The sequence below is a fragment of the Carettochelys insculpta genome, chromosome 9, assembly GCF_033958435.1.
Source record: "Carettochelys insculpta isolate YL-2023 chromosome 9, ASM3395843v1, whole genome shotgun sequence".
Classification (NCBI taxonomy): domain Eukaryota; kingdom Metazoa; phylum Chordata; order Testudines; family Carettochelyidae; genus Carettochelys; species Carettochelys insculpta.
In genome coordinates, this window is record NC_134145.1 from 64,659,988 (window position 1) to 64,801,545 (window position 141,558).

At 49.8% G+C, this 141,558-nt stretch overlaps 2 protein-coding genes and 1 long non-coding RNA gene across 8 annotated transcripts; all 3 read left to right on the forward strand.

The window, feature by feature from the left end:
* Positions 1 to 9,041: 9,041 nt before the first annotated feature.
* Positions 9,042 to 23,544, forward strand: CRIP1 (cysteine rich protein 1). Its single transcript, XM_075002900.1, has 5 exons — positions 9,042 to 9,242; positions 19,047 to 19,141; positions 20,567 to 20,624; positions 22,827 to 22,874; positions 23,426 to 23,544. Exons 1-4 carry the CDS (start codon positions 9,203 to 9,205, stop codon positions 22,865 to 22,867), a joined length of 234 nt encoding a protein of 77 aa, XP_074859001.1. The 5' UTR covers positions 9,042 to 9,202; the 3' UTR covers positions 22,868 to 22,874; positions 23,426 to 23,544.
* Positions 23,545 to 26,963: 3,419 nt separating this feature from the next.
* On the forward strand, positions 26,964 to 42,867 carry LOC142017971 (uncharacterized). 3 transcript variants are annotated; one of them, XR_012646634.1, is made up of 4 exons: positions 26,964 to 27,007; positions 32,869 to 32,991; positions 37,442 to 37,648; positions 42,717 to 42,867. It is a non-coding gene; the product is annotated as an uncharacterized LOC142017971 (long non-coding RNA). The 3 variants fall into 3 exon arrangements; XR_012646635.1 differs by lacking the exon at positions 42,717 to 42,867 and adding an exon at positions 40,733 to 40,753; XR_012646636.1 differs by lacking the exon at positions 26,964 to 27,007 and adding an exon at positions 30,708 to 30,936.
* Positions 42,868 to 50,772: 7,905 nt separating this feature from the next.
* On the forward strand, positions 50,773 to 119,742 carry TEDC1 (tubulin epsilon and delta complex 1). Of its 4 annotated transcripts, XR_012646595.1 has the most exons (9): positions 50,773 to 50,957; positions 53,935 to 54,013; positions 60,748 to 60,950; positions 67,835 to 68,005; positions 72,101 to 72,199; positions 95,857 to 95,943; positions 100,238 to 100,450; positions 102,109 to 102,294; positions 118,449 to 118,565. XR_012646595.1 is itself a non-coding variant. In XM_075003090.1 (8 exons), exons 1-8 carry the CDS (start codon positions 50,835 to 50,837, stop codon positions 118,821 to 118,823), a joined length of 1,350 nt encoding a protein of 449 aa, XP_074859191.1. In that variant the 5' UTR covers positions 50,773 to 50,834; the 3' UTR covers positions 118,824 to 119,742. The 4 variants fall into 4 exon arrangements, 3 of the variants coding, with proteins under 3 accessions (XP_074859191.1, XP_074859194.1, XP_074859193.1); XM_075003090.1 differs by lacking the exon at positions 102,109 to 102,294 and having other exon boundaries at positions 118,449 to 119,742; XM_075003093.1 differs by lacking the exons at positions 100,238 to 100,450; positions 102,109 to 102,294 and having other exon boundaries at positions 118,449 to 119,742.
* Positions 119,743 to 141,558: the final 21,816 nt, after the last annotated feature.

Below are 141,558 nucleotides of genomic sequence, written 5' to 3' on the forward strand. Positions count from 1 at the left end.
GGGGTTTTTTTAATTCCCATGATTGTCACCACTTGGCGCTGGCAGGCCTGACTGCCTGCTAACACCCATCAGGCTGCCTGGGAATTGCAGTGGGAAGATGGACTCATGCAGGCGTGTATGCAAACTTGTACCAGTGCGTTGGTGCTCTGCACAGGGCTGGCTGCACGGCTCAGACTGGCATAGCTAAAAGAAGCGGCACCTCACTTAGGCTCGCGCCAACTACACTTTCAAATGGTGACAATGTTCTGGGAACAAAGGGTTTCCCTCTTACAGTGGAAACCAGGCAGCTGGGCGAGGGCCAGGGAGCTGTTCTTTGATGTGCCCTCAAAGCCACCCAACTCCTATCTGTTACATGGGAACCTGCCTGGCGGCGCCAATGTGGAGGCCAGAGGAGACCAGCTGTGCTGTCCTGGCAGTGGCTCAGGCACAGCATCTAAGCCAGTGGGGGGCCGTGAGCTCACTTAGTCTGACTTCCTGAACAGTACCGGCCAATTAACTTCACAGCCACCCCATTGTTGAGCCCAGAACATGTCTGACTGAAGCCCCTCAGCCTGCGGTCCAGCCAGTCTGGGGCTGAAGACCCCAAGGGATGAAGATTTTCTGGCTTCCCTTGGTAGCAGTTTCCAATGGCTAAATACCCTCCCTGTCTACTGCTGAGAACTGCCAGTCTTTAGGAAAGGTTTTCCAGGGGCAGCTCTGAGCGAGGCCTGTGGTCACTGCAGAGGCCTGTGGGGAACCAGCTGCTCAGGTGGCCTGCCTTACAAAAGCTGTTTCTGCAAGAAAATGGGCTAGGACCTTGGATTGGGCAGCTGATTAGCGGGGTGGAGAGTCCTGCTCTGCCCCTGCCTTTGAACCCTTGGCCCAGTCCTAGCTGGGCAGGAGCGGGTTACAATCCCTCCTGGAGCCAGTCTGGGCATCAGGCAAGACAAAGAAGCAGGAGGCAGGATGGGCTCAGGAGGCAGGATTTGAGAGCTGGCTGCCCGACCCAGCCAACAATGTTGTCTCTCGGTCCCTGTCCAGCTCATCGCCCCTTTGGGGATGTGGGACTTGCCCTGCTCCTCAGATAATGGTCCAGGCGGGCCAGCATCCCGCTGCTTCGCCAGAGGCTTCAGAGGAAAGCACAAGAAACCCATTGTGGACAATGGGGCTAACCAGCCCCCTGGGATGGTCTTTCCAACACCTGCCCCCTCATCTCGCAAGCACCAGCTGGCTTATGGGCTGAACAGGTGCATCTGCAAAGCGACTGAAATCGCTTTATCTTCACTGTCTGCTTCCCACTGCCTGAAACACGAGCTGCCCATTTGTCTTCATTAAGAAGCTTCCCTGCTTTTTTCCATAGGGGGTGATTTGGTTATACAGGCTCCTTAGGTCTGTGGTTTCCCTGTACCGTTTAGGTTAGGCTTAGCAGAGCATAAATCTCTGTGACTGACACAGGGCACAAGCGTTCTGACTTGTAGCCGGAAGGAGGACCGGGCTCCTCAACAGTCCTTCCATCACATCACATGTCCAGGGTGTGCTTCTCACTAAGCCATTTGGTGACTTTCTTGTCAATTAAGATCATGTGTCAAACACGAAACGTGTGGGGTTTTGTTTTTTTAAATAGTGCTCTTTGAACCGCTGGCTGAGAGAGAAGGAATTCTGCATGGCTGGCAGATTTGGAGAATTGCGGAGAGCAGCTGTCTCTTGACCAGGGCTCCTCTGTAGGGTCTGTTTCAATGGCAACTTTAGAATAAAGGCCTGTGTCGAGGTTGGTGACCCCCAGCACAAGTGCCAAGAGTGGCACGTGAGCTGATTTCTTTTGATACGTTGTGGGAGCTCAGCCCTGCCCCTCCTCCCTGCATGCAGCTTGCCAGGGCTGGCTGGGCTGCCGGGGCTGGAATTAGGCAATCATTGACAGCACTAATCTAGCAACTCTCAAAATGCTAACACTAAAATTTCTAGTTATAGTGTAATGGACTTCGGTGTCCCCCGTTTGGCAACAGCATTAAACCAACATTTCAGGAGCGGCCTTACAGTTAGAATGCACTTGTAAAGCTGCCTTCATTTCTTTTCAATTGTGTGAGAGAGAGGGTTGCTGGTGACAACATGTTTGAGCCCAAAAATATATTGTAATTTTAGGAGAATGCCTTCACGCATTAGCCCAGAGGAAGTCAATCCTTTCCTGCAATTAACAGCTACCTGGGGGAAAACAGGCTGTTGCTGGACCAGAGAATCTGGGATAAGAGAGGTTCAACCTGTATTAGAATCCTGGACATTTTTGGATATTTAAAAAGCCCAGACACACACAGATTTAAAGACTGAAACAGCCACTCTCTGCAGTTTCACTTATTCATTAATGACACTGCTGTAAGCAGGACTATTAGTGACTTTAAAAAGTATCACTGGCTCTTGGACTGTACATAAAAGTCAAAAGGTCAGATTTTGGCACTCCACCTGGGAAAGGTTGTTGAGCCTGGCCTCGGTCTTCCCACTCTGGTGTGTTCCTGTGTTTGGCTCTCATTCATGCTGCTTCTACTCCACCCCAGGAAAACACCATGCTCTTCATGGGTCAGCAGAGAGCCATGAATTGTGGCAGTGATACTAACCTGGTTCAGCAGGAGACTAGCCAACTCTGCAACCTCCACGTGAACCACTGCCCTTTGTCATCAGGGCTCTGCGTCGAAGTCCAGAGCCCTACTGTAAGGAAAGGCACTTCCCCTCCCTGCCACCCTGGTCGCTTGCCAAAGCCTCGCAGCCGCCTTTGAGGGCTCCTGAGCTCGGGGCAATGGAAAGACGACTCTCTCCTTTGTAACCCCAAGAGGTTAATGGAGCAGCGGGGGGAGGGGGGGAACGTTTCGGGAGGGGGCAGGGGACCAGCCTGTTCCTCCTCCTCAGTGGTTCAAGGAGGAGGCATTATCAGTGAAGTGCTGCAACTTGCCTGGATGAGGTGCTAGCAGGAGGCCAAATCAACCATTATTAGTGTTCCTATGCTGAACTCCGCTGCAGGATGGGATGAGTCCAGAGAGCAGCCGGTAGCCTCCACCCTCCCGGGTTTTGTGTCCCCTCCTTGACACCATCCCTTAAACAAACCAAGCAGCACAACATGTATTTTCAAAGGGCTGTGTTGGATGGAGCTGTCCTGCTCCTACCACCTCTTGCAATGAGGATCCCATAGCGAGCCCCACCCTTGGACTGGCCCAGACACTGAGACGTTGATGCTGCGATAGGGTACCCAGGCTACACTTTCCTGCTCCAGTGTGGTCAGGACCTGACCTGACCTGTTCTGAACAAGAGCAGTTGCCGGACCAGGGGAGATCCCCTTCCATGGGCCCTTCAGCCCGCTCAGCTGCTGCAGGGATGGCTGGAGTCCAGCTCCAGCCCATGCTGCCAGGAGCTGGGGAGGGTGACCTCCAGCCCTGTGCTGCCTCCAGCCAGGCTGCCAAGACTGTTGTCTATGGCCCTGCCTGGCCCTCTTGCCCTTGGGCTCCCAGGCTGGCTGGTCTAGGGGCACCTGTGGGCCTATTTCTTTTCTGAGGCTTGCTCAGTTACCGAGGCATTCAGTACCACGTGGCCATGAGTTCCACCGGCGAACATTGTATCCAGTGTGTCATTCTTCTTTTCCCTTTATGTTTGTTGCCTTTTAGTTTAATTACCAACAGGCACTCCAGATTCACTCCTGAGCTAATGCTTCTTGCTTCACAAGCTGGAATTCAGTGTCCCATTGGCCTAGGCTTTGGTGACTGGGAATTTTAGAGTGAATAAGTAATATAAAAAGCTGTGCAGCTGAGGAGTGATCAGATGGTGGCACACAGCATGAAGGGAATGGGGCAGCTCCATCAGTGGAGGCAGTCAGACACCAGCTTTCAATCAGGGAAGATTTGGGGCTATCTCAGTAAATCCTGCCCTGCTGAAGGGCAGTGTTCAGTGTAAAAGTCCCAGCTGTCCCACAGGTGTTTCTGCTAGAGCACTCTGCTTTGTTACTGCAGATTAGTGTAAGGAATGTGCCAGCAGGAGCTCAATACAGCTGAAGGATTTGGGGAAATGTGCGCTTTAGAGATCAGTTGTGTGAAAATGCAAAGGTGTGCATATGTTATACTTTGTAAACAAAGCCTGATGGGTAGCAGGTGAAGCAATGAAATCTACGCTCTATGCTATCACTCAGTGTAAGAATTGTGGAGTCTCACCAATGCTTGAAGTTGTTGTGTGTGTGTGGGGGGGGGGCGGTACAGGGCAGTCATCACTGCTGTGTAAGATATAGCTTGCACAGGGCTCCGTCCATCTGTGAGGTTGACAAGGGGAGGGATAGTGGTTGAACCTGGTTGCTGGGAGCCTTTTGATCACACAGGAGAGAGACTGGTTTGAGCAGTTCTCTCTGTCTCTCTACCCTCCTCTCCCACTCCCCACTCCCCACTGTTCAAAGATAGCTCCAAAGTTGGGTTTGTAGTTACTTGTGAGAATCCACCATGGATGCTGTGGCTAGACTCAGAGCTGAATGCCACTCTGAGTTGAAATCACTGGTAACTGAAGCCACAGAGAGCTGGAATCACAGTGTTTTGCCTACAGTAAAATCCACAAGACAGTGGGCAAACAGCTAGCAGAGCACAGTGGACAGGCAGCTGGAAGGAGCGACTGGTGGGTGGCCATCACGGCAGCTGGCTGGGGCAAGTGGAATGTCGGACCAGGACAAAGGTGGCATTGCCTCAGGTTCAATGAGGGAATGCATCAGGATGTTGTGTCAAGGCCTGCACAGACTGGACAGAGTTGTATGTGGGGCATTTGAAGGCGGGGTATGGCGAAAGTTTGGGTGTGTGGATTGGATCCTTACAGTATAGGACTAGGGAGCCTGAGAGGCAAAGGACACTGCTCACGCCATTTGAGCTGGGACAGTTACTTGAGGGGTGATTACAAACTCTGGGTGTGGTCTTTTCCCAAGCTTATGCCATATGATTTGTCTGCCTCTTTCATTAAAAGGTTCTTTTCTGCATTCAGACTCCATGCTTGCAAGTGGGGAAGCGTTGCCTCTCCGAGGTGCCCATGCTACTGGGTGAGGGCTTGAGCCGGTTCTATGTGAGATAGATGACAAGGAACCCTTAGATGTTGAACCTGGCCCTGGTTGCTGCTGACTTCTTCTGGCAGAAGGGTTACATTAGTGAGAGAGGTGAGCAAAGAAACTCAGGGACTGAGAACTGGCCATTAATGAAACCTGCTGTTTTCCCAGCAGCTTCCTCAGATTATTTTGGTTTTCTCCCTTGCCCGGGGTCCTGAGAGCAAGTGGAAAGACCCACACCACTCCCTCCCCAGGTGGTGCTCTGCCTAGGTCCAGGGATGAGTCAGAATGACCAAGAAAGGGTTGTCTTGTGGCAAGCTGCCCTGCTGGACATAGTTCACTGGAACTCGCTGAGCCGTGAGCCTCCGAAATTGTTCTCTGGTGCTTATGGCATTCTTCCTGCTCTCAGGGAACCTAACGGTCCCTGCAGCTGAATCAGCCAAGTCCCCTCGACGGCAGCCAGCTGGGCTGGTTTTTGGGGAACTACCTCTGGAGTCGGTATGTAGCTGGGGTAGAAAAGTTGCATAGGTCTCCATTTATTGGACACAAGGGCATGTGAAAGCCATTCAAGCCCTCCCAGAACACCGTGTGTTTATGAACTCGCGGTCTATAAAGCGAGAGACTTGCACCTCTATGGCATGTTGGTTTTATGGATGATTGTGCCTGGGACTTGCTGCCAGCCCAGCTCAGCTGTACCAGCTGCAGGAGATGGTGGGCTCGATTCCCATCCCTGCTCTACTCCTGTCTGATGCTGGCACGGTGACCCTGACAGCAGAGAGGTTATGCTAGTGTAAAAGCGTGGCTGAGCATGCTGTGGCTCTTAGGCCCAGAGTCCTGCCTCGTTAACAAAACAGGTGCTCCTGAAGCACTAACAACAAGGGAGCTACTGAAACACAAGCTGAAACCAGGCTTGTGGCTGACAGCTACAAACTGCATCTGAAGACACACCTCTTCTTACAGGAGCTGCTGAGCTCCCAGGCTCCTCCCTGGCCAATGGTCCTCTGCAGAACAGCCCCCCATGCCCAGCCCCTAGCTCAGCTCTCACCCGTCTTCTCCCTGCCCTAAAAGCCACGTGCAGCTGTGGTGAAATCAGACTGATCAGGCCCATGGTCTTATACCAAATTCATTCCACCCCCTCCCAGGAAAAGCTGAGCTCTTATCTACCCTGTGTAAATACCACACTCCCTGGGCTAGTCTGACCTGACATCAACTGTACACCTATCAATCAGGGGCGTGCCGCTCCCGTATCCACACCATGCAGCCTACAGTGACCCTGCACTGGTCTCGCAGCTGTGCCACATCTCCACCCAAAGCCACCGAAGTCTTAAGCCTTCCACACAGCCTCAAATCTCGGACTATGCTGGATGCCCTGGAGTGGATCAATTTGAGCTCAAGTCGATACGAGCCCCTTGTGACCTGACGTACTATCTGAAAAACAAGCATCTTAAAGACAAGCAAGTGTATTTATTAGGTAATGAGTGTTTGTGGGCAAACCAACGGAGCCATGAAGTCAGAGCAGCGGTCCTGAATCGATACAGCGTCACCCTTACCATGGTCCTGATCCTTCAGGGAGAAGTCAGATCGCATCTGTGCAACTCAGATAAGCTAACACCTGGATATCTCCCCTGACTAATTAAAGCTAGTGCCCTGCCTTGCTGGAGAAGGGCTTGGATCAAATCCGGAAACTGACTGGCCCTGAGGGTGTGGACTAGGGCCTGAGGCCCCCGGCTGGAGGCTTTGAGGCCCTGCCACACTCTGCCCCAGAAAAAGAACAGTACTGATATCCTGCAAGCTTCCTGGAGGGGCTGCGTGAGAAGCAGCCAATCAGAGTTCAGAAAGCTGGTATAAAAGAGAGCTGCTGGGCTGAAGCTGGAGCTGTGGGAGTGAGGACGGCAGAGCTGCAGGACCATGGCCAGCATGGCACTGCCAGGAGCCGGCGGGAACAAGGAGTCCTGAGTTAGGTGCTGGGACTCTGACAAAGCCTTGAGGTCAGGGGAAGATGGCACAGGGCCTTAGGAGAGTAGCCCAGGGAATTAGAGCAGCAGTGGAACTTGACGAAGTGGACACAGCAGACAACTGCTATCTATGGGTTCCCTGGGCTGAAGCCCGGAGCAGTGGCTGGGCCTGCGTACTCCCCAGCCCCCCACTAGTCACTGGGGGTGGGGGAAGAGGCCTGGACGTTGAGCCGCTGCAGAGGAAGGAACTGACGCCAGCTCGAGAGCTGTAGCAGGAGGACGAGGGCGCTATCTGGGACACAGCTGTGTGCTGGAGCAAGGAGACAGCGAGCGCGTGCACCCTGCTTGACCACGGAGCTGCTCACGAGAGGAGAGAGAACCCTGTCACAGGCCCATGGGGGTGGGGAGGGGAGTTTCAGTGAGGATCCAAACAAGCTGGGTAGTTTGGATACCTTCCCACCAGGATCAAATCTGCCCGCCCCCATCACACCCACTGGGTGCTGGTTTGGCAACCTGTGCAGAATGTTTATAGGTACCCATGCCGAGGCACGCAGCACTGTGCCAGCAGGCGCTCGCTGGGCCTCTGAGCAGCACCCTCCCTCCAGAGCTCCCCAAGGGCTAGGACGATGAAAGCCGCTGCCTGGTCCGTGCTTGCTCTGGTGCTCCACAAGAGAACACCAACCCCGAGGGCTGCCAGCCGGGCACTAAATCCACCATGGGCAGCCAAAAAGGGAGAGCAGCCACAGCGGGCAGGCTGAGAGACCAGCATGCTCTCAGCTGACTCTCAAACCCGGGGGCCCTGGGAATCAGCCTCGCCACTTGTCAGCTGGAGAACTGCTCCTGGGCAGCGTTCTCTGAGCTGTAAAGCTCCCCAGAGACGGCCCTGGCCCTGGCCCTGGCCCTGGCCAGGCAGTGAGACCAGCTGTGACGCTCGGCCAAGGCAGCCCTGTCCCTGGGCTGGCCTGTGAGTGCCCATCCCTTACGGCGGGGGGAAGGGCTCTGGAAGCAGCTTGGTCCAGTCTCACACTAGGAGCCAGTCCTGGTCCAGGCCGAGCTGTGAGCCGTTGTGAGTGAGCCCTGGCCGACGGTGGGGGAAGTGGGGACGAGGGGGATTTCGCAGCACATGTTGGAGCTGGAGGGCTCTGTGGGGACTGGAGTAGAAGCCGCACGGTTTTTTCATACATGACGGTGGCTGTCAGTGAGACGTAGCCTGGGTGGGGCACAGCCCTTTCACCGCTGGCCCCACCCGGCTGTCAGACCCACCCTAGGCTGACTCAGGAGTGGAAGGGGAAGTCGGGCAGGTGCAGGCTCTGCAAAGGCTTCTGCTGCCAGCCCCAGGGCCCGGAGGGGCGCGCACTCCCTCAGAGAGGGTCAGTCCTGCTGACCGGCCTCAGGGATGTGCGGAGGCCGAGTGCTTTGGGGTTCTCCGGCGTGTGATCCCTGACCTCGGGCACCAGCCCGGCAGGCCAGCTCCCCTGCCCACAGCCCCGGGGCGAGGAGGGTGGTACTCGGGCACTCCGAATCAGACCCTGCCAGAAAGTGCCAGATGCCCCGGCCCACGGCACTCCCTGGCCCTGCCTGGGGCGGGGCTTACACAGCAGCGGTGGGATAACAGCCGGGCTATGTGCCTAGCTGGGCCGACAGCCTGAGCGGCTCCCAGGCGGTGGCTAACGCTGCTTTGACCTGGGCCTGGCGCAGGGGAAACCTCCTTCCCTCCCTGGGCCAGTGGAAGCCAAGCAGACAGGGGCACCCACGGGCCCTGCTTGGAGGGAAGGGCCAAGCAGCTGCGGCTCCCGGCAGCTCCCCCCGGCTTGGGGTGCTCAGCGCCCGGCCCGGGCCGGCCCTGCTGCTCCCCCCTGCAGCTGTTCCTCCCCAGCCAGGAGTGCGCTGTGGCCTGGGGGTGCGGCCAGGCCCCCGGCGCTGCTCGCTCGGGACAGATTTCCCCGCGCACCCAGGCTGTGCACCAGCCCCGGACACGCCGCGGGGGCGCTGCGATCAGCCGGCCGGCTCGCAGCGCGCCCTCCCCCGCGCGGCGCTGCCCCGAGCCCCGGGACCCGCCCAGGCTGGAGGCGCGCGGAGGGCAGCGCCCGTCCCGCCCGCTCGTCTCCTCCCTGCAGCCGGGGCGGGGCCGCGGGGTTACCCGGCCGGCGCGGGCCGCGGAGCCCCAGAGCGCTCCCCGCAGCAGCCAGCGGAGCCCGGCCCAGCTCAGCCCGCCGCCGTCATGCCCAAGTGCCCGCGCTGCCAGAAGGAGGTGTACTTCGGTAAGGGCGCCCGGCCCCCCGCGGGGTGCACTGCCGGCACTCCGCCCCCCCAGCTCCTGTCCCCCCCGCGGGGTGCACTGCCGGCACTCCGCCCCCCCAGCTCCTGTCCCCCCCGCGGGGTGCACTGCCGGCACTCCGCCCCCCCAGCTCCTGTCCCCCCAGCGGGGTGCACTGCCGGCACTCCGCCCCCCCAGCTCCTGTCCCCCCAGCGGGGTGCACTGCCGGCACTCCGCCCCCCCCAGCTCCTGTCCCCCCCGCGGGGTGCACTGCTGGCACTCCGCCCCCCCAGCTCCTGTCCCCCCCGCGGGGTGCACTGCCGGCACTCCGCCCCCCCCCAGCTCCTGTCCCCCCCGCGGGGTGCACTGCTGGCACTCCGCCCCCCCAGCTCCTGTCCCCCCCGCGGGGTGCACTGCTGGCACTCCGCCCCCCCCCAGCTCCTGTCCCCCCCGCGGGGTGCACTGCCGGCACTCCGCCCCCCCCCAGCTCCTGTCCCCCCCGCGGGGTGCACTGCCGGCACTCCGCCCCCCCCCAGCTCCTGTCCCCCCCGCGGGGTGCACTGCCGGCACTCCGCCCCCCCCCCCCAGCTCCTGTCCCCCCCGCGGGGTGCACTGCCGGCACTCCGCCCCCCCCCCTCAGCTCCTGTCCCCCCCGCGGGGTGCACTGCCGGCACTCCGCCCCCCCCCCCCCTCAGCTCCTGTCCCCCCAGCGGGGTGCACTGCCGGCACTCCGCCCCCCCCCAGCTCCTGTCCCCCCAGCGGGGTGCACTGCCGGCACTCCGCCCCCCCCCAGCTCCTGTCCCCCCCGCGGGGTGCACTGCCGGCACTCCGCCCCCCCAGCTCCTGTCCCCCCCGCGGGGTGCACTGCCGGCACTCCGCCCCCCCCCAGCTCCTGTCCCCCCAGCGGGGTGCACTGCCGGCACTCCGCCCCCCCCCAGCTCCTGTCCCCCCAGCGGGGTGCACTGCCAGCACTCCGACCCCCCCCCAGCACCCGTCCCCCCGCGGGGTGCACTGCCAGCACTCCGACCCCCCCCCCCCAGCGCCCGTCCCCCCGCGGGGTGCACTGCCGGCACTCCGCCCCCCCCAGCTCCTGTCCCCCCAGCGGGGTGCACTGCCGGCACTCCGCCCCCCCAGCTCCTGTCCCCCCAGCGGGGTGCACTGCCGGCACTCCGCCCCCCCAGCTCCTGTCCCCCCAGCGGGGTGCACTGCCAGCACTCCGACCCCCCCCCAGCGCCCGTCCCCCCGCGGGGTGCACTGCCGGCACTCCGCGCCCCCAGCTCCTGTCCCCCCAGCGGGGTGCACTGCCGGCACTCCGCCCCCCCCCAGCTCCTGTCCCCCCAGCGGGGTGCACTGCCAGCACTCCGCCCCCCCCCAGCTCCTGTCCCCCCAGCGGGGTGCACTGCCAGCACTCCGACACCCCCCCCAGCTCCTGTCCCCCTAGCGGGGTGCACTGCCAGCACTCCGCCCCCCCCCCTCAGCTCCTGTCCCCCCAGCGGGGTGCACTGCCAGCACTCCGCCCCCCCCCCAGCTCCTGTCCCCCCAGCGGGGTGCACTGCCAGCACTCCGCCCCCCCAGCTCCTGTCCCCCCCGCGGGGTGCACTGCCAGCACTCCGCCCCCCCCAGCTCCTGTCCCCCCAGCGGGGTGCACTGCCGGCACTCCGCCCCCCCAGCTCCTGTCCCCCCAGCGGGGTGCACTGCCGGCACTCCGCCCCCCCCAGCTCCTGTCCCCCCCGCGGGGTGCACTGCCAGCACTCCGCCCCCCCCAGCTCCTGTCCCCCCAGCGGGGTGCACTGCCAGCACTCTGACCCCCCCCAGCTCCAGTCCCCCAGCGGGGTGCACTGCCAGTATTCCGACCCCCCCCAGCTCCTGTCCCCCAGCGGGGTGCACTGTCAGCATTCCGACCCCCCCCCAGCGCCTGCCCACCAGTGCCCTGCCCGCTCCTGTGGGGTGCTCCACCTCACCCCACCTGCCCTGCACCCCAGTACTCAGACCCCCACCACCCCCTGCCCCCGGTGCCGTGTCTGCCCCGCACCCCACTGCCACCTCCTGGCACCCTGCTCATTGCCTGCCCCAGTCCCTGCCCCATGCTGTCTGCCCCTGCCGACCCCCGCCCCCCCATCGCCCTGCCAGCCGCTGCCCCTCAAGATGCCCTGCACCTGGTACCCCTCTCCCTGCTTCGTCCTGCTTTGGGTGAACTAACAGACCCTGCCTGCCCCCTGGGGTGCCCTGCCCCGGTGCCTGCCCCTCCCCCACCTTCCTCATGGGGTGCCTGACACCCAGCTCCCACCAAGAGTTGCCCTGCCCGCTGCCCCCCCGGCTATCTGTGCGCTTTGGCACTAGAGCTCTGCAGGGGCAGCCAGGGACCTTGCCCTCCGCACTTCCTCTCTACCCCCACTTCCTAGCAGCTGCCCGACCCCCAGCCCAGCTGTGCTGTGGAGGTGCCCTGCCTGCTGCTGCCCCTGTCTGTAGGAGCACTCCGGCACCCTGCTGCGGCACAGCGCTGGTGGGTGGGGCAGCGGGCGCTGGTGGCTCGAGTTGTGCCCCACTCAGTGCTGGTGACACGCTGCTGCAGCTGTGTTTGGCTTGTGCCCGGCGCTGCCAGCTGCAGTGGCTGGTGGGGGACAAGCTGTCTGCAGAATCCCCCCACCCGCAGCTGGCCACTCACAGTGCACCGCCAGGCCCATGCTAGTCTGGTCCTCCTGCATCGAGCGGGTCTGCGGGGGCTGCATGGGTGTCTGGATCCCTGCTAGCCCCCAGGGAAGTGCTGCCCCCTCCCCTGGTGCGGGCAGGCTGCGGGAGGCTGGCTGGCAGGGCCTGCGGTGGTACGGCCGGAGCAGGAGCCCGTGCAGGGGAAGAGGCTCTGGTTTGTGGATCTCTTGCATGGCTCCAAGTGGCGAGTGAGGAGATGCGGACAGCAGCCTCGCAAGCCAGGAAGGGGGTGTTCTCCTACCCAGCAATTTCACCCCACAAGTTATCGTTCATCAGGAGTGCTTTATAATCACCCCCAGCCCAGCCCAGCCCAGGCCCTGCAGGCATGCTGCTCTCCAGTGAGGTCTGGCCCAGGTGGGCGGGGGGGGGCTGCAGCGCGATCGCCCTCCCCCACAGCCTCTGCTGGCTCCCTGGCCCCCATGGCCTCTGCTGCCGCGTAGGGAGTGTGGCGTGTCACTTCCGGGACACCGGGGGGCAGGGAGGAAAAATGGGGTGCAACGTAAAATGTTTGCTCACCCCAGGTCCAGAGGAACTGAAAGTCCGTTTGTGCAAACCAGCGGGTCGCAGCCTATTGACCAGTGTGTGTTGCCCACACACCTGTGTGTGCTATGCCGGCTGCACCCACCCAATACACAGACGGCCCATAACACCTTGCGACGGTCATGGGGGCCGCAGCTGTGTGCCAAGCGGGCCAAAAGCAGGCGGCAGGCTCCGCACTGCTGGTGTAAATGATAGGCCCAGAAATCCAAAGAGTTCCTGGTCAATTAGTGAGAAATAACAAAGCAGAGTCTGGGTTAAGGGGGGAAGGAATTTATGCTGTAATTTTTAAATCATTTACTTGTAGTGCTGTTATACTGCCCCACTGGATCCTGAGCTCACAGACTGATAGCACTTGTGATGTCTGTCGAGAGATACTACCCAAAGCCAGTGAAAATACATGTTCTTATATAGCTGCCCATCACCAAGTCTCTGAGCCCCCCCGTTCCCTTCTCTGCAGTGTGGGCGGGAAATGTTCAGAATCCAGAAATTACACACGATTGTAGAATGAGTGAGCTGGTGTCAGTTTCTCTGTACAAGAGGGCCTGCTCGCTCTGTCAAGCTGCGTGTTCCAGATGAACGGTTGGACAGAAACACTGTTATTAGGTGAATGCTGTCTGTGGGGGACGGTTGGTAGAGACATAAAATAGATTCTTGCCATGTGTTTTGCAAGGTTAGCAAATATAAAGGTATCAGAGGGGTAGTCATGTTAGTCTGTCTCTGCGAAACCAATGAGAAGTCCTGTGGCACCTTACAGACCAGCATTTATTGGAGCCTAAGCTTTTGTGCTCAGAGACCTGCTCCATTTCCTCTGACAAAGTGACTCATTGCTCACGAAAGCTTAGGCTCCGGTAAACGTTAGTCTAGTCTGCAAGGTGCAAATGTAAATGTGCAACAGTTGGGAAGTTGTGTCTAGGACACACAGTTGTAATCTGGATGTGAAGGAAGATCTGGAGAAAACAGTTGGAAGGAGAGAATTGTTTATGGGGGTGTGAGTGGTTAGGTCAGCTGTGCTCCCAAAGAGAGGACCCCGGGATGAGCTGTGTTTTAGTATTAGACACTAGTCGGTTTTTGATTCTGAGATGTTTCCACCTCCACGGTATCTATTGTGTATCGTCTGTTTAACCAATGTCTAAAGAGGGAGCTAGGACTGACAGTGACCGCTTGAGTCCAGGGACAAACATCAAACAACTGATGCTTAAGTGTTTTTAGATCTCCTATATCGGGGGCACAATTCATCACTGCCTTGTGAGGTTATTTACATCTGTTGATGGTGAGCACAGAGCTCTACCAAGGAAATCTGGGTGAAATTATTTTCATCTGACAGTAAATTTGCTGCCAAAAAATTGCATTTTTCAGAGCACTGAAGCTATTTGTGACTTCAGGTTTAATTCAGCAAAGTGTTTTGTCAGGGGGGAAAAAAACTTAGACATATTTTGAAAGTGTCAGCAGGGCTCTTTTTGCAAATCTGGGTATTTTGTTCTGAATCATCATATTCTAAACACCTCACATGACCTACGCTCCATTTTTGGGCTCTGCAATTTGTGAGAAGTCCCTTCCCCCCTCTCCCCCTGAAAAAAATTGGTTTCTGTTAGGAAAAAAGCTAATTTTCCAGTTTGGCCCCCAGTCCAAAACGCTCAGTTGGCCACTCAGGTCCGCTCCCAAGGGTGAACAGCGATGGCACCGCTGGCCAGTCCAAAATGAGGACCATGAATCAGAGGCCAGGCCTTGGAGAAGTCACCTAATGTACCCGGGAAAACTTGCAAAGATGCGTATGCAAATGGACACCTCTGAATAGTTGCTCCGTGAGATCTAGCTGCAGCTCCCTCCATTTGTTTCCTTCTGCGCAGGGAGGTCTGTAAGTCATTGTCCAAAGGCCCTTTCCTCTCTGGCTGTCGGCCAAACAGAGCAGGTTTAAGTAGCACTTTGATGGTCCCCAAGCACGTGAGCCAATTGCTACAGGCATGCTGCAGATGCACTGGCTTACGGCTGTGCCACGATTTCCTCCAGGTGAACGCATTGGCCCATTGCTCCTGCAGTGCCATTCTCAGCTTCGATGGAGCTGTTTGCTGAAGGTGGACAGACAGGAGGGCTGGGGAGGGAGCCACCCTGAGACGCTGGACGCTCCAGGGCAGAGTCCAGCACCAGGATCAGAAAAAGTTGGTTCCTGAATACTTTACAAAGCAAATTAACTGGATTCTGAACAGCTAATTCTGCTGTCAATCACAGTCATGAATGCCTGCACTGTTATAACAGACGGTGCCATGTAATGAAGAATGTCTTATCCGAATCAGATTACAGGGTGGTGGAGACATCTGTAAGGCTTGTTTTTCTTACAAATCTCACTGCGTGCCGCTGACTCCCCTGGGCATTGGATCCCGCCTCTAGCCAGGCGCAGATGGATAGCTGCACCCTGATTTGGAAGGCGTTCCCCAGAAGCCGCAGATTTCTGTACTGGTTCAAAGCACTCAGTCGGGTGACATAAGCCCCGCCGTGCCATGGGTGTATCGCAGAGGTTTGGGTAGCTAGCCATGGCAATAACCTTTGCAGCAAAAGTTTAATTCCAGCTAATGAAGCTACTTGTAGAAGTTTCCCCAGGCTCTTGGTTTCCCCATGTCCCTGGTATAAAAACGCTGGAGCATTTTGCTGTTAGAAGCGGTTGCTGCTCATCTAAGTCCTGTCATCGGATAAATCAGTCAGGCATAGGCTGGAAACACATGCATATCTTTTTTTCTTTCTGTGGCTTATATTTCTGCTTATATTGGCTGATGGGTGTGTCCTACTTTCCTGTTTGCTGTGCCAGGAAAAAGCTTCGGGAATGGCTCAGAGCACAAGAATTCCAGAGTTTGTATGTCCCTGCTCTTTGTGTTTCTCTAGTTTCCCATCCATTCCAATGGCAGGGCCTATGCTAGAGAAATTGCCTGAAGAACCCTAACGCAGAGCCAGCCCTGGCTGGGGGCCTGCTACAGAAGAGATTCCCAAAGCGGAACCACCCTTTCAGTTACTTTATTTCAGCTGATTTAACCAAAGGGGGTAAAATCAGATCCGGCTGCAAGAGCCTTGTCTAACTTACTGGAGCCAACACCCATCCAGTTAAGTGGTGGTAGCGCCAATGGGAGTTTTTGTACTGTTCCCCCCATGTGAACGAGGCTCAGACCTCCTCCCTTGAAGTACAGTTCTGCTCAGAATGATGTCAGACATTGGCACTGGGAGGTTTACAGTTCATTGATGCCAGGTGACATTTGCTAACAGCTAGAGAAAAAGGTTTTAATATCGCTGTCAGCACCTGCGGTCTAAAGTCAGGTGGGTCTTGTTCTGGTTTGCACCTCCCCGGGCATAAACACCGTACTCTCCAGCTATCATTGTTAATTCAGTCCATCAACTCAGAAAAGAGCCAGCTGTCACTTGCACAGCTGGCCTAGCCCTGCAGGGCTCACCAAGGATGAACAAGCAGATGAGGCTGTGTGTGCTCTTTAGAGAATGGGTTTGTTGAGCAACGAAAACCTATTTTGATGAAGTTACTGAAATGACCTCAGCTGTACAAGTCTTGCCTGTACTAAGGGGAAGATCAAACCGCTTAGGGTCAATCTTCTGGAGTTCAATTTTGTGCGTCTGGTGAAGACACAGCAAAATCAGTCTCTCTGGGGTCAGCAGTCGAGTCCTGTACTCCATGCTATTGCTATCACGTTGAGTAAGGGAGGTCGACGTGAGAGTAGAGAGGTTAGACTCAGATATGCCAATTCTAGTTCCACAAATGCTGTAGCTAGAATTGCATATCTGAAACAGCCTTATTTCCCTAGTACAGACTCACCCAGCACGTAATGCTTCTGCCAGGGAGAGCCCACAATCCATTCTGAGCTCCTGTTTCTAAGATCTGAGCAGTAACCTTGGTCGCGCATAAGCAGTTGTGGGGTAAGAAGAGGAGTTCAGAATCAAACTGCAGCAAGGCAGGTTTAGGTTGAGGTTGGACATTAGGAAAAGCTTCCTAACGGTCAGGAACAGCAAGAAGTCTTGTGGCACCTTATAGACTAACAGATATTTTGAAGCATAAGCTTTCGTGGGCAGAGACCCGCTTCCTTTTGCCCACGAAAGCTTATGCTCCAAAATATCTGTTAGTCTATAAGGTGCCACAAGACTTCTTGTTGTTCTCGAAGCTACAGACTAACACAGCTCCCTCTCTGATGACTGTCGGTGGTTAAACACTGGAATAAATTGTCGAGGGAGGTTGTGGAAGCTTCATCACTGGAGATATTTAAGAGCATTTAGACAGACATCTGTTGGGGATGGTATGCTCTAGACAGAGCTTGGTCCTGCTGCGAGGGCAGGGGGCTGGATTCAGTGACCTTGCAAAGTCCTTTCCAGTCCTAGTGTTCCGTGATTCTGTGATCTCTCAGCTCCTGCTATGGGTCCCAGCACTGGAGGTCTTGTACGGGGCCTTTTGCTCAGGTTTAGCCACTGTCACTGCATCTCACTTCATAGTCTGGTTCTTCTGTCCGGCTCACAGCCCACCCAAGAAAGGAGTTGTAATCCAGAGCCCCCGGAGACCAGCACCCCGCTGCTGCACCGGAGCGCAGAGGTGTTAGTGCATAAGCAGAAATCCTACCCTCAAGCTCGGACGCCTGCCTTGTTCAGGCGCGGCAAATCCACTCAAAGTTCCTGAAAGGGCCCTGTGGTATGCTCAGCCTCATTGCTCAATACACAAGGTGCTGACAGAACACTAGGCTCTTTGGAACATCACAGCCTTTGTGCTGTCATTACATTCCATCCTGTGTTCTTTCCTTCTTCATGCAAAACATGTACGAGATTAGGGCAGTAGCCTTATTGTTCCCCTGGGAGCTGCCTCCAGGCTTTTCTCGGTTGTCTGAACCCAGGTCCGTTTCCAAGCACGCTGCTGTTTGCTGTGGCTTTCAGCAAGAAATGTGCCACAAAGAGCCTGGCAGCAAGAAGTACCCTGTATTCATAAGTCGGAAAAGGGATTTCCAGCAGATCTAGGGATGTTGTTGTTCCCCTGTACTCAGCACTGGCGAGGCCACATCTGGAGTATTGTGTCCAGTTCTGGGCCCCCCAGTGCAGAAAGGATGTGGAGGCATTGGAGCAGGTTCAGTGGGGGGCAAAGAAAATGATTAAGGGGCTGGAGCACATGGCCTATGTGGAGAGGCTGAGGGATTTGGGCTTATTTAGTTTGCGGAAGAGGAGAGTGAGGGGTGATTTGAGAGCAGCCTTCAGCTTCCTGAAGGGAGCTCTACAGACGATGGAGAGAGGCTGTTCTCAATGGTGACAGATGGCAGAACAAGGAGCAATGGTCTCAAGTTACAGAGGAAGAGGTGTAGGTTGGATGTTAGGAAAAGCTATTTCCCCAGGAGGGTGGTGAGGCACTGGAATGAGTTACCAAGAGAGGTGGTGGAATCTCCATCCCTGGAGGTTTTTTAAGTCCCAGCTTGACAAAGTCCTGGCTGGGAGGATTTTGTTGGGGTGGATCCTGCTTTAGGCAGGGGGCTGGACTCGATGACTCCTGAGGTCCCTTCCAGCCCTGGGATTCTGTGATTCTGTGTTTTGGCAAGTTTGCTTCCCAGTGTCAGACCAGGTGTCCTCCTGTTCCCCACCCCCACCCCGGAACGGGTGCCAAAAGGCGTGGTTGCCTCAGAAGTGAAGGGTTTGGTGTGACCAGTGTAGAGTGAGGCCACTGATGGTTTTAGGTTTCAGATGCAGAAGAATTTCAGTTCGGCTCGAGGAGCAGTCCTCCTTGCTGTGCGAGGGCTGGCTGAAGGGTGCCGGTCCCTATGTTTGACTCTTGCCATTTCCCTTCTGCAATCTCCCCCATGTTAGCAGTGTAACGAATACAGCAGTGAGTCCCTGCAAGACGCAGACACCGTGGCCCTTCCAGAAAGGAGCGGGAGGTAATGAGGCAGCAGGCGTTTCCCACCCCAAATCCTCCAACCGGCAATAATGTGCCGGGAAATTGAGTGTGCAAAGGAAGTACTCTGCACGCTATGGCCTGTTTCTCAGCACACACACGTTTTACAAGTGCTGCGTAGGCTCCTGAGTGTGAAAACTGGCAGCTGCCTCAAGTGTCTAACGGTGAATGAGCCCCACTGGCCCCTGGAACGAAAGCCCCTCCAGCAGCTTTGGCATTTAATCAGTTAGGCGGCAGGGCCTTTTCCCACGGGCAGACCTCTGACGGTGCCCACGCTGCCTGGGAGCAGGACGAAGGACAGGGCTGATGCGAGTAGGACGCAAAAGTGCAGAGAGCTGCTTGAGATGGCTCCCCACCCCTGTGCTGGCAAGGTTCCCTGTGACTGTCTCGTTATACCTCTCTGACCTGTGCCAGCCCTACCTTCCTCCCGAGGGCCCGGCAGACTCGGGGGGGGGGGGGCGCTGGGCAGGGCGCAGAGGGCCATGCTGCTGGATAATGGTCCCTTTGTTACTGGGCAGCGAGCGCAGGGGTAGTGGGGCTTGGCTTAGGGCCTACAGCCGCTCCCCAGCACTTGCTGGCTGGGCGTGGGGTGGACTCGCCCTGTCGCAGCCGCCTGACTGTTGCTGTTTTTTGTCTACACATGGACAGCTGAGAAGGTCACCTCCCTGGGGAAGGACTGGCACCGACCCTGCTTGAGGTGTGAGAAGTGCAACAAGACCTTGACTTCGGGTGGCCATGCGGAGGTAAGGGCTGAGAGGGCCGCTGGCTCCATGCCATGCCTGCTGAGTTGCAGCTTGCCCTGCGCAGGTCCGATGGGTTGCAGTGTTAATGAATGGTGCCTTTCTACCCCGGCCTGATGGTGGCATGCTGCCCTAGCAATACCTCGGGGCTTCTCCCAGGGTACTCCGCAGCACCTCTGGGGAATTCCCTGCACTGTGCTGCTCCTGCCCCACCGCACAGCCACCGAGTGGGAACGTCCACGGGTTGTTGCTAGTTCCCTCTTGGGGCGGGGGTTTCTCTGTACTCGCCAGCCAGCCTGGCTCTTCTCCCCTGGCCTCGGCTCCTGCAGCACGGTCCAGCTCAGACCCTCCTCCATCCCTGGAAGCAGGGAGCTTGTAGCAAGGGTCAGTGACTCCTTGCCCTGGGCCTGGACTGCTCTCCTGAGCTCCAGGCACCCTGCCTAGCCAGCCTACGTTTCTGGCTTCTCTCCACTGTGTCGCTCAGGCTGGCCCCCGGTTTGCTGATTGCCTGGCTGCCGGTGCTGCGCATGGGGTAACTCTCCGTCATGGGGCCATCTGGAGAGTGAGAGGTGGGCTGTGGCGGGCCAGAGAGATGACACACTATGCTGGGGTCAGGCTGCAGCAAAGCAACCAGGGCCAGGGTACGAGGGTGCTATTTGGTGGCCTCCCAGAGCCAACGGCATCTTCGCTGCTGCAGGATTCCTGGGCACGCGGGGCCCTGCCTGTGCGGAGTGGGGAGTTCAAGGCTCATGGAGCCACACCCTCTGCAGCTGCTGTACCAGTTACTCAGGTCACAGCCTTCAGCGTCGAAAGGAGGGGGGGGAGACCCTGCGGCTGGGGCGAGGTCTTTGGTGGAGTCCCTGGAATACTGGACTCCCAGGGTCCTGCCTCCAAGAAGTAGGAACACTGCATTCACTGGCCTCCCCCGGCTGCCCAGTGGGGCCTGGCTTCATGTGCGGGCTGGCCGGTTGCCAGGGCTGAGGGCTCCGGCTGGCTGGGAGCCAGGCTAATGTGGCAGGTGGAGATGGGGCCAGGTCCCCTGCGGGGAGGGTTTGCCGATTTGGAGGAACCCTGCAGAGCGCCGAGGGGATGCCCCATTGCACATAAGAGTCCCTGGGGTTGGAGCTGGGTGGCTCAAGGTGCCCTCACCTGGTCCAGAGCCAGTCTCAGGTGAGGAGGGATGTGAGTTGGACCTGAGGCTCTGATTGGTTCCTGGCTCAGTTCTCCGCTTGGGGCGCCTGTCGGACCAGTGTCAGGGCTTCAGGACTGAGGAGCAGGCAGTCTGGACGAGACTCCCGGGGCGCTGAATCCTGCTCCCCACTCGCAGGGCTAGCAGTGTGCCCCATGGCTCAGACACATCTGCTCTGAGGCCCAGGCCCTGTTGCCTGCTCGTCTTGGGTTACTGAGGAGTGTCTCCTCTCTCTGCAGCACGACGGGAAGCCCTACTGCAACCAGCCCTGCTACTCTGCCTTGTTTGGACCCAAAGGTCAGTGTCTCCGTGCTCGGGGTGGGTTATTGGCTACTGGTGGCTTTCTGGGATCCATGCCCAGAAGCAAGACATACACATACCTATCTCACAGCGCTGGAAGGGACCTTCGGAGGTCGTCGCGTCCAGTCCCCTGCCCTCACAGCCGGACCTAGCACCATCCCAGGCAGATTGAATTCTTTGCCCCAGACCCCTAAATGGCCTCCTCAAGGCATGAGCTGGGTTTACAAGGCCAGTGGTCGAACCACTGAGCTACCCCTCCCCCTCCACTGTATGTCCCAGCTCCCGGATCTGTGCACATTCACCCGTGTCCGTCCGCAGACATGCTGGCCTGAGCTCCCAGCTCACAAGCCCCCTTGTACCCGCAGACACCCCTCCCTCGCCCCCCCATACATTCCTAAACTCGGGCAAACAGTCACAGGTGCACCCCTAAATACACCCACACCCAGTGGGGCTGACAGCCACCACCGGCCCAGAGGTAAGTGGGGGACAGCTCTGTGACATCTGCTCACGCCTCCTTCCCCATTCTCCGGGGGCCGTGCAGCTTTCCCCTGGCCACTCTGCACACCCTGCCTCAGGCGTGCCCTGCGGCCTGTCTTTTGCCATCTCCACTCGCTGGCTGGAGAGGCTCCTGCGGACCTGCTTTGTGCTTCCCTGGGGGGGTGCCGGGGGTGGCCCAGCTCGGCAGTCGGGGGGGCACTTTGCTAGTTACTTTGGCAGCAGCGGCGTTGGGTCAGCGCTGTGGCAAGTTTCGTGCCCTGTTGGCTGTAGCTCTCCTGTCTGCTGGGACGGAGGTGGCCAGGTCGACAGGGGGATTCTCCCGTTGGCTTAGCTACCACCCGTCGGGCAGGTGATCGCCTGTGTTGACAGCCGGCCCCCTTCTGTCAGAGCTGGGAGCCTCCACACCAGATGTGCCCTGCGTGTCTGGGACAAATCGGCTGCTTCCCCCTCTGGCGTTTGGGTGGCGGTTCTGTCTCCCAAGAGCTGCTGGGCCTGGCACGTGGTGAATGCCAGCCCCAAGGGGCCTGCTTCTCTGGCCAGGGCATGAGTCTTAGGTACTCCGCACAACTCACTCTCATGAGGTCCTCTCGTGCAAAGGCTTTCCCAGGCCAGCTGCTCTGCCCCTCCCGCCGACACAGCACTCCCGTGTGCAGCCCTTCACGCCTGGGTGCCGACAGCCACGAGGCATCAGATTCAGAGCATGACAACCCCCAAGTGCGTGCAGGTTGCCAGAGCCCCGCGCAGCCGAGAGGGCTAAAGAGAAGGGCTCTCAGGCCTGGCAGGCCGCCGGGGGCTGCGTGACTCGGCATGTGTTAGGGCTGATTCCCTCTCCCCACCCCCAGCAGGTTCATGCTCCCCTTTGGGATGTGACTTGCTGCGTGCCACTGTTGGTATGGGTGCACGGTGGCAGAGGCTGAGGAATTCCACTTGGGTTCCTGCCACGCCGTGCCTGCTGGGGCTGCTGGGTGTACTGGGAAGGTGGGACGTGGCATCACCTGCGTGCTCTTCTTGGGACAGGCTCGGGGCCATGCCAGCCAGGCAGTCACCTGCGCCTTCACAGCCGCTCGTGGGCCATGCTGGATGCGGAGGCAGCCAGCCCCGGCAGAGCCATGCCACTGCTGCTTGTAGCCTTTGGCTTGGCTGGGAGTGTGGGACCTTTGGCGAGCTGCAGGAGCTACCAGAGGAAATGCCAGGCTGTGCCAGGTTGGGGAGTGGAACTAGAGTCAGGCGTGACCATAGCGTGTCCCCTCCAGCTGCTAGGCAGAGGGTCCCTGCAGCATCACCCTCTGTCCCCAGAGGGTGGGACCCACTGGTATCCCTGCTAGACACCTCGGCCAGCTTGGAGCAGCTGCTGCGTGGCAGGAGCTGGAACCCCGATGACCCCAGGTTAACTGATGGCTGTGCTGAGTGCCCAGCCTGGGTGGGACTGCAGGGATGTGCAGCGCTGCATGTGCCCACGGCTGGTGCCTGCCGATTGGGGCTGAGGGGCTGGTGAGTGGCAGCACAGGTGTTCTGCCTTGGGCTGCTCTCTGGGATCCTGGGCTGTGCAGGATCCAACCTGAGCCTGGCTCTTGGGCTGCCAGCTGGCGGGCTGGAGGGTTTCGCCCCCCAGCTCTGCAGGGAGGGGGCTCCCCCTGCAGTCACCGAAGCGCAGGACTCCCTGCCTGGCGTACTCACGGCCCCGTTGTGTTTCTCTTGCAGGGTTTGGCCGGGGCGGCACTGAGAGTCATACATTCAAGTAAACCGCAGGTAAATGCCTTTGTTCCTGGTCGCACGGCACGCGCCCGCCCGGCACGCCAGGCCGCGTCTTCTGGAGTGCTGCTGCATCCCTCGGGTTGGCATGTTTCCTCCAGCCCGTGTGGCCCAGAACTGGGGTCCGTAGGCCAGTGGCCGAAGTCATTTGCCTTCTCCCAGCCTTGCTCCACTGCAGTTAGCCGGATCCGTGCTGCTCTCCATGTCCGAGAGCCCCAGTCCCCCTGCAGGCCACTGTGAATGCTGCCCCCAAGCTCCGGGTGCGAGTCTCTGATGGGTGTCTCTGGTGTGTTGCACTCAGAGCCTGCCCCAGAGGAGGTTCACCTGTGGCAGCCCCTAGCTGGGCAGCCTGGCTGTCTAATGCCTTCAACTCCGGCGGTCGTGCCCTGTCCCTGGAGTCACAGTCAGTGGCTGCCACAAGCACCGCTTTGTTCCCCGGCACCCGCCCCACAACTGTGGCCATTCGTGGCCAAGCCCTCCATGCCAGTGCTGCTCTGCTGCCCTGCTGGCTGGCCCGTCACCTGCGTTTCCTTCTCCTCCATCTCTAGGGCTGGAGGTAGAGGATTCCCGATGGAGCCTGGGGACAGCACGAGCACTGGGAGAAACGCAACGTTAATTCACTATGTAATTAGCCTGCTGAAAGCAATAAAGTACCCAGTGGAGTAGAGCTGGTGCTGATGGGAGACTCAGCTGTTTGTGCTGGGGGGGCCCATACGCAGGAGAGGACAGGGGGTGTGGGCTGATGTCACCCATAGCCTCGTGGGAAGGAGAGAGTCCCAGGTCCCCTGCCAGCCAGAATGGCAGCCCTGCTTTCAAACCCCGCGCGAGTGCCTGGGGGCTGCGGTGGTGTTCGCAGCCAGGATGAAGTCACGCCCTCGCTGGAGCACCAGTGCTTCCCGGGATCAGATGACCAGCCGGTTCTCAGCTTGAAAGCGCCTCAGCCCTGGCGGCATTAGCAAACCGCAGCTGTGACTGGAAGGCAGCAGGCCCCGGTCAGCACCTCGCTGAAGGGCTCCCATGCCTGGCCTCAGCCAGGGATTCCCCAGTACCAAGCCCCAGGTTCCATTCTCCATTACCTGGAGCCAGGTGCCCCAGAGGGAATGAACAGAAGAGGAAATTATCAAGTGACCCCTCCCCTGCCAGGCCAGACCCAGCACCTGGCCGGTGGGAAACTGCCCATCGCTCCCCTTAGCGCACTCTCCCTTCGGCCCGTCGTGCTGTCCGGGTGTGTCAGGCACGTCAGTGGGGTGGACTGGCCAGCGGGTGTGAGCCAGGCTCTGGCGGGGAAGTGGGGCGGCCCAGGACATCATTCTGTGCTTTGCAGATTTCAGTTTGGTGGCGTGTTCTAGCAGCCCACCTGGCTCTCGCGGCATGGTCTGACTGGAGGTGGGTTGAGGGCTCTGGGCTAGCACGTGGTTGCCCGTGTGCCTACAAACGTTTCTGTGCTGTCCACTGGCTAGTGGCTCTGCTTCCCACTTCAGGATTTAAAATTAACTCTTTTGTCTGGACAACTCAATACGTTATTTTCACGTCGGCTTCGGTGACCTCTGCCTTGTTTCACCGGCTCCAGAATGCCTTCCAAGTGGAGGCTGGAGCACAGAAAGGGGAGGTCTGCGGCTGTGCTGGTGCTAGAACTAAACAGGCAAAGCCAGAAACACAAGAGGAGCCACTGCATTGTACTTCCATCTCCACTGCAAGGGGGTCCCTCTCGCGTCTCAGCCACTGCAGCACTGCCCTGAGCACGGAGCAGACAGGTGTTCAGTCAGCTACCTATAATGCCCATATGTCATTGGGAACCAGCAGCCCCATGTTTCCAAAGCAGCTCATGATTTCTAGCTGGGCGAGATTTCAAGTGCCCCGCAGCAGCGTTTGTGGCAAGCTCTCAAGCCCCCAGACGACGGGGTCGTGGGCCTCTCCGCAGGCTGTCTGGGATGCTTTCAGAGCACCTGGGGGGACTGCAGGTGCAGGTTTGGGATAGAACTGGGGTTCAGCGGCGGAACTCCTTCCTTGTGGCCTCGTCCTGTGTGGGGAGGAGGGAGAGGGTGACGTCTAGCAGCCTGCTACTGGCACGGAGCTGTTGGTGGATGTGACGGGGTCTTCGCCCCACAGCAGTCTGCAATGGGCTCAGGAGGCGGTGCCACACCTAAGGGGGACTGAGCCAGACACACTGAGAGCAGATTTGAGCAGAGCAGTGCCAGGCCTACACCAACGCCAGAGGCCAGCAGGGGCAGTGGCTGTGGCATGGAGGCCTGCGGCCTTGGTTCACCCTTGGAGGGGGCAGAAGGAGACCTGGGGGGAGTGGAAACCCAGGGGCTTGGCCGTGATGTGGGAGTGACACTGAGCAGGGTGGAGCAAGCCTGGCTGGAGTGGCCCAGGGAATGCTGGCAAGGGCTGGGCCTGGGCAGACCGTGCTGGGGTGTGTAGGGTCACTAGGCCGGTACCTGGAGTAGCCAGTGGGCCCTGGTTCCCCTCTCGGCCCTGGGAGGTGGCACAGGCTGAGCAATGGAGCAGATGTCGGCCTAGAGCCGTTGCCCAGTGGGACTGGGAGGCTCTGGAAGGGGTGGAGTCCAGGGTCTGGCCAGAGGGCTAAGACCTGGAGCGAGTGAGCGAGCGAGCGCCCTGAGCTGCAGAGAGAGGAGGCCAGGTGCATGAGGACACGATGCAGAGGGACCTCTGCTGCGAGTGGAGCTAAGCCCCCGACGTGCACAGGAGGAGGTGCGCTGATGGTAAGTGAGCCCCAGAGCAATGGGGTAGAGCCACCTTGGGCTCTTCTGCCCCCAGCTGCTCGTGTGAACAGTGCTTGGTGACAGCCCTGGCCGAGGAGCACATGGGGCATTTAAAGCCCAGGCCCTCTGTGTGAGTGTGTTAGGCTGGGAGGCAAGCGACCCAGCTCCCTGGCCCTCCACAGCATGCAGGGTATGCGGGGGGTCCGCCTCTCTGCACAGCGGGGCTCTGGTGGCCTCCCAGCGAGGGAGAAAACCCTCGATGATGTGCAAGGCAAAAGTCCACTGCGACCTCAGCAGGGTCCCCACTGCACAGGCTGAAGCTGAGCTCCAGGGCTGGGCTGGCTCCTGGCGGAGCGAGAGGGGAGCAGGCACGGATGCAGCGAGCTCTCTCTGCAGGCGCCCATCTATGCACCGGGATCCTGGGAGCTTATGGCTGCCAGAGGGCGCCTCACTCAGGGCAGCGGTCCTGCGGACAGTGCTGGGCTGCCTGTCCCTGCGGCCCCAGGCTCTGCGGTTGAGCCCTGCAGCAGTTAGGTGGCTTTGTGCCACCCTCACAGCTTCCTGGTTCTAGGGCGGCCTGGGGGTCAGTCTGGTCCCCAGCGTTTATTAGAGGAGCCTCAGCCAGGGCAAGGGGTGTGGGGCAGAGTCTAAGGTGCTTTGGAGGGTCGGCCAGGGCAGGCACTGGGTGCTGGGCAGCCAGAACCCCAGCTGTCGTGGGGGAGGGGGCAGCGTGGTCTCAGCCTGGCTGCCAGCACCGCCAGAGAGGAGGGGTGTCGTTACCACACAGTGCCCTCCTCATGGCCACTGTCCACTGGGGCCAGGGTTTGCAGCTGGGGTGCACAGGAAGGAGCTGGGACTGGGCCACAGCTGCTGGGCGAGTTGGGTAAGAGAACGGGCCCTGTCAGCTGGCAGGGTGGGGACTTCTGTAGCCCTGACCCAGAGTCTGTGACTGCGTCCAGGACGTGGCGTTCAGTCCCTTCTCAGTGCTTGGCCGTGCCCCACCCTTCCATGCTGCCCTGACCAGCGCCAGCTCCCAAGCCACCCCGTGCCCTCAGACCACTGCTCCCTGGCCTGCAGCAGGAAGGCACACGCGGCGGTGTCTGGTCAGACGTCTCTATCCATAGAGAGCAGCAGCGAGAACAGGCACTGGCTGCTACACCCGCAGCCGGCAGGGAGTCACACTGCAGCGCCCCGAGCATTGTAACTACAGAGGCACCGCCGTGCACGTGGTTTCTGGCTGGGGGTGACAGGCGAGCTCAGTGCACTAGAAGTTGGTCGCAGACACAAGCAGCAGACCCAGGGTCTTCCTGAAAAGCTACAAGTGCAGCAAACCGCGCCCCCCCGAGCATCCGGTAGCACCTTAAAGACTAACAGTTTTATTCATGCGTCGATGAGCTTTCACAGGTGAGAAAAGAGCTGGTTCTCACGCGCTATGTGCTGAAAGCCCACCCCCCCCCGCCCCCGGGCTCTCAGGGATCCAATCCCAACACACTGAGCTAGAACCAGGCAGGGCCCCCCTGGGCTCTCGGGGGTCCAATCCCAACACACTGAGCTAGAACCGGGCAGGGCCCCCCTGAGCTCTCAGGGTTCCAATCCCAACACACTGAGCTAGAACCGGGCAGGGCCCCCCCCGGGCTCTCGGGGGTCCAATCCCAACACACTGAGCTAGAACCGGGCAGGGCCCCCCTGGTCTCTCGGGGATCCAATCCCAACACACTGAGCTAGTGCTGGGCGGGGCCCCACTGGGCTCTCGGGGATCCAATCCCAACACACCGAGCTAGTGCCGGCAGGGACCCCAAGTGACAGAGAGTTCAAAAGAGAAGTCTCCAGGCTGGCCTGGGCTGACTGGAAGGAGGAGCCCACAGCGCAGAGTGTAGCCGGCCCAGGGAGGGTGAAGCGGGCGGCTCTGGCGGGGTCATGTTTGGAGGCTGGCTTGAGCTTGGGGACTGCGGAGGTTTGTTTGTGTTTCAGTTGCTATAAACATTTCATCATCAAGGCCGGAAAAGAAGCTGCTGCTCTGGCGGTTGCTGCGAGCGAGGGCTGGGAGCCATTGGGTGGCAAAAGCAGAACAGCTTTGCTGCAAAGACAGAGAACAGGAAGCAGAAAGGGTTTGAAACAGAGGCGGTGCTAAGGGGAAAGCCAAAATTGTGCTGTGGCTTTCTGCAAGGAGGTGGGGCATGGCTCTTTGACCTCTGCTTAACTGCAACCTCTTGGGGCCCCAGCCTGGAGCAGCTGGGTTTACCAGACGACAGAGGGGAGCGATTTCCTGACTGTGGGAAAAAGACCAGCGTTCTGGCTGAATGTGGCGTTCAGACTGGTTAGGCTGGCAAGGCCCACTCGGGTCATCCAGCCTGAGCGCTACATCTTCCTGGGCTTCTTGCCGCCTTCAGCCCAATCTCCCTTCCAAACTGTTCTGCGAGCGGTGAGCTCAGTGCTGCCAGAGGCCTGGAAAACCATCATCCGTCCCCCCATAGGTGGACTCAGTTCCCGTGTAGTGCCGGTGTTGCCGCTGGAGCGAGGAACCACAGCAGGCTGAGCCTTTGGCCCCGGCGAGACGTAGGCGGGATACCCTGCGAGTACCGGTCACCTTACGTGCGGTGGACCCAGCCAGCGGAGCACAGGCACTCTGGGTTTAGGGCTTTGGGGGAAGACAGCTGCTGTGTGACGGGTGCAACCCTGCTCCCTTCATCATGGCGGCGTGGAGTGATCTGTGCCCTAAGACGGGGCACAGCGGAGAACTTCGGGGTGATGAATGCGGAGCCCAGAGGCTGCCCTGTTGTCAGAGGGAAGAGGTGTTTGAGTAAGGCCTCTGGTATCAAGACTGGGGCTCGGGCAGTCATGCCTAGTGGTCAGGGCCAGTCCATCCATGCAAGGCTTAGAGGAGGGTCAGCATTAGGACAACAGCCTACGAGTGGCTGCCTGAGTTTGGGTCTGGAGTCAGTCCAAGTACTGATGCCAGGGATGGGAACAGAGCAGGAGTTCAAGGGACAGTGCTATGGCCTTGGCCCCAAACTCAGACTAGGAGCCCACTGGCTGAAGCTAGAGCCTGTCTCTGGACTCGGAGCCCACCAGCCAAAGCTAGAGCCTGGCTCTGGACTCGGAGCCCCCCCAGCCAAAGCTAGAGCCTGGCTCTGGACTCGGAGCCCACTGGCCGAAGCTAGAGCCTGGCTCTGGACTCGGAGCCCCCCCAGCCAAAGCTAGAGCCTAGCTCTGGACTCGGAGCCCATGGGTGAAACCCAAAGGTCCCAGCCAGGGCTGGGAATCTGCAAGCAGGCTGGGCTGTGGGTGTGTCTCCGTGGACACACGAGGGAAGCTGCCCAGCTGGTCTTATGTCTGTGGCTGCCTGGCTGGTGGAGCCTGTGGTGATGATGCCAGTGACCATGTCATGGCTGTCAGGTGGTGGCCACCCCATACCCTGCAGCCCTGGGTTCTATTCCCAGCCCCTCACGCCACCCCCCCGGAGGCCCTGGAGAACACCGTTACATGGAAGACAAGTTGGTGGCCCCAAGGAACAAGCCATGGGCAAGACAGAGGTGAGGAGTCCTGTGGACACGGTTGGCTCAGGAGCGGCAAGGTGCACTGTGCCATCGGAGTGGGCGTGGGCTGGGAGCTGGGCTCTCAAATGCTGGCTTCTTTGGGATGCAGCTGCTGGGTGCTACTAAACCGCTTTTGTCATTGATCTGTACTTGCCAGAGATTCATTCCTGCCCCGCTCCAGGGGAACCAGCTCCTCTTTGAGCGGCTGGCCACTTGCCTAGCAGTCTGCTCTGTCGCAGCCTAACGGGGTCTGATCAGTTTGCGCCTCTTTGCATTGTCTAATGCAGCATCACTCTGCTGCACCAGCGCTACTGCTCTGGCCCATTTCTTTTGCATCTTTCTGCTGCTGTCTCCACTGCCCCAGCAGTCCCCCGCACTCAGGAACACGTGCACTCTGTCTGTGCTCATAAACACTCTTGCCGGCTCAGCCCACGCACCCAGATATGCCTCAAAGCATCATCTGGATTGTGCCATATCCCACGTGTTGGCTGAACTCCAGTCCCAGAGGGTGTGAGTCTCCAAAATAATGAACAAATGCTGCTTCCCTCTTGGTCATGTTTGAAGTCCCATCCCAGGTGCTCCAGGGTTGCAGCGGGACATGTGCTGGAAGGGCTCCAGGGTGCGGTAGCTGGAAGGATGGGAGCTTCATTCCCCAGACAGCGAATGTCGCAGGCAGTAATGTGATGGATCCATCACTGACCTGGGAACACTGCTAACAGCAGCATCCCATTTAAACTAGACATCTGAGCTGCTGCGAGGATGCTGTTGTGCAAGGCAGCTCAGTTCTCCCTGGAGGAGAGTAGCAAAGCCATTCTCAGCCCATGCTGGGTCACCTTCTCACCCTCCATGCAGGCTGGAGGGGAGCACCAGGCCTCGGTTTGGCTGTGGACCTTTGTGACTTGGATGCTTGGCTATTCCTGCACCCGTGGGCCTCTGGAACTCAGCTTGTGCCCACCTTCTCCCAGCCTTGAGTCAGGGTGTGGCCGATTTCAGTGGTGCTTATGCTGGCACTAATGGGTTCAGTTGGGGCTGCTTCTTTTCCCACCCCTCTAGCTGTGGGGGGGAGGGGGGCACCAGGGATCAGGCCGTGGGGTGGAGCAGCTATGCCAGGCACCCTGAATGTCCAGGACACCGGAGGGAGCTTTAAGTGCTTTCTGTAAGTGAGCTACCTGGATCGCAATGGGGGCATGCTGCCATCCCGGCCTGGAGCAGGGCAGCACCAGCCAAGCTAAGCCTGTGCTCTCTGCTTCCCCGGATGGGGACGTCCCAGGAGCTGGAGTAGAGAATTTCACTGCCCTCCCGGTGATCGCCGCCCCCAGCCTGTCGGCAGCCAACCGAACAAATCCCGCTTCTTGGCAGAGGGTAAGCGTGGACATGCCCCGTGCTTCCCTTCTAACCGGATGGTTCTATAAGTGCAGGATGTGGTTTGAATACACTTGGTCGCCAAGTGCACAGTGTGTCGCTAATACCTGTCCCATTACAGGGCCTCTCTAGGAAGTGCAAGTGTTGCTCAGCTTGAAAACACCAGCCAGTGCACAAGGGGCTGGGATCAGGAAGCGTTGGCCTCATCTTCTAACACCTTCGGCTCACATAGCTCCAGGAATAGCCCTGGGGCTCAGTGTTATCTGGGTGAACATACAAGAGATGCAGAGCAAAGAAAACGCTTGCCGGAAATTGCTCTGAGCTCATTCTGATAAGCAGGACTTCCTTACCTAATTCTGCACAAGCAAGACAATGGGGGAAACCACCTGTTATACGAGTCGAATATACTCTTTGAAAGCAGCATCTTAGCTCACGGTATGGTTTGAGTTAAGGATCTTTTTTTATTATAGAGACTGACCCCGCAGCAGAGAGTCAAGCTGCTTCTAGCTCCGAGATTCGCTCTGCAAGATATTGGGTACTCCAGTCCGTCTCTGCTCCATGGGGGCTAAGATGGAGATGTTGGCAGAGAGGAGTGTTCTGGGTGTTCTGAGAACCTGCAGGACTTGGCAGCAGTTATAGTTCACGGTCCTGACCAGCCTCATTCGGACAGAGAGACTGGGCTTTACTGCTGTGTTTCCCAGTGCTGCTCCGGGACATGAGAGTTAAGACTCTAATGGATACTTCTGTGTTCTGAATCCCTCTTTCTCCCATCTCCTCATGCTGACACTGCATGCAGGTTCTCCAGCTGGGGCTCAGCCAAAAAGCAGACGGTTCTGCTAGTGTCCGAAACACCTGTTCGTTTTCTGCTAGCTGAGCATGGGAAACAGCTGCATTTTCCAGAGGGCAGGAAAGTTTTCAGATTTCTTATTGCACTCCCGTAAAATCTGCAGAGTCCAGTGGAGGACAACAAAAATGATGCAGGGGCTGGGACACATGACTCACGAGGAGAGGCTCAGGGACCTGCACTTATTCTTCAGGAGAGAAGAGTGAGGGGGGATTTGATAGCAGCCTTCAATTTCCTGAAGGGCGGTTCCAAAGAGACTGGAGCCGGGCTGTTCTCAGTGGTGATAGACGACAGGACAAGGAACAATGGTCTCCAGTAGCGGTGGGGGAGGTCTGAGTTGGTTATTAGGAAAAACTATTTCACTAGGAGGCAAGTGTCAGAGGGGGCAGCCATGTTAGGCTGTATCTGCAAAAACAGGGAGAAGTTCTGTGGCACCTTATAGAATAACAGATTTTTGCCCACAAAAGCTTATGCTCCAAAAATTTGTTAGTCTATAAGGTGCCACAAGCCTTTGTGTTGTTTTCACTAGGAGGGTGATGAAGCATTTTAATGTGTTGCCTAGGGAGGTGGTGGAATGTCCGTCCTTAGAGGTTTCTGAGGCCAGGCTTGTCAAAGCCTTGGCTGGGATGATTTAGTTGGGGGGTTGGTCTTGCTTTAAGCAGGGGGTTGGACTAAATAACTTCCTGGGGGGTCTCTTCCAACTCTTACCTTCTATGAGTCTGTAAAAACACACAGCTGGGTTTTCCCATGGTGACAGTTCATAACTGTCTGATAGTCAAAACCAGAATAAGCCTAGTTTAGTTTTTCCCTTGCACAGTTGGGCCTTTGATCTTGGCCTCCTGTATCAGGTCAGCTGACGAAAGTTTTTCTTGCTGCACATATCTTGCTCTGCTGAGTCTGCTTCACTCCAGCAGTCTTCCGTCATTTAGGTCTTTCATGGTGTGCTTAACAATTCCCTGGGCCCAATCAGCTTGTGTGTGATAAAGTGCCTGTCCCCACCCCTGCTCACCAAGGACCACAGAGAAGGCCTGTTATGCGTGGTCTCTCTAGCCTTCGTGTCTGCTTCTTGTTTCTAGATCTGACTTGAGGGAAAGATGAGGTAACATGGATGTACAGGCACATCTGACCATGCAGCTCCTTTTCTAAAAACCAGAGTGGCTTGCGTGCCAGGCACAGGTCACTACTCCCTGAGATAAACTGCCTGCTGCTTGTCTCCCCTATCCTGGTGTAGTTTCAGAGAGCCCCACTCACTTTAAAGACATATCTTTGGGTTGCTGTAGCCCACACTCCACAGGCTTCTCCTTCACCAGGGAGGCTGAATGGGTGAGCGACGCTATGGTCAGAGGTCTTGGAGCTGAGGGAAAGCTCTGTTTCCATGGTCTCAGCATAAACAGATTGCAAAATCTTTGCCCAGTTGTGAAATAGGCCTGTTTGTATTTGAGGTAAAACTATTCCTGATGTTATTCAGGGGCAGTAATGTATGAGAACCTTTTATGCACGCTTCTCTGCTTTACCCTCCACAGCTGTAAGTACTTAGTGCCGGTCTTATGCGCCAAGGAATAAGCCCAAGAAGCATCCTGGTCATCTGTAATGTTGCATCCAACACTGCTGTCCTAAAGGCAACACTGTGGGTCTCAAGGCACTGGGTGAGTATCGGCTAATTCTAGAGCGCAAGCGATGAAATCACCACAGGTTGCAACTGGGAGGGTGAATTGAAAAACAGAAGCTTGTTTCCTGTGTCACTTCCTGATGCTAGCACAGTAGGAAGCTCTCTTCTAAGCACCTACGAAACACAAGGGGGAACGTATGGGCTGGGCTGAAGTGAATGGCAAAACTCCCCAGCGCCTTGCATTTCTGTTTCTTTTTGCCCCTCATGTTTTAAAGGCTGAGAGGGACCAGTATATCAGGTAGGCTGGTCTGCAGTATAACTCAGGGCAGAACATTTCATCCAGTTATTCCAGTACTCAGACGACCAACTTGTGTTTGACTAAAGCTCATCTCCTGTGGCCTCATCCAGACTGGGTGCATTCCGTATTGTATTACCACAGTGCCTTGAAGCCCCAGGCCTGCAACAGGGCCCCAGTGTGCAGGGTGTCTGTACAGACACGGGGGGAAAATGAGGAGTTAGGTTCCCACACTTTCCCGCCCAAGTCTGGGCTGACATACAGATCGGAGGCAGGTGGGGGCCGTACAGGAAACAAAGTTGAAGATTTCAGGAGATGATGGCTCCATGGCTCTTCCTGGTAGCTTGTGTCAGTGGATCACTGCCCTCCAACACACAGTCATGCCTAATTTCAAACTGCCCTTTGCATGCTGTTAAATTCCAGTCCCGGGTTCTTGCTGTGATGGAAGAAAGGCACAGCTAGCTTCAAGAGCTCTCTGGTCCTGGTAACTTGTCCCCATGCGGGGACCTTCATACTGGAATCAAGTCACTGCTTGGTCTTCTCTTTAATAAGCTAACCAGACTGGGCTCATTCAGACTCTCTGGAAGGTATCTTTTTTTTTTGTCAGCCTTGCAGACAATTTTTTTTCTAGCCATTGACTTCAATGGGGCCACATTTCACATAACACCCGACAGAACAGTCATCAGACTCACAACTCATTCCCTACCACTCCTCCTCTGTAAGCCCAGTCTTCTGGAAAAGAACTACTGGTGCTGAGCCAAACTCCTTTTCCTGCCACAAACAGCTACAAACAAAATTCCAACAGCCACAGAAGAATTCATGATGCCCGGTGCATTTCCATGATAGATGGGTGTTCCAGGTCCGTCCCATGGAGAGCCGGCTTTAGCATCTCTCCTCTCGGACGCCAGGAGATGAACTTTTGTGTCACAGCTACTTCCGCTGCCAACGTCCATAACAGGCGATGGAAGGGAGGGAGACCATGACAAGGAAGGGCGCTGAGCAGAATGATGGAGAATTGTTACGTGTTCATCTAACAACTCTGGCATGTCTCAAAACCTCCTTGCTCTGTGAATGGGCTAGAACTGGAGAACCTGACTCTGACGAGAATAGCTGCTGTATCAGACAGGGGTATTTCCACCTGTGGTGGAAACCAGGCCACGAGGGAGGCTGTGCACAATTAAACAAGGCTGGACTGTCTAACTGCCTCACTCCAGAACCTGCGTTGGTTCTGCTTTGAGTACAGGCCCACGTGCTTCAGAGTCACTCTTGGCAAAACTGTTCCTTTCTGGGTCAGTGACATAGCTGCTTATAAAGTGCGGGGAGGTGGCAAAGTCCATAGACTCTCCTCTGCTGTTGAACGTTTTAAAACTTTTCCTACCAGATTCCAAGGCCCAAGGTGACCATTTTGATTGTGGTCTGGTATGTGGTGTGACACAAAGTCCCTGTGAACGAGTGCAGTTTTAAAAAAATCTCATTCAATCCCCTTTTGGCTGCAAATTTGCCATGGACAGGGAATCCCTGGGTAAGCGGTTGCAATGCTTAATTTCTCTTGCTGACTAAGTGCGTGTTTGTTTGCTAGACTCTGTGTGTGTGTGTGTGTGTGTGTGTGTGTGTGTGTTACTCCGGCGCTGGGCTGGTAGAGAATCAGATCTCCTGGGAGGCAGGCTGCCTCTGCTGGCGCCCAGTGGGGAGGATGGGGAGGGGGCTGGACCAGAGGAAGGTGCTAATTCAGCTTCCAGATGTGAAGATGGAAACTTGGAGTGTGCCCTGCGTGGGCTGTGGAAGGCAGAGAGATTTTGGAAGCCTCCTGGGCTGGGAAGCTGCGCTGGCCCAGTAGCAAGGCCTTTGATGGGGTCTGGGGTGCTGTCCCTGAATGAAAGAATAATGCCGTCCCATGGGCGTGGGCTTCTCCTGGGTCAGGATGAGGAGATATTAGGACTCCTGTTGCTGCCTCTGGCGTGGTCATGGGGCAATTATTATCACGTACAATCAGCATGAGGGTTACATCTGCCATCCCTGGAAACATACACCAAACAGTGCGGTGAGGGGTGTTAGGAACGTGGTTGGTTGCCATGGCACCAGCATAAGCAAAGCATTACTTGTAGCGGGTGAGTCACACTTGGAGGAAGTGGTGGTTAGTTCCGAAATCAGATCAGGCCCACGCCCCAACCACCATGTTCTTTAAAATCCAGCTGGGTACTACCCGGGGAGAGGGGGTCGCTCAGCTGTCACCTCCAGAGAGATGGGACCCTTTCAGCCCCCGTCCCCCATGGAAATGAGTTCAGTGCACCTCTGATGACTGGTGTCTCAGGGAGTAGCCCCATGGCAGCCAGACCCTGCGGCTGACCCATGTCAGCTGCCTTGGGCTCACACTGCTGGGTTGCTTCCTTGCTGTGTAGCCTTGGGCTGGTGCCTGGGGACTGGGATTCTGTGAGGGTCCCAGGGTTCTGGCAGGGGGCTGGCATGCTCTGATACCGGACACAGCCACAAGTGGAATGAGACAGACATTACCGAAGGCAGCCGTGCAGAGTGGCCTGCCTAGCTACAGGGCAGGACTGCAGGTCGCTAGCTGCAGGGACAAAGGCCTGACTCCAGAGAAGGAAAAAAAGTGTGGCTGAGCACTGAAACAATGGCAGGGATGGGTCTAGACCCCTGGGAGCAGAGCCCAGTGTCACCCCCTCATGCTTTATGATTCAAGAGCCTGTGATCCTCTGAATGTGTCCATTCTCTTTCTGGCATGTCTCTTTTTTGTATGTGAAGTTAAAAATATGAGTCCAGGTGTAGGGAATATGTCAGAAGGAGCTCAATACTGCTGAAGGAATTAGAGGAATGTGTCCTTTAGAGATCATTTACATGAAAATGCAAAGGTGTGCATATGTAATGCCTTGCAAACAAAGCCTGATGGGTAGCAGATAAAGCAAAGGGGTTCGTCTGTTGTAAACAACATGTTGTTATAAAGTCCCAATTTATACTATCACCTAGTGTTAGAATTGTGGAGTCTCACCAATGCGTGAAGTTGTTGTGGTAGTACAGGGTGGTCATCATCGATGTTTAAGATATGGCTGGCACAGGGCTGCCCTCATCTGAGCATCGTGAGACAGTAAGGGGGAGGGTTATTAATTGAATCAGGAGACTGAGAGCATTCGGATAAATTGTGGCTTGGCTGTAAGTCTGGTTTGTCTATTTTTTCCCTGTTACTGTTCAGAGCTAAAACTAAAAGCTAGATGCTGAAGTCTGTGTTTGATGGTGTGAGAGCCAACCCTAGTGGATGCTGAGATTGAGAGCTGAAATCACAGGGTTTTGCCCAAGCCATACTCAAAACAGCAGATGAGTGGCTGGCAGGAGTAAGCAGACTGCAGACCACCACCCTGGTGGTATTATTGCCTCAGTCTTCATGAGGGAAGTTGTCAGGGTGATGTGTCAGAGGCTGGACGGAGCTTTGTGAGTGGGGCATTTGCAGGAGGGTACAGAGAAAGTTTGAGAATGTGAATGTGGCCCTGGCATTGTTGGACTGGTGAGCCTGAGAGCAAATCACACTGCTCAGTCCATCTGAGCTGGGATGGTTACTTGGGGGTTGGCTATGAGCTCTGGGTGTGGTATTTTCCCAAGCTAATGCCGTGTGACTTCTCTGCCTCTTTCATTAACAGTTTCTTTTCTACACTCAGACTCTGTGCTGGCGAGTGGGGAAGCATTGCCTGTCAGAGGCGCCCAGGGGTGTGTGACTTTCCCAGGCTACTGGGTGGGGGCTCAAGCCGGTTCTGTGTGAGATGGGTGAAAAGGAACCCCTAGATATTGACCTGGCAGAAGGGTTACACAGGTATTCTAGTGAAGTAGGGTTATCAGATAAGAAAGCAGACACCCCTGAGAGGGAGGGCGTCTGTATCAGTATCTACCAACTCATCTTGTATCAATGTGCTATATGTACTGTAACACGTTAATGCAACGTGAGTTGGTAGATACTCATACAGATAAACTCACTCTCAGGGGTGTTCTCTTTTTTGAAAGGTGAAATATGGTATCCCTAAGTAAAAGTCATTAGTGTTATTTTAGGAACATAACGGCTGGGTGAGCAAGTCAAAGACCTGTGAATGGTTTTGTCTTTCCCATAAGCCCCCAAACTGTGGTTGGTCTTACAAAGACCTATGACCAGGCCACCTGGGATCCATCTTGAATCTTGTTCTTTTTCATGAAGCCTGAACCAAAAGGTTCCTGCCCTGGGGAAAGTCGATTAAGGAATGAAAAACAAACAGTCTTTTGCCTTTGGCTGGCATTTGAGATTGCCTCCCCACGCTAAGACGATACACCTGGAGACCTCTGGAAACAAAGGACTGGAGTGAAAGGGTGAAGGCAAAGCTGGAAAAAGATCAACTCTGGCCTGAGCTCAAACCAGCTGCTTGGGGTAAGGACTGGTGTGTTTGTTAGTGTGTTAGCTGGCGTGTTTGGGTTATTCTGGCTTAGTAACACACTTTGATCTGCCTGGTTTCCCTGGCAATCACTTACATTCTACTGTTCATACTTCACCACAACACTCTTGTTCATTATCAGGTCCCCTGTAAATAATTGTTCCCGGGAGGGAGTGGGAAAAGCAACCACTGTGCATCTCTCTCTCACTGATAAAGAGGGTGAACTTATAAGCTTACTTTGTGTGAACTTTTCCTACGGGATAAGACAGATTTCGTTGGGGTTTTGGTCCCTTTTGGGGGCTGTGTTCCTGGGTGTTGAGCCCTTATAGCTGAGTTGGTTCAGTGTCTGTGTTGCTCTGCAGGGGGGTGGTTACCCCACCTCTGTGTCTTGTCTGGGGGAGAGCATAGCTTCTGGTCCAGCAGAACAGGGCAGTGGGGACCCCCAGGGCCAGGAAGATGGGTCAGTGGCATGATCAGCACCCTGAGGGACAACTGCAAGGGGACTTTAGTGATCCAACCCATCACACCTAGCACCAAGAACCTACCCTGAAGGAATAGGCACTAGGCCCAAAGCCGAGAGAGAGCCCGGGCAGGAGAGAGCTGGGCTTCCTCTGCCTCCTGCAGTCTGGAGTGGATGGTCGCAGGCCGAAGGAGGGACACAGTGAGTTCACCACCGTGCGGGTGCTTGGCCCAGTGAGTGCTCAGCCAGCGGGAGGGAGGGGTTTCTGGGACTCTCAGACTCCAAGGCCAGAGTGGACTGTTATGGCCACCTATGCTGGGCACAGGCCAGGGACCCCCTTGCAGTAACTTCTGGCTGAGGTCTGAGACCCCAAGGTCAGGCAGGACCAGACAGAGATGGGAAGGTCTGGGCCGGCAGGCGAGACGGCTGCTCGTTCTAAAACGGGCCCTGGAGGCTCCTCTCTCAGACACTGGGTGCCTGGCAGTGTGAGCAGTGATGCATGGGGCTGCACTTAGCTCTGGGGTGGAGCAGACACATCCCATTTACTCCCTCCTACACAGCTCTCTTTGTCCCGCTTCACACTGGGTGGGAGGAGCAGTGTCTGTTGCTCCGGTTACCATGCGGGGCTGTTTGTCCCTGCTGCTGCGTGGCCCCGGCAGCCTCCCAGAGGGATCAGTGTGGGAGGAGCAATGGAGGAGACAACAAGCCCAAGGGTCCCACAGCAGCACGAGCCCCATCTGTGTCCTGCAGCTTGTGTGGGGGAAGGGTGACCCGTTCCAGCTTGGCAGCCCTATGGACTGAAGTCCTCTCTCTGTCCCTACAGCAGCCACAGCGCAGGGAGTGGCACCGCCAGCCACCCCTCCCTCCCGGGAGTGCGCTCACGTGGCATGCAGGGGCTCAGCGCTAAGGGGGGAGGGGCATCTCCATGTGCCCTCAGTTTACTTCCCACGTGCCGTGGGCGCGTATGGGGGAAGGGAGCAGGGGGAAGATTTCTTTTCTCCCCGCATCACAGCTGGGATTCGCCTCACAGCCTTGGTTCAGGTGCTGATGTGCCCAGACAGGCTGCCCTTCTGCTCTGCATCGCCATAAGGTGGGCATTTGGGTGGCCACCCAGCAGAGATTCAGGGGCTGCCCAGCTGATTAGCAGAGCGCCCACAGCTGGAGGTGTGTGTCAATGGGTGGTGCCCCTTTGCACATGCCTTGGTTCACGTAACAAAATTTATGCCCCTCATGGATGGAAAAAGATTAGAGGGAGCCCTGGTGAGCAGCCTTTCTGGGGGAGACTTGGCCCTTGGTGGGGGACTGGGGTAGAAACAGAGGAGGCAGAACTGCCAGGAGAGACGCCTCTCTCCCTGGGTGGGACGGCCATAGCATGGCCAAACCCAAGTACAGAAAATCCTGAGACTTTTTTTAAGTGGTGGTCTTGTTCTCTGCAAAGTCCACTGCGTGTCCCAGGTTGCAGGTCCTGTCTTTTCTCCACAGCCAGGCCTGACCCAAACTGTGTTGTTTTCCTGCACAAAGCCTGAACTCGGGCATCCCCTGTGGGCAGAGCCCGTCCCGTCCAGGCCTTCTTGTAGAATGGGGCTGTAGTTTGCTATAATTCCCAAAGGTAGCTGCAAACTTTCCATTTCAAAAGACTGCTTTTACTTCTGCTCCTCTTCCAGCTGCTGTGACGAGTGAGTTGATACTAGTCACATTCATTATCAGGATTCTGCACCTCCTGTGCGGGGGTCTGGGTGGACTGGTCTCCTGGCTAGAGCAGCAGTTAGACACATGGTTCTTAGCGTCTGAGCAGGCTCTCTCCTGCAGTTCCTACAACACAGCTGTGCTTCATCGGGTCAGCTTGCCCCCTCTTAGCGAAGCCCTGTGGATAGAATCTTTCTCTGCCACTTTGGACTCTAAATCTCGCTCTCCTGATGGGCGGCGTTCATAGCAGCAATTGTCTTAGTTAGGCCGATAAAATGGCTTGGGACATGGTAGACACTCTAGCAGCTGAACGTGGATGGTGTCACTTTTGGCACAGGTACCGTGGGTGGGGAAAGATCTGCAGTTGTCCTGTTATGCTCTCCAGAAACAAAAGGCCAGGGTGTCCTACCCAGCCTGACATTTCCCCATCTCCCGTCAGCATCTGGGTGCAATTCCTAGTCCTGATTGCAGAATGAGATCACTAAAAACAGAGACCCCCTGGGCAGGGCTCCCTCTAATTTTTCCATCCATGGGCAGAATAAATTCTGTTACGCGCACCAAGGCATGTGTGGATGTGCACCACCAGTAGAAATGCACGGGCTGCCAGCTCTGGGCAGCTGTGGATGCTTTGCTAATCAGCTGGGCAGCCCCTGCATCTCTCCTGGGCAGCCATCCCAGTGCTCAGCTTACAGGGAATACTGCCCCAGGTGACCGTTTTTCAGGCAGCTTTCCATTGGGCAGCTGTCTCTTGTGAGCGACTGCAGCGTGTGTTGTTGCCACCCCTGCAGATGGCCGCAGATCTGGTCCAAGGCAGGCAGCAGAAGTGTGCGCTGCAAACGGCCCTCGAAACTGTGGCTCAGCTCTGCCCAGGAGGGTCTCCCCTCAGTGGAGCTCTTCCTACAGCGTCTTCGAGTCCTGTCTCCTCTGTTGTCAGATGGCCCCCGAGCTGGAAAGCACGTCCTCGGGCGCAGTGATCTCAGTGGGACTGGCTCCACGCCCCCCTGCCAATGCCCCAAGCCACCAGCCTGTGCTGCCGGCTGATTTAGGAGAGCGAAAAGGGAAAATATTGGTGACCCCGGCCCTAGACAACGATTGAAAGGTGACTGTTTGTATCCCCTGGTAGGCTGGGGAGTCCTGGAGCCAGCCCACATTCCACAGATCCTCAGGATTTCCTACATGGCAAGCAGGGACTAGTAACAACCAGCATTTTTGTCCTGACTTTCAGGGCCTGGGAACTGCACTGAATTGTTGTTACCATGACCCAAAGCTTCAGAGGATGCTGGGAAAGTGGCTCTGGCTGTTGAACCTTTGGGGTCAGATCAGAGAGGCACTGAGGGCTGGGCTAAATTTGGAACTGAGTTCCCGGGATTACAGACCGTTTTGTGATTCCAGCGTTAAACAGCCAGCCAGCCAGCCAGGCACAAAACAAACTGCGAGAGCTGAGCAGGGAGAGAAATTCTAGCTGTGCGCCTGGGCTGTGCGGCCCACAGATTCTCATTCCCATCCCCAACACATGCCGCCAAGTGGGCATCTGGGAGTGTCTGATTCAGCACAGCGCTAAATCTGATTGGCTGGAGGAGCAGGCTCCATCCCTCGGTGAACAAAACTATGGGGAGGAGTGGGAGATAGAGTGGCTGGGGAGGGCCGGGGCAGGGGCAGGCAGCGTAGTGATGGGAGGGGGACGGGAGGACCGCAAAAGCAGTACCTCTGCTCCAGGGATGAGGAGCGGCCATGTGGGGACTGCCCCCCGTGCAGCCAAGGGGGGGTTACATGTTTTGGCATTGGAGCCAGCGGTGTGCGCAGGCAGTGGTCCAACAAAACCCAGCCTCCCCCTGCTCCGATTCAGTACATGGGCGTGTTTACAAATCTCGTGACTTTTGTGCCAGTCTCCGGGGGAGGAGGTGGCGTGGATGACAGGACATGCTCTTGCTCCTTGTAGTGAATTGTGGTTTTGCATCTTTTGTTGATCAGAAATGAACACCCAGAACGGAGCTTCAGGTGCCACCTGGCTGGCAAACCTGGCCCCCACACAGCGCCAACACTCCCCCAGCAGTGCACCCCCTCGGCTTCTCCCCGTCACCAGCTCACACTTACCACTGCCACACCACAGCTCTGTATTGAAGCCAGCCTCCCAGCAATGCCTTCCCAGCGTGTCCCATGCATACCACACCTTTCCACCAAAACCTCCCCAGCAGTAGAATGGGCTGCGGCAGCACTGGAAGAGTTTTCTGCAAAAGAAGCTTGAGGGACCTCTGGTGCTCAAAAACAAAACTGGACCGGTTCTCCTTGTCCCCTGGACATTACACACCTGCTCCAGGGAGTGAGACTGGGCAGCAGGGAACATGTTGACTGCAGTGCTGGAGAGAGCTAGGCAGCTGCACCAGGCCTGCCTGGAACAGGATGAATTAATTGCCTGGATGTCGGGCTTTGTTGCAGCTTGCAGGGTTCCACAGACCAGATCAGGCTGCAGTGGCACTTCTCTAGCACGACTCCCGGGGCAGGAGGATGTGGTGTGAGCAGGAATGGAATGAAATTTCATTCTCTTGAGTCATTCCTTCTGCACTGTTTTATTTGCCTAAAATTTCACACCCTGGGCTGCTGTTCTTGCTGTGTGTGCTTAACCTTCCTGTGTGTGTGTCCCTTGGAGCCCAGGGCAGTGGTAGTCTGGGCCAGAGTTCAGACAAAGGACATCCCTTCCCGCTGTTCCATGCAGAACTAGCAAGCTCCAGCTCCCCCGCCTTCCCACTTTGGCCCCCACTGCTGCAATGGAGTCAGGAGGGGCTGCTTTGCTCTGCAGATGGGTGGCAATAGGAACCTGTGTGCACCACAAAGACCGCTGTAAGGGCTGTGCTTGGGGGTGTGGGTTGCGGGAGGAGAGCCCTTTGCTGTGTTGGCTAACAGCCCTACTCTATTTGCAGGCCTTTGGAGGGAGCCAGGAATTCTAAAACAATTTCTCCAAATGCAGCTAGCCTGTGAGGTTCCAGTGAATTTCAGCTCCACGAGCAATTCAAAGAATCTGGGGTGTCTCCTTGCTGAGATCTTTTGGGACCAAAGCCTGGCAGCTGTCATCCCCGAAGGACCCAATTAAAATTAATTTAAAACTAAATTACTAATGTGAAACTAATCATCCACTGACCTGGACATTCCCAGGAAACTCTGTGTTCAGGGAGCAGGAGCTGTGCCATAGGGCCAGACAGGGCACAAACTTCCAACAGAACACAGAGGGTGAACCCGATCCAAAACTCAGCCTTAATGCTCCAGCTGTGACTCATGCCTCCATAGTAATGGCCTTCTCTGTCCACTTGGACAGATAACCACAGGCACTTGGACACTTCCAGAAGGGGCTGTGGCTAGGGATTGAGGGGCACAGGTAGAGATGACTTGGGAAAGGAGAAGCAGGAAGGGAAAATGAGCCTCAGATTGGAAAGACGCAGCTAATGCCACAGGGACCAAGATCATCTGAGGAACCAGCGGTACGGGGAGAATATTCAGAAACAAAGGGAAAGCCAGTGGGGGTCCGGGGAAATCAGTGCTGGAGTGGCAGCGGGCAGCACAGCTGAGAGGCACTTTACAGGAAGGAAGGAAGGAAGGAAGGACTGGTGGGAATAATCCCCTTCTGTACAGCTGGGAGAGCTCCCACCTGGAATGTCGGGTCTGGCAAAGCTCTCAGCTGTCAGTACTGGGCATCCCATCCCCAGCAATGCTTAATTCAGACCCGTCTCTGGCGATCCAATTAAGGAAGCAGGACTGACCAGTAGGAGGAACATTCCAGCAGCGAGACGACAACAAAGTGGCTGAAGTTCCTTACATGCAACCTTGTCGCCGGTCTGCACAAAGCACCATTGGGCTGTTTCTGTTGGGCAATGGTTCCCTGTGCGCTGGCAGGTAAGACTGAGTATGGGCTTGAACAGACATTCAACAAACCTGCGGGAGGTGGATGCAACACCAGCCTTTTCCCAGCATCGGCCCTGCCCTGCCTTGCCCTGGCTTTTCCTGGTCGGACCCCATCTAGATAGCACACTTCCTGGTTCCCTCTGCCAGCCTGGAGATCTGCCACCCTCCCACCTGCTCTTGTGCCCTGACTCCCCTTTGTGAGCCATCTGTGCTTACGCAGGAGGAGCCAATCCGAGGGTCAGGCTGAGCGGAAGGTGGTAGCAGCTGTGGGGCGTAAAATGGAGGGTCTCATCTGCCTTGGGCTACAGCAGTCCAGGGTTCAATTCCCAGCTCATCCAGCTGTTGTTAGGCAAGTCACTTAATCCTCCCATGCCTCGGTTTCTCCTTCTCCAGTGGGGCCTAGGTTTCTGATGGTGACCTGTTCAGTTAGCACACCCATGGGGGGAAGGCCTCTGTAAGTGGTGCTGTGGAGACCTTTCCAGCACTATTTGGAGGCAGTGAGGGATGGTTGCACAGTCCTTGCCTGCTGGGTCCACAGCTGCCTCTCACCTCTGGTTACTAGACCTGACCGGAGCCAAGGCCACTGGACAAGCCAAATCTAAGCAGTCACCGCAGCTGCCTGGCTCTGCTGTACTGCACTGGGAGGAAAAGGGAGCCAAGAACCCTTGTTGCCTAGCAACTTCAGCACTTCCAATTAAGCCCAGAAGAAATAGGAGAGCCTGGTCATAAGAATGGCCACACTGGGTCAGACCAAAGATTCATCCACCCCAGTGTCCTGTCTGCCCACAGCAGCCAACGCCACGTGCCCCAGAGGGAGTGCACAGAACAGGAAACCAAGTTTTCCCTTCCCTGTTATCCATTCCCAGCATCTGACAGAGGCTAGGGACACCCATCCAGCACAGCAGCAGGGCTCTGCCTGGCCATTATCTAGGCAACCTCAGGCTCCATTCAGTGCAGAAGTGGGGTTTGGCTGCTGCTCTGAAGCTTGTTTTGCCTGGAGCAGCCATGACCTCGTGTGGACAGAGGGCTCCACAGCAGGCAGATGTATTCCTGCAAGTTGAATAGTAACAGAGGAAGCGGTGTTAGTCTGTACTCCAACAAAACAAAGCAGCGGAAATACAGCACTTTAAAGACTAGCAATGATTTATTCGGTGATGAGCTTTCGTGGGACAGACCCACTTCTTCAGATCCTTTGGTCTGTCCCACGAAAGCTCATCACCGAATAAATCATTTTGTTAGTCTTTAAAGTGCTACATTTCTGTTGCTTTGTATTCCTGCAAGATACTGAGACTATCAGCCCCAACAGCACCAGTCAAATCTGAGCATATCCAGAAGAGAGAGACACACCCTTGCTAAAGAGTGTCAGGTGGTCACCTTATGGAGTAGAGGCGTGTAGCTCTCCCAAGAGCAGTGTCTGCCCTTTGGGACTAGCTTCAACACACGATGGAAGGAATCACAGTTACACACCTCTGTGCTAATCCTCATGCAGCTGAGAGCCACTCCAGCCACAAATGCTCAGCATGACACAAGTGATAAGACGGGGCTGAGAAAGCAAATGAGCTCTTTCTCTGAAGTAGCAACGAAGGGTCCTGTGGCACCCTTCGTTGCTGCTACAGATCCAGACTAACACAGCTACCCCTCTGATACTTTCTCTGAAGTGTAATTTGAATCATGGGGCATTATCTGCACATTCCTCTCTGGTTTGTTTCTAAAGTGTGTTGATGGCTTCCCAGCAAGCTTAAGTTTCTGGTGGTGTCTGCTCCATAGAGAGTAGAGAGCATCAGCACAGGGCTGACCTGCTGGACCTGCTCCAGTTTCTCTCTCTCAGCTGGGATCTACTTCCCTGGATTTTCAAATTGCTGAGGTAGAGGTGGGAGCCAAGTGGCAGTGTAATTCCAGTGCGTTCTCCCAGGAGGGTGAGCGCTCCGGATGGTTTCTCCAGGAAGAAATGTAACTTTTCAGACTTGCTCAGGCCACGGCACTGCAGTTTCTGCTTTGGCCAAAGTATCTTCCTACCCCTGCTCCTCACTGTCCCATTGTGTCCAACTTACCTGGTACCTCTCTGCTGCACCTTCCCCTGTGGTCTTTCCTTGAGGAGAGGATTGTACCAGTCAAATGGACAAACATTCCCCACCCTCAGTGTTCAGCTGTGTCCCCAGTGGGGCAGACGCTGCTCATTTCAAGTGTCCCGTCTAGTTCTTCAAGCTCTCTGCCGGTGCTCTTCACACTGGGCATGTGTGAAACAGCCCGGGGTGCCCTGTGAGCAATGTGTGCCCGTCCTTTTCCCCGAGCTTGTGCAGGAAGGTGGTTGGGAACCTGAGTCTTTCCCAGGAGCTGCTGCAGTTGGGGGTGGACCCCTTCATCACATTGTCTGGAGTGGCTTCTGGTGGGAAGCTTTCTCCTCTGATGAGGAAGCAGGGTGCTCCATGAAGGCTCTGGGAGGGTAAATCCCCCAATTATGGTGACTGGTTCCAAGGGAAACATTTCCTGAGTTCTGTTGTTTCTGGCAGAAGGGGAGCTGGATCGTGACATAGTTGCATGGCTTTGAGCCAGGCCTAGGCAGCCTGCAGCCTTCTACGAAGGCAGCCACAGCAAACACCTGTGAGCAGTGAATAGGAGCAGCTAACAGGGAGTTTGCCTTGGGGGTGAGCCCCATACCAGTTGTCCCTGTCTTATAGGTTTGTTTCTCTTGTGCCCTTCAAGGCGGCACTAGAAACAGCTAGGGGAATTCTCCGAAGAAAGGGGAATAATGGACAGTGACATGGCTACTGAGAAGTCTGATGTTGTGATCTGCATGGCACGTGCCATGTTTGTCTTTCTCCCAGACGATAGGAAGAATTTTGTATGTCCCAACTGCAAGCTGGTTGCCATTTTGGAAGAGAAAGTTAGAGGACTTCAGATGCAAATATCAATCCTCAAGTCCATCAGAGAAGGTGAACGCTTCCTGGATAGAAGGCAACATATAACACTGCAGGAACAACAGGCTGTTCAAAAAAAGGAAGAGAACTGGAAGCAGGTTACCTCCAGGAAAAGAAAACCAATTCAGGTCTCTCCAACTCCAGCGGAGTAAGCAACTGCTTTCAGCCTCTCTGCACAGGTGATATGGTGAAAATCGCTGGTGCAGATACCTCACAGGGAATGGATCAGAGTAAGACCCCACTGATTGTAAGCCCTGGGATGCGAAGTCCTAGGGATGGGGGTTCTATGACCACCACCCCTAGAGAAGAAGACAGGTGGTGGTGGTTGAGGACTCCCTCCTAAGAGGGACAGAGTCATCCATCTGCCATCCGGACCTAAATCCTGGCAAGTTTGCTGCTTGCCAGGAGCTAGAATCTGGGATGTTGCAGAATTTCTTCCAAAAATCATCAAACCTGCAGACTATTACCCCTTCCTACATCTCCATGTAGGAACTAATGATACAGCCAACTTTGACCTTGATGAGATCACTGTGGATTATGTAACCCTAGGAAGAAAGATCAAGGAATATGGAGCACAAGTGGTGTTCTCGTCCATCCTCCCTGTGGAAGGAAGGGGCCTGGATAGGGATTGTCAAATCGCTGAGGTAAACACGTGGTTGCACAGCCGGTGTCACGGAGAAAGATTTGGTTGCTTTGACCATGGGATTCTGTTTCAGGAACAAGGATTGCCAGGAAGAAATTTGATCCACCTAACGAAGAGAGGAAAGAGCATCTTTGCGGGCAGGCTTGCAAACCTAGTGAGGGGGCTTTAAACTAGGTTTGGTGGGGGATGGTGACACAAGCCCTGAGGTAAGTGGGGAAGGAGTACAACAAAGTAGGTTTCCTGGGTGAAGAGGAGAAAGTCGGCCAATCAGCCACTTCTCCAAGGTGCTTGTATACAAATTCAAGAAGCCTGGAAAACAAACAGGAGCAACTAGAGGCCCTGGCACAGTTTAAGCAGTATGTGGTTGGAACAACGGAGACTTGGTGGGATGATTCACATGACTGGAGCACTGACATGGAAGGGTCTAAATCGTTTAGGAAGGACAGACCGGGAGAAGAGGAGGAGTTGTGATTTATGTGAGAGAGCAGTATGATTGCTCAGAGCTCCAGTAAAAGGAGGGAGAAAAGCCAGTTGAGTGTCTTTGGGTTAAGATGAGAGGTGGAAGCAATAGAGGTGATGTTGTAGTTGGTGTCTGCTATAGACTGCCAGATCAGGGAGATGAGGTAGATGAGGATTTCTTCAGACCACTAAAAGAAGCTTCCAAATCACAGGCCCTGGTTGTCATGGGAGATTTTAATCATCCGGACATTTGTTGGGAGACCACTACAGTAGCACACAGGCAATCCAGGAAGTTTTTGGAGAACGTTGGGGAAAACTTCCTGGTACAAGTGTTGAAGGAACTGACCAGGAGCTGTTCACAACTTTGCTCATGAACAGGGAAGAACTGGTAGGACAATAGAAGTAGGTGGCAACCTGGGCTGCAGTGATCATGAGATGGTAGATTTCAGTATCCGCACAAAAGGAAGAAGGGTGAACGGTAACATACAGACCCTTGATTTTAGAAGGGCAGACTTTGACTCCCTGAGAGAACGGGTGGGCAGGATTCCCTGGGAAACAAAGATGAAGGGGAAAAGAGTTCAGGAGAACGGGCAGTATTTTGAAGAAGTCTTGCTGAAAGCACAGGCACAAACAATCTTGCTGCATAGTTAAGAAACGCAAATGTGGTAGGCAATCAGCTTGGCTTGACAGGGAAATATTTGGTCAACTTAAACTCAAAAAGGGTGCATATAAGAAGTGGAAACTTGGACAGCTAACTAAGGAGGAGTATAAATATACAGCTGGAAAATGGTTGGCAGTAACCAGGACAGCAAAGGCACAACTGGAACTGCATCTGGCAAGAGATGTCAAAGGAAACAAGCAGGATTTCTAGAGGTATGTCAACAATGAGGGTTATCAGTGAGGATGTGGAGCTGTTACTGGATGAGAGAGGTAACCTAGTGACAGATGATGTAGGAAAAGCTGAAGTACTCAATGCTTTTTTTGCCTGTCTTCATGGACAAGCACAGCTAGCTCCCACACTGCAGTGCTAGACAATGCAGCATGCGAATGTGGAGGGCAGCTCTCGGTGGGAAGGAACAAGTTAAGAGCTACTTAGAAAAACTAGATGTACACAAATGCACGGGTCTGGATTTAATGCACCCAAGGGTACTGGAGGAATTTGCAGATGTCTTTGCCGAGCCTTTGGCCATTATCTTTGAAGACTCTTGGAGATCAGGAGAGATTCCAGATGATTGGAAAAAGGCAAAGGTAGCGCCTATCTCTAAAAAATGAACGAAGGACAATCCAAGGGAGTATAGACCTGTCAGCCTTACCTCAGTCCCTGGAAGAATCATGGAGGGGATCCTCAAGGAATCCATTTTGGAGCACTTGGAAGAGGGGAAAGTGAGCAAAAGTAGGCAACATGGATTCACCAAGGGCGAGTCGTGCCTGACCAATCTGACTAGCTTCTGTGATGAGGTAACAGGCTCTGTGGACATGGAGAAATCAGTGAATGTGATATACCTTGACTTCAGCAAATCTTTACATGCAGTCTCCCCGAACATTCTTGCCCATAAGTTAAGGATGTATGGATTGGACACATGGACTATAAGATGGATAGAAAGCTGACTTCCTGGTTTGGCCAATGGGTAGTGGTCAATAGCTCTGTATCTGGATGGCAGTCAGTTTCAAGTGGAGTGCCCCAAGGCTCGGTTTTGGGGCTGGTGTTGTTCAACATCTTTATTAATGACCTGGATGAGAGAATGGATTTCACCCTCAGCAAGTTTGTGGATGACATGAAGCTAGGGTGAGAGGTAGATATGGTGGAGGTTAGAGATAGGATCTACAGAGATCTGGATAAATTGGAGGGCTGGGCCAAAAGAAATCTGATGCGGTTCAACAAGGAGAAGTGTCGAGCTGTGCACTTGGGATGGAGGAATCCCAAGCACTGTTATAGGCTGGGGACTGATCAGCTCAGCAGCCCTACAATAGAAAGGGACCTAGGGATTATGGTGGATGAAAGGCTGGATATGTGTAAATGTTGTGCCCTTGTAGCCAAACAGGCCAATAGCATATTGGGCTGCATTAGGAGGAGCATTTTGAGCAGATTTAGAAAAATTGTTTTTCCCCTCTCTTTAACACTGGTGAGGCCACATGTGGAGTATTGTGTCCAGTTTTGCCCCCCCCCCCAGAAAGGATGTGGATTTGCGGGAGCAGGTTCAGTGGGGGGGCAATGAAAATGATTAGGGAGCTGGAGCACATGACCTATGAGGAGAGGCTGAGGGATTTGGGCTTCTTTAGTTTGCAGAAGAGAAGACGGAGGGGTGATTTGATAGCAGCCTTCAAGTTCCTGAAGGGGGTCTGAGGAGGCCGGGGAGAGGCTGTGCTCCGCGGTGACGGATGGCGGAGCAGGGAGCAAGGCTCTGACGTTACAGGAGAGGAGTAGGTCGGTGTTAGGAACAGCTGGTTCCCCAGGAGGGTGGTGCAGCACCGGGGTGTGTTACCGAGAGCGCAGGTGGAACCTCCATCCCTGGAGGTTTTTGAGTCCCGGCTGGACACAGTCGGGGCCGGGGCGATTCAGTGGGGCTGGACTGGATGACGCCTGAGGTCCCTCCCCGCCCCGGGAGGCTGTGACGCGGGTTATGTCGCGGGCGCGGGGCTCAGCGCCGCACGTCCTTTGCAAGGCCCCGTTACTCGTCTCACGGGGCGCTCCCGTGTGCCGCGGCGGAACGCAGGGCGGGTTCCCGCCGGGCCAAGGGCCCTTCCCGGGGGCAGCCGCGCGCCGCCCTGCTGGCAGCGAACGGTGCGGGACGCGCGTGCGGGCGACGCGGGGGGGGGGGAAACCAGCCCGCCCCGCCCCGGGGCTTCTCACTCGGCAAAACCCGGCCCGGGCCCCGCCCCCGCCCCGCCCCTCCAGCGCGCCCGGCCGCCCCCCCGGCCCGCGCTCAGCTCCACGCGAGCTCCCCGCCCCAGCGGACCACGTGCTCCTCGGCAGGGGCAGGGCGAAGGCGAAGGCGAGGGCGAGGGCGCCGCCGCGCGTCACCCGTCCGTTGCGCATGCGCGCCCGCCCGCCCTCCCGCCCGTCCTGCGCTTGCGCACTGGGAAGCGGGGCGGCGCGCGACGGCGCGGGCGGCTGGAGCGCGATGCGGCGGGGTCGGGCTGGGGCGCTGCCGGCGGCCATCGGGGCGCTGTGCCGGGCGCTGCCGCCGGGGAGCCGGCCCGCCCCGGAGACCTTCCGCCTCGCCAAGTTCGACCGGCCCCAGGCGGTGAGCGCGGGAGGGGCCGGGACTGATCCGCTGCCTAGCAACGGCCCCACTGCCCCAGCAACGTCACTGCCTTGTTGCCCCCTAGCAATGGCCCCACTGCCCTATGGCCCCTAGCGACGGCCCCACCGCCCCCTAGCAACGTCACTGCCCTATGGCCCCCTAGCAACGGCCCCACTGCCCCCTAGCAACGTCACTGCCCTATTGGCCCTAGCAACGGCCCCACTGCCCCCTAGCAATGGCCAGCAATGGCCCTTACTGCCCCCTAGCAGTGTCACTGCCCTGTTGGCCCTAGCAACGGCCCTTACTGCCCCCTAGCAATATCACTGCCCTATTGCCCCTAGCAATGGCCCCCACTGCCCCTTAGCAATGTCAGTGCCCTGTTGCCCCTAGCAATGGCCGTCACTGTCCCTTAGCAACACCGCTGCCCTGAGCAACACCGCCCACTGCCCCCAGCAACATCATTGCCCTATTGCCCCTAGCAACGGCCCCCACTGCCCCAGAGCAACATCACTGCCCTCTACTGTCCCTATAACAATACTTTCCTTCTGGTTTTCTCCACTGCCTCTTGCTGGCCCATAGCAACTCCCCCACTGTCCCTGTCGGCCCCATGGAAATGCCCCCTACTCCCTCATAGCAACCCCATGATATCACCCTCTCCTTGGTCCATTGCAGAGCCCACTACTCCTCCCTGCCCGTGGCAACATCACTTCCCCCCTTCCCCATAGCAACACACCTACTACAGGCTGAACTTCTCCAATCTGGAACGCTCTCGACCTGCAAACTCCGTAGTCTGGCATGATTTTAGTTAGCCAGGTGTCCACTTACCATGGGTGTGGCCAAGTTTCCTGTGGTCCCATGAAGTTTGTTTATAGCCACCAGTCCTGGCTCACAGTGTTCTGTGCTGTTATTTAGCTTTAGTTTACCCTTAAGTTTCTTCTAAGAGCCCAGTCAGCAGTGGAAGTGTTGGTAATGTACTAGACAATATTGACTTCCCACCATTTGGCACCAGTCAGGTCCCAAGGGTGCTGAACGAGAGAGGTTCAACCTGTACTGCCTTCCCCGCCTCGTAGCAGTGCTCCCTCCTTCCCTGTCACCACTCCTCTTCCATGACAGTGCCTCCTCACTGCACCTCAACAGCACTCTTTTGTAACGGTATCTCTTCTATTGTACCACCATCTCCTGTGGTGCAACACTACATGAGTTTCTTGTGCTTTGAGGCCTTCTTCACACTGGACATTTCTACCTTTGGCATAGCTGCCTGGTTGCAAGTCCCTGGTGAGATAGTTCTACTTGATATAAGCACAATTAGCAACTCAGCTTTTTGCACAGCCAGATCATGTTGCATGGGTACAAATTGTGGCTCATAACAGCTTTGCTTGCAGTAGGGTCTGCACCTGACAGCTATACCAGTGACTGGTGTATACATAAAGTCCCCAGTGGTGACAAGGTCTGTGCTGTGCATCAGTTTTGCTTGCTCTCAAGATGGGATGGAAATGTGATGAGCAGTATAAAACACTGGGTGGGATGGGACTGTGTGACCATTCAGTGTTACCTGCTAGTACTCATTCAAGAACACCTTCACACTGTTTGTATGGCTAATGGTACAACTCAGCGTATCCTCTTCTCTGTGCTCTTCTGCACTCCATGGTGTTCTTCATTAGCTGGTAGCATTGGCACCCCTCTGCTGTGATCCCTGTAATGTCACTGTGTGAGGGGTTTTCTATGTGTACAGTTATTCTGGAATAACTGCTGCATAACTCAGTGTGGACGCCCTTATTATGCGCTAAGAATCTCTTTACACACAGGTATTCTGGGATAGCTCAGGTACTCTAAGTTCACACCTTACCTAAATTTGAATTACTTTTCAAATGTAGGGAAGCATACACTTATCGCTCTTGTGCCTGACAGTCACCTTCCCCCTGAAGCCTTGCCTCTGTAATGTCACCAGGTCCCCTGCCACCAGGAAGACTCCCTCATAACCCACCTGAAGCCCTTTATTCATGGTACACCAGCCATCCCTGAAATGTTACTAGCTAATCACCCTCTCCTTCCACTCCCTGCATTTTCCCATAAAACCCGGACAGCCAGATAGGCACGATCAACTTCTGCTTAAAATAGACGGAAATCATCATCTAAATTAAAGAGTACAATGTTCTCCCTTGTCTCCATGTTGCCCTTTCCTTTGCAGTGGGATGGTCTCTTTCCAGGTCTTCTCTTGCTTTGAATCTCTGAAAATTTCCTGGTCCTGGAGAATTTCCTTTATGCTTCTCTTTTCCACTTTTTTTTTAAATTGAAAATTGACATTTCCTTCTGGTGTGCTGCACATTCTCCTTGTCCCTTAGTATTTACTTTCCTCTCTTTATCTTGAGTCGTTTTAGGCTCCTCTGGGCTAAGGCTTTGGAAACTCCATTGGTGAGAAGGCTGTGACTTACCTCCGCTTATAAAATGTTTTGTGTTTGCCTAGACATTTTACAAATGTTGGTTGCAATTCCTGGTAGGAGGGCTTGCCTTAAATTTGTATAGTCAGTAACCATTATGTCCTCCTAGCTTCTGATTATGTTGGTTGAGCTGGTTTTCATGATTCTAGCCCATGCGGTACGCCTGGTGTTTGCAAATTAATCTAGAGCCCCTGCTCCTGTGGAACTGCGGGACATGTTTTTCAGGCATCCCAGAACAAACTGGTAAAAGTGTAAGTGTGAAATATGCCATATGTGACGTGCCTTTGGAGAAGCAGTGTTGTTGCAGGGGAAAGGTGCCCATTTGGGCCATTCAGTTACCAACCCTGTAGAGTAAACAATCTCCATGCTGTTGCCATAATTTGGGAAGCACAGGGCAGTACGTGTACCAGCCTGTCCTTTCATGCCTTTTTTTGCTGACTGGGCACCTTGTTTTGTTCTAGGCAATGGCCAGTGCTGAGTAAAGACAAATACGTGGTAACTGTCCTGAATGCTGATGTTTCCTTTCTGTTCTTTCACAGAGTCTGCAGATCTGGTGGCTGCTGTATTCTCTTCTAAAACAAATCCACAACAGAGGAAGGCTTGAGCCTGATACCATAGGTAAAAAAGATGTGCTGATGGATTTGCTTATCAGAGCCTGTTGATAAAACAAGTTCAGTATAAATCCATGCTAATGAGATTTCAGTCAGGTAAGCTGCGTGTTCCCTCCTCAGCTGTAGGCTCTTGCTTGCATAGTGCATTTTACCTGACAGGTTTCTGTGGTTGCATTTACACTGTACATTGGCCTGGCAAGTCCCCAGAATACTCAGCAATAATTAAGGAAAGTAGGTTAATTTCCTCTTTAATCCCTTATTTGCTCCTTGCAAGCATGACCCTTGACTCTCCAGTAAAGTGCCATTAAATCTTAACTTAGAGCTGCGGATTGTAATGGATGAGCTGTGTCTCATAGCTTTCTATACACTCTGTGTTGTGGAGCCAAGTCAGAGTAGAGGACTCCACTAGATGTTATGTGCTGTAGAGAAGGTGTGAAGTACATCTGTAATTGGGAGCCATGTCGCAGAGAGAGCGGGTTGCTTTATCATCTTGTCAAAAGTAAGAGCTTAATCGCTGCTGGCTGTTTAAATGTACAGTGCTCTAAACGCAGTGCTTGTCTCCAGGGCTATGCCTTCCCCAGCTATCCCCCATTGGCCCCTACACACTGGCCCATTCACTGGAACAGGGTTGGTGTAAATGCGTTCTCCCACAGCCTTACCAGATTTAAAATCCCCAGACCGTCTGAAACTGGCCCCTGAAATCTGCATGAGTCAAACTATGCTTGTCAGACTTCCGAAGATCCAAAGTAGCATACGGTTGTGGAAACTGAAGCAAAGAGATTAAATGGCTTGGCTGTGGTCTCTCAGGACGTCCACGCCAAAGCCAAGAATTCAGCACTGGTTCTCAAGGTTCAGTTCCAAATCTTTTGCCTTAACCACAGGATCATCATCTTTTTTTTCCTGCTGCCTCAGTTGCGATGCGCAGATATTACACTGAAGTTCCGTCACGTGCAACTATATACGAAGGCAGTTCTTCTGTGTCTTTTGTACGCTTTGTAAGGGGTAGACCTGCAGAAAGCATAGCTGAACACGTGATTTGGCCTCTAATCTCTTAATTACAGACCAATTGGACTTTTTAAATACAGTAAACTCTTTGATATCTGGCATCCCCGCGACTGGGAGGTTGCTGGATAATCAAATATTTTGGATAATAGAGAGTTCAGTACTCACTCTGGATAGGAGTGCAGAGGAGCCTGCCATCTGCGCTCACTCAGCACGGAGGTACGCAGGACAGCGCTGAATGGGATCCCCCGCCCCTCATGGTGGGGCTGTACACAAACCCCGGCTCCCTGTACTCTTCTTCCTGGCTCTGTGCTCTATTGTAGGATGGCCAGGGGCCTGGGCAGGAGGAGTCAGGCTTGTAGCCGCCATCTGCCAACCCAGTGCTCTGGAAGGCCTTCCACGGTGGAGCCCCACAGCAGCAGGGGAAGGGCTGTGGCACTGCAGGGGGAGCTGCAGCTGGCTCTGGAGTGGGCACCCTTTCCAGCGACCAGCTTTTCCCTTTAAGAGCAGGCAGCTCCCTGTGGAGCCTGCTGTGGCAGCAGGCAGGCTGGGTTCAGAGGAGAGAGGTAGTGCCTGTTATCTCTTTAAATTGTTAGCTAACTACAGGATTAATGGGGCTAGATTAAACATGTCTTTTTAGTTTCTTGGGGAACCAGGATGCCCAGACATGTGAGGTTCGTAAGTTACCATCTAAATGTCCCTCTAAGAGAGCCACTTCCAACTAAACCAATGAGATTTTAGTGCTGCCAGCTTATTACAATATATCTTGTAGCCCTCCCCAGGGTATGGGGGCAGAGAGAGCACAGGAGTTATGCCAGATATTTGAGAGTGCTGGTTACTCAAATGCTCATCAAGCAAGAGTTTACTGTGTTAAATTTGGAAAACAGAAACAGCATCGTGTGGAACTCCGATTGCTCCCACATTGGTTGTTGGCAGTTTGAACTTGGGATCTTCATCTGCATATGATGCATTTCTAACCAGAAAGTTGACACATGGTTTCCTAAGCAAGATGGTAGTTTTTGCTTGATAACCATGTACTTTTGTGAATTAGAATTCCTGGATTCTAATTCTGGTTTGATTTTAAGTAGTCTTGTTTAGTGGATAAAGCAGTGGTACAAGCAGGGTAGCCATGCATACAGATTTAGCACATTTGTTGCAGGCCTGTGTTAATGAAAGTTAGGTCTGCCGTATTCAAGACTAGTGTTCTGTTGCCAGGTCTGTCAGGAGTGACTTTAAGATCTGACCTGACAGTGACCTGTTGTAAGAACTTATGTAGCCCCCCATTATTGCAGTATCTCAGTGTCTCTTAATCTTTAATGTATTTTATTCTCACAACATCCTGTGTTACAGATGGCATACTGGGACACAGCGATACCGTGACTGGCCCCATGTCACATCAGACATTTGTAGCAGGCTTGAACTTGGGTCTCTAAGACCAAGAACTGGTGCCCTGACCACTGGGTTATCCTTCCCTTTTTTGTATAACTTCTCAGTTAACCTTATGTGTAAATTGAGGGAAAATAATAATTCCCTGTCTCTAGAACCAGAGTATCAGGGCTTGGTCAGTATAAGAGTTATGCAGTGCACACAAATGTAAAAAGCAGTCATCGGAGAGGGAGATTTAATTTCACGGTTCCTGGCTCCCAGGATTTCCTGGCTCCCAGGCCAGTGCACCTTCTTTTAGGCAAAAAGCATTTTCTGGGAAGTCACTTTCTTTGTGTGTTTTACCTGGATGGAATCTGTGCATATTGCCAGACATCTCAGCAGTCCTTGACACTTACAGGACCAAAACAAACTCTAGTAAGTTTCTGTTGTTAGGTTTTAGAACTGGTTATTCTTCCCAGTGCTAACTCTTGCAAGGCATCACGATGATGCAGGTATCCTGTGGATTTTGCCAATGTCTTTTTGTTCAGAATATGTTCCAAAATAATGATTGACTTTCCAAATTTTAAAAGCAGGTCACTTTGGAGAGAGACTGTCTTGGAAATTCTTTTGATTTAATGACTCTCAAATTTATATTATAGACAGTACCTGAATTCATGCCTAACATACGGGTTTTCACGCCACTTTCCCCATGTTTGTGAATTTTAGGGAGGATTCCAGTTACCATAATTATGGAATGACTAGTGGCAGTTTATAGTTCATCTAAAAAAGATTGTGCCATATTTTTAATGAGTAGAGTGTGCCTCCCCATAATGGTACATAAAATCAGCTTTGGGAAATGACTCAGAAGGTATTGTATACTACAGAAAATGTGTTTAAATGAATGAACTGTTGAACTTGTACAAAAAAATCCCCTCAAACGAAAACCAAACCACACACATCAACAAAAACACACAGTATATAGTGGCTGGAAAATCCTGTAAGTCATCCTGTGTTGGAAGAGACTATTTTTCCCCTTTCTCCATGTAAGTATTTCTTACCCTGAGCTTCTGGGGGAAGAAGTTCACGCGTAATCATTTAAAACCTTCAGAACAGTAGTTCCTTCATCAAGAAAGACAGTGAGTCAGCGTCAGTCCTTTATTGGGACTCTGGCATTAACTTAAAGGAAGAAGACACAGCCAGTGCCCGGGTGTTGCTTTTTCTCTTAGCTTCCCATCTGCATAAACTCTCTTCTAAAAATAAATGTAGAAGAGGCAAATCAAGTGCCAGTGGGATCTGCCTTTTCACATGTCTATTATCTTTTGGTATTGTAGTAGTTTGGATACTGCCAGAAAGAGCTCTATACCTATTGTGTTTCTTTCATTCTCACCTGTCTGTCAAACACCATTTTTATGCAGCAATAATTTCCCTTAATAACTCTGATTTGTGGAATCTCTACAGGTGGTTTTTGCCTGAGTGCATGAAGTAATGCATCCATTTTCATTCCCAGTCTTGACTCATTTTTCTTTCTTCCTTACATGCATAAACTCTGAATAACATGTAGTTCTCTCTTGAATACAAAGTTGTAATTCATTGGAAGAGTTCTGCAGGCATTGTAAATCACAAGAGAACAGCGTGAGTGCTCTGTCAAAGCTTGCCCTGCATTTGCTAGACTTGCCTTTTCAAATGAAATGTCCATTCCAAGAGGCGTTTATTACGAAGATCACAGAACCATTCTCTGTAAATTCCTGTACTTTAATGAAACGCCTTAGTAAAGCATTAGCCAAACCAGGTACTGTACTTCATTATCTGCTGTATAAGGAGCATTTTCACTTTGTTCTGTACTGATGGGCAGAATCCCTGGGATGCTACCATGAAGGGAGAAGGAGTCCAGGAAAACTGGCAGTATTTTAAGGAAGTCCTATTGAAGTCGAAGAAAGAAACTGTCCCAATGCGCAGCAAGAGAAGTAAATATGGTAGGAGAGCAGACTGGCTTACTGGGGAAATCCATGGAAAACTTAGGCACAAAAAGGGAGCTTACAAAAAGTGGAAACTTGGACAGATGTCTAGGGAGGGATATAAACGTATAGCTTGAGCATGTAGGGCAGTTATCAGGAAGGCAAAAGCGCAACTGGAATTGTGACTCACGAGGAATGTGAAGGATAACAAGAAAAGTTTCTACAGGCATGTTAGCAAGAAGAAGGTGATCAGAGAGGGTGAGGGGCCCCTATTGGATGAGGGAGGTAACCAGTGACGGATGATATAGGGAAAGCTGAAGCACTTAATTCTTTCTTTGCCTCTGTCTTCACGGACAAGGACGGCTCCCGGATTAATGCGGTAAGTGATGCATTGTGGGATGAAGGTGGACAGCCTTTGGTGGGGAAAGAACAGGTTAGGAGCTATCTAAAAAAGCTAAACGTACAAAAATCCATGGGCCCGGACCTAATTCATCCGAGGGTTCTAAGGGAGTTGGCGTATGTCATTGATGAGCCCTTGGCCATTATTTTTGAAAAGTCATGGAGATCGGGAGAGATCCTGGATGACTGGAAAAAAGCAAATGCAGTGCCCATCTTTAAATAAGGGAAGAAGGATGATCCAGGGAACTGTAGGCTGGTCAGTCTTACATCAGTCCCTGGAAAAATCATGGAGGGGCTCCTCAAGGAAGTCATTTTGAGGCACTTGGAGGAGGGGAAAGTGATCAGGAATAGTCAGCATGGATTCATGAAGGGCAAGTCATGCCTGACCAATCTGATTAGTTTCTATGATGAGATAAGTGGCTCTGTGGATAGGGGAAAATCAATGGATGTGATTTATCTTGACTTTAGAAAAGCTTTTGATATGGTCTCCCACAATATTCTTGTCAGGAAGTTAAAGGAATGTGGATTGGATAAATGGATGGTAAGATGGATAGAAAGCTGGCTAGAAGGTTGGGCCCAGCGGGTAGTGATCAACGGCTCGATGTCAGGATGGTGGTCGATTTCTAGTGGAGTGCCCCAAGATTCGGTTCTGGGTCCTGTTCTGTTCAACATATTTATCAATGACCTGGATGAGGGGTTGGATTGCACCCTCAGCAAGTTCGCAGATGACATTAAGCTGGGGGAAAGGTAGATACGCTGGAGGGTAGGGATAGAGTCCAGAGTGCCTTAGACAAATTGGAAGACTGGGCTGCAAGAAATCTGATGAGGTTCAATAAGGACAAGTGCAGAGTCCTGCACTTGGGCCAGAAGAATCCCAAGCATTGTTACAGGCTGGAGTCCGACTGGCTCGGTAGTAGTTTTGCAAAAAAGGACCGGGGAGTTGTAGTGGATGAGAAGCTGGACATGAGTCAACAGTGTGCTGTTGTAGCCAGGAAACCTAATGGCATATTAGGTTGCATGAAGAGGAGCGTTGCCAATAGATCCAGAGAAGTGATTATTCCTCTTTATTTGGCTTTGGTGAGGCCGCATCTGGAGTACTAGGTCCAGTTCTGGGCCCCCAATTATAGGAAGGATGTGGATACACTGGAGAGGGTCCAGCGGAGGGCAACCAAAATAATTAGGGGGCTGGAGCATATGACCTATGAAGAAAGGTTGAGGGAATTGGGACTGTTTAGTCTGCAGAAGAGAAGACTGAGGGGGGATTTGGTAACAGCCTTCAACTTACTGAAGGGAGGTTGCAAAGAGGCTGGAGAGAGGCTGTTCACAGTGGTCACGGATGGCAGAACACAGAACAATGGTCTCAAGTTGCAGCTGGAAAGGTCCAGGTTGAACATTAGGAAAGACTTCTTCACTAGGAGGGTGGTGAAGCATTGGAATGGTCTACCTAGGGAAGTAGTGGAATTTCCATCCCTGGAGGTGTTTAAGTCTTGCCGTGACAGAGCCCTGACTGGGCCGATCTGATGGGTTTGGTCCTGCCTCGGGCAGGGGGCTGGACTTGTTGGCTTTTTTAGGTGTCTTCCAGCTCTTCCAGCTCTATTGTTCCATGATTCTATGAATATCACTCTCTTCTTTTGGCACAGTGCATCTGTCTGTTTTAGGTACTGATGTAGCCTTTACTGCTATGGTATAGGAACATCTCAAATCTTTTAAATGTATTTAATAGTGTATACATGCCGGTCAGTTTGGGGAAAATACTATGCTCCCCTCTGCATCAAGGGGAAAGGCTAAGACACGGAAGTTAGGAGTCTGGTTTCTGCAGATCATAATGGGAAGGCAGAGGAGAAGTTTGCATTCTTGATGCCTGTACTGTATCTGTTCATGCCTAACCAGAAACATGTGTCTGCTTTGCTCTCGGTGTGACACAAAATTTGGGTAATGGTGGTTGCTGTCCTGGAAGCAGCTAGTCTTGTAACAGGCTGGGCAGCGCAGTGACACATTTTTCTGTTTTGCTATTTTCCAGGAACCCAAATTAAGTTTGTAAAGGCGGTGTTATGGTACTATGGCTATGGCAGACCAGAATTCTATCAGCTCCCTTCTGATGGCTCACAGGGGAGCAGGGAGCTGCTACTGGCATTTTCCTGGCTCCTAAACAGAATCAACCTGTTGGAGCAACTGCTGACTGTGAACAGAGTGAAAGTTGGGGATGAAGCCTTTGTGTGCATGGTGAGCAAGTTCTTTTTGTTTGTCCTCATCCTATCAGCTGTTAATCTGCTGCAATAGTGAGCTTTAAAATTGCAAGGGTGGTCAATTCTGGGTTCCTGGGCTTTCCCTTTCTAGGCCCTACCTCTGGGTTCTCCTGCACTTTAGTCAGAGTGGGAGTCTGCATGAATTCTCTCCCACAATGTGGAATAAGCCAGAAAGTGGCACATAGCCTTTTAAAACAAAAAGCAGTCAAGTAGCACTTTAAAGACTAGCAAAATGGTTTATTAGGTGAGCTTTCGTGGGACAGACACACTTCTTCAGACCATATGGCAGACCATATGGCCTGAGGATGGGGGTGGGAGGTGGGTTTGAGGCGAGAAGGGTTAAGCCTTGGGATGGGGAGGTGAATTTGTGGGATGGGGGTAAAGCTTGGGGTTAGGGAAGTGGATTGGGGGCTGACACAGGTAAAGCCTGGAGATGGGGCAGCAGGTTTGGGGGCTGAGGAGGGTAGAGCCTGGGACTGGGGTGCCACAAAATTCTTTTTAGTTTAAAAGGGTTCTGTGGCCAAATAAAATTGGGAAACACTGGCTTATTGTGTTAGAAATCATGTAGTTCCTGATCAGGAAAAGATTAAATCCATTTAAAGTTTAGCATGTGCATAACTCTTTGCTAGATTTAGGCCTTAAATTGTAAACTCTTCAGAGAGTGATTTTTGTTTATTTGGAAAGTGTTATGTGCCAGTGTCTCAGTTTAAGTAAATAATTGGTCCGATGTTCTTTGGAGTCTGTGGAAATGTTTACCTATTTTCATCTACTACAAATGAGAGCAGAATTGTGTTGCTAAGAAACCACAAAGAAGGAAGAATTAGACAGCAATAGTTGGAGACCAAATGAATGGGATTAATATACTTGGCTCTTGATATGTACAATATTTGGCATATCAGGAGTTATTTAATAGGCTTCAGCTCTCATTAGTGATTCAGACATAGGTAGTTCTGGTAGAGTAGTCAGTATTAAATTTTAAAATCTAATATACGTATTACTGTAGATTAATTAGGCATAAACTCCATTTTTAACTTGACAGGGTAGGCTCTTCAGGTCTGCCTCAGTAGATGAGCTTGTGCCAAATATTTAAAATCACATTAATTTCTTTATGAAGAAGCAGTAATAACTGTTGTTCTTGACACTCTCTTATGTTTTTAGGAGAAAAATAATACGGCTGAATTCTTGTCATGGTTATTGTGGTGTGAGTCCATTGACTTCATTGGGACTACACTTGTGTTTCTAGTGAAGCACACGCTAAAGTGCATACCTAATTTTGGCCAGAGTTCTCAGCAGCTTAGAACATAAGAACATAAGAACGGCCATACTGGGTCAGACCAAAGGTCCATCGAGCCCAGCATCCCATCTGCCGACAGTGGCCAATGCCAGGTGCCCCAGAGAAGGAGAACAGAAGACAATGATCAAGTGGTTTATCTCCTGCCATCCATCTCCTGCCCTTGTACTGAAGGCTAGGGCACCATACTTTATCCCTGGCTAATAGCCATTTATGGACCTAACCTGCAAAAATTTATCAAGCTCTTTTTTAAACCCTAATAGAGTCCTGGCCTTCACAGCCTCCTCGGGCAAGGAGTTCCACAGGTTGACTGTGCGCTGTGTGAAGAAAAATTTCCTTTTATTAGTTTTGAACCTACTACCCATCAATTTCATTTGGTGTCCCCTAGTTCTTGTATTATGGGAAAAGGTAAATAATTTTTCTATATTCACTTTCTCCACACCATTCATGATTTTATATACCTTGCAGTCTTAAATGCACAGTACCATTCTTTTTGTTCTTGATGAGGAAGCATTTCTATTTCAAGGACCTATTTTCAGGTGTTTATAAATGTCTGGAAAAAACTCCATTTGGTCTGAGACTAATTTATGCTTACTTCTCATCCCGGAGGTGATTTTTTGGGGAATTTTGTTTGTGTGTTTCAGAGGTCAGGGCTTGAAAATATTTTTCTCTTGCAGAACTTTGCAGGTACATTGTCTCTGCTTTTACTTAAGGTTTTGGGCTTTTTTGGTGGTGGGGGGAGGTCAAGATTTTTCTCTGAGAAATCAAATTTGTCGTAGACTTAGACTTTTGATGTCGTTCAACATTTTTTAGAAATTGGAAATTTTTGAAATTTCCTCCTGTTGTCTGTCAGTTTCATGACTCTGCTGTAGCTATGAAATTGACAAGAAGACTGGCTCCAGTCTCCTCAGCCCATTTGCTGTTGTATCTCTGCTCCAAACTGGACTCCCACCTGTGCTCCTGGCTTGGGCTGCTGTCTGGGCTCCCCTCCCCAGATGCCCTGCAGCCACTGAGGTCCCAGTTCCCTGCCAGGAGCACAGCAGCCAGCTGGAGTCCATGTGTGGATCTGCCAGCCAGAATTGAGACACCCCAGGTGGCTCACCTCTCTCCCATCCCACCTGCTCCCACTTGGGAGCACCAATGCCAAACGCCGTGGAAGGTGGGGGACAGCTGGGCACCTGGAGGTGTGTGGAGCTGTGAACCCGTCCTGTCTCTCAGCCCCCCAGGCTTCCCTTCTTCAGTCGATGGAGCAGGGCAGTGTGAACATCAGCCACTGCAGCCATCGAGCACAGGCTGACTTACGATCATAGTGTAGACATACCCTTTGTCTGCTCTAGTTTTGTCTCTCATGTTGCTGATACACTTTACCTCATTACTGTGTTGTAGTAGTACTTGCTAATGGAGTGCTAATGAATGCTTTGCCACTATTTGAGAACAATGAAAGGTGGGTGGGGTTTATTGTAAAAGTTCCCCTAAAGCAGGTGTCTGCTCTGCACCTTTGGGGCTTCCATTTGGCCATGCCAGTCACCATGAAAGGTCAAAAATCTGAGAACCTATGTGCTGCAACCTGCGTGCAGATGCCAACATTTTAATGTATTGTTATTTTTTTTAAATTGTATTGGTTGCCATCTCCCTGAAGGAACATTTTCTGTTTAAATGTGGTATCCATTTATTGGACTTTTTCTGTGTTTCTAAATATGTAAAATTGGTGATGGATTTTTTTTTGTTTGTTAGTTATTTTTGACTTTGCACTGGCATTTCTCACTGCAGTCCTTGGGAGCGGGTTGTGACCTGGGGCATAACCTGGATATCTTGGTTTCACTCCTTCTGCAGGGTCGGTGTACAGCACTGGGGGAAGGCTATTTGCTCCCAATTCAGTCACTGTGTGCAAGAAAATTTTTTTTCCCATGTCCAGTGTAAAGAATAGGGAGGGGCTAGATTTGTGTGTGTGCTGAGTAGGCATAGTTCCCCATAGCTTCAATTGAAGATGTGTGTGCTGGGTCCATGTGCAAATCAGGCCTGGAATGTTTTTAAGTTCCTTTGTGAGGTGAGTTAAGTAAAAGCCATGATAGATATTTATAATCCTGATTACAGTTTCTGCCAGATCATAACAGTTTTAAAAGTACATTGTAGGAAAAATAAACAAGGGAAATAGCATGATAGCTCTGCCAATTTTATGTATTGGGGTAGCTGTGTTAGTCTGTATCCACAAAAACGAGAAGTCCTAACAGAATATTTGTTAGTCTATAAGGTGTCACAGGACTTTTCCCAGTTTTATACATCATTGGATGTTTTACTCAAGGAGATGTATCTTAATGGTGCTTAGTGATTCCTAGATATCGCTAATGTACAATACCTTGTGTTTACAACGTTGTAGCTGTATTGGTGCCAGGATAGGAAGAAGACAAGGTGTGAGAGATAGTATCTTTTACTGGACTAATTTCTGTTGGTTGGATGAGAGGGGTAGCCATGTTAGTTTGTATCTGCAAAAACAACACAAAGTTAGTCTATAAGGTGCCACGGGAGTTCTTGGTGAGCTGCACAAAGTTCTTCGTGTGTGGGAAAAGTCACATCTGATTACAAGGTAGGACAGGTGGCTAAGCCTAAGGGAAACAAAACAGCAGTCATGTATCACTTTAAAGACTAAGACAATGATTTGCTAGGTGATGAGCTTTCATGGGACAGATCCACCTTTTTAGATCTATAGAATTTCCAGTCCAGACCAAGAGGTCTAAAGAATTGCGATAAAACCCAACAAATCAAATACATGAACTGAAGGAGGGGAGTGAGGGGTGAGGGATGTTAAGTGTCTTGCCTGAGTTAATTATGAACATCAAAGGAAGTGAAGCAGTCATTGTATGCATGAGATAATTGCTGTCTTTGTTCATGCCGTGTGTTAATGTGTCAAATTTGAAAAAGAACCCCAGTTCATAAATTTCCCTATATAATCTGTTTTTAAAGTCTCTTTGCTGTAGGACTCCTGTTCTCAGGTCTTTAACAGAATAAGCATAAGGGGTTGAACATAAGTGCAACTTCAGGAGACCCGTTAAAATGAAGTGGGAAATTAGCACTTTCGCAGTCATAAGGTGAAGGAGAGTTAGTAGGGAATAAGTTGTAATGAGCTGTAAAACCAGTGTCACTACTGAGCCAATGATTTTTTGTGTCTAGTGGAGCTATACATTTAAGTTCAAAGGCTTATCTTTCGAAGGTGTTGTGTAGGTTTCCTTTGAAGACCAGGACAAAGGAATGATCATTTTGTGAAAAGTGTTCACTTACAGGCGATAGGCAGTTTTTGTCTTCTATCATGTTTTTGGTGTGAGATCATTTGTGAGCATAATGATTGGTTTCACCCACATAGTTGCTGGGGTGTCTGATGCGTTAGATGAGGTACATCATGTTGCAATAGGCATGTGTAGGACCCTGGATCCAGAAGTGTCTCTTGGCACAGATATTGATCATCATCGCAGTTGACATATGTCGGCTGGTTTTGCCACTATTAGAGCTGCTTTGAGTATGCCCTGGTTATAGGAAGCTTGCTTCAGGTGTTGAGCTTGGTGAGGTTGGGAGGAGTGCTTGAAGGCCAGAAGGTGATTTAGGAAGATTTCTTTGAGGATGTGGTCCCTATGAATGTTGGATTGAAGTTGTTTGAAATGTGGTATGGTAGGTGATCACTAGGGGTGGGCAGTTGCTGGTTTTTTTCCCCTGTATCGAAGCAGTGATTGGTGGAATTCTGTAGTGGAGTTTAGGTCATATGCTCAGAGGATCAAAGTGTCATCTCTCCAATGCATGGTTGATTTGCTGATGCATTGTTCCAAAAATTCATCCTTGAGGTAGCTCATGAAGAGTTTGGCATATAGGGAATCAGTGTAGTACCCATGGTTGTTCCCTGGGATTTTATGAAGCATTTGCTATTAAATGTAAAATTGTTAGGGGGAGATGGAAATGGCTGAGTTTAGGGCTGTTTTTGGGGTGGAGAGCTGAGTGTTGCCTGTTGTTTTGTGGCAATTTGAGCAACAACATCCTCATAGTGAGGGATGTTTTGTGACAGAGGTGCAGGCCCACCAATGGGGGAGGGGCGGTAAGGAAACAGACAACTACCCTGGATACTGGTGATTCAAAAGGACCCAGGGTTTCCAGCCACCACTGCTGCTGCTGTGGCCGCAGTCAAAGCCTTGGGCCTTTTAAATCGCTGCCTGGGACCAATACAGCTATTCCTCTGCCTACAATCAAGTCCATGGGATGACAGAAAACATTCATGAAATAGGCATGTTCCTCCTTTCTGTTGGAAGTGTGCCAGTGCTCTCTGAAGGAGGTAGCTAGTTGTTTGTATAAGTATTCACCTTGGAGTGAATTCTGCACCTTCACTTTGTAAAACCAACACAAAAAGCAGTCAAGTAGCACTTTAAAGACTAGCAAAATAGTTTATTAGGTGAGCTTTCGTGGGACAGACCCACTTCTTCTGTCCCATGAAAGCTCACCTAATAAGCTATTTTGCTAGTCTTTAAAGTGCTACTTGACTGCTTTTGGTTTTGATAGTGTATAGACTAGCACAGCTTTCTGTTTGTAACACCAGTAGCCATCCTTCGATTCCTTAATTTCCCAACAGGTGGCAGCTTGTAGTCATGAAAGAGCATCTCTTAGCCTGGTTTTTACAGCAATGCAGAGAGCAGAGGGCTTTGGATTTCCCATTGCTTATAGAGGATGGGCTTGTAGAATATGCCGTTTTACCAAATCGATAGATTTATTGATGGAAAAGCTGTGGAAACACTAAGATGTGTCATGTGTGCAGGAATTTCTGTGCAGTGCTACAGACAACAGTGCATTGTAAAGCAGATTTCCTCAAGACTTAGGTATCTCTGTGTATCTGTTGTGTCTTGCAACAGATTCCAGTCTGAAAAGTAAAAGTAATGCAGGGTTGGATATTGGGGAGCATCAGATTAGTGGGACCATGGGAACAAGGTGTAGGTAACAAGGACATCATAATCCCAGAATCTTAAAATTTAGGGCCAGGGCACCAATCAAATAGCAGCCCTGCTTGAATAATTAGTGTTAAGAAGCACTTCCCATATTATTGCACGTCTGCAGATATACTGGCCTCCTATTGAAAGGTACACTGTTCTGTGATGAACACTTTATATACATTTGTTGTTTTATTTTTCTTTTATCCAGTTCTAGGAACACCATTGTTCTTTGATTTTCTGTAGAACAAAAGGGATTTCTTTGTCTCTTCCCAGTGGTGTGGTGAGGGGTTTTGTGGTGGGGAAAGGAGGTACCTTCATTTTTGAGCAGAGAGAGAATGGAGAGAAAAAGATTTCCCATTTAAAATAATTGTCATGCACGCTCCTGTGAATCTGTTATTACTTCAGAACTTTGGCATGTATATTGTTCTGATTGAGAAGAAATTGCATGGCAAAATGTGAAAACACTTCAACTGGGTATCAGCCAGACCGACTGATACTTGGTTACTTTGCACAAGTGCAGCAAAGTCATTGAGTGCACATGTTACTGCATAGTAACTTAAAAATATAGACCATGATGTAAACCATTTTGTTGTTATCTTCTGCTTTTAGTGTGAAGATACTCTGTCGAACAGCTGGGTGGGCAGGACTGAGACCGTACCTGAGCCTTCTGTGAACGGAGAAGCGGATGTCAGGTATCTCCAGTGGTTAAATGGCAGGCTGCGGTTCCAGTGGCGGAGTTTGCACATTGACCATCAGGAGCAATGTAAACTCCTTCATAAGGTAAAAATTCGTCTGACCCACCATGGAATTATCATAATTAATGCCTTTCCACTGAGGCCCAAGTCTGCAGTTAGCACTGGTTCACTAGCTTTATATGTTAGGTAGATAAATGGAGATTCCTGTAAATACTGATCTATCCCTCTTTAGCCTATATGTGAACTCCTAAGAAAACTGATGGATTATGTGCCATGGCCACAAGGTTATAATCTTTGACTAGCTCTCTCTTGCAGCTTGGCATATTCACCATTCTCTCCACCAAAGAAGGTTCACTTTGTATCTGTCAGAACGTGTCTGAGCTTGTTCCTCATATCCTCAAAACTGGCAGCTGCTCAGCCAGGACAGAAGTGCAGGTTACTCATATTGATGTGCAGAAATGCAAGGTGTCCCCTTCTCACTTTTTTATTCAAAGGGTTGAAGACCATGGCAGCACCAAAAGTAGCAACAACTGCAAAATTAAATAGACTCTCCCTGCTTAAAATAGCAGTGAAGGTCTGAATTAAACTGACAGACCTAAAACAGTTTCGAATCACAGAAGCAGTAGCCTCTGCACAGCCAGGATTGCAGGTTGTTTTGCATTTTAAGTTTGATTTTTTTGCACGCACACCTGAAATTTGCAAGCAGCTTTGAGCATCATTCCCTGTCTAGGTAGAAGGGAAGTCTCAGAGCTGTTACGCCCATCTGGGAGCGTTGATGGCCATGGAATGGAAAGGAGGTATTTAAAAATACTTCAGTAGTGAAAGACCTTTTTCATATACTTGGATAACTTAAATAGAGCCACTCATAACCTCCATAAAGTCTCTGACCCTTTAAGTGAATCTGAGAAATTACAGACCAACAGGAAGCTTTTATTAGATAGTTCAGAGTCAGAACAAGAGGGTTTGAATGAAGATGCCCTCTCAACTTTAAGGACTATACATGGCACTACAGTCGTAAGACTTGTATGAATTTTTATTTTGTTTTTTAAATGAATTTTTCACTAGTTGAAGGTGCATGACTGAAGACCAGGAGAGCGAAGTCCTTCATGTAACATAGATTAAGTGCTGCATGTGCAATAGCAAAGCACTCTTTTACTACATACTGCCCATTGTGAACATGCCTCAGTCCTGACCTGGAAAAAAAAAAAGAGTGCGCTTTGTCCTTCATGGCCACTTCAAATCCTTGCCCTCTGTATCGAGCTCCACACAGTGGTGTTGCTTACAAAGATGTCTTGGTGATGTGGAACTGGAATGGAACTTGTCATCTTTTGTCCTCCAGGAACTGAGGTACAGTCAGGCCGGGTTTGAAAAGGTTACAGATGAAAGGCTTCATAATAACCATTGATACTGATTCATTCAGTACTTTATGATAATAGATCATTAAGCAGCTTAATTTCTTGCACTGGTATAAATGAGCATTAGCAAGGAGTCAAGAACAATTTAAATCTGGAACTTTGAATGCAAGAACAAATCTTTCAGGGTATGGATGAAGGAAGGCATCAATCAGACAGGGGAAGTGTTGTCAAGACGTTATTTAATTGGAAGCTCAGGTTTAGGATGTGTGAATAGTGCTATTTTATAGTAGCCAGATTTGGAAATAAGTTCTTGTTTTTCATTTGGAAAGTCCAAGGAAGATGATGAAACTTGCCATTAATGATGAAACTTGCCATTATTAAAGCTGTTATAAAAAGCTTTAATAATGGTCCTAATAAAAAGTGATAAATTCAAAATCTAATGGCATTATCAGAAGAGCGACTAGCTCTGAATCTATATCAACTTCCTTGTTTATGCTTTCTCCACAAATTTCAGATATTAAGTAGACCAGTTTACAAGTTTTTTAAAACTGCCTACACCGCAGAGTTAAATTGGGATCTGCAAATCAGGCTTATTTTTTTCTACTCTATAGCAGTACATCCTAAAGAGATTGGACTTGGGTCTCAATACAATAATTTTTTTTGTTGATGATGCAAGTCAGAAGAGAATCCAACTAATTCTTTCACCACCATAAATGGCTGTGCAGGGCTGCTGAGCTTAAAAGAACTGATGCTACAATAGCATATGATTGATCTCTGGTTGCTAGCAGTGAATGTCTCTAGTGCCCGGTGATGGGATGCTAGATGGTGAGGGCTCTGAGTTACTACAGAGGAATTCTAAGACTGGAAGAGTCCTCAAGAAGTCGTTCGATCCAGTCCTCCACACGCATGGTGGGACTAAATATTATCTAGACCATTCCTAACATGTTTGTCTAACCTTTTCTTAACCATTCTAGGTTTAACCACCCTGGCAGTTAGGAAGTTTTCCTAATGGCCAAACCATCCTTACTGTAATTTAAGCCCATTGCTTTTTATTCTGTTCTCTGAGGTTGGAAAGAACAATGAACAATATTGCTAGTGATACAAGCAATATTTTGCATTTTAGGCATAGGGCAGCCTTTCTCAGTTGTCTTTCTCATCCATGTGCTCAGGGTCTAAACGGTCACTCTCTTTGGATTTGGGAAGAAATTTTCTGCTGGCTGAGGTTGGCAGAGACGAGGTCGCTTTGTTTTGTTTTGGTTTTTTGTTTTTATCTTCTTCTGCAGCATGGGGCATGGGGTCACTTGCAGGTTTGAACTAGTATCAATAATGGATTCTCTGCAATGTGAAGTCTTTAAATCATTATCTGAGGACTTAGTAGCTCAGCGAGAGGAGGCCAGGGGTTTGTTGCAGGAGTGGGTGGCTGAGGTTCTGTGGTCTGTGATATGCATGAGGTCAGACTAGATGATCATGATGGTCTCTTCTGACCTTAAAATTATGACGTCACAAATAAACCAGCCAGATAGAAATCTTTGTCCTTTGAAAATGGCCCCACTCCATGACCCACCCTCCTTCCCCACTGTCAGAGTTTTCAGCAAGAAGGAACTGAGGGTTGAGGGAGCTGGTGGCATGCATTAGGCTGAATCAGGCAGCAGACACCAGAGTCTGTCCCCTGTGGGTACTAGTGAGAGAAAAACATCTGGCATGGTGCATGTGGGAAGTGCACACACCTAAGTTGAGTGGAGATGAACAACTCATCTCAAAGAACACCAGTTATGGAAACAGGTAACTGTCTTATTTGGAGAAATAATATATCAGGATGGAGGAGACTCCAGAACTGAGTAAAGAGAAGGAAGCAGCAGCGGAGTGACTTAGAATGAAAGAAATGTGCTTGAAGTTCTTTCCTTTTGAAAACTTCTGCATAAACCTTTGTGTTGTGCAAGATGGTTGCTACCAAGAGGGAGTTTTGAGAAAGGACTATCATAATCTTGTTAAGTTTCAATGAGACAGAATAATTAATCATCAGTTTAAAATATTTGTCAATCCTTAAGTGCTTATTAATGGTAATATTAGAACAAAGGAAGAAAAGCGACTAAATTCTCATGTCATGTGGACAGAACTATTAATGAGATATGAAAGATTGTGTGATAGATGAGCACTGGTATCTTGTCTGACAGCTGCAGTTATTACATAACAAAGGGAACAGCAATGAATAGAGGGAATTGCTTTTTGTTGCTCCCCAGACTAACTTTAGAAGATTCTTCCCCATGTAATTGACAATAACATCATCAGAACAGGTGGGGAAAGTCCCTGGCAGCATCAGTAAAGAGCTGTGATTTACATAATCAAGATTTAATATACCTGAGTGGCATTTTCTGCATGAAAGGAAGCGATCACAAGCTATACATGGTGTAAATCTCTAGCAGTTGTGTGTGCAAACATGTTAATAATTTTTCAATGCTTTACATGTATTTTTGGTGAATTCTGTTATGGGATAAAGTATTAGACCTTGAGACATCTTGGGAAGCAAAGACCTAACTTTAGACCTGGCAGCAACAGTGGAAATTTCCACATACCAACAGCTAATACTGCTGAACTAGTGAGACTGTTTATTCTATATGATTGTTCAGCGTTGGCTTCTAGGAAGCTGTCACAAATGGGGCCAGTTCAGGAAGTCTCAGTTGTGTATGCGTCTGGCTGCTGGGGAAGGGGCCATGATCACCAGTTAATTCCATACAGGCTGCCAAGGTAGTACCAGTTTTCAGTCATCAATGACCTGGTCTGTTTGTACATATTTCTGTGGGCTTGTCTCATTTTGTCTGTTTCAGATTCATTCTTACACTAGTGGCAGTCGTATGGATCAGACCATTGGCCATTTTTCTGTCATAGAAACTGATCTTGTTAGACAACCAGAGAGCTACAAACAGGTAATGCTGTGATACTCAGTCATGTTTTGTACTCTGCTAAATAGTCCTTATACACCTGCTGACCTATGTCTCCTGGTCTATACTCCTGCCCCCCCTTCCTCCCCACTATCTAGCTGATTCATTTTTTTCTGTGTTTTTAAGTTGTCTGATTTGTCGGTTGTTCTCCAGATATGAAGAAGTGGGTCTGTCCCATGAAAGCTGGTCACCTAATAAATGATATTGTTAATCTTTAAAGTGCTACAGGACTGTTTTTTGTTTGCTTGTTTTTGTTTTGTGAAGATATAAACTAACATGGCTACCTCTCTGAGACTGTGTGATAAATGGTCATTTACACCAAACCTCACAAACATTCCATGTTATAACCAGTCTGAAGAGAGCAGCCAGTCACCCAGGCTGATTTGCATTCTAGAGCTCACATCAAAAACAATGCTTGTAGTTAGTTCTATAATAAAGTAATTAAAGGTTTATTTGCTAGGAAAAATAAATGAGATTTGGAAGGTTAAAGCAGATAAAAGTAGGTACAAGTGATTAACAGACTGTAGTTCCAAATGGTGGTGGAGATGCCAGCTTCCAAAAATCTCTCAGGGCTACCCAGAACAGCTCCCTTGATCTTTGCCTTCTTGCTTAATTATTCTCCCTGTTAGAATCCACAGTCCAGAGATGATAAACAAACTGGCAGTTCAGCTATCCACATGAGCCCTTTCTTTGATGGTATAGCAGAATGTGTATAGGGTTTGATCTTCAGTCACCCCATACAATGACTGCTTGCTTTGAAATGCATACGAATTGATATTTTCCTGTTAACGTTCTTCATTTGCATTACAGTAGACGTTTCACCTAGTAAAGTTTATTTAGTTAAAGGAGTATATGTAATGTAGATGTTTTTTATAACATTCTAGCAGAATACTAGTAAGTGAAAACAATGTATGCAGCATTAACTGTTTTTCATGATTATTAAACACCAGGTGTATTCTTACACATTTAACAATTACTTTGATCAATACTAATAATATAAGTGAATTGGATTAGACATTGGTATGTGTTGGCACTTGGTCTGCCAACATCAGACCTTTAATTTTCAAAGTTGTTGTTTTGTTTGGGTATGAATTTTGTGAAATTTATGTTTTTCTCCCTAGGTAATGTGACATTTCTGTTAATGTGACCTTGAATAATAACTAGCTTTAGGGATCAATAAAAAGAGACAACCTATCAGTTTGTCTTATTGTAGTGTACCCTGTTGGTAGAGGGTGTTATAAATAAATTCCTCCTTTGGGCTTTATTCAATGGATAGAAATATAAAGTAGATCAAAGTATCAAAAATTAGCTACCAAAGAAAGAACATTGGGCTGTTTTTTTTTTTTTTTAAACTGTTGCCGGTAAACCATTTTCATCTGAGATTCCCTGTGAGGGGACTTGCTCTGACCTATAATAAAACAAGAGCTTTCATTCTGGTGGACACAGTGTGGTAGAATACACATAGCTCGGAGGTTAAACTTTTGTTTATTAAATGAAAAAGTCATGTAACCCCTTTCATGTTCACTTGTTTAAAATTACCATCTCTTGGGTTTTTGGCTATAAAAGTCTTTTTGTTATAGTTTTATATATGGTCTTTACCTACCATTTTTCTTACGTCATCTTGAGTTTGTGTGCAGGCTTACAGAACGAGAATTTTCCATTTATAATAGAATCTGTGACACTTTCTCACTAGCCAAAGATTAAGCCATATTTGAATTTGGTCATTCATGTTCTGTTTACACAGCTGTCCCCTGCAATTTAAATTGTATGTGATGCTGTGTTACTGTACCCAACCACTGATGCTGCTTTGACTTTTTCTGGCATGTAAATCGTTGGGTTAGTTAACTGTAGATATGCCTCGGCAACCATTGCTGAGAGCTGCAGGGGAGGGGTCAAGAGTACTTATAAAGCTCCCCACCCCCACCCCTGAGTGCAGTGTAGGCAGAGATGCCAGCACTCAGCCCTGGAGCTCTCCTTACTCATGAAGGGCAAAGCAGTCAGCTCCTAGGTGCCTATTGCTAGCCTATGGTGACAGGTGCCAAAGAAATGCCAGAGCTTGTCCTAGTGATGGGGATGCAGCTTGTGCCTAGCTTGGCTGTGTCTCTGTTGAGCTAAGAGGCAGCTTGGATCAGGGAGTTTACCTGGTCCGTAAAGCTGCTAGCATGCCTCTGGTGCAGTCGACAGCTCTGAGCAGTACTAGCCTTATGCATCTTTTTGAATTTTTAAGCTATATTGGTAGTGGCTTTTTTCATTCAGGCCAGCAGGGTGGTGGTTTCTGCTGTTTACTGTCTTGTGATGGCCCAGGTTTGAGTCAGGGTTCTCCCCTTTGGCACTGTGGGTCGTGATGGGCTGGGACTGCTAGTGGGCTCCTGTGACCTATCTGGCAGGAGGCAGAGGGGTGAGAAGGGAGTGGCACTGTCTGTGAAGGAGTGATCTGCTCATTTCTTGCCTGTAAGGACAGAAGCTGTTATGGGTGATGAACATGATAATCCTGGACACCTGGAAATCCAAGGGAAGCCCACGCTTACAATGTGTCTAAAAGAAATGCATCTTAGTTCTGCGGTACGTTGTCACCATCTCTGGAGATTTGCCTGGTGCTGAGAACAGATGTTTTCCTTCAGACCCATTCCATTAAGATTCTCATCACAAGTGTGACCCTACGGAGATCAATGAACTTTAAGGAAAAGCCGCTCATTTCCTGCCACCTACCCACCCCTTTTCTGTCTCTTTCACTTTTTTATGTGTGGAACTCAATCTTGTTTTGTTCTGCTTTGAAAGATTAAAGGCAGCAAGCAGAACTGAGGGCACTGGCAAAATGGTGGTGACACTAGAGAGGTCAATGTAATTGTTGAAGTAATAAGTAAAGTAGTCACCTTTAAATGCCAGTAAATCAATCTACTGTGGGCAAGATCAAACATAGCAAATAAATAAGGGCAAAGAGCTGCCAAATGAACCTTAGCAGAAACTCATTAACACTTAGATGTGAGTGGCTCATCATTTGCTTTCAGAATTTTATTATGAAAATATTTATGCTCATCACATGTTGACCAAAACATTTCTGTATTTTAAGTGGATTGTCCTTAAAGCTTGTCTGTGTGCAAAATTCACAGAGAATAAGCTTGGATATGGATTTGAAGAGCAGTTAGAGAATGATTTCACATTGATTCCTGGATGGGTGTGCATTCTGCACCGACAGCTCTGTCTACACTGGCCCTGTGAATCGGCGCCACCGAAGTCAGTGACCGCCTGCGCTCCTTTCGACGTCAATACTCCACTTCCTTGCAGGGCGGAAACCGAGTCGGCAGCAGCGTAGGCATCACATTAAGTTGATGTAAGCTACATTACTCGTAAGGGTGCGGTTTTTCACACCCCAGAGTGAAGTGATTTACATTGTCCACAGTAGCCGTGTAGACTAAGCCTAGAGGTGCCATGGTGAGATTTAAATTAGCACACTTTACAGTACAGTTGTGCTGGGCTCTCCAGGTCCCACACTAAACCCAGATGTGGTGTAAAGCAATACTTAGCCATGGCGGCCCTGCCCCTCTGCAAATGCAAGGCATGTTCGCAATTCAGGTACAGTGTCACAGGACACTTGTAGCCCAGGAGGAGGGGAGAATGAGCCCAGGAATAGCAGCAGCTTTGTGAAGATGGCTCTGATAGTAGGGACTTGGATTTCTGCCCCTTTGTTGGTGTTGAAAGTCCCAAGATAGAGTGACTGAATAGGACACTAAGGATATGCCTGCACAGCAGTTAAATAGCCCTGGCTGGTCCAAGTCCGCTGACTTGAGCTAGTGTGCCTTGCTCTGCAGGACTGTAAAACTGTGGAGAGGATGTTTGACCTCAGACTGGAGCCTGAGCCCTGGGACCCCACAAAAGGGGAGGGTCGGAGTGCCCAGACTCCAGCCTGGACCCAAATGTGTACACTGCAGTTTTACAGTCCTGAAGCCCAACCGTTGCTAGCCCCAGTCAGCTGACATGGGCCAGCTGCAGCTGAGGCTGAGGAAAGTCTGCGAAGTCTATGACCATGCCCCAAAATGAGGAGTTCCCAGTTGGTAGGAAGTGACTCAGGGGATAAATAATTAGAGGTAATTCAGTAACTGAGCTGGATGCTTGGATAAGCTCCTAAGACCCTGGGTTAGGACATGGTAGAATGGTGGACCCAGATATCCCTGCTTTCAAGTGACTGAACTATAGAGAAGCAATTAGAGCACGAAAGGATGATTGAAGCTGAGATTGGGGCTCCTTCTGGGATGACACGATCAGCAGAAGCCATAAGGCCAAAAGCTGACTGCTAGGCTAGCAGCTTGTCCTTCCACAGCCTTTCCCACTCTTCGGATTGGCCCTGTCCATATTCTGCATTAACTTCCTAGGTAAACAAGCCCTTTGTTTAAGGAACCTCTGAAGTAAATACTTTAACTTTCAGATCTTGGTGGTAATTATTGAACCCATCTGGTTAGGCCTCAGCTGGAGTATTGTGTCCAGTTCTGGGCACCGCAGTTCAAAAAAGATGTGGAGAAACTAGAGAGGGTCCAGAGAAGAGCGACAAGAATGATTAAAAGTCTAGAGAATGTGACCTATGAAAAAAGGTTGAAAGAACTGGGCTTGTTTAGTTTGGAAAAGAGAAGATTGAGGGGAGACTTGATAGCGGTTTTCAGGTATCTAAAAGGGAGTCATAAGGAGGAAGGAGAAAACTTGTTCTTCTTGGCCTCTGAGGATAGAACAAGAGGCAACGGGCTTAAACTGCAGCAAGGGAGGTTTAGGTTGGACATTAGGAAAAAGTTCCTAACTGTCAGGGCGGTCAAACAGTGGAAGAAATTGCCAAGGGAGATTGTGGAATCTCCATCGCTGGAGATATTTAAGAACAGGTTAGATAGGTGTCTATCAGGGATGGTTTAGATAGTACTTGGTCCTGCCATTGGGGCAGGGGGCTGGACTCAGTGGCCTCTCGAGGTCCCTTCCAGTCCTAGTGTTCTATGATTCATCTGAGATAGTACACATAAGCAAATCTATACCTACGAACAGTCCAATGTTGTGGAGTGAGTGTATATCTTCCTTTATAGGAAGACCTCTCAGAAGCTGAGATGTTAATAGAAGTGCAGTGGAGTAGAGAAATCTAGTCTTGTAGGGTGTGATTTTTATGGGAGGGCTCACACTCCCAATTCTTAAATCAGAGCACTCTCATGTTAAAGTAAGCAGCACATACATGCATGCATGCTGTGCATAGGGTCTGCTTCAGTCAGGTGATTTCTCATCAAAACTGGCAAGTTAAAAGGGATGAATAATAAACAGATCTTTAGGATAAGCTGTTTCTGGTTCCTAGGTCTCAGCAGGGAAAGCACAGGTTAAGAGCTACTTAGAACAGCTAGTGGTACGCAAACCAGTGGGTCTGGATTTGAGGCATCCAAGAGTACTGAGGGAATTGGCAGATGTCATTGCAGAGTCTTTGGTCATTATCTTTGAAAACTCGTGGAGATCAGGAGAGGTCTTTTATGATTGGAAAAATGTAAATGTAGTGCCCACCTTTAAAAAAGGAAAAAAAAATGTCCTCAGAAAAATCATGGAGGGGATCCTCAAGGAATCCATTTTGGAGCCCTTGGAAGAGGAGAAAGTGATCAAGAGTTGTCAGCATGGATTCACCAATGCAAGTCCTGGCTGACCAGACTGATTAGCTTCTATAATGAGGTAACTGACTCTTGCCGTCTCTGACAGGTGTGGTTTCCCCGCTCCTGTTAGGGACGGTGAGAGTCAGGCTGCCGCCCCGACAGGAGTGGTTTCACAGCTCCTGTCAGGCAGCAGCCTGACTCTTGCGTGCTACCACTGACAGGAGCTGGGAAGCAGACCAACACAGCAGCACTGATCAGTTTCCTGTCTCCTATCAAAACAAAAAGCAGTCAAGTAGCAGTTTAAAGACTAGCAGAATAGTTTATTAGGTGAGGAGCTTTCGTGGGACAGACCCACTTCTTCAGACCAGAGCCAGACCAGAACAGACTCAATATTTAAGGCACAGAGAACCAAAAACAGTAAGCAAGGAGGACAAATCAGAAAAAGATAATCAAGGTGAGCAAATCAGAGAGTGGAGGGGTGGGGGGGAAGGTCAAGAGCTAGATTGAGTCAGGTATGCAGATGAGCCCCTATAGTGACTCAGAAAGTTCCCGTCACGATTTAAACCATGTGTTAATGTGTCGAATTTCCTGTCTCCTGTGAGGAGCAGGGAGCCAGGGTCCTGCTCTGCGCTGCTCACGGGGGAGAGGAAGCTGTCCAGCACTGCTGTGGTGGTCAGTTTCCTGGCTTCCTCGAGTAACACGAAATGACTTATGCGGGGTAGTGCAGGAACGTGACTTCTACGTTGTACGCTGCCCCATGGTGAAATTACTTGTGCAACCTTCATTCAGCTGCTTTATGCATATGTATCATGGTACAAGCTTTAACTATAAGAGTACCGGCAATTTTTCCCCAAACGAACCCTGTCCCAATGTATGAAAGGGGCGTCAGTTCTGTGAATTTGCTGAGATGCAGTTAAACTTTAAAGTTGAAATCTAACAAAGAAGATCAGTGGTGTCCAAAAGGAAGAAGCCCGGTTGCCACATGCACCCTACCCTTTCCAGGCGTCCAACCCCCCCCCCCCCCCCGCCCCCGCAGCAGGCACTGTACCCCCTTGTGCCTGGTGACTCAGAGACGCCACTGCTGGAAAAACACAGCCCGGAGCTGCGCAGCCCCAAGAGCTGGTGCAGCAGGTCAGGAGCTCGGGTGCCGTGTGGCTGGCTTAGGCAGTGCGTCATGTGGCTCTTGGGACCGCGTGGCTTGGGGCTGGGAGGTGCCCAAGGAGCCTCTGCACCGCTGTGTGGCCCCCGAACCAGCCACACAGTGCCCAAGCTCCTGAGCCGCCACCATTGTGGGGCGCCTGAGGAGCCACTGTGCAGCTGCCTCAGCCGCTGAACCAGCCCGCTGACCCACATTTGCCACAATAGCTTCTCCATTAGCAACGTGTGGCGAACAGGGAGCTTTTTGGACACCGCAGAACTAGATTTTCCCGTTTGAAATGTGTTGTAGCTAAAACAGGGCTAGAGCTAAATTGGGATAGCCACTTTTCATTGATTACAGTGAGTTCAGTTTGCTAATTATAGTATGAGGTTCTCTTCCGGTCAGCTTGCATCTGGGACTGTGTGTCAGTTCACCAAGAACCACATAAATATACAATTTAGTCTGTCAATCAAATGCACCTCTGTGCAACATATATTCTAGGTATATATCAAATAAACAAATACAATCATGTAAGCAATCGTCATAACTGATAGTGTAGTCAAGCAGTTATATAAGAGAGCAACATGAATCCTCAAGACTTTTATTGCATTTATAATAATCTATCATCAGTTCTTCAGCATCAGATAGGTTTATCAGTCTGCCAGTCACTCTCCAAGGAGTAAGCTGCACTTCGTCTGAAGGCACTTCTGCAACTGTGATCCTTGTTTCTAGCATTTGGTTTGAAAGAGACCATTTTAAAATGTAAAAAGCAATTGCTTAAAGTTATTTTCTGAGGTTCTGGTTAAGCCAATATACTTGAACTTATAAAAATGCACATAGTATTAGTAAAAGTCCAAAATGCCATTCCTTTAAATTTTGCCAGAAAGAGCATAGACTCACCAAGGAACTTTCAGTTACTTATTATAAAGAACAGCAAGAGAATACAATCTTTGAAATGAAACCCGACCACTCCCTGTCAGGCCAGGGATAGGGAAAAATCTGTCCACAGCACTTCTGGTTTTGCAGCATCTTTGATGGGTTCACTTAGTCCTGTAAGCCTGGAGGAGGAGGAGGAGGAGGAGGAAAGAGGCCTTCACGGAGTCCTAAGACTTGGGAATCCCACAAAGTGATCTCAGATTTTATACTGTTTCAGGGCTAACTGGAGGATGGCAGTTCTTTTATTTCCAATGGAATGTTGGTTTATAGCACTTAGATGGCATCGGTGTCTAGAGTATTTCTTCGATTTGCCCGCCGAATGGAAGGTTTTTATGTTTCATTTATTTCAAGCAGTTTCTTTTACTCATCTTGTTATGCCCTGATTAAGTGCTTATACCTTTCAGTATCCCCTTTTCCTATACTGTGCATGCCACGTCTGTAGTGCAATAATAATTTAGAAAGTAAAATAAAAATCCCTTAAAATGGTTCCTTCAAATTTAGTAGATCTAGTCTGCACTTTCTTTGATTATACGTTTCATGTCAAAGCCTTAAGGTTTACAATAGAGCAAGAGACAATATCCAAACTGATAGAGATGGTTTATCTGATTCCTAAGGCAAATAAATGTACAGCTTCTGATTTTGAGAGAAAGGCATGTTGAAGGAACAATACACACTTTCCATGTTTTATAAGACAGACAAAGGTACACTTGATAAATGGAGGCAAAAACACATGACTTAGTTTATTTGAGGAATCAAAGAAACTGGTCCCAGTGACACAGCAAGCTCTTCATAACTGCTTTAAAGTCAATTTTCCCTCCTGTCTCTCGATCTTGGGTCATTCACAGAAAGCATTGGTCCCCTTTGCAGAGGTCTGCATCATGCTTCTCTGCTTGGCAACATTTAAGCTTCTTTTTAGCTAGACAGGGAGGGAGGTGAGTCTTACCTGGGGACTTAACTGTAGACTTATTTAGACATCTCAGTTTCTATTGTTGGAGGGGTAGACCCTCAAATCTTAGTTTATGTGTGGTCCCTTAGACAACTCATCTCACATTACCTCCTTTTAATGTCTTTATTTTCTAGGTAGAGGTCAGAGCTAGAAGGATTCTCTTTTGAGATAAACAAAGATGTTAGGTATCTTTTCTGATTTTTGAGGCCTGAGAAGCATTGCTAGTTATTAACCATATATAGGATGTTTGTCATCTGTACCTCCCATACCATGTCATGCACAGGGATGGAAATGGCCTGGGGACAAATCAGGGTTGTGTTGTAAATCAGACTGGTGTCTGTAGGACACCTGCTTCATTTGGGGTGGAAGTTGGAAGGTGTGCGGGGGGTTAACTGGGCCATAGGTAGCTTATGGAAGTGTCATAGCTGTGCAGTACACATTGCTCTGAATGATTTGTACCTTTCAGGAATGAATAAATGGTGATTTGTACCACAGAAGCTGTTTCTGCATCACTGCAAACATCTGCAGTCACCGAGAAAAAGGGCTTGCAGGCGTTAATGTCACTAGACCTGCTGGAGGTAGTCATGGCTGATACCCTGCAAGGGCAAAGGACTGAGGCCTTGCACATGTGGAAGTTCATGCATTGAGCCCCAAAGAGGGAACGTCGGTGCAGTTAGCAGGGTAACCATGACAGTCAGTAACTGTGTGTTCAGCATTTCAGGGTGCCAGTTTGAGGAGGTCTGAAGGGTGCTCAAAGTGTCAGGCTTCCAAGCTTTTGCCTCTCTGAGGCAGAGCCATGTTTCTGTCCCTTCACGCTGGGCTGTTAGGCTTACAGTCCTGGGTCTCTGCGATTTCCCAACAGATCTGACTGGGGATCAACACCTGTGGGTAGCCTTTCTTTAGAACAATGTACACAAATCTTACAAATCCCCCTTCACAGAGCAACCTGCATTTATTCGTAGGGCAAAAATGTGATAGAGAAAATATTTAAAGAACAATAAATAAACCTACCTATGTACTAAAAGCCTAGCAGAGGTCATACCAACTCTAACCTAGGGCTCTGGTAGGTGTTGGTCTTTAAACCGTTCAAGTGAGTTTGCTTTCTTTGCAGTAAGACTGTGTCAGGTTTCAGACTGAGAACCAGAAACTCTTGGGAACAGGCCAACCATTTTTTATATGGTTTGGGTATTTTATCTGTGGCCTCTTCTAGTAAGTAATCACTGGTCAATGGCTGTTTTCTCAGGGCAAAGCTTCAAAAGGCTGGGGTTTTGCATAACTAGTGTTGTGGACCTTGAATTAACCACCCACAAAACTGACCTAACACAAAGTTCTTTGTCTGCCTTGAATATTTAGATATGAATGTTTCAAAACCTTGCACATGCCAGGTCTCTCCTCTGTCACAAATGCCAGCAATAAGTTATGAAATATTAAGGGTCATTTCATAATTGCAATACAGGGTATCAGAACTAGGTTTTGGTTTGACTTCCTGTGTGTTCTTAGTGTCATGGAAATCAACGACCTTTTCTGTGCAGGAGTTTATACAAGATGACAATAGTGGTCCTTTCTGGCCTTAAAATCAATGAAGGACTCAATTAAAATGTAGGATGACAAATAACGAAGATAGGAAAAATTCCCAGGGAAGTGCAGAGCATCACCTAGAATCGGTATAGTATGTGTGCCATAAGCAGAGGAAACTGTGCCTAGGTGTGGTGAATTAAAGGTTGTGACTATAAAGCCCAAGGTGAAATATAAGCTGAATATATTGTTATCTGTTGGGGCCAACCGTGAACATTGTTTTTGGCCTGGAGGTTGAAATAGGAAAAACTCAAACAAAATGATCCCCAAACTTTTTACCTTGTGCCCGCTTAAAGGATCACAGTTGGGTTGGGCATGGGGCGCTAGTGTGGCCAGCAGGGGAGCAGATGGAAGGCTATGGCATTATATTCCGTGAGAGGTGGTGATCTTTGAGTGGCCAGGGCTTAGGGCTTGCAGAATGGCTGGTGAAGTCCGCTCTTCTCATGGAACTGGAACAGTCAGCCCATGTTACTAAAAAGTGTTGCTCTCACCGGTTTGTATACCTGGGTCACCTTTGAAAAGCGGCTCCAAAAACAAGACCATTTCATTTCAGTTAGGTTTTCTGAGCAGGAGCAGTGAGTTAAAGGTTGTGGAGCTAGGATAAAGCGATTCCCTGCGTGGTTGTTCTGTCCGTTTATAATGCAGAATCCTCCTTGCTGGTGTTACTGAAGCAATGGTGGGACACATATGGTGTGGGATAACTGAGTGGTCACAGTCTCTCTCCCAAAGAGGAAGAGAGTGATTCTTCATTGAAGAAACCATTAAAAATAAAAAGAAATAACCCTTCGTAATCTGCGTTGCTTCTTCTTCCTCACACTTCACCTCAAGGAGAAATGCTTTCTCTGCAGCAGAAGTAAGAAAGCAATGAATGTGTCTAACTCTGTGTGCCCTGGTCCCACACTAAGAATGTGGAGAGAACAGTGGGGTTGTTTCTGGTGGCAGGCAGAGTGCTATGCTATTTTCTTCCAAAGTCCATGCATTATTATTTTTGGCATTTCCAGAGATTTATGACATAATGCACAGATTGCCGTGGTCATGACTAAAACCGTGGGAAACTGTCCAGTAGTCATTAGCGAAGAGGAGGCAGAGGAGGTCTGATTGTTGTGTAAAATGATGGAGGGTTGCAGTGATTGAATGGCATCAGAACTGGAGAGTGTATGCTATTAGTGGCTCTGACTGTGGCCAGTGTCTGATGCTTGTGGGGGTGGTAATATTACTCCTAGTCACTTGGGCAGTGTGGGTCTACTGGGTGGTTATGCCTTGAGGTATGAGTCTACAGTAGAAGCACAGCTGCTGGCTGTGGATACTCTGTTAATCTGCTGGACGGCACCTGAATCTCTTCTGGGTGGCTGCCCAGGTGCTCAGCTTACAGGGAACACTGGTTACAAGCTGTGTCCAGTCATGGTACAAAGCCTCAGGAATTCATGCTTCTCCAAGATTTACTGCTCGTTCCACCAGGGCTCAATCTGTCCCTGTAGAAATCCCAGACATCTGCAGAACAGCCACCAGTTCTTTGCCACGTGCATTTTACCAGCCTTAAGCTCTCCCGTCTGCCTCCAGCAGTGATGTGGCCTTTGGTGAAGCGGTCTCACAATCCTTCCTGAATCTGCTTCCTTGGCCCCCTTTGCCCGGTGATGGTTCTGCTCAGGAATCTCCTGATTTGGAGCACCAGTAGAGATACTATCCAAAGGAGAGTTACATGCTTGGTACAATAACTGGAGTTCCTTGAGATGTGTGACCCTGTGGGCACTCCACTGCCCTATCCCCTTTCCTTCTCTTTAGGAGTGTCTCTTCGATGGGATGTCTGTGGTTGAGGACAGAATAGAGTGCTGGCAGAGCGGCCCATCCCCACGTTCACTGTTTTTTTCCTCTTTCTTCCCCATTCACCTTCCCCTCTTTGGCAGTCCCAAGCCATCTCTTTTTCTGCTTCTGGAAGATGTGGGCCCTGGAGGAAGGGATTAGTGGAGGTGAAGCAAAATTGCCCCAGAGCCTCAAAGCAGTTGAAGGCCAGGTAGGAGGGGATGTAAGACTCATGGTGTAGCTGGGCATTTTCAGTGATTTGGGGAGGAAGGAAAGGTCTAGCAGACTGGAGAATGACTCTGACCTGCAGTGGAGAGGGGCAAGGAAGCAGAGGAGGTGACCAGTACAGGGAAGCTAATAAAATGCACATTGGACTCCTAAGGATAAGGTGAGCACATGTCTGAAGCTTTTAAAGCTACCAAAAACCTATTTCCACTTTCCTGCACCCACTCCATGCTTAATGCCAGTCCTGTCCTCCCCATCCTCTGCTGCTACCCCGTCTCTCGTTCTGTGATTGGTTGCCAGCCCACTTGTTTCCTCCTACACCACCCCTCCTTTTCCCACCACCTCATCTCTGCCAGAGCTGCAGACCTGACTTCCAAGGTGATGCAAAACAACGCTTGCTCCAAAGAAGCTTAAATGTGCAAAAAAGTAATGCAGGAGGGTGGGCACCCAGGTTTAGATAGTATTAAAGTACCTGCAGTAGGGCTGAGTGCTGCAGGTCAGTTAGCAGTGGCATTATCGTCATACAGTGATTGGGTTCCTGAGTCTGAAACAAGAGTATTCCATCGTTACCTGAGTTTCCAATCATTTTCATAGTGAACTATGCACTTCGTTTCACTTTCCCAGTGCTGTGTCTCTGGAAAGTGCTTTGTTTTTTATGGCTTCTGACAGTTTTAGTGCTGAAATATTTCTTCAGGTATTTGTTAAGCAAGGTGGCCTTTGTCTGCAATTAGTGCCCCATTGGAAGAACTGGCAGCGCTCTATAACAACAGTAAAGCAAACCATTCTGCCTTCTGGTATTATACTTTGAGCTGAAAATTTCCCCCAGCTGCAGTTTGTCACTAACATTGCCTCCAGCTAAACTTCCCCAGACAAGGCAAGAGTTAATGGAGCTGTGGTTTGCCACTCACCAGCATTTTTTTAAGTTAAGCTTCTGTGATGAATTATTACTTAGCACATTTTATTGACCAAATGTGTAGTTTTTGGTCCTTGAAAAATGATGTAGTGGTTCATCACAGACTCCATAAATTCTTGGACTATATAGTGATAGTTTGGTAGTTTCATCTAGTGTAAGAAATGAAGGTATCAGTGAAATGCAAGAGTCAGCTTTTGCACCTAAGCAGAATCTCTGTATCAAACATCTGGACTGATGTGCACAGCTGATTAGCCAAGCAGACTGTACTGGCATAATGGCCGAAAATATTTTCCTATTTTTGCAGTCTGCAGAGATTGCATCTCCTGTTGGTGTCCTTATAGTCAAGGGCTATCTAGTCAACACTAGAAAATTTTGTTGACAGAAGAGGCCTTTGTCGGCATAACTCAGGGAGCATCTACACACTTAGGGTGCATCTACACTTGTTTTCCTCTTTTGAAAGAGACACGCAAATGAGAGAAATTGAAAATGCAAATGAGGTGCAGATTTACATATCTGGCACCTCATTTACATATTCCTATTTGAAAGAGCTTCCTTCGAAAGAAGAAAAGCAGTGTAAACGCTGCTCTTTCGAAAGTAAACCCCATATTCGAAAGAACCCTTCTTCCCTTAAAAAAACAATGAGGAATAATGACAAATCCATGGCTGGGTCTACACTAGAAGTATCTGTCGACAGAAGTTGCACTGTCAACAGGGTAATCTTGACAGAACCTCTGTCAACAGATTGCATCTACACATGACTTACTCTGTCAACAGAGAACTGCCAGACTGCACTGCCCTCCGGTACCAGAAAGCGGAGTGGCAGCTCAGCAAAGAGGGCTGGCCGGCAACCAGAAGCCCTCTCTGTCGACAGACGTATCTACACTGTACTTTTGTGAATAGTACTCCATGCAGCGATTGTTATACCTCAGATTTTTGAGGGATAATACTGTTGAGGAAAATGCAGAGTTCTGTCGAGACTTTAACTTTCTGGAAGGTGGCAGACCTCTGGCCTGAATCAGTTCTGTTGGTGGGGGCTTACAAATGAGTACTGTTGGACAATGGAGTTCCAAGAACTCTATTAGTTCATCCCAGCAGCTCTTAGCCAAAATGCTGGGTAAGTGACCTCCCGGTAAGGTAATTCTAGAACATTAGGGCCTTTAAAGATCCTAATCTCTTGTGTAACTGTGTTTGGAAGAAAGTAGTAGCCATGGCAAAGCACAGAGCACTAGTGTAATTTGCTTATACTGTGCTTAATTAAGAGACCTAAGAGACCAACTCAACCTTTGCCTTTAGTCCTTGACTTCTGCCTAAACTTCCTAAAGGAAGCAATTACCTTATGTGTGATCTTTGTACCTTTATGTCATTGGGAGCGGCAGTGTGCTCTGAATGCTGTCCTGTCCTCTAAGCTCTCACTTTCCTGGTACTCCAGGACCAGAGGGACAGCTCAGAGTAGTGGAGCCTTATGGTTTTTTACAATTTAAATTTTGCACATAATTGACCATAACATTGACTTGGCTCTCTTGGCTGGTATCTTTAATTGTTTTTTAAGTAGCCAAGGAATTAGTTAGAAAATCAGCCCTCACTTGTGCTCTGGAAATGGTTTTGGATTTTTTAAAAAATACATTTATCGTTTAATTTAAGGGGGACTGTGCTAAGCGCTTCGAAATGGAGATGACATGAAGGCGTCTGTAGCAGATCTGACATTATTAGTATGTCAAGTCAGTAATGCACATTTTAAAAAGGTGTGAAAATAACTACAGGCGTATGTGTTACTGTTATTTTGAAGGCAGTACGGGGGAGGTGGAAGGATGGCTGGAGTTGTGTTAAATTGGCAATGTTTGGCCAGTCTTTGTCAGTGGATTATTTTTTTACTGTTTGTCATCTAACATTAGTGTCCACAGGATTTTGTTACGGAGTGTCTGGAGGAGAATGCACGCCTTATTGTTCGCTTTTGGGTTACAGTTAAGATGGAGGCTAGTTAACCTTAGCCTGTTTTGCTAGATGCTGTGTGACAGCCCAGATCCTCATCCTGCTGTTTCCTGGTGGAGCACTGTAGAAGTCAGCAGGGGTCAGTCTCAGAGGGGCTGCCCTATATTGTCCTTGCCTTCCCAGGTGAGGTGGTCTAGGGATCCAATGATAGCTTGAAAATCACCTGCTCTGCTCCCCATTATCAGCCAGCAAGAGCTCAGTTGCTGTGGTTGAAAGGGGAGAGAATAGGAGGGCTCCTCTAGGAGTCACATATTTATCTCTGGCTCTCAGGCAGGGAGCCTGGGGAGTGCAGTCTTGTAGGAGCTAGGATGGCTCTTGTAGAAGACATCGGGGCAGGGGGAAATGACAGGATCAATGTGCTGGACTTGTTCCAACGAGCTTTTTCTTTGTTTCTTTTTTTTTCTGTTTGTTTCTTTTTTTTTTTTTTTAAAGAAAGAATGAAAACAGGAAATTGGAAGACCAGCAGCTGAAATTTAGTATTTTCTGGTGCAAGGGCTGGGTGAGGTATCCTCTGGCTTCCAGGCTCTGCGCAGGGACAGCAGTCAAACAAGTGTTGTAAATTGTGGGATGGGGCCTCGAAGGCGAGGAACAGCACTTAGGTAAGACAGACAAGTCTTGGGCGAGGAGGAGGTAACTAATGAAAGGGGAATCTGATGACCACCACGCCCACTGCACTGTGATTGCCCCATTCACCAAGGAAATAGTATTGCTTTCCGTAAACCAAGCAAGTGTATATGTCAAGCTAGGGGACTTGTAGATGGAAATAATTTAAAAGGCGCCATTAATTTTAAGTCCAGTCAAGTGCATAAAATGAGCTAGAAGTAGTTTCTGCCCTTGAGCGCCCTGCCAATTTCTATAAATGATTTTCTTGTCCCTGCTGTGTGAAAGACCCACAGGAACATGGAAAGCTGACTACGCCATGAAAATGGTAAAACCGAGAGTGGACAAAGTGCTGTTAAACGCACAGAGGCAATAAACTGAGAAAAGCAGGAAAATTATTTGGTTTTATCTCATCTTGGCTACATAGTTGCTATGTGTAGCTACGGAAAGAATGGGAACAGATTTATGAACTGAGCTGTAATTTAAGTTGATGGTATCCTTTTAAACTATAGGGCAAAGATTTTCCAAAGTAAATAGTGATTTTGGGTGCCTAACTAGATGCACTGTTGAAAGGGTGGGAGTTTACACTGTCTGAAAATTATGCTGCTAGTGTCATAGATTTTCCTAAGGCCAGAAAGAACCACTGTGATTATCTAATCTGACAACCAGCAGAGTACAGGCCTTGTGACATCCCAAATTAATTCCTGTTTGAACCAGAGCAGACCCTTTAGAAACACATAACATTTTAATTTAAAAGTGATCAGTGATGGAGCATCTCCCACACCGCTTAGTAAATTTTTCCAATGGTTAATAGCCTTCTCTGCTGAAATTTTGCAATTTATTTCTAGTGTGAATTTGTTTAGCTTTGACTTCCAGCCATTGGATCTTGTTATATTTTTTGTCTACTGGATTACAGAGCCACCTCATGTAATTGTAGCCATTTCAGGCCCAGGGTATTAGACAGACAAGGTAGATGAGGTAGTATCTTTTATTGGACAAGCTTCTTAACATGGAAGCTTTTCTCTCCCCAGCAGAAGTTAGTCCAATAAATGATATTCCCTCACCCACCAGATTAAAGAGTTGCATGTTGTCAGTTTGCTGGTCCCCTGATAGGTGCTTATGGACTGTGATCAAGACACCTATAAGCCTTCTGTTTGTAAAACTCCATAAATTGAACTTCTTGCGGCTCTCGCTATAGGGCAGGCTTGCTAAGCCGTTATTCTCATGGCTCTTCTCTGAACCCTCTCCAATGTATCAACATCTTTCTTGAAGTGTAGACACCAAAACTGGACACACTATTCTAGTAGCTGTCATGCCTGTGCCAAATGCAGAGGTAATTATACCTTGTGGCTTGATAGTCTGCTGTTCCTACAGCTGCGCATCTCATCAGCCCTTTTGGCTACAGAATCACATTGGGAGCTCATGTTCAATTGATATCTGCCCTGACCCACAAATCATTTTCAGGGTCAGCACTTCCCCAGCTAGAGTTCCATATCCTGTAACTGTGGCCTGCATTCTGTGTTCTCAAATGTATACTTACACATGTGGCCATATTAACACAGATGCAGCCTTTTAAGGGTTGACTTGTTCACATCTAAATACATGGTGAATCAGTAGACCAGGTAGCAGTGCTATTCTGATGAGCAGAGAAGCAGCATTTACTTTTAAATGTCTGTCTGGTGCTCACATTGAAAAATACAAAGGTGATTTTAAAAAAAAAAATAGGTAGACCAGTGTCTGGGAAGAAGTTTCTGTTGGGGTATAGGAGATGGATTATTGTGATCTGTTTCCATCCAAAATTAAATACTTATTGCAGCGGAGATCTCTGGAACTCAGCCTGCCACGAGGAGGCATTAGTCTACAAGTTATTAACTACTGATTTACATGGAACCTTTTGCATTCATTAGAATGCTTTGCAGTGTAACAATAAAACAAAGCAGCAGAAATGTAGCACTTTAAAGACTAACAAAATGATTTATTTGATGATGAGCTTTCCTGGGACGGGCCTACTTCATCAGATCAATCTCATTTCCAATACGGACTAACATTTATAAGTACAGAGGACCAAAAGAAAAAAAGGAAAAAATAGCAATAAAAATGCAATATGTGGGCAATGTTGGCAGCAAGATTTGTTGCAAGGAGAGGTTTTAGGATTAGTATTACTGTGGTGTAGCATCTGATTGCTTGTTGGCAACTGATTCAGCCCCTCCTGTGCCCTTCCAGCCCACAAAACCTGATCCCTGCAGGAATGTCTTCCATGGGGAGGGCAGTGGTCTGGAGCTGGCACTTCTGCCTTCTGTGTCTTCAGCTGTCAGGTGCACTGGTTTGTACTCCCCCTCATTTGTGGGGAGTGTGAAGAGGAACATTTAGCCCTAATTCTTGGGGTAAGGAACTTGCTGAGTTAGCTGCATGGATCTTCTGGCACCAAACAGGCAAAAGCTGTCTATCCTCTTTAGATGTTGTGAACAGAGGGAAGACAAAAGAGCAGCAGCTGATATGCTGAGTGGTGGTGTTGCCTGACCACATTCTGCAAATAAGTGGAAACCGAGTCATTCAGGAACTAAGCCTGTGAGCTTGGTCAGCAGGAGCTGAGGGTGCTCACCTCTCAGGACTGGGTCCCAAGAATGGTAAGATGATTGTAATTGAGTCACGTGGTTCTGTTAATGGAGGAATATTATTTTCACACCCTCTGTTAGAAACTGGGTTAGAAATTTCTAACTGGGGATGTGAAAATAATATTACTTAGAATATTAGTTAGAAAATTAGTTAGCAATTGCATAAACTGGGTTATGTTATAAACCAGAAATAAGTTTAGTAACCAATAAAAGTTGTATTGAAGTGGTCAAAGAGGTAGCAAACAGAACAAAGCAGATTATTAAGAAAATAAAGCACACAAACTAAGCTAGATTTACTAAGGAAACTGGTTATAAATAATACTTCCTCAGCCTAGATATTGTGTCAGGTACATTGATTCACAGGCCACTTGTCTGTTAGCCTGGATGGAGCAGTTTCACTCTCCTCCCCCCACCCTTACTTTCTCCCCATTCGAGTCCTTTTGTTCTAAGTGTTTTTAAGTGTTTCTTTGGGTGGAGACATGGAGGAAAAGCGAACTGAAGGCAATTGCAGTTTTCCCCCCATCCACCTTCAGGAACGCCGTGTTTCTGAGTCCCTACCCTGCAGTGGAAAAGTAGTAAGGTGGTGGTTAGTGTCAGGTTACCAGGTTACCTTACTCTGCAGCATCCCAGCATCCATGAGTCAGTAGCAACTTGGATGGGAAAGCCAAGTCTTTTCATAGTCCATTGCCCCCAGCCCCATCTGGTTTTTCTGTTGTTGTCTCTGAAGTGTCAGCAGTGGGAGTCACCCAAAGTAGAGTGCATGAAGCAGAGATTCAGGTCAGTATACCAAACTTCAGATACAGAAATGGTACAGATACGCACATTGGATAATTACAGTCAGTAAATCATGACCTTTCCAATGGTGTCTTACATGAATGATCTTGCATAAAGTGTATCTCAGTATGACACATGCATAAAGAATATGTAATAAAATATCACAGACGGGTGCTGGGGTACTATTCAATTAAGCTCAGTTTAGGCTTCTTAAAAAGCAATTGCTTGACAAGTCATTTGTACAAGTGATAGATTTTTCTTTTTAAACAAAAGCTTAGAGAAGAAGTTATTAGTAAACGTTTGCTTTCAACATCCATTATGGAATTATTTTGCAACAGATCTTGATAACTGGGTTTTATCGTTAATTTGTCTTTCAGTGTAAGTAGTTTTTGAGGCAGTTACTTTTTGCAGGAAGCTGAGGAAAACGGCAGTTCTTTAGGAGACTCACGTTATCCCAGTTCTGCACAAAGAGAAAAATGATATATTATCCCAAGCCTCACACCAGTTTCTGTTCAAAGCAAAAAAAAGTGTTTTACTTAATGTTTTCCTTTGATCATAAGAGACAGTGAAAGCTCCTCCTGCTGTAGGTGTTAGGGCAGTTATATCTCATTAGAAAGGACAAACACATTGATCCTTAAATCAAAGTTCTCCATTTGAACTATCTTCTAGTGTTATTTCTAAATGAGTCACTTGCTTTGTTGAGCAGAGAAGCAGATTGCTCATCCCATATTAAAGCAGAACCTAACCTGTATTGGGGGCCTCAAGAGGAAAGGCCTCTCTCCTTGAAAGATGTGAAGCAGCAGCACATCCAGGCTTTGTTTCCCCATCTTCAAAATGGGGAGAAGTTATGCTACCCTGCACCTCTTAGGTTAGTGGAAGTGATCCTGGTGAGGGTGTGTACCACTGACAGGAGGAGAGTAGAGAGGGCATGCACCACTGCGGTAATTACTGCACTGGCTGTAGGTTGACGTAGTGTAGTGGTGTTGATGTATGCTAAGTTGATGCCAGGTAACCAAACTGGACCCCTCAGGGCTGGTGTGGGGTGCCCATCCCATCAGAAGGAGGTCTTTTCTTTCTGAAGGTAGATGTGTGTGACTGGCAGCCTTTGCCTGTTAGGACATCTGGAGGAAGCCCAAGGGTCTGGATTAGTGGCACCTGGACCCAGAAGACAAGAGTTTTGATGCTGACTTGCTTGCGTTTGTTTATTTTTGTAGAACATTAGCTCCTCTTACATTCCCATCTAGTCTCTGGGCAGCAGTAAACTAATCATAGGATGCTAGGACTGGAAGGGACTTTGAAAGGTCATCAAGTGTAGCCCCCTGCCCTCATGGCAGGACCAAGTACTGTCTAGACCACCCTGATAGAGATTTATCTAACCTGTTCTTAAATATCTCCAGAGATGGAGATTCCACAACCTCCCTAAGCAATTTATTCCAGTGTTTGACCACCCTCACAGTTAGGAACTTTTTCCTAATGTCCAACCTAAACTTCCCTTGCTGCAGTTTAAGCCCATTGCTTCTTGTTCTATCCTCAGAGGCCAAGGAGAAAAAGTTTTCTCCCTCCTACATATGACACCCTTTTAGATACCTGAAAACTGCTATCATGTCCCCCCTTAATCATCTTTTTTCCAAACTAAACAAGCCCAGTTCTTTCAGCCTTTCTTCATAGGTCATGTTCTCTTGACCTTTGATCGTTCTTGTTGCTCTTTTCTGGACCCTTTCCAATTTCTCAAAATCTTTCTTGAAATGTGGTGCACAGAACTGGACACAATACTTCAACTGAAGCCTAACCTGCGCAGAGTAGAGCGGAAGAATGACTTCATGTGTCTTGTTTACAACACATCTGTTAATGCATCCCAGAATCATGTTTGCTGTTGACTCATATTTAACTTGTGGTCCACTATAACCCCTAGGTCCCTTTCTGCCATACTCCTTCCTAGACAGTCGCTTCCAATTCTGTTTGTGTGAAACTGATTGTTCCTTCCTAAGTGGAGCACTTTGCATTTGTCTTTATTAAATTTCATCCTGTTTACCTCAGACCGTTTCTGCAATTTGTCCAGATCATTTTGAATTTTGACCCTATCCTCCAAAGCTGTTGCAACCCCTCCTAGCTCGGTATCATCTGCAAACTTAATAAGCATACTTTCTATGCCAATATCTAAATTGTAATTCTAATATCACATGGCTAACCAGAGCTGAGAACTGTAGAACCATGGGAGAACTGGAGAAAATGAAAGCACATGAGCTAAGTGTATGACAGCTGAGCAAAGGGGAGGGAAAGGGGTTAGTAGCCAGACTTAGTATGATGCTTTGTTTTTACTGAACTCATATTTAGTTCGAGTGACTAACTTGTTGGCAAAAGAAAGCCTTTGGTTAAGTCTTAATATTCTTAGCCTTTCTGCCAAGGAGTCAGAGCTAATAACATACATCCTCTGTTATATCCAGAGTTCCTTTGGTCAAACTGCAGAATTTCATAGCTGACGTGTAATAGATCTAAGCCTGTTTTATCAAAAAGAAGAACCCAAACTAACAGAGATCCTCCCCTCTCAGCCCCTCTTTAACTTTCACACAACATCATAAAGAGACAGAAGTTCTGTTCTCCTCTCCTTTGCAAGTTGTCATTAATATCTGTGCTAATCCTGTAATGGGTAGTCACTGAAAACGTTATGGAAGTACACATTGGCCTGTGTTGTTTGTATGTATAGTGGGCAATGTGTTTTGAATATAGAACTCAGTAATCTGTAACAATTAATTTAAACTAATATCTTTCCATTCCCCCTCTCCTCCTCAGTCTGTCAGCTTTCAACTCTTGGGGGGGAGAGGAGGGAATAAAATAGCAAAGCAAATAACTCGTCTTTTTGAGTTCTTTCTTAGCTGTGGCAGCATTGAGTAAGTGAAAGCCGCAAAGCTGGCTGAAAATAGCTATGTTTGCACTAAGGAGATTGAGTTAGGGCTCCGGTCTTGAGCTTTATCTCTGAAATTATGACAGAAAAATGCTTTTGGAGTCCTTCAAAAACTTGCCTGCAGTGCCCTAGCGGTAGGGAATCATTCATTTCAAATAACAGTCTCTTCTGACGTTCATTTCGTTTCACAAAGCTGGTGAGTGAGTGTGGCACTTGCACGTAATTTACTTATCTTCTGTTTATCGCCTCTTTTCCCATCCATCTTGTTTTGGCTAAAGAGGTTTTGGAATCTCTCTCTCTGTGGTACTGCTGCATAACTAGCCATTCTTGGAACCTTTGTCTCCAACTTTGCATATTCATCTTCATTTTCCAGGGGGATTGTTAATATTGTTGCCCAGCTTGGGTTGCCATGATAGCCTGGTTTCTAGAGAGTAGATGCCCAGCAATTCCCACTCCCTCCCAAGCTGACACAAGTCATGTTACCCATTTCGAACAAGAAGACTGGGCAGCGCCCGAATTTCTTCTGAATGGGTGCCCCAGCATTTAGCTTACTGGGAACACTGGCAGGGCAGGACACAATCTGGCTATATAATATACATATGTCCATTTCAGAAAGAATTCCTCTGTGTCAGTTGCTATCTGGACAGCACGGGAAAAATGAGTGTTTATAAATTATTTGTATAAGGCTCATGGAGATGAGCGTGGCATGCTGAGAGACTGAGGTTGTTCTGGTCACAGGAGCAGTGTGGGAAAAGGCACAGAGATGGAAGAAGTGGAGAGAACTGGCTATCAGTGTTGACATGGTTTCTTGAGTGGTGTAGTTGCAGCAGAAGGTCAGGCCCTAGATGTTAACTGGGACACAGCTGTGCATGACCTGGAAGAGAAGAGAGGGGATTTAAATGTGGTATGTCGGCCAGATTCAAACAATAGTGCGAGACATGGTTTGATCCAAATTGCAGGGAGACCATGTTAGCAGCAGTGTGGCTGAGCTGTTTGATTAATATTGGTATCTGAGAAGCACAGGAGGTTTCGGGATCTACATGAGTAAAGATTTTTTTATGAAAGAGTTTAACTGTCTTCCTCCCTTCAAAATGATGTGTGAAGTCACATCTGTGTATGTGGGGATTACTGATATTTTATGGATGGGGACTGGAATGTATTAGGGATACGAGGAAAAGCTTTTACTCAGTTCTGTATCGTATTTGCATAGCTGGAATTTACATGGCTTGCTGCTAAATAATACATAGAGCAAGCCCCAGTCATAGCAGCGTATAGCCAGAAGGAAGAAATTGCAGGGGTGCTGGACACTCAGGATTCTGTTCCTTGCTCTGTACCCCCATTGTCTCGTGAAAGAAGCATTCATGCTAGTAGTTACAGAGCATGATGAGATGGAAAGACAAGTTTATGTATATTCTAAAGCCTTTTGTCTTTGGCAAACCAATGTTTTGCCTGTAAATATCAATCTGTAAGCTGCACTGTGATGTGAAGGGCATACGTACTGTACTACGGCAGTGCCACACCGTAGGTGATTGGGTAACCTTCGTTACTGAGACCAAATAGACTTTCAGATTGCACTTTCTGTGTTGCCAAATGGGTCTTAATTTTCCTTTTTCCCCCTCTCCACAGTTGTTGCAGTTGCTAGAGTCTGAAACCTCTCGATTAGAAGCCTTTCTGGAATGGAAACAACTGGAACCAGTTTACTGGCACTGGATGGTAATGAATCAAGCAAAATCTTAAGGCTACAATTTTCTTACATCTAGTAAAGAACTGGCTGCTCCTCAGACACCCCTCCCATATTGCTCTGGAAAAATGAATGCCACCAGCCACCTATACAACTTCCTGTGGAGGATGAGGCCAGTTAGGGTATATTTGTGGCTCTCATCATTCTCTCCCCTGTTGAAAGAGTCAGATAAGCTACAAAGCCAGAGGGAAGAGAGGCTGAATTTCAGGCATCTACAGTTACCACAAATGACATGCCTGATCTTCAATTCTTTTGTGTTTAAGAAAACACAGCAGTCACACATTTTGTGTTGAATTAAATGGCTTGTCAGAAGAGGAGCTTTAAGCTGTATTACGGACTCAAAGACAACTATATTTGCAAGCAGTTGAAATTTCAAACGACTTCACTTTTCCAGCCAGATAGTGTGTTAAAATTACAGCTTTCCCCTTGCATGATGTTGAATGATCATTAAAAAAACAAAAAAACAATAAGCCTTCCTCTGTGTATCTTATATCAGAGGGGTAGCCGAAGGGTCCTGTGGCACCTTATAGACTAACAGCTTATAGACTAATGCTCTAAACTTTTCTGTTAGTCTGTGTATCTTATGACTTTGATACAGCTCACTTCTGTATTATACTTTCACCAGTTTACATCTGCTAAAAATAATTTGTAAAAACAGAAAACGAGTAAAGTAAACACGGGATTTGCAGAAGGAGGGCCATTAATTGCCAGTGTGCATTGTGTTTTACTGAGAACAAAATAAAGGAGCAGAAACTCATCTAATCTGTCTTGAAAATACTTTAAAAAATCCACTAGTTTGTATGTTGTCTGAAAAAGTGATTGTTTCCATAATAGCTGGTGCTTTATTTCTCTAACTGTGCTGCTCTGACAAGTATCAGCATTAAGATGGGCACGGATCCAGAGTCATAGAAACAAGTGTTCAGACAGGCAAACTGTATCTGCATGTGCTGTGGGGTTTGGTCCATTGCTGCGCGTTGCTGAGCAGGCTGTGGGTGTCATAAATATCGTAAGACAGGCTCAGCACCTCTCTGGATGAGGTGATAAACAAACACTGGCCCATGGGTGAATGTTAGTAGAGAATCGAAGGCGTGATCACTCCTGATTGGAAGCGCGTATTTTCTCTTAGGCTGTGGGATCAATTTCTGTTTTCTTTTCTTTCTGTTTTTGTTGTTCTTGAATGCCTCTCTGGGGCAGAATGAGGGGTGCTGTGCTTTCCCCACATCCCTAGTTTCTTCTTGCCACCAGTGATGGGGCATGGAACTGCTGTGCTTAGCAGATAGAATTCCTGCCGTAGTTCTTGATCAGTAGTTGTTAGTCCAGGCTAAGCCCATGTTGGGTCCTATCCGGATGTCTCCATCTCAGCGGTCCTGGTCCCCTCCCATGATAGAGATTGCACTACAGTACTTATAATGAGGGAATTAAAATATACTGTTTTGTTTTTTACAGTGCAACTATTGTAATAAAAATAAATGTAAGTGAGCACTGTACACTATGTGTTGTAACTGAAATGAATATGTTTGAAAGTATAGAAGACGTCCAATATTCATATAAATGGCATTCTGTTATTGTAATAGTGCAATAGTTGTGATTAATATTTTTAACCACTGGACAGCCCTCGTGCTAATTACATCCTACAAAAGGTTTTACAACTTTACAAGCAATGTTGACACACATATTTTCACCAGGACATTTATTGACTAGTGAGTTATTAGTTTTGAAAGATACCTCACGAGGGTTGTTACAATAGTATGAACGGTGTGAAAACAGGTGCGTTTAGAGGATGTGACTACAGCGCTGCCTTCATATTATCAGAAAAAGGTTTACAGTTCTTTGAAGAGCTGTAGGTTCATGTCTGCACACATCATGAACTTTGAACTACCAGGACAACGTGGACCTGTGACTACCTGTGACTACAACACCTGCAATATATGCAGAAGTCAGTGCCATAAACCAATTTTACACTGAACTTCAACCAGACATTTCACAAACTACATCTAGCATTTCTTTCCCTCATAATGGAGGACTTTAATGCCAACATTGGCAGTGATAACACTGACTGGGAGAATGTCCTGGGAAAGGAAGGAATAGAATTAAGAAATGAGCAGGGCAATACACTCTGTGCTAGCAACAGTTTCTTTATAGCAAACATAATATTTCAGCACAGGCAAGTCCATAAAGAAACGCATTTCTGATAAACATACTACAAAGTCACAATAAACTTCCAAAAGATCATTTCAATAAGAAAATACCGAAAAACAAGCATACTAGACAGCAAGGTCTACAGAAGCTTCAGTGGAGACTCAGTGATTGTTTAAGTGATAAGATCAGTCAGAGTCTGATTTAAGATTTCTAAATTTTCAAAAAAGGTGGGAGTATATAGGGTGAAAACTTTGCAAATGGCAGACATCACAGTGATGTTTCAGAACACTGTTGGTGGTGGCTTTGACCTAGAGAATGCAAAAATAAAACAATTCTGGCCAGAGGTGTGAGATGCACCGGGAGTGAAGAGGTTTGGAGATGAAATTGTATTCAAAAAGAAAAGACATGGTCACACCAAAGATTGAAAACCTAGCAAGTCCACATGAGGCATTGTTAATAAAGCTATAATGTTACACAGACTGTTCACCCTAAAAGTGCTCTTATTTGGGGTTTTAAGCAACTTGATCCAGTCCATTGTTGTGCAGTGTTGCCAGCCTCGTGTTACCAAAAACCGTGCCGCAGCCCAAGAATTCATGAGCTTGCCATCCAAATTATGAGATTTGGAAACCTGTTCACATCATCCTTTTTAGGCCATGGGTGCACTAGCAGCTACGTCAGCAACATTTATGCTGCTCAGGGTATGAACAAACACTCTCCTAACTAACGCTATGGTGGGGGTGGAGGAGGGGGGTTAGTTATGTCAATGGCAGAGTGCTCTCCTGTCAGCATGGAGTGGCCACATGGTAGATCTGCCTGTGCCCCTGGAAGGTCTCTAGTTTGGACATAGTCTGAGTCAGTCTCTTGAATTTTTAACTCCCCTTTCTTCCTCCTCCTCATGGGTTGTGTGATAGCTTGAGTTTGACTAGACAGCCCTTAATAACAAAGAAATGCATGGCCTGTCGCTGGCTTCTCATGTGGAGACTCCCCTCACCCCCGAGATAAAGGAATGGCCATCCACCTGCTGTTGTGGTCTAGACTGCCTCATCTTCTAATTTTCCACCTACACACCCTTGGATCTCACTTCTCAGCTTTTCTTCCAAATTCCTCATCTCACATCCTTCTAGCCTCTTGTATTCTCATCTGGGCCTTCAAAAATCAGACCCAAGAATCAGATTTATAAAGGAAGATGAAACAGGTTTGGTGAAATCCACAAGGGACTTCTCTCTTGCCTGTTTATGTGGAAGATACTGTTCTGCTGCTGCTCCTACTGGTGAGCTGCAGGACAAGTTCTTGGGTCTGGTCTATATGTAAAATTTAACAGACACGGCTGTAGCATTCAGTGGTGTAAAATATTCCCCATTCCCCAGTTGCTCCCAGCTAGGTCAACGGAGAATGCTTCGCTGACTTCTAACTGCCAGTGTGTGGGAAGGTGGGGTTCATACAGCAACAGAAACCCCGCTTCCATTGCTGCAGGCTCCATCTATGCTGTGGAGTTGTGATGGCACAGCTATGACATTGTAGCTATCCTATTACAGTCCCTGCACCATAGATGTGGCCTAAGATAGAGAATGGTCACTGAATGCAAGACTTAAATGGGGAAAATTTAAGACAAAACAGATTCTGTTTTGGACTAGAGTTTGAAGTCACCACAACCCATGCTGAGTGGAGTAATTATATTTATACAATAATTTTATGCAAAATATAAAAATTGCCCACTATTTCCAATGTTTGAAGAGAGGTCATAAAGAGAATGCTTCTTTCTCTGGTCTCTGGAGGCCAGGTTCAGAGCTTCTGGAGCACTGAGCCGTGACCCTCTCAAATCCATGGATTGTGTTTGTTTTCAGTAACAGCAGTGCAATAGAGCTTACAGTAGGCAGTTTCCTCTCCCTTGGGTGTTTGCTAATTCAGAAATACATTAAAATGAGTATTTATTAGCAAGCTGAGCAGATCCTGTTCCATAGTGGTACTTTTGTAAAAATGTGCAGAGTAGCCATGTCTGAGATCACCACAGTCAATTCACCCTAAGTTCTTAAAATTAGGTATTGGGGAAATACATGGCAAACAAATTATTTCTGGTTGGCACCTTAAAGTTAATGCACTTCTAACATTTTTTTTAATTTTGCTTAGGAAACTGTATTAGATACCCTGGCTGAAGATGCAAATATGTGCAAGTCACAGGATGTTTGTAAAGAGAAAAACACTTTGCCAAAGGCTAACTTGTGTTGTCACAGTGCTAGCAATATTACTGAAGACATTGACAAATTAACAAAGGAACTAGTGATGCTGCAGGATGGACTGCATGAGCTAGTAACTTGCAAGAAGTCAGCCTGGCATGAAAAGGTGAGGACAGGATTTATTGCTTGACTTAAGGAAGGTTCCTCATTATTCTATTTTATTGTCATGGTCAAGATGCCTGCTATTGAGTATGAACTGTGCGCTGATTCTCACCACAGATCTCCTGTGACTCTTACTATGATCTTTTATTATTTGTTTCCGACGATGCCCACAGAGAGTTAGGTGTTTTTTGAAAAAAAAAAAAAAAATTCAAGTACTGTCCCAACCTGGTGAGGTTATGTTCAGCAGCCAAACAGGTGATTGTCCCCATGCCAGTGAGAGTATGTTCTGAAACCAGACAGATGGGCTTGCATTCTGAGGGGAAGGAGGCAGGGGATAGCGACTGTTGAGGAAACAGAAACAGGAGAAGATGGGATCGCTAGGCCAAATCGTGAGGAAGAGGAGCACAGCGATGGGAAACTGCAGTGTTTGGATGGTGGCAAGGAGGAGAGATTAATCAAAGAGAAACGGGTGCAGGAGGCCATGGCAGGTCTTGTCACTTTTTGCCGAGAGGGATTCTCCTGGAGATGGCTGAAGAAGTTGAGAGGGAAGAGGGTTTCAGAAGCGACTAGAGGGTTGCAGGGAGGTAATAGGAATGGAATGGGAGTTGGTGAGAGAAGAATAGAGTTGTTTGCCCAGAAGATAGAAGAACTGAAATAGAAGAGAACAGTTGAAATGGAAGAAGTCTTAGTGGCCTGTGGACTTTCTCCAGGGGCACTTAGCTGTCTAGGAGCTGGAGGAAATTGGGATTGAGCCACGGTTGTGGGGTTAGTGAGATGGATCTGGTGGTGGGACAGGCAGAAGAATCAAGTGCAGACTGCTGTGTTGCAGCATTACATGCATCCCAGAAACTCCTGATACGTCCTTTGTCTGTGTTGTGGGACATATTTCTGTTCAGTTCAGGTATTACCTAGAATTACTGGTGGTTGTGCTTTTATGTTTTTCCTGTTTCTTCAGCTTGCTCATTAGGTAGAGGAGCTGTTGGGTTGACTTTTTAGTTAGTTTACGCACAGCAGGTCTTCTGGTTAAAATGATTTGTCTTAAATCCTGTTTTAAAATTAAAGAAGGCGAGCTTTCTTTGAACATGCAGTTGGAAGGACACTTCAATCAATCTGAATCCTGAAAGAAATTCTCTCTATATAAATGCCAAGTGGTAGACTTCCATCACCTTGCCTAATGTGACAGTGTTACTGATCCTTTTGTGTGAGGGAGTAATGGATGGAGAGAGAAAACATAGGTGTATATCCCAAATTATGTTCTGAATTCCTGGCTTTATTCTGTTCCATCTAGAATCAGGCAAAGACTTTGTTCTTTGGAAATATTTTTAGGGTTTGCAAATGATCAAAAACTTGCTTGGAATGACTAAATTTTAAAAATGATTCTCTGCTCAGAAATAAATTAAACAGTAAAAGCAGAGATGTCCTTCTGAAGGAGAAATTGCTTTTTTTTTCTTTTCTAAGAATTTCATGTATTATTTACTCCTCTGCTTGAGAGGGGATTTGGTTTCAAGCTGAGTTAAACATTCAGAAGTGCACATTGAAACAGGGCAGATGCTTGGCTGTGGATGATAATTTTGTTAGTTTTGTTCAGCTAGATACTTGCACCCTGCTGTGTTTCTGTGAGGCATGTGATGCTGTAACATAGAAGTCTTTCCTGTTCCTCAGCAGTCCAAGTCTAGCCAGAATCCAGCTGGGTCACGGTTACAAATCTGCTGCATGGCTACTAAAGAGTCTCCTTTGAGGACAAGCCTGCATGGAATAGATCTGTTCATATGAAGCTACGTGCATGCTTTCCATACAACCCACTGTGGTTGCGTGCTTGCCCAGCCGTGGATCAGAATATTGAGGCTTGTGAGTATACCAGAGGTTATTGCCCCTGGCCCATGCCAGAGCTTTTCAACCATGATAATACAGTGCACTGGAACCTGCTACTTCTTTTGTATGCATTGTGGTGAATATTTCTGTTCGGCTCAGGTATTGTCTTGGGCTACTGGTGGTTGTGCTTGTGTATTTTTCTGATTTCTCCTGCTTGCTCATTAGGGACAGGAGCTGTTTGGCTTCTTCTCACTAAAGGTCTGTCTTTGCGTTTGTGTTTTCTTTACTTTTGCCTCATCTTTATAATACTTTCTGGAAAATAATGGCAAGAGTCATGGCTATAAGCTGCAACTGGCAGCCCTAAGTTCCTCAGCTTCTTCCAGTGAGGGAAACTTGCTGAAACTTTGGCGGCTGAGATGGTAGTGGCCTCCTTCGGGTGTGTTTGATGGTTTTACTTGCAGAGAGGTGTCTCATTGCAGAGTAGGGAGGAAGAATAGGGCCTTTGGAATAGAGCCACTTGGAATAAATTAGCATCAGTGCTGACCCTCTTAAATATGAGTCAACAGTGTGATGCTGTTGCAAAAAAAGCAAACATGATTCTGGGATGCATTAGCAGGTGTGTTGTGAACAAGACACGAGAAATCATTCTACCGCTCCACTCTGCGCTGGTTAGGCCTCAGCTGGAATATTGTGTCCAGTTCTGGGCACCCCAATTCAAGAAAGATGTGGAGAAATTAGAGAAGGTCCAGAGAAGAGCAACTAGAATGATAAAAGGTCTGGAGAACATGACTTATGAAGAAAGGCTGAAAGAATTGGGCTTGTTTAGCTTGGAAAAAAGAAGATTGAGGGGGGACATGATAGTGGTTTTCAGATATCTTAAAGGGTGTCATAAGGAGGAGGGAGAAAACTTGTTCTTCTTGGCCTCTGAGGAGAGAACAAGAGGCAACGGGCTTAAGCTGCAGCAAGGGAAGTTTAAGTTGGACATTAGGAAAACGTTCCTAACTGTCAGGGTGGTCAAGTACTGGAATAAGTTGCCAAGGGAGGTTGTGGAATCTCCCTCGCTGGAGATATTTAAGAACAGATTAGATAGATGTCTATCAGGGATGGTGTAGATAGTGGTCGGTCCTGCCGTCGGGGCAGGGGACTGGACTCGATGGCCTCTCGAGGCCCCTTCCGGTCCTAGTGTTCTATGATTCTATGTGTATCACGCCTCTGTGCAATAGCTCTGCCTCAGAACTTTTTATGGATCTCCATGGACATTTCTTGGAACTGGACATCCCATGTAATAATCCCCTTCCTTCCCTGAGAACCAGATTGTCACACATTGTGCTATGGAGTGGGCTGTGGGCAGGCCTCTCTGTCTCACCATAGAAATGCTTGATTAGGTTGCCCAGCAACAGGCACACTTAAAAGATGCTTCACATGTGTCCATCTATTTTCATGGGTTACCACTGCGTGTCACAATGCCTGTTCTGGGACCTCTTCATTATTTATTTTATCAGTCTCTTTTACTTTGGGTATTTTACACCAGGGGTCACTAACACCCGGCACAGGTGCCAAGGGTAGCATGCGAGCCAGTTTTCATCGGCACACGAAGCAGGAGCTCAGCTCTACCGCTCCTTCCTCTATGCAGCCAGGAGCTTACTCAAAGCCAGGCTGCCTGTGGATTATCAAAAGACCAGCTAATACTATCAACCACCACCTGAATGGCCAAGCTCTGCATCTTCATTTATTTATTAATGAAGCTGTTGTAATTCAGGCTCTTAGGGACGTTAGAAAGTATCGTTGGCACTTGGACCATACATAGAGGTCAAAAGGTCAAATTTCAGCACTCCACCTTGGAAAGGTTGCTGACCCCTGCTCTAGACAGACACGTACAGCCATGCTGGAGGCATAAGTCTTTAGTGATGTCTGTTTCAGAGGGAAACAGTGGAGAAGGTTATCCTCTGTGCCAAGGTGAATCCCAGGGCTGGAGAACAAACAGGTGAATACTGCATGAGGAATATCCAACCCTCCTTGCCATACACCTATGGGCTCCAGTCCTGTCCTTGCATATACTTACATCAGCTTCCCCAGACCTATCTGCTTCTGCTGTCCCTTGAGACTGAAATTTAATAAGGCCTGACTTGGTGACACCTCAGCATGGCTACATCATCTTCCCCAATGAGCTCTGGGGCCCTCCTCATCACATTTGGCTCCAGATAGCATTGGAAGCAGGTGTGTTAGGGAGAACTCATGTAAGTGCATACAAGGAGGGGTTGAGGGTTGGACAGGAAGGTGTGGTGGGATCTTGCTGTTTTTGTTCTCAGACTGGTAATCTGTGAAGAGACCCAGGATTGCAGAGAGGGCTGGCTGGACAGACCTTTTCAACATGTTTTGGGAAGTGATATTTTCAGTGCAGAGCTCTGTCATGTCCCACTGCTCTGAATGCATTCGAGGAAACCATTTTAAAGTCACTTATTCAAAATGTTTTAGGACATGTCCAGTTTCCTCATGTTGCTGGTGCTCATTGAGTGCAAAGTGTTGTTTGTTCCCCATGAAAGCATCTTTAATTCTCCAGGGTGACTCTGTCTAGTCTAGTCTAGTCTATGTGTATCTCTGACTGAGTGCCCCTCTGCTGCCTGTTATTGGTGCATTATAAAAAGGAAAAATCTGACTCCAATGCACCAAATTCTTTGCAACGCACGTCCCTTTGGGAGATTGCTGTGGCTAGGCTGGATCTGCACAGGGCAGCTGATGCAAGAGGGGGTCCTGTTGAGAGGTTCAGTCACACAAACACGAGCTCTGGAATCTTCATATCAAATTACAGCAACATTAATTTGTCTATTTTATGAGGCCCTCAGTTGGACAGAATTTGTCCCAGGTTACTGTGCAACAAGTAACCCTTCTGACTTCAATGGAGCTATAGCCTATTGTGTAAATAGCAAAGTCTGGCTTTGTGTGTGCTCATTAACGATACACTTATCAAAACTGGTACTGTGTTAAACTACATGCACCTGTTATGCCTGACCCTAAAGCAAAATTGATATCTCCAGAATAAATGGGTAATTTGCCATGTAAAGACAGTAGTTTCACCTTTTCAAGCACCTAACCCCTTTTTTCAGTTCTCCTATCCACAGCATTCAAGCAGTCTAACACGTTCCAAACTTCCCAGACTAAGCAAACTCCGGCATGAAAATTATATTTACAACCTGGTATCGTCCTCATTCCAGACACACACAATTTAAATTTAGATTTAAATGACAAGGACAGAGCTAGGATTTTTCACACCTCACATTCTGGAACTCTGGAGGACCTTTATGTCTACGTATTATCTTCTAACTCTGAAAACACAAGTGCACTCTGCATAAATAGGCACTAAAATATTTACAACACCTAAAAAATGAGTTCTCTCACTGCAATGGGGTTTCTTATGTTTTACTGTTAAATAAAGCTCATCCAAGAGTTATTGAAACATAATTTTTCAGCTGCATTCAGATCACGTTTTATTGACTGGGTCAGTATCCAGTGTCTTAACAAATAATGCGGATAAAATATTAATGCTGGTTATTGATTACATTACAACTGACTTTGGACCTGAGTCAGCATGCTGCGTGTTCAAAGGAGCACTGTCTGGTAAGCAGGAGAGAAACTTACACAGACTTACTTGAGAATGCACAAAATAGTCTTTAAATGTCTCTGTTTGTCTTCCAAGAAGCTGAAGAACAGAGTGAGTCCAATGGAAAATGTCAGGCTGGGTAACTTAGCTTCCAGTTTTACAGGGTTTGAGAGGGTTCAGAATTGGTTTGCAATTCAACTGGTAAGTGCATGTAGCCATTCTCTCATGTGCTTCAGCATTCTCACTTCACTTATCTGCACATCAGAGTATATCTGAAAGCACAGAACAAATACTTAACCTATTTTTATTTTCTTGAGTATCCCAAGATGGTTACCAGTGTCTGTCACAGCATGCTGGAAATAAGCAGGATTTTCTGAGGCATCCTCTGAGACATGTTTGTCAACAGCAGTTTCCCATTGTTTTGGAAGCTAGGTCCTTCACCAGGTTAGCTAGGCTATTGTCTTCTCACTCGAGAGGCAGTATGTGGGTAGATCACATTCACTAAGGGCATGTCTGCTCTGCAGTAAAATGCCCAGGCCCCACAGATCAGCTGACTCAGGCTCGCAAGACTGTAAAAATGCAGTGTAAATATTTGGGCTCAGGCTGAAGCCCAGGCCCTGGGACTTGCCCAGCTCACAGGATCTTAGAGACCAGACTCCTGCCCCAGCCCAAACCCAAACATTTACACTGCAGTTGTATAGCTTTGCAGCCTGAGGAGGATGATCGTGCAACTGATGCGTGATGCTGTCTGAACTGAAACTGGTGTTTGGACCTGTAGAGTAAGGGTGTACCCCATTGCAGGCCCTTGGCACAAATCTGGTGGTGCCCAGAGCCTGAAAGCTGCTAGCTCACGCTGGACAGGGGTCTCCTTTGAGTGGAGGAGTCCCCAGCATGTACGGAGCTAACATAACTGGCTCCTGCATCAGTGGTTTGTCAAAGGCATTTCCCAGAATATTGCTGTGACACAGCTCTCCCCAGTTGGCTAATAGCGTGGTGGGTTCTGTTGGACTGTAAAGTCGCCCCCCCTTAAAATGTTGTTATCCCAGTAATCCTTTCAGAGTGGCCTCTTAGAGGAACAGTCATGGCCTTCTGGTGCCCTTCAGATTCAAAGACAGACCATCAGAACATGTCCCTCATCCCAATGTGACAAGTGTATGAAAAGTGCTGAGCTCCCACCAGTTCTTGTTGTCTTCAGTGGGAGCTGGTGGGTTCTCCAGGCTCCTGGAAAACAGACCACTTCCTTGGGTGCTCAAATAACTGTTATGATTCCTAACTTTAGCACCGTTTATTGCCACATGGCTCAGGGACTCAGGACCACACTGTTTCTCCCACCTTAGCAGCAGCACGCAGCTGTGGTTTTCAGCCTCATGGGACCCTGCTGCCGGAAGACATCAGGGCAGGCTACAAAAGTCCCTTGCACACAGATGCTGACCCACCCTGCCCAGTCAGGCGTATGTATGGACACCCACACAACCAGCTCTTTCCCCTCTGCCTGCAGCTTCTCACTGCCCAAATGCTGCGGGTTTCTCCTGGCTGTGAGACTCTAAATATCCCCGCAGTTTTCTCCCCAGCACAGGGCAGTCAGTCTCCAGTACTGTGGGCTGATTGCCCTCTGCAACCATAGCGGGAAAACCAATGCCTAGCTCATCCGAGGCCCCTGCTCGCTGCGTCTGGCAGTAGAGATGACATTAACTTGGGCTGCTGGCAGAGCTATAATTTAGTATCATCAGTCTCCTTCACTGAGAGCTGTGCCCAGACAAACCCTTCACACAGACACACCTGAGAACTCCCCCTCTGAGAGCTAAACACAACCCTCTGCCTCCCTCCCCCAGCAAAGTAACAGCCAAAGGTAAGTCCGCACCAGCTGTGGCTCCCTGCTGCTGATCCTGGTGATGAAGAGATCGTGTGTGCCAGTTTGGCCCATTCAGACACTTTTCCAGGGTTTTACGTGGAAAATTGGTTTTTGGCTAAACAAAATTGTTCTCCCAAAGCATCGCCTCTCAAGCTCACATGGAGCTCTGAGGCTCCCTCTCTCATTGACCTCTGCTGCAAAGAGGGTGACCTGCTGCTTTCGACAAAGTACTGTAGGGACTTTGGAACTTCACGGCTTCCTCGTCTGTTGGTTTGGGAATGACACCTGGGAGCTAGCGTTTGAATAGCGAACGTCTGGTTTAAAATTCATAAGGTAGCACTGCATCCATTCTGCACTAATTGGCAGCCCTGGCAAAATTGGGGATGCAGCTGCTTATGTAATTATATGTTCCATCAGTGGCTGTAGCTCAGTTTTACAACTCTTCTAAAATGTCTTCACAATTTACAGTGCAAATAATGCCCCCCATCAGCATTAGCTCTGGAGCATCCCTCTAATTTATTCCCCATACATTCCCAGGAGCTAAATTTATTGCTACTTCTGTACATTAATATTTGCAGGAAAGTAACTGTTATAGCAACATTCCCTTAGCTATCATCTTTATCATCGAGCCAGGAGAGTCGTCTTCTGTCACACATCTTCAAGCCTTTTGTGGCTTGTGGGACTTTGTTTTCTTTGGGAAATCAGTGCTAACTTCACTTGCCTCTCCTTTCCCTCCCCTTCAGGTGACCTTTGGGTGGGGAAGGAACTAAGGGCAATACACTTGTGCACCACTGTTTAGCCTCACTGTTCAATGTGAGTCAAAGGACACTTGTATGCTGCTCACAGAATATCACCAATCAAGGGCCTGAGGCTTGCACCTGAAGGGGAGCACACATAGGGAAATGCACTGGGAAGGACCACAGTCACTGCACTTCTTTTTATTCCTCCTGAGTCTGTCTGCGTTTGGTGCATAAGTTACACAAACATGCCAATTAAATAGTTCGTGAATTAGTGATATTTTTACACAGTTAAGTAAATTCATGAGGGTTAATCACAGAAATATTTAAGCAATCGTAACAAAATGCTTGGTTCCAGAAAAATCATAAGCAATGTCTGTGTTCCAAAACATATTTATAAAACAGCCATTGGAAACGGTACCATGGATGCTTCATAAATGCTAATCAGTATGAGTAGAAGTTTAAATAAAAGCAGGAATTTGGATAAAGTTGCACAAACACTTCCTCGCTGAAATCTAAGCATCTTCTGCTTTCAGATAGTTTTGAGCTGGCACTTGCAGTTTGCATTAGTAAGCACACTGGTAAAAGATTTATTTCCAAGTTTGTGCAGTGCTGAAAATGTTCAAATGAGAGAATTTGTTGTGGCTCTGAGTTAAGCCTTGTCAGGGGAAATGGAGAGGAAAGAAGGCCTGCTTTTTATTAACTTGTTTGGATTGCTTAAACAGATCTCATGGCGTTTTTATCAACCATTTCACTCCTTTCTTTAAATTAAAACCAGTTTCTCTCTTAATGAGCAAATTGTGGGTGATATTATTCTGCCCTTGAGCAAAGAATTATGTCTCTCAGATGCCTTTGCTGACGGCACAGGTTTGTTCCTGGATGATGCCTTTATTTTGCCTTTCACGTAAATGTTGGAAATGGTCAGTGGTCAAATCTCCGGTACAATGTAGAGAGACTTTTCCTCTACCAGTGAGCAGTCAGTGAAACCCAGGCCACCTTGTCCAGCGGCAGAGTCCACTGTAGCAGAACCAGTGCAAATTCTGTTGCACATGCGCACCCGGCAAGTGGTTGGGCCAAGAGAGAAGCAATCTGCTGCACTGACAGCCATCTCTTAACTTGAATGGACCCTGGGCTCGTGTAGGCTCTCCAGGGTAGCACTACACCCCTATGCAGCTCCCCAGCTCCAGGTGTGGCTAGCTGAGCGGGAGTGAGACTGCTGAATGAGTCAGAACTTTAGAAATGAAAATACAAACTTTTATAGGTGACCAAGAAAGTAATTCTCATTGGTGGCTCCAGGAGGCTGGGGAGAGAGGGTTTACAACCAGGGTCTCTTGCTTTTATTCGCTTGGCATCACCTTTTGGGAGCAAATAGGTTGAAAGTTTCCCGAAGGGAACTTCTCTGCTTGCTTTATACTTCTGTGCTTCATGAAATAAAACAATCAGCCATAAAATAACAGGAGCTAATATAACCCAGAATCAGGGTAGAAGCCTGTATGATCTTGTGCGTATCTCACAGCTCATTAAAGTGACATTATGACTTTACTGTATCACACATTTCACACAAATTGATTGCAGCAGACTAATTGCTGAGGCCTTCCCTCTCACACTGCCGTCTGATCTAGCTGGGCTGTTTCAGGGGCCCTTTATTGCAGCAGATTCTATTTACACTGAGCTTTTCAGTGGACTCTATTCTTCCCCTTTCCTGTGTTTGTCAGGTTTACTCCTCCTTCCATCTTCTTTCATGCTTCTTGCTGCAGTTCCTCCAGGTGTGGTAGCGTGGCTTTCTTACCCGTGCTTGGAAAATGCTTAGCTCCCAAATCTGTTGTTCTGGAGATTGTGGCAGAGGCAGGGATTTCTCAACTGTCTGTGAGCCTGGACCTGAATTCATTTTGTTCCTTTGTCTCGGGGGAATGGAGCTGTTACAGTGGGTTGCTGAAGCTGTTTCTAATGTAGCCAGGTTCCAGCTTGCTGAGGGCCTGAAAGATTAAGGGCAAGGGAGGAGCCGTTCAGAGCTAGCATGAGCAGAAGTGGAGAGACTGCCGAAGATTTTGCATGCACTCTCCAGGGTGAATCATCATCTTGTTACCCCGACTCTCAGCATTACTTTATTCATTTGTACATATGCTTTCTACATATAAATGGAGGGTTAGGAGGGGGTAGTTTACATACCCAAGAGGGAGATTGGTTTAGATGCCAGTGCTGTCTATAAAGTATTAGAACTTTCTTTTATTCCCTTCTAAAATAATTTTCAATTAAAACAACCTTAGTAAGAAATAGAAATAACATTCTAGGAACTTTTCTTTAAAGAAAAAGGAATTCCTAGATACAAACTGTAATGCAGAGTTCACATTGAAAATACTTATCAGTTAATTTAAAGCAGTGTTACTGGAACATTGCAGTAATTGAACATGTTTGAAAATCAGTAAGTCTGTGCACACACTTCTCTGTGCTGCAACTTTCTGGCTGAGGACTGTGAAAAACACACAGGCTGTGGCTACACTAGCCCCCGCCTTTTGAAAGGGGTATGCTCATAAGCCACTTTGTCAGATGCTAATAAGGCGCTGCCATGAATATGCAGCACCTTATTAGCATAATGGCAGCCACGCACATTTCAAAAGTGCTGCTGTGGAAACACATGCTGCTCGTGTAGACAGGCCTTTCGAAAGCCCCTTCTTCCCAAAACCAAGTGGGAAAGAAGGGGCTTTCAAAGTCTGGGGGTACTTTCGAAAGGCCCCCAGCTACACAAGCAGCACGCGTTTTGAAAGCAGCACATTTGAAACTCGCGCATGGCTGCCATTATGCTAATGAGGCACTGCATATTCATGGCAGTACCTCATTAGCATATGACAAAGTGGCTTATTAGCATACCCTTTTCGAAAGGCGAGGGCTAGTGTAGGCACAGCCACACATAGAGAGAGAGAGAGAGAGAGCATGCACAGTAAGTTCACTCACACACGCACACACAGATAGAGAGAGCGCACACAGTAAGTTCACACACACACACACACACACACACACAGATTGAGCGAGCGAGAGAGCACACAGTAAGTTACAGCCCTGTACAGCCTGTGAACTGGGCTACCCTGCTGGGAGATGCACTGTTAGCTGCTCGCCTCATGGAGATGGTTTGCCTGGAGGGCTGGGAGAGCTCTCTTCCTACGCTCTTGCCCTGGCCCATTTACTTCCCTGGATACATTGGCTATGCACTCCCCAACCATCATCAAACCTCAGAAGGTAGGTTACATCATTGTTCACACGAGAGACAGGCTGTAGTGTTGCAGTGCATGTACTGAACAGAAGGTCATTCAGTTTTTCATGTTGTAGGCAGTGGGGCAAAGGGAGGGTCAGTGACAGTGCAGGTGTGAGTACCATTGGAGGTTGAAGAACTATTGTTTTAGGCTCACTGCAGTTTGTTTTCTGACAGTATTCTGAAATAACTGCCTGCCAAAGCTCGGGGAGTGGCTGTCGCTGGTAAGAGAGATTGCAGTTTGAAAGTGAAAGGTGAGTGAGCTCTCCAGAGCTCTCCGGCTTCTCATGGAGATGGCACTAACAACAGTTTTGCAGATCTTTCCCTTAAGCTGGCAACAGTCCACCTGCAGAGTAGAACGGCTCCCAGCCACTCTCATGCATGTCCTAGGTGGCTTCAGCTAGTTCCTTAAATTTATCTAAATATTTTGCAACCTGTTCTTTCTCTTTTTTCCTATGTTAGTTTATGCTAATCTCTTGTACTATGTTAGGGTGAGCTGTTCAACACATGCTTTGGTCACTTGCAGCGGTGGCTGCTGCTGAGTGATGTATGTATTCTCTGTATGGTTCTTTAAAGCACTCCGAACTCCTGTGTGGTGAAGTGGGATCTAGAAATGTAGAAACGGTCATGTTATTCAAAGAGTGTGCACGGCAACTGTCATACTGCACTGCTTAGCAGGCTGGGAATTGCAGTTGCAGCTAGTAGGTGTGAATGAAAGGCAGGTCTTTGGGATACAGAATTCTGGCCTAGATGAGCCACGCCTCTGATTCTGATGCTTTAAAAAGCCAAGGGTCTTTATCTTTTCAAACGGGTTTGTTTAAGGTGACGTGATCTGCTGAGATTGTTTTCAGTTTGGAAGAACAGGATTTGCTGACTGACAGGAGACACTGAGAGCCTAAGGAGCAGCAATTAACCGAGCGTACAGGAGGAGGCTGCTGAAATTGCTTTGTGCGAGTAAGGTTCAGAAAGTGAGAGAAACCACTGTAAGGTCAGGTAACTCACTGTCATGCCTGTTTAACCAGTAAAATCTCTAGACAGCAGCTAATGCATTCTGCCATTCATTGGCTAGAGACTTCGCTGCACAGTCCATTCATTATCAAAAACTTCAGCCACATCCTTGGTGCAAAAAGCCCAGACTTCCTGATCCTTCCTAGTCCTAACTGACCTGGGGAGTGCTGTACTGGTTACATTATTGGTGATCATATTTCATTGTTTGAAAACCTCCCCTTTTGAATACACTGAATACTGTCCCGGAAATTAAGGGCTTCAATACAGTGTGTAGGTCCACTTTCCTAATAAATATACAGGGCCTTTCCCAAGCCACAATGGACAGAGCTCTTGTTGCAGCTTTGCTGTGCTGGTTGATTTGCAGATAACATAGTGGCTCAAGTCTGTGTCATTGCAGTGGACTTTGCATGATGGCTGCAAAATTAAGCATTCCTCTGGTCATTAGAAATTCAGTGCCCTTTCTGTGGAGTGAGCAAGATAGCCCAAGAAGTCTTGCAAGGCTGTGATGTATCACCCCTACCAGTTAATAATGCCTTGGTTTGTAAAGAGCGTGAAAAAAAAAAGTGCTCCTTTCAGAAAATGCATCTGCCAGGCCAGCGAATGTCTCGCATGAGTTTGTCATTCCAAAATAGCATGGGCTGTACTGCAGGTTCCCCTCCAGTGTTTGGTGGTGGTAAGTTCCCTTTGTACCAGCTTCATGTATTGTTTATTCACATGCCGTTGAGGGTGACCACATGGCACATGAATTCTTTTCTTAGTGCTGTCCATAAATCTGTGTTTGAAAATTGGTCTTTTAGCACAGATTTGTTCTGGTGTCCATCACTGCTTGTGATAGGGGTCTGTGTTTGGTTTTTTGGTACAAGACCAAGTTCCTGTGTACTTGAGCATTTGGTGTTCGAGCTCCTTAATGAGCACTGGGACCAATTTAGCAAGAGCTCTGGATTGTACACCACTTCATATGGTCTAAGGAACTTTTCCTACTTGATTTCACTGCTTATATCAGAAATGGAGCTAATGCTCACTGTTCAGGAGGTGGAGAGGGTAGATTAATTATCAGCAGATCATCTGATGAAAGGCTTGATATAAATGCATAGGATGCAGTCCTGGCTTTGTTGAAATCAAATGGGACTTTTGCCATTGACTTCATGGAAGATAGAATACCAGCCAGTCTCAGTATGGGAGAAGGATTAGAAGTTGTTTGGTTCATATTTGTGGGGAGGAGATATTCAGTTTTTAAGGCTCCATTGCTTGGAATATTTAAAAGGTTAAACAAAATACTAGAAAATGTGCTTCAGAGAGTAATCCTGTAGTGACCGCAGAACACAGCTCAACAGCCTATTTTAAACATAGAATCCTAGGGCTGGAAGGGACCTCAGGAGGTCATCTAGTCCAGCCCCCTGCTTCAAGCAGGGTCAACCCCCAGTGAGTCATCTCAGCCAGGACCTTGTCAAGCTGGGACTTAAAAGCCTCGAGGGATGGAGAATCCACCATCTCTCTAGGCAACGCATTTATAGGTCTGTTCCCAAGCACTACGTTAGATGATAGCCAGTGTTGTTCAGTCTAGTCCAAAGGACATGTAACATTGTGCATTTCCCTTTTTTTAAAAGAAATAAGGGACCCACTAGCTACAGTTTAATAGTACACCACGATGGATACAGAGGTTTAGTTTAACTCTTTTCCTCTAGTGATACCTTAGTGGAAACCCTGCCAGAAACTCTCATAACACCAACTTATTGTTCCATCTATTCTACACGTGACAGACTTTCAATTTGATGAATGGGTGACCATGCAGAAGAAGTTAAGAACCATAGAAATGACCCTATTCAGTTAGACTGTGGTCCCTCTGGCTCTGTGTCCACTCCCAAACAGGGCCAGTACAAGAGCCCCAAAAGGAGTATGAAGCACGGGGCAATTTTGGAGAGCTCTACTCTCTTCCCCTCCCAGCTCCTGCCCTTTAGAGGGTTAGGGTCGCTCTGAGTTTGGGGCTACATCCCTAACCATCATGGCTAGTATGGACCTATCCTCTATCAACTCACCTCATTCTATTTTGAGCCCATTTTTTGCCAGGGGATGTTGTGATGGCCAAAAGTGTAACTTCCAAGGGTCAGTTATACATTGCATGAAAAAGAGTTTCTTCTCGTTTCAATTCAATTGACTTGTTTTCAAATATGTGGCATATGTTTCCAGCTGGTTTGGTGGGAATGCTGCATTTATTAAGGGATTGGCTTTTAATTTTTTCTTGTCGTTCAGTGTGCCTTTATCACTTATTGAGCTGAGGTGTGGGTGCCTGTTGGAGAAAATGAGACACGGTCACCTGCAGCAGGACGATTAGCAAATTGGTTAGGTTAGCAGTCTGTAATGAGCACTAATGAACTATAGGTATAGCTATTTCATCCACACTGTTGAGCAGCACCAAATACTCTGTCTGTATATTGTATGGATGCATTTGAAAATTGAAGTAACATTATTAAACAAAAGGTAGTTACATAATCTACTGAAAGAATGTGTTGATGTCTCAACCAGCGAACAGAAGTGTCAATTTTTGGAAAACCTGCCCCCTGGTAAGTGTAATTGGTCTGTTAGATCAATGCACAGGGTTAGAATGAAATACAGGTAATCCCCATGCCTGTAGGTGGGCTCTTTGGAATAACATACCACAGTGAGCAGCAGGGATGAAAGTGTGACTGCAACGTTATCCGAGGCCCAGTGAAATTCTGTGAGGCATTTGCTGTGGAGATGCTATTTGCATCGCATGAGTTCTGTGCTTTTGTTGGTCCTAATGCCAACTAACAGGGCCTGTCTTGTGAAAACACAGAGTTCAAAAGCAGAACGAAATGCATGATACTCCCTGATGTGAGCACAGGAAGAGAATCGAGCAGCTGATCAACTTCGCTTCAACTTTGGACAATTCTGTTATTTCTGGTTTCTAGCAAGTGCTGCGTAGCACCTCCAGTTTTACTGCTCTAGACATGAGCACTCACATCTTCTCCTGAGGCGATTGCCTGCCCTCCTCTCCCTTTACAAAGCACAGACACTAGAAATCACGCCAAATGAAGCAAACATGGCAAAGATAAACCAGTCACAAGAGGTGTATGTTCCATGCACAGTAGGTGCCTAGAGTCACCAGGTGAGGCTGTTGCATAGTTTTACATGTTCTTTTTCCCAGTGTGTGAGCAGTCATTGAAGTGCTGTTAGTTTTGTGATGTGTGGTCTATTGAAAGGACCCGTTGCAAACAGCAGGGGCATTTGCCGTCTGCCTGCATCTCCCTAAAGGTCTTTCTTCACCCTTGGTGCCAGGAGGCTAGAGGTTGCAGTTCAAGGGCCCCTTGCTGCAAGCAGAGACTAGTGTACATAGTCTTAATTGATGTCAGTGATCTGTTCGTGTGATTTGAGTTACTGGTTTGTGTACGCATTTGAGAATTGGGCCTTTAGTATAAGAACATAAGAATGGCCATACTGGGTCAGACCAAAGGTCCATCGAGCCCAGCATCCCATCTGCCGACGGTGGCCAATGCCAGGTGCCCCAGAGAAGGAGAACAGAAGACAATGATCAAGTGATTTATCTCCTGCCATCCATCTCCTGCCCTTGTACTGAAGGCTAGGGCACCATACTTTATCCCTGGCTAATAGCCATTTATGGACCTAACCTGCAAAAATTTATCAAGCTCTTTTTTAAACCCTAATAGAGTCCTGGCCTTCACAGCCTCCTCGGGCAAGGAGTTCCACAGGTTGACTGTGCGCTGTGTGAAGAAAAATTTCCTTTTATTAGTTTTGAACCTACTACCCATCAATTTCATTTGGTGTCCCCTAGTTCTTGTATTATGGGAAAAGGTAAATAATTTTTCTATATTCACTTTCTCCACACCATTCATGATTTTATATACCTCTATCATATCGCCCCTCAATCGCCTCTTTTCCAAACTGAAAAGTCCCAGTCTCTCTAGCCTCTCCCCATATGGGACCCTTTCCAAGCCCCTAATCATCTTAGTCGCCCTTTTCTGAACCTTTTCTAATGCCAATATATCTTTTTTGAGGTGAGGAGACCACATCTGCACGCAGTACTCAAGATGTGGGCGTACCATAGTTTTATATAGGGGAAGTATGATATCTTTTGTCTTATTATCGATCCCTTTTTTAATAATTCCTAACATCCTATTTGCCTTACTAACTGCCGCTGCACACTGCGTGGATGTCTTCAGAGAACTATCCACTATAACTCCAAGATCCCTTTCCTGATCTGTCGTAGCTAAATTTGACCCCATCATGTAGTACGTGTAATTTGGGTTATTTTTTCCAACATGCATTACCTTACACTTACCCACATTAAATTTAATTTGCCATTTTGCTGCCCAATCACTCAGTTTGCTGAGATCTTTTTGTAGTTCTTCACAATCCCTTTTGCTTTTGACTGTCCTGAACAACTTGGTGTCATCTGCAAACTTTGCCACCTCACTGCTTACCTCATTTTCTGGATCATTGATGAACAAGTTGAACAGGATCGGTCCCAGGACTGACCCCTGGGGAACACCACTAGTTACCTTCCTCCATTGTGAAAATTTACCATTTATTCCCACCCTTTGTTTTCTGTCTTTTAACCAATTCCCGATCCATGAAAGGACCTTTCCTCCTATCCCATGACCACCTAATTTACATAAAAGCCTTTGGTGTGGGACCGTGTCAAAGGCTTTCTGGAAATCTAGGTATATTATGTCCACTGGGTGCCCCTTGTCCGCATGTTTATTAACCCCTTCAAAGAATTTGTGTGTACTAGTTTGGCCACTGGTAAATCTGGATCATTGTACAAGAAGAACCTCTGAAATCTGGGGCTCTCTGGTCTGGAAATATCTGTGGTCCAGCAGGACTTTGGCTGTCGCTGGACCAGAGAGCCCTGGCTGCCAAGAGCAGGGGCCAGCTGGGAGTCTGGTGGCCAAGAGCCCTCGCTAGGGCCAGGCAGCCACTGTTGGTCCAATATCAGGAAGGCCGGCCACAGGTTGGAGCCTCGGTCTGGAAGCTGACCTGGGGCTGGCAGCTGGGAGTGGTCTGCTGGCTTGGAGGGGAGAAAGCCTTGAAAAGAGAGACAGAGGCCAGCAGGAGAGCCTTAATCTTGCCTGGTCCAGCAAACTCCCTGATTCAGGACCACTCAGGTCTTGGAGGCTCTGGACCAGGGAGGTCTAACTGATGTAATCGGTCAGTTACAGCACCGTTAGCATCACACACAGCCCTACTTCATACAGTACTCTGTTGGCCTGTATTAAAACCTCAGGGAGAATCCTTCTTTGGCTCAGCTTGCTCACTGCAGACATGATTCCTCATGCCGTGCCCCTTGCGCAATCACACCTGTGCAAAAGAGGCAGCACCCACTACACTCTCACAACAGTAGTGCTTTACACATCCTTTTCGCACGTGTGAATGGGGAGGCGGGCCTTGTGCATTTTCACATGCATCTCATTTGACTGGAGGCTCAAACCACCCACCCTTTGCAGTTGCTTTGTGGAGTGGGGAGGAAATTGCCTTATGTCAGTTGTCAGAGGAACCAGGGCTCTGTGGTAGGGGGAGGGGGGAGGTGTCTGTCAGTCTCCCAAACGCACAGAGGGTTACACACCGAGCTCTGTCACTGCTGCTACTTGCTACATTTGGTTGCCAGGCCAAGCATTTCCAGTACAGCATGCTGCAGCCTGGGTATTCTGCATTGGCGTCTGGGTAAGGAGGTCTGCATTACAAGCCTGACCATATTTTTTCTCTCCACAGGTCAAACTAGGAGCGAACAAGCTGCCAGATGAAAGGGAGTTCTGTGCTACTGTCAGGACGATAACAGAAGCTGTTGAGCTAAAACTAGCAGATCTTAAATACCACTGTGCTCCTCAAAAGAATGGAGCGCATGGTCCATACAGGCTGGTATTTAGCACCCAGCATTCTGCTAAGAAAACAAGTCGCCCCAGGCCAGTATTGGACGAGCCCATTTCCCAGGCTCTTCATGCCACAGAGGTGATCAGTGACCTGCGAAGGAAGGAGGCTGCCCTGGAGAGGGAACTGATGCAGTTGCAGGAGGAGTACAGACAGAAGCTGGATGAGATTGCAGAAGGGCTGGTTGGCGTGATTTGTATCCCACCTATGAAGAGATAAGGCCTCATCAAGAAAGGACAAGTGACTGGAGCTGTTTAATCAGAAGACACAATACGAACCATGGCCTGAGGGAGGGGGAAATGAAGATTTGAAGGTAGTTCCAATTCTCAGCCTTGAAAACACAATTTGTCACTTCTTTATAGTGTGTGTTGGGGCCAGAACACTGGATCCTTGTGGTTCTGACGGTAGCCCCTTATTACTCACCTTCTCGATTAAATTCTGCAGCAGGTGTAGGAGGGCAAGGGGTGGGTTTAAATCACTCCCTCTTCTAGAATTCTGATGCTTAGGTGAGGCACAGGTCTCGCTTTCAGAGCTCTCTGTTTCTAAACGCACTGCATTTGCAGGTCTGCAGACTGACATACTGACAGCATTCACTACAAGTGACCATATTTATCACTCAAAAACACCCAGCAACACAGCAGAAAGGAGCACAGCCTTTGTCGCTAAGAGGGACACAAAGCACCAAGAATGAAAGGGATCTGAAATGTGCAGGAAAGACTGCTATTTATTTCAGCTAGTTTACATATTATGGGGCAAGGCATGGGATACATGCAATTATCACAAAATACAAAAAGCTTAGTAGCAAGTAAAGTGACATTTTCACTGTTCACAGCCATGATACACGTCAAAGGATCGGATTCTCTAGAGGAACACCCATTTTTATTAAGGTGTGTACAGGATTCAGTTCTGAGGCACAGTGATATAGGGTATCCAGTATAAAATGTTTCTGTAAAATCAAATAAGGCCTTAAATTGTGGGCGTTAAGAAACCCCACAGTCTGCCTCTGGAGACTTCCCCCCAGAATGTAAACACTTTCATTTGGCATTAGGGTTTTGTTCCTTTCTGCTTGCTTTCAGTAAGAAATGTGCTTTTATTCTCATGGTTTTCCTTCAGAAATAAAATCACGGTTGTGACCACCTATCGCTTCTGTATTGCACTGAGCAGCTGCAGGGTTGCCCTTGTTCGGCTGCCTGTCCGTTACTCCCAGTGCTTCTGTCTGGGCCAAGAAGAGTTCAAGCCAAAAGTGAAAGTGCCTTTTGGGGCACCATTGTGTTCAGGTCATCGTGTCAGTATTGTGGTTGTGAGCCGAAGTCAGGCTGGGGCAGAGGGCGCAGACAGACTCTTCAATCTGCTGCCCTGCACAGTGTCAGTTGCTACCGTGCAGAGTTGATGTAAAATGCTGCCAGATCTGAAATCTTTGCTCCATTGGAGTCCCATGGGTGGTTTTTGTGCATTGTGCAGACATGTTAATGACAACGCTGGGTATAAGACCATAGAGAACAAAAGCCGGTTGCCTAGCCTTGGCTCACCTGAAAGCCATGTCACCAGCCTATGAGGGGCTGCAGGAGTGCATCTCATTTGCATAATATGAGGCTCCCAGGTCTTCGGTTCAGAGGCCCCACCATGTTCCCCACAGACCAAACCATCACGGGGGCGTGGGCGTGTGGAGCCTTTGTCAGCTATGCAGGATGCCGAGCCAGAATTGTGGGCTCCGTGAGTTGTGTGGGCTCCAGGCTCCTATGTACAGAGGTGCCAGAGTGCACTAGTAGAGTGGTCGAGCTCCTCTGCCCATGCAGGGCTGTGGCTCACCACGGTGCGCCCTTGAAGCAGCCCGTTGTTCAGAGAGAGTTTAGGTCGGGGGTGTGAGCTCCTATGAAGTTGCCAGAATGACTGTGTTAAAAATAGGCCCCCAAAGCTGCCTCCCTACAGTGTTCCCACAGAACCCCAGCTAAGGGCCCTGCACAGAGCCAGGTCTGTGCTCTGCAGCGCTAGCGCAGCGCCAGCCCGTGGCTCACCAGTCTTGTCGTATCGCTGTACGTGTGCACCAAGCCTCTGTCCACACAAGCGCGAAATCAGCACGCCAGTTTGATACCGGGAGATGAAGACCTTTCCGAGCTGCACGTGCTTGTCAGGAGACAGTAGTAAACGGTGTGATGTGTTTTAATGTTCGACCGACAATCCCATTACAGCCTAGACAGGAACTGGCAGAAGATGGGAGCCCTGCTTGACCCTCATTAGTTCCTCTCTGGAGAAACATGGACATGGTGTTACTATAAAATCAGTTAGAGTCCTGGGCAGCTGTATTTACTGCGTGACACAAGCAAATGATGTTCCCCAACAAGCTGTGGTATTGAAGGAACATTGTCAGAATAGACATATGAAATCCGCTGGCGCTGGCACTGGTGTGGTCATGGTCACTGAGAGACGTTGAAACTGGAATCATCAGGAAAGCTGTTTGTCTTTGTACCATTGACGCTGTAATGGCCACACAGGGCTGATGGGGGCTGTATTGATGAAAGGGAAATGGAACTGTGCAGGGCGTGCCCGGAATGAGTGGCTCTCCTGGAATTGCTTTGGTGTGTAAGGTGGGAAATGGAGTTACGAGTCTGCCAGCCCAGACCTACTAATTCTCTCTGAAAACGTATAACATTGACTGGCACTTGCAGTTCCTGGCTGGGATTTTCCCAGCCTGGGACCTCCTTCCTTTGGTTTCTTATATGTTTCCAGAGCACGTTCATTGGCTTTTCTCCAGTCAGCGCGGCACTGTGCCTTCTGAGACTTGACCAATGCACTTGTGCAACTGTTAGTGTACGTGACTCACTCTTCTTACGACTCTTGTGTCACTGTCTCACCCATCTTGCTTTCGTGTTTTCCAGGCTAGGGATGTTGAACATCACAGCTTTGTGTGTTATGCAAATTTGCTTCCTTGTGTCTACATGGTCCAATGCAGTAACAAAACATCAGCACCATCCTGTCCCCAACAGGCAGGAGTTGCACAAGTCTATGGGAGAGGAAACTGGAGTGGCAGGACTCATGCTAAGTGGAGGCTAGGCCAAAGACTTGGCACGACTACCTCATCCGAATGCATGTGCTAAACTTCTAAGTAACAAAACTCTGTTTCATGCCATCCAGTTCTCTGCCCACCAGAAACAGCAAAGATTCCGTGCATAGGTACAAGTGGCCACGTTTTACTGGAGTCAGTTTCTGCTGTGCTGAACTTTATTTTGTTTTCTAATTGCTAAAGCACAGGTCCACAGGCTGAGCCACAAGGATACAATTTGCTGATTATTTCACAGGTGGCAGAGAGCCATGATTTCTCCTTGTTTAATCTGTAAGGAAGCAGAAAGACCCTGGTGGGTTTATAAACACGGGACAGTTCTCCAAGGACAGGGCATCCTCTGTCATGATCTCTGATGTCAGTTTCACACGGTGGCTCTATAAAAGAGAGGAAGTGCCCAGAGGATGGCTCTGGGATTTAATGTTAATTCATTCTGGTCCTTTAAAGTAAATGAGTTTTCTAATTAGATTTTTAAATGCATTCTTCATGCTTATCCTGATTCATTTTAAAAGCAAGATTGTGTATTTTGTAATGTTAACCTCCAATCTGAGGGTGCCTGTATTCTCTTTGAATAATGACACCTTGTATGGCAGTAATGAAATATCTTTAAAACATGATTTTAAAGTGATAACGTGCTGTAAATTAACATGATTGCTGTGCGTGTCAGTGCCTCTCTGACCTCCAGCCTGCCTGTTCTAAAGGGGGGCAGGCCCCCTCCTGCCCTGGTGTTGACTCAGATGTGCCAAATGTGCCTCCAAAGCATGCTTACCCCCAGGTTAGCCAGCCCAGAAAGGGGGTGGGTTCCATTTGCCCCCACTGTGCAGTGACTGAAAACCACCCCCAATGGCAGCTTGTTGCTGGACTGTGCAAACTGAGCCAGGCCCCCTCAAACCAGCCAGCCCTGGTGATGGACAGGGGCCAATGTATCAAATGGTTCAAGGTCACAAAAAAGACTTGGCCATACCAAGAACAGAGCACAAAGAACTTGACAGCAGCCGCTTCCCCAGGCAGAGACTCGTCCTGCTGGGGCAGATCTTGGTGAGCCTGCAGGTCTCTCTGCCAGGCGCTGGACAAAGACCCTTCTGCTCTGTGTTGCTGGACAGCGACGGGAGGGTGGTATCAGCCCTGCCCACAAAGCGAGACCCTCAGGGATGCCACAGGCTGTGCTCTGGTTTCCCTGGAACCAATAGGGCTTCACCTAACCCTTCCAGCCCGCCTGCTCTACTTCGGTGACTGATGTGGTCCCTGAGACAGATTCGGTACCATCCCAGGAGGCGCTGCAACCCAGGAGTCCATCCCGCAGGAGGAAGGGGCATCTTCCTCATCCTCCCCAGGTGAGGTCACTACAAGCCCCTGGCAGCTGAGCATCAAAGGGTGATGGGGGCCGCCTCTCATTTAAAAACAGGTTGGATAAATATCTAACAAATATGATCTAAACCAGCGGTTCCCAAACTTTTTGGAATCACACCCCCCTTTTGATTTTTGAGAAACCCTCATTCTCTCTCACCTCCTCTTTACCATCATCCAACTCCTCTTTTAACAAAAAATTCACTTTGTAATTTAAAATAAACATAAAAATTTAATATAAAAGTTTTTTTAAGATTAAAAATAAGCACAAATAGTTTTCTTGGCTATTGTGGGTGCCCGGTGCAGCCCCAGCTGACCAGCTGCCTAAGCCCTGTGCTAGCTACCAGAGCTGCCTGCGTTAGCTGCCCGTCTGCCTAAGACCTGCACTGCCAGAGCCACCTGCCCAAGCCCTGCGCTGCTGAGGCCAGCCACTCACCTGTCCACCAGCCACCAGGGCCAGCCACCTGTCCGCCCCCATTCACCTGAGCCCCATGCTGCTAGGACCAGCTGCCCACCCCAGCCATGGGCCAGCCACCCAAGGTGCCCACCTGAACCCTGTATTGCCGGGACCAGCTGCCCAAGCACCACACTGCTGGGACCATCCACCTACCCGATAGCGTGAGCAACATGAGCCCCCAATTCTGGGGCCAGCTGCCAGCCCGAGCTGCCTGAGCCCTGCGATGCTGGGGCCAGCTGCTCAAGCCCCGAAATCCCCACGAGCTGAACCCTTCTGCCCCACAAAGCCAAGCACCACCAGCCCCCCACTCTTACCCCATCCCCATCTCCTGAACCAGGCACCCTCAGACCCTCATCTAACCCCATCCTCCCCCGCACCACCCACACTCACTCACCTTTGCATGAGGGTCTTCACCAGCTGTGTGCTTTTCATAGCGTCTGCGCTGGGTCACCGACGTAAAATGGCAGGAGTAGACAGCCAGAAGCAAACGCTGGCTCTTTCTTCGGGTGGGCGGAATGACGGGGGGGCTGGGTTGCCTTGCGCCCCCCCCCCCAAATTTCTTCACACCCCCAGGTGGTTGGCCCTGCTGTGAGGGCAGGGGACTGAATGCGATGACCTCTCGAGGTCCCTTCCCGGTCTAGTGTTCTGCGATGGTGTAGTTAATCGGGGGCTCCGTGCTGAGGTGCTCACACAGTTTGGCGTGCGGTGCTCTGCCGCACCTGCCGAGGGGGCTTTGCCCTGCCACAAGGGAGTCCGGAAAACCACACGGCAGCGGCTGTTACCCAAAACAAAGATGGGGAGCCCAGGGGGAGGCCTAAGAACCAAGTCTCTGAGAGCCAGGACTTGTTTGGCTGTAAAATGGCTTCCTCCTCCTCCAGCCTGCAGTTCTGAGTAGCCACCCACCAGGCCCCCTCAGCTGCTGGGATCTCCACATTTGGTGAGCCAGGGCAAGTTCAGGGGGCGGCTCCCTGAGGGCTCCAGGAAGGAGTTCAGAGCCCTCCTGGGAGAGGGTCCGGTGGCAGCCAGAGCAACCTTCCAGGAAGCCCCCGATAGGGCAGACTGAGACCTGTGGGCGATGGGTGTCCTGGCTGCTCCTCTCCGGTGTGCTGGCGAAGGCTCGGCCATTGGGGCAGGGCCTTCTGTTTGTCGCCGAGCCCCGGTTGCCAAACAGACGCATACAGTGTTCCCTGGCGTAAGGAATCCCGCACCGCCCTGAAACGGTATGTGCCTGCCCTGCCCGGATGGGGTTCCGGCCCCAGCACCTGACCAGAGACGGGAGCTGGCTGCGTCAGAGCCCCTGCCAAACCGAGCAAAGGCCACAGGCACTGATCACGTCAGCCCTCTGCTTCAGCCCAGGCCAGCTCAGCCGCCTGGAGCAAAGGACTCGGAAGCAGGTTTGAAGGTGTTCCTGAGGGCAGTATATTGACTTCCCCTTGGATCCAATGTGTCCCCATTTGGCAACTGCCTTTTCTCCTGGCTGGGGCATACCAAACCCTCCCATTGCCCTCCCAGCACAGCAGACGGACAAGAGCTGCCCCCTGTCCTCACGGAGGATTTCTGACTTGTCCCCTTGGGCATGAAGGCCTGTTACGGGCTGCTGGAGGTCCTGCTGCTACTGATAGCCCCTGCCCACTCGATTACACACCTGCAAGCTGCCCCCCTCCCTGGGTATTGCTTGGGAGTCAGCCAATATGGACTGGAGGTGAGCTGCGGGTCTCAAAGAACACCCGTAACCGTCTACTCTTGTGCATCTGTGTGTGCTGAAGCCACCCAGGGCTACGATCTCTCTCTCACACTCAAAACACGTTTCTTCCAGGCACTGACCAGTTTCAGTTTGCAGCCTTCACATTTCACAGCCATTCTCCTGGGGCTAAAACAACAACACAAAGCCGCATAACAATTAAACTCAATTGGTGGTTATTTATTCGGCATCATTAATGGCTGCCAGGGGCCAATATTAATTTGCTCTCTCAGTGAAGGAAATATGCTGTTGATTAGCCACAGAAGCAGCAGTTGCCCATAAAGCTTGCTTCTCATAGCCTGGCTAGAGCATGCTGCTCCTCATGCAGCTGGCTAAAGGAAGGGACTTCTATGTTTAGGTGGGCAAATTTGCAGTGCCAGAATCCAAATTTGGAACACCACATCTTTCATTTAATCCAAGGCAAGAGGCGAGGCGGTGAGACAGCGGGACGAGCTAATGAACAAATAGCACCAAGCATGCTTGAAGTGCTATGCCCTGGGCTCTGACTGTCCCACCAAAGAAGGGATTGTTAATGAAAAACAGAACAGGGTTCGAGAGAGAAATAGTTAAAGTGATACTTCACATACATCAATTACAGCGACTGATGCAGCCAGTGATGTTATTTGCTGATTCGTGAACATCTGTGAAAGTCCATTTCAGGTTACACAGTTTTAGTTAGTGGAGAAATGGAGATCCGGCCCGCTAGAGCCAGCATGCTGGCGTGTAGATCCTTGGTACGGGGACCTCGGTCTTCTCTCCCCATGATGGAGGCTCCTAGGTCCACCTCATGGTTCTTTCTTGCGTCCAGGGACAAAGCCCTTTTTTCCTTCCCAGAGGCCCTTGAGGGTCAATGTAACCTGACACAGGTGAGCACATGGCAGGTGGAATGGATGTCTGGGCATCTGCTTTCAATCCCATTGCTCAGCCCAGATCACCTGACCCGCGGGCTGTGGTCCAATGACAAGATCCAAGTTTCTGAAATGTGGCGTTGACACCTGGTCATCTGATTTCAATTCCTTTGCTCAGCCCAATGTCCCGGCGGGGGCTGAGCTCACATGGCCTGTTGTGAAGCTTAGCACAGAAACATTTTCTAACACCGCTACAGAGTTAACCTCTATAACCTCACCTACCAACATGATACAGACATAGCAGTAGCACACACAGGTGCAGGACGGCCTCTGCGTTCATGAGACGCCCCACAGACCCAACCCCAGCACAATATTTGGGGCCGATAGATACACTGGCAGAATAAAATGGCTTCCAGATCCAACATAAAAAGCCAGTCAGGTGACAACTGCCAAGTCAGACCCCTGCCACATCGCCCCAGTGTGAGATGCATTGGCAAGTCGTGCACCCTGCCATGTCTCTGATGTTCCCCTGCCATGACCCGCCCCCCCCCTTGGCCAGTGCTAGATGCATAGGCACTAAACGCCCCGCCACTCCTCCACTACACCCCTACCACACCCCTGATGCCCCCACTGCTGGATTCATTGGCAATGCACCGGCCCATCACGGCCCTGACACGCCCCCCCCCGGATGTATGTGTTTGGTGACGCTGTTACACAATAACAGGCAAAGCCGAGCTCTGATACGCTGCACCCTGCGGGGTTGGTGTTGAGCAAAGAACTGACGGCAGCGAATTACGCACACGTGCAGTGGGGCAGCGATAACACCTTTGCAGCCGCAGTCAGGTTGGCTGTGCCTGGTGTGTTAACCCATGTTGCACCAGTACTGGCTTTGCGTGTGCTCCACAAACCATGCTGGGAGGAGTTACAAGTGGCCCTGCACAGTAATTGAGCCCCCCCCCCCCGCCTCACAACCTTCTGCCTTGAGTTCCCACCCAACTGTCAACCCCTCCCGAACTTGCCCCCCCCCCACAAAGCAACAGCGCTGATCCCCCACCCCCCTGCTGTGAGACCTCCACATCACAAGGTCCCCCTCCCCCTTTGCCCTCACCCCCCGCCCCCAGGCCCCTCACAGACCTCCTCTCCTAACCCTCTGCCCTCAGCCTTGGGCCCTCCCACCACCCCTCCCCCCCCCAGCCCTGAGCCCCCCTCCTCACCACCAAACCCTCCCCCCCCCAACCCCCACCTTGATGCCTGCACCCTCCACACTGGCCCCCAACACCAGCATTTCCCCAACCCAAAAAGCTAGTGCCCGGCCTGAGCAACGCCGGGTCCATCTCTGGGTCATGGAGAGAGAAGGTCCATGTGACAGCAGGAGGCCGGGGCTCTGAAAACAGGCTCTGCCTAGCGCTCCAGCATGGGGTATTGGCTGGGCCTGTCCCCCCATCAGGTCTGTCTTGCAGAGTGACCCAAGCAAGCGAGGCTCTTGCTCAGTCTCTGAGTTCATCCATGACCCTCTCTCGAGCGTCGCGTCAGCTCCTCTAGAACTGTCGTACTTCCGCCTGCGCCTCAGGAATCTGGCTGCCAGGTTTCCGTGGCCTGATGGTAAAGGCAGCATTGTCCTACCCACACCAGTGATTTGCATTTTGTAATGACGCTTTGGGAGTGATGGGCCACAGCATCCTGGGCTGTAACAGCTGTCTGCGTGTGTTCTTCTGCCCATGACCCATCCATGAAGTGGCACCATCCCCACGAGAGATGCGTCCAATTGCAAACCCAAATCCAACCCTTCCCGACTGGTTTAGCGCTGGAGGAGCATTTGGCGTCTGAGCTGGGATGGGGAACCAACTATTGCTGTAAAAGTTTCTCTGTGCAATGGGCCAAACTGGGATCCTCTCTCAAAACAACCCTGAACTTCGGAATCTGGTTACAAGCGGACAGCCACACCTGACAAAATACGGAGCCATCCCTGTGATGGACTGAACTAAAATCCTCCCCCTCCTAGGGATGCAAATCTGCCCCTGAGCCACGTCGCCACTCTGCAACCACTTAAGCCATCAAAACGGGAGGTCTGTAAGTGAAGAACTCATTCTGCATTCGGCAATGTCTGTTCAGGGCCAGGAGCTCAGCTGTGGATGGGCGGGAGATGACTGGACAGTCAGGACAGCTCTCCCTCTCTGTGTGGTCCAGCCACCAGTGTTCATGCAGGCGACTTTTAATGAGCTGCTGATTTGCATTCCCGTTTCCAAGGCCCTGCCCATCTTCCTTTGCTCAGCTTGGCCACAGATGAATTAGCCATGCTAACGGCCCAGATAGTGAACACATCTGACAGTGAAAGCCGTGGAGCTGGAGCGAAGGCGGGGATGTAAAACAGGCAGATGAAACATCCTCCCTCTGGGGTAAATCAGGCCAGGGAAGCCCAGAGCTGGGGAGACCAAAGGTGGTGGTGGTTTCTGTCTTTCACAGAATATAGCCGCAGAGTTACTGTATTTTAACCAGAGTCGGGGGGGGGACTCATTGTGGATGGGCGCAGACACGGTGCCTCCTGTTAGCTAGGAAACGGACACTACCGTTAAAAACAGGGCAGGATCTCAGCTTTTACTCCAGGCAAAGGGGGCAGTCCCAGGCTGGCTTAGCCAGTTGTACATCATTCGACTATTATCTAGCAACCTAAACTTGGCCTAGAGGACTCTCTCACTTCTCTGGGTTCTTTGTACCTTCATGGATCACCCAATCCCACCAGCTGTGCGAGTCTGTCTAGATGTCTCATGAGAGCCACAACACTCACACCCGGCAGGCAATGCACCATGAGGTTGCCCCCAGTCACCGATTCCTGTGTCTCGGATCTCATTTTGCATGTTCTCGCTACTGACAATGCTGGGCCTGTATATTTCCTTGGGTGTCTACTCACTGTGACTTCTAAATGATTTAAAATGCAGCCAGCTGGCCGAAATGAATCAACAGCTTTCAGCTCACCTTGCATTGGCCTGACAACTTCTGGCCTTTCTGTATTTCTCAGCCTCGAGTACAAAATCTGCTGTGCATATAGGACAATGCCCCCCAATATTTATTTGCTCTGGAGAGAGATAATCTGAGCTGCAAATTAAATACTGTCATCCTGTGTTTAAAATGTATTGATACACATTTAACCCGATCGTACATCAGCCTCCAGATTTATCTGGATTTAATTCTCCATTCCACCTCTCTGCTGACCTTTTCCAAGCTCACTCCTGACAACCAGTCACAAGAGGAAATAAATTGGAAACTTGCTGAAGTATTAATCATTTCACTTTCCAAACTGCTCCCTTGAGGTGCTTCTAGTTAATTTCCCAGCAGGGTGGTGGAGGAATTTCCCCAGGAATCCTGTGCCTAAACGTCCTGACTCCCCACAGGCAGCGTGTGCCCAAGGAAAGGCATGTTGACATTTGTTGAACTGACTTGAATACAAACATTTCAGGTGAGTTGCACAAGAGGAAATTGACCAGCTCAGGGCAAATGCTCACGAAACTCCCTATTTCATTCTGATTTTATGAAGACTACATTTTCGGTTGGAAAGGCATTCTGGGGGAAACGCCCCCCCCGGCACTAGTCCAGTGTTTGAGCTGCACAAACAGCCAGGGGGTTGGCTGCTTCTCTGCAGCTCCTCAGAGCAAGGGAGTTCAGTGCTGCAGGGCAACATTGTCATCACGGGGAGGAATTCAGAGGGGTTGGCAGGTGCAGGGGACCTGTGACATGAGTGCTCCTGTCGTGGTCTCAGAGCAGTAGCCGTGTTAGACACGTCCGCTTCTTCAGTTTCTCCCACGAAAGCTCATTACCTACTAAACAAAACTGTTAGTCTTCAAGGTGCTCCAGAACTGCTCACCTTGCTCCTCTTATGGTTCCCTCTGGTGCCTGCTACGGCAGCAGCTACTAGAAGAGGGTCACACCCAGAACAGAAGGAGTACGACGGGGCGGGGGGGGGGGGGGGGGGGCGACATCAGACTCCCGTTACATGGCCACATTGTGGCCGATGCCGCCTGGCATCACAGAGAGGGTCTTAGCTGCTCCAGAACCACTTAAAAACCCACCGGTACTGACCTCTCTGGCAGGGGGGGTGCAAGCTGCTCGGAACACCCACCAAGGGTGGTGACGTGCAGGGTGACACTGCCGAACGCCCCCACCGCCGGCATGGAGGTGCGCCGCAGCTGGAGATGTTTCAATTGCCCATTGCCAAGAGCTGGCAAGTCAAATGTCTGCCTGAAGTGAACGACACACCACGGCCCACCTGTTAGTCTGCCAGCTCCTGGGAGAACCACACACCGGGCTGTACCATGTGCCCAGTACTGGAAAACCTGGGGCCAGGTGAGGCCAGGAGACCAGCTGATGACTCAGCAGGAGCGCTTGCTCGTGGGAATAGGAGACTCTGTTTTGCCAGCGAGGTGCAAATCTGTTCACCTTCCCCAGCCTGCAGCCCTGGTGAGCATGTGAAAGTGGTGGGAGCAGAGTCTAGAGACCAGCAACAATTCTGATTTCTAAAGACAAGCTGTTTGCTTTCTAGCTGTGACGCCTGCACTGACACACACACACACACACCGTTGGCCCTGGCACTGCACAGACAGACAGAGGCGGTAACTGACATAGGTCTAGCACAGGCTATGCGCTCCACTGGACAGGGCAGACAAGGTGCTGAGGGCTACGCTGGACGGGGTGCCACAGGGGATAACCGGTTCACCTGCCTTCTGTCACCCGCAGCTCCTGGCAGACTAGTGGGAACGCCAGCTTTGCCTGCTCAGTGGGTTCCTCATTGTTGCTCTCTGGTTCGCTGGGTTGGGGTGAAATTCCACTCTGTGCAGAGGGCCAGGACTGGCCTATATGTGACTTACAGTCCTCCTAAGTCCTGTTTTCAGGGCAAAGCGCCCCCTTGTCCTTTGCACTGACTTTCTATGGAGAGGGGGCTTTCAGCCCGAGAGAGCTTTGTACTGGGGCTCGGTGACAAGCAGAGCCCCATCTTGCTGGCAACCACGTGCCCATACGATTTCTCAGGGGAGCTGGGAGGCTAGAAGCATGAGACCTTGCGAGGCACTCAGGACTTATCAAGCCCTAATGTAGACAGAAATCCCTCTGTGTTAGCGCCCCCTCAGTCCTGGTTCCCAGGCACCAAAGAGCCAAGGAAGAACAAATCGTTTACAACTGGCCCGTGTCATTTGAGTGTCAGCCAATAATATTGTCAAGCAGCGAAAGGCCTTTTCTGGTCTGGTCTGCGCAGCACAACTCTGCCCTTTCCCCTCTCCCCTCCTGCAGGGCGACTGGAGCCCTTGGGTCCCTGCAATGGAATCAGAGTCGTCTAGGCCGGGGGGGAGATTGCTTTTCGAACCTGAACAACAAGGACAGGGCTGTGAAAAGTGAGCCCAGACTCCTGCCCCCGCCCGCCAGGCCCCAGCTGAGCCCTCTGTGAGCTGGAAGATAAAGGCTGAGCGTAAAATGGGAACAACAACGTGAGGGCCTTTGCCATTGTGTATGTGCTGATGTCCTTTCCTCAGAGACCTGCCCCAGGATAGCTTCTGCCTGCTGCTTGGTGGGGAAGTGAAATCGTTTATCACCTTTTGGGGGTGTCACCGGGATAAGTGTGAATGGTCCACGCCTGGCTTCTTGGCACGCATGGGGAAGCTGGGAGTGGGTCCCTGAACCTAAAGCATATGATGCAAGTTTGAGGCATCCTCCAGCTTTCTTTCCCCAAACCCCAACATTTTAGTCATTTCAAGGTGGCAGCTGCCTGGCAGACAGGACCGAGAACAGGTGTAAAGCAGCTGTGTGGCCTCAGCTTTTTGTCTCCTTCCTGCTACCTGACCACTGGCAGCTGGGGATGATTAGCGTGATGGTTCCTTGAGATACCACCCACACTTAGCATGTTCCATGGGCTGGGGCCATTAGGTCCCTGCTGTGCGGCACAGAAACCAGCGGGCTGTTCTCTGGAAGAGGAGCCATCGGTTTGTGCATCGATTCAGAGAGGGGGCAGAGAAATGCCACAAGCCTGACTGAAGGAGAGGGAAAGAGACTCAATCCCCAGAGTCCTTAAAGCAAGACTGGGGCTTGGGGTTCTTCCCAAGAAGGCGTCATGACTGACGCAGGAGTCAAAGGCCCGAGATCTCTGGCTTGTCCTATAACAACCCAGACACACTCAGTGGCTCTCAGCCCTGGCTCTGGCTGCCAGAGCTGGCACCACACACACAGCACGCGGCTGCATACAGTGCCAGGAACTCTGGGCTGCATGCCTAGGGATGGCCCTGCCAGTCTCCAGCTCTGTGGGACCACCTGCCTTCTCCGGTGAACCGCCCACTCGCTGAGCTCCGCTATGCTACTCTGAAGGGCCCAGCCCTCAGGGATGCACTTGTCAGGTGACTTTGCAATTCTGGAGACTTACTCAGGCCTCAGAAACCAATAAAACCTCTCTGAGAAGCATGTGTGTTATGGCTGCACCAGATGTGGCCCGTGGTGGCGAGGTTCACGTATTTTTTTCTTTGCTTTTTTAAATGGCAAATGCCCTAAAGGAAAGACAACGAGCAAAGGGATTCTTGCTAGTGTGGAGCCTGGCATTGATTACTCTCAACTAATCAACAGTAATTTACAGTGCTGGCCACGGCATGACTCCTGAGCCTCAACCACTGCTGTTAACAGCACCACAAGCCAGTTTGCAAGAATCAGCAGCTAGCAATCTTGTCTTCGGAGAAGCCCTGATGTGGCAGCCAGAAACGCCAGCTGAGAACTGCATCTTTAGAACTGCTTTCATTGGATAAAATATTTCGTTGCACCCCTGATTTATAATCCAGGGGCTCCTGTGACAGGCCTATAAGAGGCAGGGTGCTCACAAGTGTTACTGTTTACTGCCTGAAATTGTAACCAGAAACAATCAAAAAAAATCCGACAGGGTGGTTTTTGGAGGAGGCAGGCTGGGTAATAAAAAGGCAAGAAATGGGTACAGACTGGGGGTACAAAAGTATATAACAGCACAGTATTGTTGAGTTCTGTGATAACCATTGTTTTTCTTCAAGCCTCCACCACTAGGGGCATGGGATTCAGTGGGAATCTGCCATTAGATGCATGGGATTTGCTGGGAATCTTCCACTGACTGCATGGGTTTGCTGGACGTTTGCCACTGACTGCATGGGATTTGGTGGGAATCTGGGGGTTCATCAAAAAAAAATTCTAGAGCTCAAGGTTGGAGAGAAAAATTTGAAATGTGATTTGAGTGAACCTCCAAGACTCAAAGCCACACAAATAAAAAGACCCCAAAATGTGTTAACTACACCATGAAGCCTCTAGGGGTTCCATGCAAGTCCCAAGCCTGGATAAAGGAGGAGGCGAGCAACAACGGAGCGTTGAGAGTGAGACTGATGTTTCGACGGAGGAAGTAGAAAGGGCAGTGAAACGACTAAAGAACAACAAGAGCCCTGGAAGAGATAAGAGCACGGGCAAGATGATCAAATACGGTGGAGAAAGTATGATTCAGGAAACACACCAACTCCGTAATATAGCATGGAAAGAAGGGACCCCACCTAAGGAATGGACAAGATCTGTGCTAGTGACAGCAAACAAGAAAAGAAGTGCATTGGAGTGCAAAAACTACAGAACGATTGCCCTAAAGAGTCATCTAGGCAAGGTGCTGATGATGATACTGACAGAGATCGCAGACAGGAGAACATCCAGCGGAAAAGCATGCGGTGTTCAGGAAAGATAGAAGTGCCATACAGCAGACATTGGCACTAAGATTGATAGCAGAGACAGCTCGACAAAAGAACAAGAACATCTACGCTTGCTTCGTTGATTTTCAGAAGGCGTTTGACAGTATAGATCAGAAAATGACTTGGGCGGTGTTGGCGTCGGATGGGGTGTATAGCAGACTGGTACGGTTTTTGAAGGGTATCAACGACAATGCAGAGGCAGCAGTGAGAATGTGCGGAGAGTTGGGAAGTTGGTTTAGAATGAGTAGAGGTACAAGACAAGGAGATCGGATATCACCAAGTATCTTCATTGCTCACCTAGAGAGAGCGGTGGACAAGAACAAGGAAGAGGTAGAAGAGATATCTGTGCATGGGATGAGAATCAACAACTTGAGGTTTGCAGATGATATAGTTATCATTGGAGAAGAGGAAGAGAAGCTAGTGAGAATGGTGCAGGTGCTAAATGAGGAAGGGAAGTGGTGTGGACTGATTATGAACACTGATAAATCAAAAACAATGGTATTTGGAGATAGGGGAATTTGATAGTGGCCTTCAACATCCTGAAAGGGGGCTCAAAAGAGGACGGAGAGAGCCTGTTCTCAGTGGTGACAGATGGCAGAACAAGGAGCAATGGTCTGAAGTTACAGGCGGGAGGTGTAGGTTGGATATTAGGAAAATTATTTCCCCAGGAGGGAGGTGAGGCACTGGAATGTGTTACCGAGAGACGTGGTGGATTTTCCATCCCTAGAGGTTTTTAAGTCCTGGCTGGGATGATTTAGTTGGGGTTTATTCTGGTTTAGACAGAGGCCTGGACTAGATGACATCCTGAGGTCCCGTTCAGCCCCAGCAGTCTGTGATTCTATGAAAGAAGGTCAGCGTAGACAGAATTGAATTAGAGAACATAAAGAAGTTCATGTGGCTGGGCACAACGTAACATATGATCTAGACTGTAAGAAGGAAAGAGCTGCTAGAATAGAGAAAGCAAGAGCGAGTTTGAAAGTGATGGATACGATCTGGAAAAGCAAAGTGATTAGCCTAAGAATGAAGCCAAGGCTCTTGAAAAATGTATAATCGGCAGCATGTTGTACAGACGTGAGACATGGGCAGTAACAAAAGAATCGAAGTGAAGATAGTGGCGTACAAAAGAAGTTGTTATAGAAAGATCCTGAGAATAGGATGGATGCAGGTCATCAGTGAGGAATTATATAGGAAGATACAGCTGACAGAGAGGCTATTGCCAAAGGTTACACAACAGAAGTTACAGCTATTTGGACATACCTGCAGAATGGACGACAAACGAAAAGTCAAGACCCTGGTATTCGGCATAATGGAGGGTTTGCACAGGCGAGGCAGACCCCACAGAGAATGTGTAGATAATATAGTAGATTGGTGCAGAGCTAGTCAACAGAAATAAGTCACTCTGCACTGGCTAGGGAAAGATGGAAGGAAGTAGGGAGGGAGGCATTGGACACCACCAGGCGCTGAGCCCATGGTTGTTGATGAAAATGTGTTACTTATCTACAATCACAGGGGGTTATTAGATAATCTTCTTGGGCTTTTGTTTTGGGGTGGGGGGGGTCATAATTTTCAAAAGTTTCACATTAGCAATTGTGATATCGGATGACAAAGACTTTTTAGACAAAGTTAACAGCCAGAGAAACGAAACTGACACCTGCCTTCCTGACATTTGTATCGGAACATCTTCTCTGCACTGCAGCCGGCTGCACTCTTGCTCGGCTCGGAACCTAGCGGTGTGCAAAAAGTGAGCGGGAGTTCAGAGCGCTCCCGAGACTCTCAACGTGGCGCAGAGGGTTTAGAAGATGCACAGCTGAAGCCCTGGCTCTGCTTTGAATGCCCATCCCTGCGCTTGCAGCCCTGCCCATCAGAATGCACAGAGGTGTCCGATGAAGCCCGTCTGTCTGCAGCGCTGTCAGGTTTGTACCTAAAACGTCTGTGACCCTCGGCAGCTGAAATCAAGCACCACATGCCAGGCCCGCGGCTTCCCATCCAGACGGGCCCAGAGTTCTCACAGCTGGTGCCCTTTGAACTCAGCTCTAAGGACGGCAATGTACCCACTTGGGGTGGGATCGTCATGCAGCCTTTGGGGCCGCTACATCTCCCACCACTCACCTGGGCAGGGCAGGATGCAGCCCACGCTTTGCTCCAGGGCTCGGATGGGGACACTGAGTGACGGCAGCTCCCTGCTGCCCCTTGGCCAGGACCTGTGGCAAAGCCACAATTTGCTGGCTTAGAAGCTCTGACCATTTAAGCCCAATGAACATAAACGCTCTCTCTCTGGGTGGCTTGTGGCTCGGCCACGAGCCTTGAGCAGAGGGTTCAAGCAGGTCTGTGGTCCCAGGAGCGGAGCAGGAGCCAGGCTCAGCATTACGGCCTGGTTTCTGGTGCTCTGGCTTGTTCTGGAACGGGGGAAAAGTGAGCACCGGTCCCACGGATAACACAGCTCACACCCTGCCGTGCCAGCACAGCTGTGTTGGTGGGCATGGAGCCCACGCTCCGCCTGCTCACCGCCCTGCCCATTTAGATGGCACATGCAGCAGGAGGAGGAATTGCAGCCAGTCAGCATCAGCCCCCTTGTTGTGCTGACAGCTGGGATACCTGGCACCAGTGCAGAGCAGGCAAGGTGCCCCCTCCCGCACAGCCTGGCTCAGGCACGACACCCCTTGGTCCACACCTGCCTGTGCCTAGCAAACCTGGTTTATAGGCTGCAGTGCCCGTATTTAACCAGAGCCCTTTACCTGTGAGCACAATCCTGTCAGCCCGGAGGGTTATTTCCTTCCAGCCGCTCTGTCGCTTTGACCCCAGGAGCTTGGCTGGGGTCTGTAAGTCACCATCCCATGTAGGTCTCAATAATTAACTCTTCTACCCTTTCCCAGGGTGGGCAGGCAGGTCAGTCGGGCAGCCCGTAGGCAGAGCATGGCACACCATGCCCACAGTCACTATGTTACATGGTGCAGCAAGTTACATCCCCCCCACCCCCAGCTCTGTTAAAATCCAGCTACAGCCAAAACAGCGCCGAGTGAACACACAACCGTCCCTGTGCTCTTGAGCTAATGGCACTAACCGGGCTCCGACCAAGCCATCGTCACTGTCCACTCATCAGCGTCCGGTAGGGTGTTTTAAAAGTTTACTACACAAACTTACCCAGCGTGGGCGGCAGAGCCAGCCTGGGCCTGGGCCAGCCTAGCCCCGTGAGCCTGGAAAAGACCTATTTATGCTTGGGCGCAGCTGTGCCAGGAGCTGGCAGGCGACCGGGCAGGAGCGCGCCATAAAGCCGGTTAAAGGGCTGTAAAGAGCGGTGGGTAAGCGCAGGAGCCAGCAAGGGTAAGTGCAGGAGGGTAAGCGCAGGAGCCAGCACAGGCCTTTCCACTGGGCAGAGCTGCTCTGCAAGGACGCGTGAACTGACGTCCCCAGAGAACAGGGGCCTCTGCCGCCGGCCACCTCCTGGGGTGAGCTGCAGCTCGCTGCAGGGCTGAGACACAGTTATGGGTCGCTCAGGCACCCTGACGCTGCATTTGTCACAGTGGGGCGGGGGGGGGCCACAAAATGTTTGGGGGGGCACCCCCTTCCCCATTCCCCATTCCTTTGGCAACTGTCCCCCACGGATGGCTGTCCCAGGATGAAACCCCACCCCCCTCCCGGTCTGCCTCAGCGGCACTGGGCTCCCACAGGGCTCCAGCAGCACCCATGGCACCAGGCCACGTGGGTAAGAGCGAGACGAGCCATGCGCCCACCTCGCTGCCGCTGCTGTGCTCTGGGGCGCCGCCTCAGCGCCGGCCCCCCCCCCCCGCTTCTGTGAGATATACAGCCTGCCGGGCGCAGGGCCCTATGGCCCATTGATAGAATGGTGCTGAGGGCAGGCTGGGGGTGGGGTGGGGTGGGGGGAGGTGCTGTGTGATCCGGATGGTGCTGAGGACTGTCTGGGGGGGTGCTGTGTGAGCTGGATGGTGCTGAGGGGTGTCTGGGGGGGTGCTGTGTGATATAGATGGTGTTGAGGGGTGTCTGGAGGGGTGCTGTGTGAGCTGGATGGTGCTGAGGGGTGTCTGGGGGGGCGCTGTGTGATATAGATGGTGTTGAGGGCTGTCTGGAGGGGTGCTGTGTGATCTGGATGGTGCTGAGGGCTGGCTGGGGGGTGCTGTGTGAGCTGGATGGTGCTGAGGGCTGTGTGGTGGGGCTCTGTGTGAGCTGGATGGTGCTGAGCGCTGTGGGGGGGGCACTGTGTGAGCTGGATGGTGCTGAGGGCTGGCTGCCCCTAAACCTGACCCTTCTGGGGGTTGCAGAGCTGAGCCCCCTGACCCTGCACATTGCCCGGGTCCAGCAGTATCTCTTGTCAGCCCTGCTGTGGGGGATGGCCCCACATGCCCCTCACTGGTGCCCGGCGTGGTCTGAGGATCAGGCCCTTCATCTGCTCTGGGTGAAACCAGCTGGGCCTCTCCCACCTGTCTCAGACCCCTGCCAGCGTCTGCCCCAGGCCTGGCCGAGCCGCATCCCGCCACCTCGTGGTAACGCACACGTTCTCGCCCCTCTCTCCTCCCGCTGCCTGACCTTTGCCTCTCCTCACTTGTTAATTGCACATTAAGTGCCCCGTCACCATGAACGTCCTAAATGAGCAATCAATTGGATTGCCCTGCAGATTGGCTAATAATTACTGTGAGTAGCTGGGAGTGAATTACAGCGAATGGCTATGACTCCATTAGGGCAATTAGCTCAAGCGACTCTCGCACGCCTATAGAAATCAGAGCGGTTCAGGCCTGTCGGTTCATCACTCAGGCCCATGCTAATTAACCAGACCGGCCAGCGGGGGCCTTCCAGCCTTCTCCCAGTGTGGTAGGGTTCAGAGCGACAAAGCCAGGGGCTGATTGTGGCTCCTAGGCTGCTCTGGGGTGACCGAGGTGAGGCTGACCCTTCAGTGGGTTCCTGGAGCCTCCTGCTTCCCGTTTTTCAAGATGGGCATCCCATCCCAGACCTCCCCGGGCACCAGAATGATTGGAAGGGTAAGGAACCTAAAAAGCCGGTGGCTCTGCAATCACATTGGCCAACTCTCTCAGCACCCTGCGAGGTGTTGGATCCGGCCCCATGGACGTGTGCACATCCAGCTTTTCTGAACAGTCCTGAACCTGTTGGCTGCCCACCTCCGCCGCAGGCCGTTGCCCAGTGCGGCAGTCGGGGAGCTGTCCTTGGCTGTGGAGACTGACGCATAAAAAGCATTGAGCACTTCAGCTTTTCCCACTTCACCTGGCACCTGGTCACCTCCCCCACTAAGTGAGGGCCTCACACTTGCCCTGACCTTCGTGCTGTTAAGATGTCTGTAGAAGCCCTTCTTGCTGCCCTTCACATCCCTTGCCAGCTGCAGGGCCAACTGTGCTGTGGCCACCCGGATTACTTGCCTGCATGCTTGACCCACTTTCCATGGAAACTTGGTCCGGTGGCTGGGGAGGAGATTACAAAGGGCCAATTCTGCCAGAGAAGTTGGACTGGCCAGGACAGAGCTTCCCAGCTGAAATGGGCCGCATGGCCATTCCAAGGCCTCTACCGCCACCAAACCCAGGACAGAGTTTGCTGCCTCCCCCGCCCCCCAGTGTCTGCCCGGCCTCACACAGCTGGACAGAGTAACGTATGACCAGTTTTGGGGGTGGCTAGATTATCCGGAGGCTCTTCTGCCATTGTTTCAGTATGGGCATTCGGGTACCTGGCTGTTTTTATTGTACATCAGTGTTCAGGGAGATGTCTTCCCTGCAAAACAGAGCTTAGAAATGACAAAAACAAGTGAGAAAAAATTACCTCTAGGTCACACGCTACCTTCGGAAAACGTTCTCATCGGGGATATAACTGATGTTACAGCGATCGCTTGGAGACTGCCTCCCACTCAGCTGCTTACTGGGGAAAAATAAAATGCACACTGGTTTCCACCACCTTTTCTTAGCTCGTGTTCAGTTTAGATTAGCAGCTCACTTTAAGTGCTAAGTGTAGGGCAGGTCAGGAATGCTACCGGTATCCACACTGCTGAAGAAAAAGATATTTTAACGCCACCTTCAGAGGCTGCAGAACGTGCTGAAGCTTGTCAGGCCCTTGCAGCTGAGCCATTCGGTGGCAGAAAGCATAACAAAAAGTGTTGGCTGAGCATTGTGTCTGTCATGAGTTTGGGGATAATGTCAGTGCCCAGGAAGATGCCATCGAGCCTCGAGCAGCTTTTCAATGTTAGTTGAAAGCTTGTTCTCTGCTCAATGTCTGGGCACACAAACCAGAGTGTGATTCAGCTGGTGCTTCCTTTTGTAACGCTCCCCTTCAATCTCCCTCGTGCTGGAGGAACTGGGGCTAGCAAAAGCTGGGATACCCGTGGTGTAAACACACAGCAGGTCCCAGCCTGAGCTTGGTTCTGACTTGCTAGGAATTTAACGGAGGATGAAAAAAAGAGGCGTGGGTTCTATTCGAGTGCATTGAGAAGTCAGCAGCTGCCATCCCACTGGCCTCTCTAGTCATTGCTGGTGAGACTCCTGTGAGCGGTTCCTTTCACCACAGAAGAGCTGCTCTCTCTGTGCCACAGCACTGCACAAAAGACTGCCAGGGCATCAGAGTGGTGCCTGGCAAAATACAACCCCAAAGACGAGAATGGGAGAATGGGAGCGTGAGTGGGTGTGACGTGAAGATGGATTTACGTGGAGATTCTCAGCCTTTCCCCCTGCCTGAACCTTCCATCACCCTCCAGGAAAGAGCGCTGGCCAGAAGCAGGTGTTTGGTTCCACAGCTTACCCTGTACACACACGAGCAGCTGCCGGCCAGGAATGTTTCTCTGTAAATAGATTCTAAACCCGAAATCTCATTGCCTCACCCTGACAAAACGAAAGGCAATGAAAGACCCATGGCTGCAGCTGGTGGGTGTTGTGCTGCTGTGCAGCTGGCTCCCCAGCTCCGCAGGCGTGCAGAGGGAATCACGCCTCACAGTGCTACCACTTCCCAGGGGCGCAACATGCGTACTCATAGCGTCACAGACTCACAGACTCCCAGGGCTGGAAGGGAGCGCAGGAGGCCATCGAGTCCAGCCCCCTGCCTGAAGCAGGATCAACCCCCATGAACTCATCCCGGCCGTGTGTGGGGGAGCATATTTACAGGCGACAGGCGAACTCCAAAAGAGGATCTGAAACCACTGCTCCTCAGCTGTCGGAGTACGACATTTCACCGCCGGAGGGGCCCACAGCACCTGGCTAGCCTGGTCTCTCGAACGGCCCGGCCCAGCCCAGCCCAGAGAAGTGCGTGGACTGTTTGCTGCATCGATTTCAGCAGTATCGGGCAGAGCTAGAGGATCATCTTCATGAAGATGTCCAGTCTCGACTCAAGGGGGGCAAATGATGGGGATTCCGTCGCACCCTTGGGTGAATTGTTCCAGTGGGTAATTTCCTTCGAACCCTGTGCACCGTATTTCAGAGCTGAATTGAACTCGACTTGTCCTGCCTTGGATCGTATTCTGCGGTTATCGGTGCCTTCTACTGCCAGAACTCACTCCCCCCACAGCCAGTCACAGCCTGCAATCAAGACACCTGTTCACATTCTCACAGCTACAGTAAAGGCCCTCAGTCTCCTCAGAGTCGGGTTTTCCAGGCGATGCACTCTGCTCCTGGCTGTGTGCTGAACCCCGCCCAATTCGTCGGCCTCTGTTGCAGCAGTAGTCTCACCGAGGCCTTGTCTACACTCACCTGCACCGTCAGTCAATCTACTTCAGTGACACACAGAACCACTTTTCATGACTATTTCCAGGTGTGTGTGTCGCAAGAGCCCCAGTGACAGGAGAGTAAA

Bases quoted from the DNA above. Each gene is read 5' to 3' on its own strand.
- CRIP1 (XM_075002900.1), top strand. From the start codon at position 9,203: ATGCCCAAGTGCCCGCGCTGCCAGAAGGAGGTGTACTTCG. The intron at 19,142-20,566 runs GTAAGGGCTGAG...CTCTCTCTGCAG, and splicing joins CTTCGGGTGGCCATGCGGAG to CACGACGGGAAGCCCTACTG. The intron at 20,625-22,826 runs GTCAGTGTCTCC...TTTCTCTTGCAG, and splicing joins TGCCTTGTTTGGACCCAAAG to GGTTTGGCCGGGGCGGCACT.
- TEDC1 (XM_075003090.1), top strand. From the start codon at position 50,835: ATGCGGCGGGGTCGGGCTGGGGCGCTGCCGGCGGCCATCGGGGCGCTG. The intron at 72,200-95,856 runs GTAATGCTGTGA...CCCTCTCCACAG, and splicing joins AACCAGAGAGCTACAAACAG to TTGTTGCAGTTGCTAGAGTC. The intron at 100,451-118,448 runs GTGAGGACAGGA...TTCTCTCCACAG, and splicing joins AGTCAGCCTGGCATGAAAAG to GTCAAACTAGGAGCGAACAA.